General features: G+C 51.3%; 3 protein-coding genes across 8 annotated transcripts; 1 reads left to right on the top strand and 2 right to left on the bottom strand.

Moving 5' to 3' along the window:
* Positions 1–6,947: 6,947 nt before the first annotated feature.
* AARS1 (alanyl-tRNA synthetase 1) lies at positions 6,948–19,578 on the bottom strand. 2 transcript variants are annotated; one of them, XM_063945878.1, is made up of 21 exons: positions 19,506–19,578; positions 17,237–17,386; positions 15,764–15,952; positions 14,830–14,975; positions 14,557–14,748; positions 14,091–14,235; positions 13,360–13,505; positions 13,172–13,280; positions 12,879–13,029; positions 12,592–12,716; positions 12,151–12,295; positions 11,865–12,043; positions 10,256–10,369; positions 9,970–10,176; positions 9,037–9,221; positions 8,800–8,908; positions 8,598–8,711; positions 8,391–8,510; positions 7,891–7,977; positions 7,693–7,806; positions 6,948–7,518 (listed from the first exon to the last, which is right to left on the bottom strand). In XM_063945878.1, exons 2-21 carry the CDS (start codon positions 17,378–17,380, stop codon positions 7,333–7,335), a joined length of 2,907 nt encoding a protein of 968 aa, XP_063801948.1. In that variant the 5' UTR covers positions 17,381–17,386; positions 19,506–19,578; the 3' UTR covers positions 6,948–7,332. The 2 variants fall into 2 exon arrangements, with proteins under 2 accessions (XP_063801948.1, XP_063801947.1); XM_063945877.1 differs by lacking the exon at positions 19,506–19,578 and adding an exon at positions 19,400–19,499.
* Positions 19,577–69,943, top strand: LOC134969735 (fibulin-7-like). 5 transcript variants are annotated; one of them, XM_063945879.1, is made up of 8 exons: positions 19,577–19,640; positions 48,402–48,529; positions 50,474–50,624; positions 51,132–51,302; positions 52,542–52,664; positions 65,595–65,732; positions 65,815–65,953; positions 69,343–69,943. In XM_063945879.1, the coding sequence occupies exons 1-8, from the start codon at positions 19,592–19,594 to the stop codon at positions 69,701–69,703; spliced, it is 1,260 nt and encodes a 419-aa protein (XP_063801949.1). In that variant the 5' UTR covers positions 19,577–19,591; the 3' UTR covers positions 69,704–69,943. The 5 variants fall into 5 exon arrangements, with proteins under 5 accessions (XP_063801949.1, XP_063801950.1, XP_063801951.1 ...); XM_063945880.1 differs by having other exon boundaries at positions 52,545–52,664; XM_063945881.1 differs by lacking the exon at positions 19,577–19,640 and adding an exon at positions 46,869–46,964.
* A 353-nt stretch (positions 69,944–70,296) lies between these two features.
* On the bottom strand, positions 70,297–93,920 carry PDPR (pyruvate dehydrogenase phosphatase regulatory subunit). The gene is given in 21 exon segments (XM_063945884.1): positions 70,297–71,808; positions 72,138–72,320; positions 75,906–75,995; positions 76,079–76,173; positions 77,279–77,391; positions 77,711–77,840; positions 77,843–77,858; positions 86,377–86,510; positions 86,655–86,810; positions 86,900–86,949; positions 86,951–87,022; positions 87,157–87,187; positions 87,190–87,225; positions 87,228–87,347; positions 87,455–87,535; positions 87,538–87,585; positions 89,397–89,578; positions 89,659–89,740; positions 91,090–91,223; positions 92,532–92,778; positions 93,776–93,920. Coding segments are annotated over 20 exon segments (2,340 nt in total). The 5' UTR covers positions 92,747–92,778; positions 93,776–93,920; the 3' UTR covers positions 70,297–71,436.
* Between the last annotated feature and the right edge of the window lie 7,091 nt (positions 93,921–101,011).

Here is a 101,011-nt window from a genome sequence, read left to right on the forward strand (position 1 = left end):
CAGGGGATTTCTCAACCAGTGTGAGATTCAGTTTGAGCTACAACCTGGCAATTTTCCCAGTGACCGTACAAAAATTGCCTACATTATTTCTCTTCTCAGTGGCTCAGCCCTTGATTGGGCATCACCGTTATGGGAGAGGTCCGACACCCTGCTATCTTCTTACGCTGCATTCGTGTCAACATTCAGGCGCATCTTCGACGAGCCAGGCCGGGTAACCTCAGCTTCATCCGAGATTCTCCGTTTACGCCAGGGGTCACGTACTGTAGGACAATATCTGTTACAGTTCCAGATCCTGGCATCCGAACTGGCATGGAACGACGAGGCCCTGTATGCTGCATTCTGGCATGGCTTATCTGAGCGTATTAAAGATGAGTTAGCTACCAGAGACTTACCTTCTAAGTTAGATGAGCTAATCTCACTCTGCACGAAAGTTGATTTACGTTTCAGAGAGAGAGCAACTGAGCGTGGAAGATCATCTGCTCCAAAATCTTCTGCTCCTCCTCCTCGCCAACTGTCACCAACTAAAGATGAGCCCATGCAAATTGGCCGTTCCCGTTTAACTCCTGCTGAGCGCCGAAGACGTCTCTCCGAGTCTCTCTGTCTTTATTGTGCAGCTCCGTCTCACACCATTAATGCCTGTCCCAAACGTCCGGGAAACTCCAAATCCTAGCTCGCCAAGGAGAGGGCCGGCTAGGAGTAATGATCTCCTCTCCATCTCCTCAAGATTGTAATCTCCCAGTCTCGCTTCAAGTTGCTCAACGTTATCGGAACGTCATTGCCCTCCTTGATTCCGGCGCAGCTGGGAACTTTATTACCGAAGCCTATGTTAAACGGTGGTCCCTACCCACCGAGAGACTTCCTTCGTCCATTTCTTTAACTGCCGTGGATGGCAGCAAAATTTTTGATGCAGTTATTTCTTTAAGGACTCTACCAGTTCGTCTGAGAGTGGGAGTTCTTCATTCCGAACTTATTTCTTTTTTAGTGATTCCAAGAGCCACACATCCTGTGGTCCTGGGCCTTCCATGGCTCCGTCTTCACAATCCTACAATTGATTGGACGACTACACAAATCCTGGCATGGGGTTCCTCCTGTGCTGAGACATGTTTGTTTAAAGTATTGCCTGTCTGTTCTTCCTCCCCCAGGTCGTCTGATGTTCCACCTCCTCCATATCAAGATTTCACGGATGTGTTCAGTAAAGCTTCTGCTGATATCCTTCCTCCTCATAGAGAATGGGACTGCCCGATTGATCTCGTTCCAGGGAAGGTTCCACCTCGAGGCCGAACTTATCCGTTGTCTCTGCCTGAGACGCATTCTATGGAGGAATACATTAAAGAGAACCTAGCAAAGGGGTTAATTCGACCTTCTTCTTCCCCAGCCGGCGCAGGCTTCTTTTTTGTAAAAAAGAAAGATGGTGGTCTGCGGCCGTGCATCGACTACAGAGGTTTGAACGACATTACCATCAAGAACCGTTATCCTTTACCCCTGATTACTGAGCTCTTTGACAGAGTTAGCGGAGCTACCATCTTTACAAAGCTGGACTTGAGAGGTGCATACAATCTCATCCGGATCCGTGAGGGTGACGAGTGGAAGACCGCCTTTAACACCCGTGACGGACATTATGAGTACCTCGTCATGCCCTTCGGATTGAGCAATGCTCCAGCTGTCTTCCAGCATTTTGTCAATGAGATCTTCAGAGACATTCTATACCGTCATGTCGTGGTCTATCTAGACGATATCCTCATTTTTGCCAACGATTTAGAGGAACATCGTTTTTGGGTTAAAGAGGTTCTGTCCCGTCTCCGTGTCAATCATCTCTATTGCAAATTAGAGAAATGCGTCTTTGAAGTCAAGTCCATTCCGTTTCTAGGGTACATTGTGTCCGGTTCCGGACTAGAGATGGATCCTGAGAAACTACAAGCAATCCAAAATTGGCCGGTACCCTTAACCCTCAAAGGAGTCCAGAGGTTCTTAGGATTCGCCAACTATTACCGAAAGTTTATACGAGACTTTTCCACCATTGTGGCGCCTATTACTGCTTTCACTAAGAAGGGTGCTAACCCGTCCAAGTGGTCTGAAGAAGCCATGCAAGCATTTCATCTTTTAAAACAAAGGTTCATCTCTGCGCCTGTTCTGAAACAGCCTGACATCGACTCTCCTTTCATCTTAGAGGTGGATGCCTCCTCCGTTGGAGTAGGAGCGGTGTTATCTCAGAGGGCTAAAGATGGCCATTTACACCCTTGCAGTTTCTTCTCCCGGAAGTTCTCCCCAGCTGAGCGCAACTATGCCATTGGCGACCAGGAGTTGCTAGCCATCAAGCTCGCTCTAGAAGAGTGGAGGTATCTGTTGGAGGGAGCTTCTCATTCAATCACCATACTTACAGACCACAAGAACCTTTTATATCTGAAAGGCGCACAATGTCTCAACCCTCGTCAGGCCAGATGGGCACTTTTCTTTTCCAGGTTCGACTTTAAACTCCAGTTCTGTCCGGGCTCTCAGATCGCAAGGCCGATGCCCTTTCCCGCTCATGGGAGCAAGAAAATGAGTCAGAGTCTTCAGACAAGCATCCTATTATAAATCCGTTGGCATTCTCCACGGTAGGGATGGACTCTACGCCCCCATCAGGGAAAAGTTTTGTGAAACCGATGCTAAGGAAGAAGCTCATGCATTGGGCCCATGCTTCCCGTTTTGCCGGACATACAGGTATCCAAAAAACCCTGGAGTTTATCTCTAGGTCCTATTGGTGGCCAACTCTGAAAAAGGACGTCTTGGAGTTTATTGCATCTTGCCCAAAGTGTGCTCAACATAAGGTATCCCGCCAGTCGCCTGCGGGGCAACTGGTTCCACTATCTGTTCCCCGTCGACCTTGGACCCATTTGTCGATGGATTTTATTACAGATTTACCCATGTGCAACAAGTTCAATACCATCTGGGTGGTAGTTGACCGGTTCACCAAGATGGCACACTTCATTCCTCTCACCGGTCTTCCGTCAGCTTCCAAGTTGGCTCAAGTATTCATACAAGAGATCTTCCGACTCCACGGTCTTCCTGAAGAAATTATCTCAGATCGAGGAGTTCAATTCACAGCCAAATTCTGGCGAAGTTTATGTCAAGTCCTCCAAGTCAAGCTAAAGTTTTCTACGGCTTACCATCCTCAGACCAATGGTCAAACCGAGAGGGTGAATCAGGACTTGGAGGCCTTCCTCCGCATCTATGTGTCCTCCTCTCAAGATGACTGGGTTCAATTACTTCCCTGGGCCGAGTTCTGTCATAACAACCAGTATCATTTTTCATCTGCTTCAACACCATTTTTCACTAACTTTGGATTCCACCCTAAAGTCCCTGAGTTCCAACCGCTTCCAGCAACTTCTGTTCCCGCAGTGGATATCACCTTGCATCAGTTTGCCAATATCTGGAAGAGCGTACGATCAGCTCTGCTCAAGGCATCGTGCAGGTACAAGAAGTTTGCGGATAAGAAGCGTCGAGCAGTTCCTGCTCTCAAGGTGGGTGATCGGGTATGGTTATCCACGAAGAATTTGAGGTTAAGAGTTCCCAGTATGAAGTTTGCACCTCGCTATATCGGTCCTTTCAAGATTGAACAAGTCATCAATCCTGTTGCTTACAGACTTCAGTTGCCTCCCTTCTTAAAAATACCCAGGACATTCCATGTTTCCCTGTTGAAACCGCTGATCTTGAATCGGTTTCATTCCTCACTTCCTCCAACTCCGAAAGTCCAAACTCAACGAGGCGTTGAGTATGAAGTAGCCAAGATCCTGGACTCACGTCACCGTTACGGTCAACTACAATATCTTATTGACTGGAAGGGTTATGGCCCTGAGGAACGTTCATGGACCAATGCTTCTGATGTCCATGCTCCTGCCTTGGTCCGGAGATTCCATTCCAAGTTTCCTCAAAAGCCAAAGAAGTGTCCTGGGGCCACTCCTAAAGGGGGGGGGGTGCTGTCACGATCCGGGTATCTGGACGCCATTTCTTACCCATCAGATGCCTCCTAAGGCTGGCTCAGCGCTCCAGGACCGGATCCCATCTGTTATCCTGATGTTTACATTCCTGTATCCTCTCCTGTCACTCTGAGACGCTGTCACAGTAAACGCCATATTACACCTGGCATGGCGTCTCCCGCGGCCTCCGCCGCCGTCCCTGAGCTTCTGCATGCAGAGTGTCTGAGTGGCGATTACGTCAGCCGCGGCCTCCGCTGTGTCCGCGTGGTTGGATGTGCACCTGTCAGCTTGGCGCCTCCTGTCTCCGGTGGCCGGCGCCGCCATTACTGTTTTCATTACCACATGGATTACAAACCAGACTTCCCTCCAAGTGTCTGCATGGGCGCAGCCATCTTGGATTCTGTCAGCTGATCATTTCCACCAATCTGTTCTCAGTATTGATAATCTGCATAATTGCCTAGCCAATCCCTTCCTTGCTGCAGGTATAAATACACTGTGCCTGAGCAAGGAAGGCGTCAGTGCTTTGGTTGTCAAACCTAGTTCCTGTTTGTCTCTCTCCTGTGATTGTCTTCCAGGTTCCAGCTCCTGTCTCAAGACTTCCACCATAGAGACCCGCACCAGCATTCCACCTGCGGTGTAGCCTGACTCTCCGATCCATTGTGGATTCATCTGTTTCCAGCTACAACATTACCTGCTTCCAGCCCAGCTTCCAGCAGAGTACAGCTTCTCTTAAAGGGCCGGTGTCCTTTCTACAGTTTACCACTCTCCACCGGTATTATTATTTCTCCGCTCTCAAACTCTACATTTCATTCATATTGCATCGCTCTCAAGCTTCATTTATTATTTAACTGGTTCCAGCCAGTATCCACTCCGTGCCAACATCTGTCTGGTTCCAACCAGAACCCACAGCAGCTATTTTATTTACAGCAGTCCAGCTTTCCCTGGAACACCAGCTGGTACGATCCTGGGCTTTCTTCATTGCTACAGTCAGGCCTGGTAAGGACTTTCCAACTCGCAGATAATAAGAACTGTCTCATACTACCAGAGCTTTGTGGCCCCTGCCATCCTGTAGTACCCAGGAACTGTATTATTTCTCTGCTGATTTTATGTTTCTTTTACTGCTACTGTGATGCATGGAGTTTTGTCATAAATAAACATCATTGACTTTTATTCAAGTTGTCGTGGTCACGCCTTCGGGCGGTTCTTCTTCATGTTACTTACATGTCCAGGGGTCTGATACAACCTCCCAGGTTCCGATACATCTCAGCCCCTACAACTGAGGCTGCCTCCCGTCAGCTCAGGCCCTCAGTTGTGACATTTTCACACTTCATTCACTCATCTGATGGGGGAACAAAGCACTGGCTGCTTTTTCTCCCCAAACATAAAACCCCTTTTATGTGGTACTTGGGTTAATGTATGAAATGTGTAACACATTTTTCATTGCCGAGATCATGCAACGGATGTTCCTAGTGGATTGTGTATATGTCTCAACCTCGTCGACACTGGAGTCAGACTCCGTGTCGACATCTGTGTCTGCCATCTGAGGTAACGGGCGTTTTTTGAGCCCCTGATGGCCTTTGAGACGCCTGGGCAGGCGCGGGCTGAGAAGCCGGCTGTCCCACAGCTGTTACGTCATCCAGCCTTTTATGTAAGGAGTTGACATTGTCGGTTAATACCTTCCACCTATCCATCCACTCTGGTGTCGACCCCACAGGGGGCGACATCCCATTTATCGGCCTCTGCTCCGCCTCCACGTAACCTTCCTCATCCACCATGTCGACACAGCCGTACCGACACCACACACACAGGGAATGCTCTGACTGAGGACAGGACCCCACAAAGTCCTTTGGGGAGACAGAGAGAGAGTATGCCAGCACACACCAGAGCGCTATATAATGCAGGGATTAACACTATAACCGAGTGATTTTTCCCCCAATAGCTGCTTGTATACACATATTGCGCCTAAATTTGGTGCCCCCCCTCTCTTTTTAACCCTTTGAGCCTGAAAACTACAGGGGAGAGCCTGGGGAGCTGTCTTTCAGCTGCACTGTGAAGAAAAAATGGCGCCAGTGTGCTGAGGGAGATAGCCCCGCCCCTTTTTCGGCAGACTTTTCTCCAGCTTTTTTCATGGATTCTGGCAGGGGTAATTTATCACATATATAGCCCTGGGACTATATATTGTGATGATTTGCCAGCCAAGGTGTTTATATTGCCCTCAGGGCGCCCCCCCCCAGCGCCCTGCACCCATCAGTGACCGGAGTGTGAGGTGTGCATGAGGAGCAATGGCGCACAGCTGCAGTGCTGTGCGCTACCTTGTTGAAGACTGAAGTCTTCTGCCGCCGATTTTCCGGAACACTTCTTGCTTCTGGCTCTGTAAGGGGGCTGGCGGCGCAGCTCCGGGAACGAACACCAAGGTCGGGTCCTGCGGTCGATCCCTCTGGAGCTAATGGTGTCCAGTAGCCTAAGAAGCCCAAACTTCCACCAGTTAAGTAGGTTCGCTTCTTCTCCCCTTAGTCCCTCGCTGCAGTGAGTCTGTTGCCAGCAGATCTCACTGTAAAATAAAAAACCTAAAATATACTTTCTTTCTAGGAGCTCAGGAGAGCCCCTAGTGTGCATCCAGCTCAGCCGGGCACAAGCTTCTAACTGAGGTCTGGAGGAGGGTCATAGTGGGAGGAGCCAGTGCACACCAGGTAGTCCTAAAGCTTTCTTTAGTTGTGCCCAGTCTCCTGCGGAGCCGCTATTCCCCATAGTCCTTACGGAGTCCCAGCATCCACTTAGGACGTCAGAGAAAAATAGTGCATCACCAGGGGCACCTATAGTCTTGAATTCTTAGTCGTTGGTAAACGTCCAACCTCTTAAATATTTGAGAGGTTGGCCGTTCACCAACGACTTAAGAATATAGGCGCCCCCTGGGGATACACCATTGTATATAATATGTATATATACTGACACTGTACCCTGTGGCCACATGAATGTTACACGACACTTCCGTACACTTTACAACATTTTATTATGACGAATGACAGACGCTGATGGCTTGTAACAGTGGGTGACCTACAACATACAGCCTGGAACATATTATCCCCCTGATGCTAAAGGACTGGACACAAGAAGGGTGATCCCTAAGTGTTAGCCTGTCAGTGGCAGTAGAGGGTGTGTTAGCAGCTAGGCCCCAGGCCTCCCTGTAAGCCCACATGGTCATTATATTAGCTTGGAGAATGACAAGGCAGCAGGCATTAGAGGATGGGCCAGAGACATCACAGAGTCCGTGTCAGGCAGGTGGTCATTCCCACGCAACACGGAACCCCGATACCACAGAATGACCCGAATTATTAGCAGACGGCCGCTGGCGGTGCAGATTACTACGAGTTCCCGTTCAGTTCTTCATAGAGTCCATCTTAAGTTTGGCAAAGTCTTCAGCCAGCCTCCGCACCTCGGACATACAGCCCACGTTCCTCCCGGTGGCCTGGGCAGATGTGTCCTTCCCACCTCCCTTCCCGTCCATCAGATCAGACACTTGCTGTATCCACTCGTTTGCCTTGAGGCCTTTATCGGCGGTTTCCTGGCGAGACAGAAGGGAGATTATATCATACGTGTAAAAAACACATCTGTGTAATCAGATTACTAAAACCTTCACCGAAATGCAGAGAGGGTCACTTCTGGAGTCTCCCTGGACCCTGCTGAAGAATGACCGGCCCACCCGGCCAGACGGGAGGAAAGTATGAGGAGTTTTTACCTGGGGAACTTGGCACAGGCAGGTGATCTTCCCAGCTTCGTTATCTACGCTGAAGATTATGGCCGCGGTCTTCGGAGACTGGCACTTCAGCAGCTTCAGAGACTCGTTGAGAGCCTGGCAGGAGAGAGAATGAAGGGTTGTGCGACAGAGTATGACAGAAGCCTCCGGTCCCCGGCCACAGACAGACTAATACCATACCTTGGCGGATGCACCCGCCTCCATCTCTAACACCAGGAGGGGCTGGTTGGGGTTATCGTCAATCAGCTGTTTCGTCTTCTCCAGGACCTGCAGCAAAGAGACAACACTTTATACACAGCTGATGGGAACCGTCGCTCCCAGCTGGATCTGCGCCAGGTCTGTAAGGCTGATAGGACTGGATCCGACTTATTGTTTGGCCTCATAGCGACCTTCTCTGTAAGACTGGGGTGGAAGTCATATTCGTACCAACGTCTTAACCCCACATTGTAGAGAATAATGACACTATTCACATTTTCATGACAGACAAAAAAATTACTTTCAACATTATTTTTGATAAGACGCTAATTAATACGTTAATACAACATATGTTAACGCCACACCAGACCGAGAACCCGCAGGTGCCTGTTGCGTTTCAGGCCAGAGAAGAGAATGCCTGCTCCCTGCGTCAGCGTAAATGTCACAGCGGGTCACACTATGCCAATCATGGGCGTATCGCTCACCCGCTTCTGGATATCCGCTTTGTAGGCGCGGTCCAGATCATCCATCGTCTTCTTCAGGGATTTCAACTGCTCCCGGAGTTCGTCCTTCTGCCACTGGGAGATGACGGCTGTAGCCAGGGTCTGAGAGGAGATGGGGAGGGTGAGTGGTCGAGGAATGGGGGGTGAGTTTATAGGAGACAGGAAACAGAGGGTTAAGGGCACCCGTACCTCACTGAGATCAGCTATGTCCTTCTGTACGTCTTTGTTCGGTGCAGTCTGTTGTTTCACCTTGTCTTCCAGCTGAGTGAGGGCAGCTCTCAGGGTCTCCTGTCTGCGCGCAGCCTGTGATGGTAGAGAACAGTCATCCCCTGCCAAACATCATGCTACCCCCTCCCACCCCACCACTGCCATGCTGTCTGCGCCCATTCACCTTCTGAGCCTCCGCTCCAGTGACGGCCACAATTCTTCGGATTCCTTTAGCGATGGCTTCTTCTGTTACTATGACAAATTGTCCAGCATGGCCAGAGTTCTGCAAGTGCCTGAAAGAGCGACGTGTGAGTCAGTGAACAGGCAGAAGTGGGGGCTTGTGAAGTACATTACAGTCCCCACATCCCTATAATGAGACCCATGGATCTGTAACTCGTATGACCCATCACCTAGCACTTACGTTCCACCACAGAACTCCACTGATGTTACAGAGCCCGCCGGGCCCGAGGGGTCAGCCAGCAGATCCTGCACAGGGATCCCAACAGACACCACACGCACAGGGTCTGGATAGGTCTCATCAAACACTGCACGCAGGCCCTGAATTGATTTAGCGGCTGCCAGGGGACAATCCAAGGCGTAGACAGTCTGCAGAGCAAAAAGTACAGGTTATAGCTCTCTACCTACTTAGGAGGTAAGAGACAGATGGACCGGAAGATGGTTTGGGGAAAATGGGCATGAAGATGAAGGACAATGAAGAGGAAAATGGACTGAAAACAGTGGAGTGCAGAGGGTTTGTGGGACATGGGTTTAAATGATGATAAAAAGTGGAGGGATAGAAGCTTGGAGACAGAGGATAGCGGTGGGCTTAGGGAGAGATGGGCAACAAAGGTTTTGTGGTGGCGGATAAGCTGGATAATGGCGGACAGTGGAGGGTTTGTAGGGAGGGCTGGGAGATGGCGGACAGCGGAGGGTTTGTAAGGGGAAGAGTTGGTCTGGGAGATAGTGGACAGCGGAGGCTTTGTAGGAAGAGCCGGGAGATGGCGGACAGCTGCGGGTTTGTAAGGGGACGAGTTGTGCTTGGAGATGGCGGACAGCTGCGGGTTTGTAAGGGGACGATTTGTGCTTGGAGATGGCGGACAGCGGAGGGTTTGTAAGGGGACGAGTTGTGCTTGGAGATGGCGGACAGCGGAGGGTTTGTAGGGAGAGCTGGGAGATGGCGGACAGCGGAGGGTTTGTAAGGGGACGAGTTGGGCTGGGAGATGGTGGACAACGGAGGGTTTGCAGGGGAGAGTTGTGCTGGGAGATGGCGGACAGCGGAGGCTTTGTAGGGAGAGCTGGGAGATGGCGGACAGCGGAGGGTTTGTAGGGAGAGCTGCGAGAGTATCACATTCACCTTGTTCTCCAGGATCAGTTTGTTAGCAATATCCTCCGCTTTGTGGATTTCCTGTGTGCTCATGGCTCCTTTAGCTGTAAAGTCAAACCTCAGCCTGTCAGGGGCGACCAGGGACCCCCTTTGATCGGCTTCGCCAAGCACACAGCGCAGGGCAAAGTTCAGGATGTGGGTGGCTGTGTGGTTGCTCATGATTGGACGTCGTCTTGTCTAGGAGGTAAAATAAATGTGAATTTGCTGAAAGCTGCTGGATATACATAATGACTTCCCGGCTGGGCCCTGCTCTCACCTCATCAATGTAGAGACGTACATGATCCCCAACTCTCAGGCTGCCGTACACAGTCCCCACATGTAGAACGTAGCCCCCCCGGACCTGTGTGTTCCGCACTGTGAACTCTGTTTTCTGCGGCAGACACAAGAGGTTCAGGAAGAGAACAGGAAACTACTGGAGACATTTCTCATTGGACATGCACTGTGCAGCCTTCAACGGACTACTGAGGGGTAATTATTATATCAAGTGTCTCAACACCAGCATCCCTCCCCACTGCCCAGAGGCGCCAACGCCAGCCACTACCCAGAGACGCCAATACCCGCCCTCTCCCACTGCCCAGAGACACCAACACCAGCCACTACCCAGAGACGCCAATACCCGCCCTCTCCCACAGACCCAAACACCAGCCACTACCAAGAGACGCCAATACATGCCCTCTCCCACTGCCCAGACACACCAACACTAGTCACTACCAAGAGACGCCAATACCCGCCCTCCCCACTGCCCAGAGCCGCCAACACTAGTCACTACCCAGAGACGCCAATACCCGCCCTCCCCACTGCCCAGAGGCGCCAACACTAGTCACTACCCAGAGACGCCAATACCCACCCTCCCCACTGCCCAGAGACACCAACACCAGCTACTACCCAGAGACGCCAATACCCGCCCTCCCCCACTGCCCAGAGACGCCAATACCCACCCTCCCCACTGCCCAGAGGCGCCAACACCAGCTACTACCCAGAGACGCCAATACCCACCCTCCCCACTGCCCAGAGGCGCCAACACCAGCTACTACCCAGAGACGCCAATACCCGCCCTCCCCACTGCCCAGAGGCGCCAACACCAGCTGCTACCCAGAGACGCCAATACCCACCCTCCCCACTGCCCAGAGGCGCCAACACCAGCTACTACCCAGAGACGCCAATACCCACCCTCCCCCACTGCCCAGAGACACCAACACCAGTCACTACCCAGAGACGCCAATACCCACCCTCCCTACTGCCCAGAGACACCAACACCAGTCACTACCCAGAGACGCCAATACCCACCCTCCCTACTGCCCAGAGATGCCAACACCAGCTACTACCTGGAGATGCGAATACCCGCCCTCCCCACTGCCCAGAGATGCCAATACCCACCCTCCCCACTGCCCAAAGATGCCAATACCTGCCCTCCCCACTGCCCCCTAGCTACTCACAGATCCTAGACGTCAACTTCTCACCCCTCCCTCACTACTCAGACAAGTCTCCCTAGCTATCCATGGACCCACAACACCACCACCCACCCCTCCCCGCTACCCAGAGACACAAGCACCCAGCTCTCCTCTAAGCACAGACCTGATGCCATCACCCACCCCTCCAGTGATTCACAGAGACCAACCCCTCCACCACCAGCTAGAGGCACGAGAGGACACCCGCCTGTCCACCAATCTCCAGAGACACAGAACACATATGACGAGGATAAGGTTCATCTTCAGATTGCGGCCACATGATTGTGCTGAAGGTTAGCGTTATTTTCACATACATGGTTTAATGGTTTTCCACATAAGAAACTAGTCTGGAAACAAGACTGCATCCTGTTATACCGCTGGTGGAACCCAACACATATAATGATATCCTGGACTCACATCGTCACTGCTGTCATCCTCTCGGACCATATATCCCTCATCGTACGTTTGCCCTCCTTGTTCGGCATAGAAGCAGGTCTTGTCCAGCACCAGCCCACACTCCTGTCCCGTGCTGACCTCGTCCACAAAGGTCTTCTCGCGTCGGATGGCTTTCACTGTGCCCACCACACTTTCCAGTTCTGACAGAGGATAAGGTCACAATATCAGGCCCACCTTCCCTTCTCTACTGATCCAAACGTCACCATTCATGTGTGTCATCGTCATCTTCTCCCCTACCCCAGCTTACCATAGACCCCATCAGAGCTGGAGGTGTAACTGTATTTTGGAGAATCATCCGTAGGTTCCAGACCCCGGGAACGCAACTCCTCAATAGCGTAAATGTCCAGCATCAACAGGTCCTCATCTCCAGCGCCCTTCCCCTGAGACTTCAGCTGAAAGCGGACACAGAGGCTCCGAAAGTCAGATAGCAGGCGGAACAGTGGATTTAATCCAACAAAATAAAAGGCAGACAAAAGAAGGAGAACATGGGGGCGAGACATAAAATAATGAACAATACACCATTGCGGCTCATAAAATGATCAAATCCTATTGCTCAGGTACACAGTGAGGTGTATATGAAAGGAGAAGGTTATACCGGGATCTTCCTACACGCAGGTACTGTACTGGCTACAAGCACAGCTCTCCTTAATAGGACAATGAGTTTCATGGTAGCGACCGGCTGAATTACCTGAGCAACTTTCCTCTCTTCTTCAAAACTCTCCATATCCACCTTCAGGCCACGCTCCTCTGCGATCAGGCCGGTCAGATCCACGGGGAAGCCGTAGGTGTCATACAGCAGCCACGCCGTGTCACCTGGGAAGCAGGAAAGAGTGTGACTGGGGACTGCAGACTATACCCCATGTCTAGCAACGCCACAGAGAGGCCACCTCCAGCCCCCCCACTATTAGAGGCCACCTCCAGCCCCCCCACTACAGATAGAGCTGCATAAGGGCCGCAGTGATGGACAGCTCTTACCTGGAATGGTCTTACTCTCCCCCAAGCTCTGTATCTTTCGGTCCAGGATGCGGCGCCCCCTGTTGAGGGTTTTCAGAAACTGGGTCTCTTCATCATTAATAATGTCCTTCACCATGTCAGGGTCTTTCCTAAGCTCTGGGAAAGCGTCTCCCTGCAGACACAGAAAGGGTTTATATGGCAAGTGTCGCTACAAGCTTCTGCCACTAGAGGTCCTCGCAACGGAGAACAAGCTCACATCTCCCGGGAAGTGTCAAAGATATGACGGTTCTGTCACTGTATGCGGCGTCACTTACCAAGGACTGGACGACAACATCCACCAGAGTTGAGAAGAATCCCTTTGAAGCGCCGAGTTTCTCATGAGCGTATCTCACTGCGCGACGGAGAATTCTGCGCAGGACATATCTGAAATAGAGGATAGTAATGTACTTACACTGTGCGTGTATCTGGTTATTACAGGCATTCTGTAGCGCGATCCCCTTACCCGCGGCCGGTATTATCCGGTCTCCCACCATCAGCAAGTGCCACAGTGATTGTCCTGGCATGATCTGCAAGCACCCTGTATGCCATATCTATGCCATCCTCATCCTCCGTGCCCACCTTCCCGGAGTACGGCCTGGCCCCAGAGCCCTGCGAGAAGAGAACATACTGCTCAGGGACTGGCTGAGGACTATACGCTGCACAACATATACTCTCATCGGTTCCGCAGCGGTAAGGGTTACCGGCTTCCTAAACCTGCAACAATCATTCCATAGGGAAATGGGGGAAGGGGTGAGGGGGGGGGGGGGGGGAGCACTAATACAGGAACTCCCAACCAAGGTCTTTTACTGGGTGTAGTATGAGTGACGGCGGCCGGGATCCCGACCGCTGGCATACCGACAGCTGGGCGAGCGCTAATGAGCCCCTTGCGGGCTCACTGCGGGCATGGCGGCATGCGTTTATTCTCCCTTCAGGGGGGGTCGTGGACTCCCAAGAGGGAGAATATGTGTCAGCATACTGGCGGTCGGGATCCCGGCGCCGGTATGCTGGGCCGGCGGCATACTGAAAACCACCCCTTTTACTATCTGTGCTCAAGCATGGATATCACTAAAACCTGGACGGTAAGTGCCTTGCAGACTGAGGTCGGGAAACACTGGAAAAGGACACAGTCACTAGTCCCACAACTGAAGCCCCCGGAACCCGCTGCCACAAACATACAGCCCACGCTAGCGGTACCTTCTGGATGGCGTCAAAGTACGGAAGGAACAGGTCAGTGTCATAGTTGGACATTTTGTTCTGCAGCACAGACACCAGTCTCTCCAGCCCCATCCCAGTATCGATGCTCTTCTTAGGCAATGGCTTCAGGCTGCCGTCACTCTCCCTATAAGAGACAATACCAGTGCAATCAGTGTGCCTTACAGGGGGGGGGGGGGGGGGGGGGTACAGGGTAAGCAGACACCAGGAGATACCTGCATCTGATCCATGTAGTGATATCCCCTCCTCCCCTCACACACAGAGGGCTGTTTACTGACAGAGTCACAGCTATCCCCAATGAGAGCTGGCGTGTGATTGGATACTGTGATTTCCGTGCAGAGTTAGTAAATAGCCCTCGTTGTCAGTACAATGAGAGAGAAATGAGGGACAGCGTCATATACACGTTATTACACATTATCCCCCCTGGGCTGGAGCGCACCGCACTCACCTGTTATACTGGATGAACACCAGGTTCCAGATCTCCAGTACATTGGGGTCATCCATATTTACCAAGTGAGCAGCATCGCGGCCCCCAATGCGATCAAAGTGAATCTCGCTGCACGGTCCGCAGGGGCCGGTGTCCCCCATCTCCCAGAAGTTGTCCTTCATGCTGCCTGGCAGTATACGGCTGTCCGGTAGGCTGCGGAGAGACGGCCCATAATTACCCCCCTGCACAATGTGTGGCCAATACACCAGCTATACGCTCTGCGTCTCATCTTACCCCAGCTCCAGCCAGATCTGCTTACATTCCAGGTCTGGTTCCAAACCAGCTGCCTCGTTACCACCAAAGTAGGTGACGTACAGACGCTCGATGTCAATACCAAACTCCTTGGTCAGAAGATCTAGGGCCATCTTACATGCCAACTCCTGCAGGGGGCAGCAAAGTACCAGCATTATTACACATACTACTACCACCGCCTCACAGGGGAGCACCACTCACACCTCACAGAGGCACACCGAGCCGTCCACTCACACCTTCGCACCCTGCCGCCCACTCACACCTCAGAGGCACACCGAGCCATCCACTCACACCTTCGCACCCCACCGCCCACCGAGCCACCCACTCACACCTCGCAGAGACACACCTCGCAGAGACGCACCCCGCCGCCCACTCACACCTCACAGAGGCACACCGAGCCGTCCACTCACACCTTCGCACCCCGCCGCCCACTCACACCTCACAGAGGCACACCGAGCCACCCACTCACACCTGCGCACCCCACCTCACAGAGGCACACCGAGCCGTCCACTCACACCTGCGCACCCCTGCCGCCCATTCACACTTCACAGAGGCACACCGAGCCGCCCACTCACACCTGCGCACTCCACCGCCCACTCACACCTCACAGAGGCACACCGAGCCGTCCACTCACACCTGCGCACCCCACCGCCCACTCACACCTCACAGAGGCATACCGAGCCATCCACTCATACCTGCGCACCCAACCGCCCACTCACACCTCACAGAGGCATACCGAGCCGTCCACTCACACCTGAGCACCCCGCCGCCTACTCACACCCCCCAGGGGAGCACCCCGCCGCCCACTCACACCCCCCAGGGAAGCTCTCTGCCACCAATTCACAACGATGCACACCACTACCTCCTCACACAGGAGAGTCGCACACTACAACCTCCTCCCATGCACAATAGTCACCTTGAAGTAGTCACCAAATGACCAGGACCCCAGCATTTCGAAGAACGTATGATGATAGACATCCTTCCCCACGTCATCGAGGTCGTTGTGCTTTCCCCCGGCACGGATACACTTCTGTGTGTTGGCTGCTCGGTTGAGTTTGGCCATGGGGTGGGACGGGTCTATGGTGTTCAGGAAGATTGGCTTGAACTGGACAGAAGAAGTTACAGTGTGGGTGGGAGAAGTGCAGGACATGAGAGACTGAACTGCTGCGAGGACAAGAGAAGCGGCAAACCCTTCACCCAACATCAGCACCGGCTGGGATCATGATGCCAATATGAAAATGTGACCTGCGTGTTACACTTCCTGGAGTGACTGCTTAATACCTGCTGCCATATTTCCATGGAAGTCCATTCCAGGTGCAGACTGATCAATAAACAGCAGCCCATTATAGAGGAATATGACATAGCCACTGAGCGCACCACGCGTTTTACAAGCTGAACAGAGCAATGCATTTCCATTATCCTGCTACATGAAAGACGTAGGGATAGATTCAGTAAGCGACGGGTTCTCTAAGCTGCCAATGTTCAGCGATTTGGCCACAGGATACAAAACAGCAAGAATATTACAAATAATGATTCTGCATTCCGTATTATTGCCGTTCTACGGCCTGTGGGGGAGACTACTGAAAAATCTGCAGCTTTGAAAACCCGTGGCTTAGTAAATACAGTGGTAGAGTATTTGTAAGCCGTGACCTGGATCACATCGCAGCATCAGCTGCACCGGCCCTGCACTTTAGTCCAGGTGCAGTAACAAGCTACGAGCTTTCACCAATGACTGTACACATCAGGCTGGCTCTGCCTGGAACAAAAAAACAAACTTACACTGCACAAAAATCACTGGAAAAATATACAACCAGTCCCCAGAGCGCTCGTCTCCTACTCCCGCCACTCACCACATTTTCAGTCTTTATTTAGCCCGCGCACAGGTTCCCTTTCCCTACACCTGTGGACTGAGTGCTGGCCGCTTCCCGCGGTGGGTGAATGAATACAGGGCAACTGGCGCCGCAGGGATTTCACTGCACAGTGACTTCTGGTTGGGGATGGATGCAGCATGTCTGATTGTTCTGTCCCCATGTTCCAGCACACGTATTGCAGGGCTACTCTGACATGGACGGTGAACATATAGTAATTGTAACATGTGAAACAAGTACAGCAGATCCGATCATACAGGCCCTTATCATATCTGCACTACTGTAACCTCGCCCTCCCAGCTCACGTCTAATCTCCCCCTACATCACACAAGACCCACAGGCACTGGTCATACAGACGGGGCTGGTATCTCTCTCCAAGTCTCTGAAGCAGCTTGCCCCATGTCCGTAATCTACAGCGTGGAACCCTGGAAGGGAGCGCTAGGTAAGGTCACCAGGCTGGGGATCAGGTGGAAGTGACCCAGCACAGGCACCTGCTTCATATACAGCCTATTCCAGCTCACCTGGTTCATGCCGGCATTGGCAAATAGCAGTGTGGGGTCATCCAGTGGAACCACAGCAGAGGAGTGCACATACGTGTGACCGTTCTCCTTGAAGAAGTCGATGAACTTCTGCCGGATCTCGGCGGCTGTCAGTGTCGTCTTCATGGTGACCTGAGCCATATAGAGATTATTAGGCACCTATAGCCTTACTGTGCCCCCAGTACCTATAGTGTACACCTGTGCCCCCAGTACCTATAGTGTACACCTGTGCCCCCAGTACCCAGCGCCTATAGCCACATTGTGCCCCCAGCACCTATAGCCACAGCCACACACCTATAGCCCCACTGTGCCCCCCAGTATCCAGCACCTACAGTGTACACCTGTGCCCCCAGTACCCAGCGCCTATTGCCACACTGTGCCCCCAGTACCCAGCGCCTATAGAGTGTAAACCTGTGCCCCCAGTACCCAGCACCTATAGCCACACTGTGCCCCTAGTACCCAGCGCCTATAGCCACATTGTGCCCCCAGCACCTATAGCCACAGCCACACACCTATAGCCCCACTGTGCCCCCCAGTATCCAGCACCTACAGTGTACACCTGTGCCCCCAGTACCCAGCGCCTATTGCCACACTGTGCCCCCAGTACCCAGCGCCTATAGAGTGTAAACCTGTGCCCCCAGTACCCAGCACCTATAGCCACACTGTGCCCCTAGTACCCAGCGCCTATAGCGTGTAAACCTGTGCCCCCAGTACCCAGCGCCTATAGAGTGTAAACCTGTGCCCCCAGTACCTATAGAGTGTAAACCTGTGCCCCCAGTACCCAGCGCCTATAGCCACACTGTGCCCCCAGTACACAGCACCTATTGCCACACTGTGCCCCCAGTACACGGCACCTATAGAGTCTATGCCTGTGACCACACTGTGCCCCCAGTACCTATAGAGTGTAAACCTGTGTCCCCAGTACATATAGACTGTACACTTATGCCCCCAGTACATATAGAGTGCAAGCCTATAACCACACTGTGCCTCCAGTACCCAGCGCCTGTACAGTAACCCCCAGCACCCTATAGCTGGGGTACTTATCCTCCAGCTGGGGGCACCTAGTAACCCCCAACTCTGTTATAACCCCCTCTGCCCTATGGCTGGGGTGATTATCCTCCTGCTGGGGGCACCTAGTAACCCCCAGCTGTTATACCCCTCTACCCTATAGCTGAGGTACTTATCCTCCTGCTGGGGGCACCTAGTAACCCCCAGCTGTTATACCCCTCTACCCTATAGCTGAGGTACTTATCCTCCTGCTGGGGGCACCTAGTAACCCCCAGCTGTTATACCCCTCTACCCTATAGCTGAGGTACTTATCCTCCTGCTGGGGGCACCTAGTAACCCCCAGCTCTGTTATAACCCTCTGCCCTATGGCTGGGGTAATTATCCCCCTGCTGGGGGCACCTAGTAACCCCCAACTCTGTTATTACCCTCTGCCCTATGGCTGGGGTAATTATCCTCCTGCTGGGGGCACCTAGTAACCCCCAACTCTGTTATTACCCTCTGCCCTATGGCTGGGGTAATTATCCTCCTGCTGGTGGCACCTAGTAACCCCCAACTCTGTTATAACCCTCTGCCCTATGGCTGGGGTACTTATCCTCCTGCTGGGGGCACCTAGTAACCCCCAGCTGTTATACCCCTCTACCCTATAGCTGAGGTACTTATCCTCCTGCTGGGGGCACCTAGTAACCCCCAGCTCTGTTATTACCCTCTTCCCTATGGCTGGGGTAATTATTATCCCCCTGCTGGGGGCACCTAGCAACCCCCAGCTCTGTTATACCCCCTCTGCCCTATGGATGGGGTAATTATCCCCCTGCTGGGGGCACCTAGTAACCCCCAGCTGTTATACCCCTCTACCCTATAGCTGAGGTACTTATCCTCCTGCTGGGGGCACCTAGTAACCCCCAGCTCTGTTATTACCCTCTTCCCTATGGCTGGGGTAATTATTATCCCCCTGCTGGGGGCACCTAGCAACCCCCAGCTCTGTTATACCCCCTCTGCCCTATGGCTGGGGTAATTATCCTCCTGCTGGGGCACCTAGTAACCACCAGCTCTGTTATATCCTCTGCCCTATAGCCGGGGGCCTCTATCACATCGCACCCCCGGTGACAGCGGCTGCTCCTCCCCCACACGGGCACTTACGGGTGGTACAGTGAACGCTCCCTGTGTCGCTGAAGCTGCTCTCCTACCGGCCACACACACCACGTTCCCTCACACACAGACAGCAGCTGGCAGACTCCGCCCTCACCTCTCGCTGATAGGTCGCCTCTCGTCGGCTGCCGCTCTCTATAGGCTGCAGCAACTGTCACTCAGCGATACCGAGGCTGCCGGCTGATGCAACTAGAGGCAAAGGGCTGGTCACGTGATGGGGGGAAGAGAGGGGGTATGTGAGCTGTGTGTGTGTGTCAGCGACAGAGCGGGGTCCGTGAGGGGGGGGTGTGAAATATGATGGGAGATTATTGCAGCAACCTCATTATATGACGTCAGCGTTGTTTGGTTAACCCCCAACAGGTCATGTTTTCAGGATTTCTTTAAGATAATTACTAGTGAGGGCCATTGTAATGTGCCTTGTAGCCTTAATATTGGCAAACAGAACGCTGAATGAACGCAATGTACCATGGGATAAGCTCGGGAAGCATGCCACAGTTACTAGCCTCCGCTTCCCATGGCAATCCCTCATAATGACGAGAGAAAGACATCCTGAAAACATGACCTGTTGACGGTGTATCAGGATTGACAGCGCTGTGTTCCTGTACTAGCGCACATACATGAAGGGCAGTGCTGGTATTACTGCGTGTGCGCCCTGTGTGAGGGGGGAAATGTGAGGTGCGAGGTGAGCACATGCTTCTCAGTACAGTGCCAACCCGTGGCCCCGATGCCCGTCCCTCCCATACCTCCACACGGGGGCCACTGTCTGCAGTATTCCCAATGGTCTCTGTGATAAATATCTGGCAGATGGCGGCATCATTTGTCCCTGATCCCCGGGCATTGAGCATCTGCCTCTGGAAATGTTCCTGGTGAACTTGACATAGCCCATCCACATTCATTAATACTGCTCACTGCTGGGAAATGCGGGTCACTGCCAGGTTATGCGGGTCACTGCTCCAGAGGTGTAGCTAGTCGCTATGGTGCCCGAAGCAAGGGTATGTTTTGGCACTTCCCCCCTCCCCCCCCCCCCCTCCTCCCCTGTACTGAATTGGGGGCCTGGTCAACATGTGGTGCATGTTACATTTGAAAAGAAACAACATTTAAAAATCCTAAATTGGTGACGGGGCCAATTCTAGACCATGTGGAGCTCAGGGCGAAAGTTTCCTTTGGGTGCCCCCCATGTTTAAAATAGGGTCAGTGCGTACCAAAGCCTTACAACAACATATAGGGGCATGGCAGTATGGACGGTGTAATGGTTACCATTACTGCCTCACAACACTATAAAGAGGGCGGGCAGAGCTCCGGCATGTGCTGGCTGTCAGTGTCTCCTGCTGCCACCTCTGGCCTGCCCTGTTCTCTACCTAGTCTCTGAGTCAGTGTGCTTCTCCTCTTCCTGCTCTGTGGCTACCGGTACAGTGGCTCGCGGGAATGTGAGTGGCGGACCGCAGCGCACAATCTCCACCGGAGCCACTCTTGCTACACCCCTGCACTGCTGGGTCACTGATGATGGGTTATGCTGCTCATTGCTGGATTATGCGAGTCACTGCTTGGTCATGATGCTCACTGCTGAGTTATATGGGTCACTGCTGGGTTATATAACTCACTGCTGGATTATATGGGTCACTGGGTTATATGAGTCACTGCTGGGTTATATGAGTCACTGCTGGGTTATACGGGTCACTGCTGGGTTATACGGGTCACTGCTGGGTTTCAAGGATCACTGTTGGGTTATGTGGGTCACTGCTGGGTTATACGGGTCACTGCTGGGTAACAAGGATCACTGCTGGGTTATGCGGTCACTACTGGGTTATACAGGTCACTGCTGGATTATGATGCTCACTGCTGGGTAATATGGGTACCTGCTGGGTAATATGGGTCACTGCTGGGTTATGCGGCTCGCTGCTGGGTTATGCCGCTCACTGCTGGGTTATGCGGGTTACTGCTGGATTATGTTGTTCACTGCTGGGTTACAAGGATCACTGCTGGGTTATGCTGGTCACTGCTGGATTATGTTGTTCACTGTTGGATTACAAGGATCACTACTGGGTTATGCGGGTCACTACTGGGTTATGCAGGTCACTACTGGTTCATATGGTTCACTGCTGGGTTATGCCGCTCACTGCTGGGTTACCAGGCTCACTGCTGGGTTATATAGGTCACTGCTGGGTTATATGGGTCACTGCTTGGTTATATGGGTCTCTGCTGAATTATGTTGTTCGCTGCTGGGTTACAAGGATCACACTGCTGGTTTATGCGGGTCACTACTGGGTTATGCTGCTCACTGCTGGGTTATGATGCTCACTGCTGGGTTATGTTGTTGATTGCTGGGTTACAAGGATCACTGCTGGGTTATATAGGTCACTGCTGGGTTATATAGATCACTGCTGGGTTATATGGTTCACTGCTGGGTTACAAGGATCACTGCTGAGTTATGTTGTTCACTGCTGGGTTAGAAGGATAACTGCTGGGTTATGAGGGTCACAGCTGTGTTATAAGGATCACTGCTGGGTTATGCGGGTCACTACTGGGTTATGTAGGTCACTACTGGGTTATATGGGTCACAGCTGGGTTACAAGGATCACTGCTGGGTTATGCGGGTCACTACTGGGTTATGTAGGTCACTACTGGGTTATATGGGTCACTGCTGGGTTACAAGGATCACTGCTGGGTTATGTGGGTCACTTCTGGAGTATGTTGTTCACTGCCTGTTTATGCGGGTCACTGCTGGTTTATGCAGGTCACTGCTGGGTTATGCGGATCACTGCTGGGTTACCAGGCTCACTGCTGGATTATGTTGTTCATTGCTGGGTTACAAGGATCACTGCTGGGTTACAAGTAGTGATGAGCGAGGTTCGGTTTTACTCGGTTTTACTCGGTTCTCAAAACGGCATCTTATTGGCTATCCAAAACACGTGACATCCGTGAGCCAATAAGATGCCGTTTTGAGAACCGAGTAAAACCGAGTAAAACCGAATCCGCTCATCACTAGTTACAAGGATCACTGCTGGGTTACAAGGATCACTGCTGAGTTATGCGGGTCACTACTGGGTTATGATGCTCACTGCTGAATTATATGGGCCACTGCTGGGTTATGCGGGTCACTGCTGGGTTATGCTGCTCATTGATGGGTTGTATGGGTCACTGATGATGGGTTATGCTGCTCATTGCTGGATTATGTGAGTCATTACTTGGTTATGCGGGTCACTGCTGGATTATGTGAGTCATTACTTGGTTATGCGGGTCACTGCTGGATTATGTGAGTCATTACTTGGTTATGCAGGTCACTGCTGGATTATGTGAGTCATTACTTGGTTATGCGGGTCACTGCTGGATTATGATGCTCACTGCTGGGTTGTATGGGTCACTGATGATGGGTTATGATGCTCATTGCTGGATTATGCTAGTCACTACTGGGTTATACAGGTCACTTCTGGGTTACATGGGTCACTGCAGGGTTATGTGGGTCACTGCTGGGTTATGTGGGTCACTGCTGGGTTATGCGGGTTACTACTGGGTTATGCGGGTCACTGCTGGGTTATGATGCTCACAGCTGGGTTATATGGGTCACTGCTGGGTTATGCCGCTCACTGCTGGGTTATATGGGTCACTGCTGGATTATGATGCTCACTGCTGGGTTGTATGGGTCACTGATGATGGGTTATGATGCTCATTGCTGGATTATGCTAGTCACTACTGGGTTATACAGGTCACTTCTGGGTTACATGGGTCACTGCAGGGTTATGTGGGTCACTGCTGGGTTATGTGGGTCACTGCTGGGTTATGCGGGTTACTACTGGGTTATGCGGGTCACTGCTGGGTTATGATGCTCACAGCTGGGTTATATGGGTCACTGCTGGGTTATGCCGCTCACTGCTGGGTTATATGGGTCACTGCTGGATTACAAGGATCACTGCTGGGTTATCCAGAACACTACTGGGTTATATGGGTCACTACTGGGTTATATGGGTCACTGCTGGGTTATGCGGGTCACTGCTGTGTTATGCGGGTCACTGATGGGTTGTAAGGGTCAATGATTATGATGGGTTATGCTGCTCATTGCTGTATTATGCGAGTCACTACTGGATTATACAGGTCACTGCTCGGTTATGATTCTCACTGCTGGGTTATATGGGTCACTGCTGTGTTATGCGGGTCATTGCTGTGTTATGCGGGTCACTGCTGGGTTACAAGGATCACTTCTGGGTTATGCGGGTCACTGCTGGGTTATGCCGCTCACTCCTGGGTTATGCGGGTCACTGCTGTGTTATGCCGCTCACTCCTGGGTTATGCGGGTCACTACTGGGTTATGCCGCTCACTCCTGGGTTATGCGGGTCACTGCTGGATTATGTTCACTGCTGGGTTACAAGGATCACTGCTGGGTTATGCGGGTCAATACTGGGTTATGCTGCTCACTGCTAGTTTACAAGGATCACTGCTGTGTTATGCGGGTCACTGCTGTGTTATGCGGGTCACTGCTGGGTTATAAGGATCACTGCTGGGTTATGCGGGTCACTACTGGTTTATATGGGTCACTGCTGGGTTATGCCGCTCACTGCTTGGTTACGCGGGTCACTACTGGGTTATGCAGGTCACTACTGGTTTATATGGCTCACTGCTGGGTTACCAGGCTCAGAGCTGGATCATATAGGTCACTGCTGGATTATGCGGACCACTGCTGGGTTATTCCGCTCACTCTTGGGTTATGCGGGTCACTGCTGGATTATGTTCACTGCTGGGTTACAAGGATCACTGCTGGGTTATGCGGGTCACTACTGGGTTATGCTGCTCACTGCTAGTTTACAAGGATCACTGCTGTGTTATGCGGGTCACTGCTGTGTTATGCGGGTCACTGCTGGGTTATAAGGATCACTGCTGGGTTATGCGGGTCACTACTGGTTTATATGGGTCAATTGCTGGGTTATGCCGCTCACTGCTTGGTTACGCGGGTCACTACTGGGTTATGCAGGTCACTACTGGTTTATATGGCTCACTGCTGGGTTACCAGGCTCAGAGCTGGATCATATAGGTCACTGCTGGATTATGCGGACCACTGCTGGGTTATTCCGCTCACTGCTGGATTATGTTATTCACTGCTGGGTTACAAGGATCACTGCTGGGTTATGCAGAACACTGCTGGGTTGTATGGGTCACTGATGATGGGTTATGATGCTCATTGCTGGATTATGCTAGTCACTACTGGGTTATACAGGTCACTTCTGGGTTACATGGGTCACTGCAGGGTTATGTGGGTCACTGCTGGGTTATGCGGGTCACTACTGGGTTATGCGGGTCACTGCTGGGTTATGATGCTCACAGCTGGGTTATATGGGTCACTGTTGGATTATGTTCACTGCTGGATTACAAGGGTCACTGCTGGGTTATGCAGAACACTATTGGGTTATATGGGTCACTACTGGGTTATATGGATCACTGCTGGGTTATGCGGGTCCCTGCTGGGTTATGCAGATCACTGCTGTGTTATGCGGGTCACTGCTGGGTTATACGGGTCACTAATAATGGGTTATGCTGCTCATTGCTGTATTATGCGAGTCACTACTGGATTATACAGGTCACTGCTCGGTTATGATGCTCACTGCTGGGTTATATGAGTCACTGCTGTGTTATGCAGGGTCATTGGTGTGTTATGCGGGTCACTGCTAGGTTATATGAGTCACTGCTGTGTTAGGCAGGTCATTGGTGTGTTATGCGGGTCACTGCTGGGTTACAAGGATCACTTCTGGGTTATGCGGGACACTCCTGGGTTATGCGGGTCACTGCTGTTATGCCACTCACTCCTGGATTATGCGGGTCACTGCTGGGTTATTAGGGTCACTGCTGGGTTATAAGGATCACTGCTGGGTTATGCGGGTTACTACTGGTCTATATGGGTCACTCACTACTGGTTTATATGGGTCACTGCTGGGTTATGCTGCTCACTGCTGGATTATGCAGGTCACTACTGGTTTATATGGCTCACTGCTGGGTTACCAGGCTCACGGCTGGATTATATGTCACTGCTGGGTTATATGGGTCACTGCTGGATTATGCGGACCACTGCTTGGTTATATGGGTCACTGCTGGGTTATTCCGCTCACTGCTGGATTATGTTTTTCACTGCTAGGTTACAAGGATCACTGCTGGGTTATGCAGGTCACTGCTGGGTTATGATGCTCACTGCTGGGTTATATGGGTCACTGCTGGATTATGTTGTTCACTGCTGGGTTACACAGATCACTGCTGAGTTATTTGGGTCACTGCTGGGTTATGATGCTCACTGCTGGGTCATATGGGTCACTACTGGGTTATGTGGGTCACTGCTGGGATATCCGGTTCACTGCTTGGTTACAAGGATAATTGCTGGGTTATGCGGGTCACTGCTGTGTTATGATGCTCACTGCTGGGTTATATGGGTCACTGCTGGATTATATTGTTCACTGCTGGGTTACAAAGGTCACTGCTGGGTTTATTTGGGTCACTGCTGGGTTATGCAGGTCACTGCTGAGTTATATGCTCACTGCTGGGTTATTCGGGTCACTGCTGGGTTATGCAGGTCACTGCTGAGTTATATGGGTCACTGCTGGGTTATATGGGTCACTGCTGGGTTATGTGGGTCACTGCTGGGTTATAAGGGTTACTGCTGGGTTATGATGCTCACTGCTGGGTTATATGGGTCACTGCTGGGTTATGTGGGTCACTGCTGGGTTATAAGGGTCACTGCTGGGTTATGCCGCTCACTGCTGGGTTATACTGCTCACTGCTGGGGTATGCGGGTCACTACTGGGTTATATGGGTCACTGATGAGTTATATGGGTCACTGCTGGGTTATATGGGTCACTGCTGGGTTATTCCGCTCACTGCTGGATTATGTTTTTCACTGCTAGGTTACAAGGATCACTGCTGGGTTATGCAGGTCACTGCTGGGTTATGATGCTCACTGCTGGGTTATATGGGTCACTGCTGGATTATGTTGTTCACTGCTGGGTTACACAGATCACTGCTGAGTTATTTGGGTCACTGCTGGGTTATGATGCTCACTGCTGGGTCATATGGGTCACTACTGGGTTATGTGGGTCACTGCTGGGATATCCGGTTCACTGCTTGGTTACAAGGATAATTGCTGGGTTATGCGGGTCACTGCTGTGTTATGATGTTCACTGCTGGGTTATATGGGTCACTGCTGGATTATATTGTTCACTGCTGGGTTACAAAGGTCACTGCTGGGTTTATTTGGGTCACTGCTGGGTTATGCAGGTCACTGCTGAGTTATATGGGTCACTGCTGGGTTATATGGGTCACTGCTGGGTTATGTGGGTCACTGCTGGGTTATAAGGGTTACTGCTGGGTTATGATGCTCACTGCTGGGTTATATGGGTCACTGCTGGGTTATGTGGGTCACTGCTGGGTTATAAGGATCACTGCTGGGTTATGCAGGTCACTGCTGGGTTATGCCGCTCACTGCTGGGTTATACTGCTCACTGCTGGGGTATGCGGGTCACTACTGGGTTATATGGGTCACTGATGAGTTATATGGGTCACTGCTGGGTTATATGGGTCACTGCTGGGTTATGTGGGTCACTGCTGGGTTATGTGGGTCACTGCTGGGTTATAAGGGTTACTGCTGGGTTATGATGCTCACTGCTGGGTTATAAGGGTCACTGCTGGGTTATAAGGGTCACTGCTGGGTTATGAGGGTCACTGCTGGGTTATAAGGGTCACTGCTGGGTTATGTGGGTCACTGCTGGGTTATGTGGGTCACTGCTGGGTTATAAGGATCACTGCTGGGTTATGCAGGTCACTGCTGGGTTATACTGCTCACTGCTGGGGTATGCGGGTCACTACTGGGTTATATGGGTCACTGATGAGTTATGCTGCTCTTTGCTGGGTTACGCAGGTGAAAAGTTTTTTTTCACAGTAAGGACAATACGTGTTTGGAATTCCCTGCCTGAGGGAGTTGTAGTGGCGGACTCAGTTGACACCTTTAAGAATGGGTTAGATAAATTCCTATTGGATAAGGATATCCAGGGTTATGGTGCGTAGTCGCGCACTTTAGTTACTATGAAAAGAGGAACAAAACACAACGGCTGACATCAGCATCAGACAAAATATAGACCAAAATAATCCTGCATAGGAGACCACAAATAGGTTGAACTTGATGGACAAATTGTCTTTTTTCAACCTTAGATACTATGTTACTATGTTACTATATATTATATCCAGCAATCACCCTCATAACCCAGCAATGTGCAGTGTATTATATCCAGAAATCACCCTCATAACCCAGGAATGTGCAATATTATATCCAGCAATCACCCTCATATCCCAGCAATGTGCGATATATTATATCCAGCAATCACCCTCATAACCCAGCAATGTGCAGTGTATTATATCCAGCAATCACCCTCATAACCCAGCAATGTGCAGTGTATTATATCCAGAAATCACCCTCATAACCCAGGAATGTGCAATATTATATCCAGCAATCACCCTCATATCCCAGTAATGTGCAGCATATTATATCCAGCAATCATCCTCATAACCCAGTAATGGCCCTCATTCCGAGTTGTTCGCTCGCTAGCTGCTTTTAGCAGCATTGCACACGCTAGGCCGCCGCCCTCTGGGAGTGTATTTTAGCTTAGCTGAATTGCGAACGAAAGATTAGCAGAATTGCGAATAAATAATTCTTAGCAGTTTCTGAGTAGCTCGAGACTTACTCCTACACTGCGATCAGATCAGCCCGTTTCGTTCCTGGTTTGACGTCACAAACACGCCCTGCGTTCGGCCAGCCACTCCCCCGTTTCTCCAGACACTCCTGCGTTTTAACCTGGCACGACTGCGTTTTTCCGCACACTCCCAGAAAACGGTCAGTTTCCGCCCAGAAACATCCACTTCCTGTCAATCACACTCCGATCACTTCAACGATGAAAATTCTTCGTTCGGACGTGAGTAAATCTACTAAGTTTTGTGCTAAAATACTTAGCACATGCGCGCTGTGTACCATGCGCATGCGCATTTTTGCCTTAATCGCTCCGTTGCAAAAATTGTCAATGAGCGAACAACTTAGAATGACCCCCATGTGCGATATATTATATCCAGCAATCACCCTCATAACCCAGCAACGTGCAGTGTATTATATCCAGCAATCACCATCATAACCCAGCAGTGTGCAGCATATTATATCCAGCAATCACAATCATAACCCAGCAATGTGCAGCTTATTATATCCAGCAATCACAATCATAACCCAGCAATGTGCAGCATATTATAGCCAGCAATCACTCTCATATATTATGTATTATTATATCCAGCAATCACCGCTCATTGCTGCCTTATACGGGTCACTGCTGGGTTGAGCTGCTCACTGCTGTGTTATGAGTCACTGCTGGGTTATGAGGGTCACTGCTAAGTTATATGGGTCATTGCCGAGTTGTGCTGCTCATTGCTGGGTTATGATGCTCACTGCTGTGTTAAAATAGTCACTGCTGGGTTATGCGGTTCATTGCTGGGTTACAAGGATCAGTGCTGGGCTATGGTGGTCACTGCTGGGTCATTCTGCTCATGGATGCAAGTCATTGCCATGTTATGCTGGTCACTTCTGTGCTATGCTGGGTTATGCTGGTTATTGATGGGTTATGTGGCTCACTGATAGGTTATGCTGCACATTGCTGGGTTATGAGGGTGATTGCTGGATATAATATTGCACATTGCTGGGTTATGAGGGTGATTGCTGGATATAATATGCTGCACATTGCTGGGTTATGAGGGTGATTGCTGGATATAATACGTTGCACATTGCTGGGTTATGAGGGTGATTGCTGGATATAATATGCTGCACATTGCTGGGTTATGAGGGTGATTGCTGGATATAATATGCTGCACATTGCTGGGTTATGAGGGTGATTGCTGGATATAATATGCTGCACATTGCTGGGTTATGAGGGTGATTGCTGGATATAATATGCTGCACATTGCTGGGTTATGAGGGTGATTGCTGGATATAATACGTTGCACATTGCTGGGTTATGAGGGTGATTGCTGGATATAATATGCTGCACATTGCTGGGTTATGAGGGTGATTGCTGGATATAATACGTTGCACATTGCTTGGTTATGAGGGTGATTGCTGGATATAATATGCTGCACATTGCTGGGCTATGAGGGTGATTGCTGTATATAATACGCTGCACGTTGCTGAGTTATGAGGGTGATTGCTGTATATAATACACCGCACATTGCTGGGTTATGAGGGTGATTGCTGGATATAATATATCACACATTGCTGGGTTATGAGGGTGATTGCTGGATATAATATGCTGCACATTGCTGGGTTATGAGGGTGATTGCTGGATATAATATGCTGCACATTGCTGGGTTATAATGGTGATTGCTGGATATAATACATTGCACATTGCTTGGTTATGAGGGTGATTGCTGTATATAATATGCTGCACATTGCTGGCTTATGAGGGTGATTGCTGGATATAATATGCTGCACATTGCTGGGTTATGATGGTGATTGCTGGATATAATACGTTACACATTGCTTGGTTATGAGGGTGATTGCTGGATATAATATGCTGCACATTGCTGGGCTATGAGGGTGATTGCTGTATATAATACGCTGCACGTTGCTGAGTTATGAGGGTGATTGCTGTATATAATATGCTGCACATTGGAGGGTGATTGCTGGATATAATATGCTGCACGTTGCTGGGTTATGAGGGCGATTGCTGGATATAATATGCTGCACATTGCTGGGTTATGAGGGTGATTGCTGGATATAATATATCACACATTGCTGGGTTATGAGGGTGATTGCTGGATATAATACGTTGCACATTGCTGGGTTATGAGGGTGATTGCTGGGTATAATATGCTGCACATTGCTGGGTTATGAGGGTGATTGCTGGATATAATACGTTGCACATTGCTGGGTTATGAGGGTGATTGCTGGGTATAATATGCTGCACATTGCTGGGTTATGAGGGTGATTTCTGGATATAATATGCTAAATTTAGCAGGAAAGTGGCGATACACTCTCAGAACTTGGGCTATATTTATGAAGTTGTGGCTTTTGTAATTGGGTTGAGATGAAAATGTAAAAAGTCACTAACATTAAATGTAAAGCAACCAGACACAACACTTAATGTTAGTGGCACGCTAAATTTTTACCTCAAACCCCCTGAGAAATGTCACCTCACAGAAGCAGGGCTGTTTCTAGCCAATTTGGCTCCCAGTGCGAGATTTAAAAATGTCCGCTCCTGGCAAGGGGGCGTGGCCTCACTAAATGGACATGGTCTTGCTAAAATGGGCGTGATCTCACCTGAAAAGACTACCTTACGCCCCAATTTTTGACCCTGCACCAACAGATCACGGCCACCACAGGGAAAAAAATTAATAAATTCCACCATATTAAGCCCCACACAGTAATGCCCCCTGCACCATATTATGCCACACACCGCAATGCCCTTGATACATTATTGCAAAAGAAGAAATACCAAGGTATTCGCCCGGCGCTGTCAAGAGGGGTTGCTAAACCTTTTAAGCAGCTGTATAAAGGGATAGTTAGTCCCTGTTAGAACAAATAGAATATGGGTGTGTAAACAGCGCTAAAAAAACTGGATATGGAAATTAATAATCACAATTTATTATAAAAATTGTTGCAACAAATAAAACATTAAATTCATATATATATATATATAGGTATATTAGTAAAATAAATTCGGTAAAAAGATGTCAAAAATAGGGCAGGCACAGCTAATTTGTTAGGTGTATTACCACATGAGGATGCCGGACATGATGTACTGAAGAAAGTCCTTGGAATTATGCCACAGTCCTGGGTGCACTTTGCAATGCTAGCAGGTGAATGTCCAAAGATTGTGCGAACCTTGTTTGCTTGGTTCCAACCAGAAGAAGACCTCTTTATAGCTGGATCTCTGGTGCTTGCATGGACTTCTGCTACTTCCCAATTGCTGAGGGACTTCTAGGCTTATTCCAGGTATGATTGATAATTCAGTAGTACACGGCTCCTCCAGACCAACGCGTTTCGCTGTATCCACAGCTTTTTCAAGGTATGTGTGCCCATAGTGTGAGTGCCCTTTTTAAAGGCTGTGCTAATTGCCCATCATTGACAGCTGAGATCATTTACAAATTTTTAAATAAATAACAAAACAAAACCATATCCAGTTTAATTCATTTTTATATATAGGAGACAGATGTATATGAACTTCAAACTTAGTTTTGAATAATATCAACGGATTTATATATCAAAACCATTTAAAACATTTCCTGTTTCCATGTATGGGTCACATGACCGCATACCTGGACATCCTGTCAGTGGAACGCATACTTCCACTTGCATAATTTGTTAGGTGTATTACCACATGAGGATGCCGGACATGATGTACTGAAGAAAGTCCTTGGAATTATGCCACAGTCCTGGGTGCACTTTGCAATGCTAGCAGGTGAATGTCCAAAGATTGTGCGAACCTTGTTTGCTTGGTTCCAACCAGAAGAAGACCTCTTTATAGCTGGATCTCTGGTGCTTGCATGGACTTCTGCTACTTCCCAATTGCTGAGGGACTTCTAGGCTTATTCCAGGTATGATTGATAATTCAGTAGTACACGGCTCCTCCAGACCAACGCGTTTCGCTGTATCCACAGCTTTTTCAAGGTATGTGTGCCCATAGTGTGAGTGCCCTTTTTAAAGGCTGTGCTAATTGCCCATCATTGACAGCTGAGATCATTTACAAATTTTTAAATAAATAACAAAACAAAACCATATCCAGTTTAATTCATTTTTATATATAGGAGACAGATGTATATGAACTTCAAACTTAGTTTTGAATAATATCAACGGATTTATATATCAAAACCATTTAAAACATTTCCTGTTTCCATGTATGGGTCACATGACCGCATACCTGGACATCCTGTCAGTGGAACGCATACTTGCTCTTTATTGGTTAGATTTAACATGTTTTCCGATCACGTGGCTCTTTAGGCTGTTAATACAGACCTGCCACGTGATCGGCATACCCGCAGGGCTCCCGCCGCTCGCACTTGGCCGCTCCCCTTATTTCCCTGCGTACCAGGTCACGTGACACGCGCGCTCACGTGACCGGCGCCGATGACCGGACACGCGTCATTCCCTTAGTCTGATGCCGAACGCGTGTCACGTGATCTAGTATTCGGAGAGACAGCGGTGCCCATAGGTCAAATTATAGTAGAAATTCAATAATCTCTTCATAAATAGTTTACATGGAGTCACTGGTTTTTATAAATAAGTGAATATGCAAATATTTTAGATGTGTTTTATGCATTTTGTGTGCTAAATAGAGAGATGAACATCAGGCCAAATAAACATACATAGATACAAACATCCGGAACGGCTATTTCAATAATTCACACTATTTACATAATTTGATCATAGATATATAAAATATAGATTATGGTGCATCTATATAGATATACTTAGGGCCATTTAATACAAATGTAAGATATACTTTGTTTTGTTATTTATTTAAAAATTTGTAAATGATCTCAGCTGTCAATGATGGGCAATTAGCACAGCCTTTAAAAAGGGCACTCACACTATGGGCACACATACCTTGAAAAAGCTGTGGATACAGCGAAACGCGTTGGTCTGGAGGAGCCGTGTACTACTGAATTATCAATCATACCTGGAATAAGCCTAGAAGTCCCTCAGCAATTGGGAAGTAGCAGAAGTCCATGCAAGCACCAGAGATCCAGCTATAAAGAGGTCTTCTTCTGGTTGGAACCAAGCAAACAAGGTTCGCACAATCTTTGGACATTCACCTGCTAGCATTGCAAAGTGCACCCAGGACTGTGGCATAATTCCAAGGACTTTCTTCAGTACATCATGTCCGGCATCCTCATGTGGTAATACACCTAACAAATTAGCTGTGCCTGCCCTATTTTTGACATCTTTTTACCGAATTTATTTTACTAATATACCTATATATATATATGAATTTAATGTTTTATTTGTTGCAACAATTTTTATAATAAATTGTGATTATTAATTTCCATATCCAGTTTTTTTAGCGCTGTTTACACACCCATATTCCCCTTGATACATTATGTCCTACAGTAAAGCTTCTACAAACTTTTAAATTACCTGCTCGTTGCCAAGGGTTTCACGTGCTGGGTGTCATGCTGGTTGCCAGGGGTTTCATGCTCTGGGTTCCATGCTGGTTGCCAGAGGTTTCATACTCTGGGATCCATGCTGGTTGCATAGGTGTCATGATCGTTGCTGGAGCTGTGTAATGCCAGTTGCCGGGGCTGTGTATTGCCAGGGCTGTGTAATGCCAGTTGCCAGGGCTGTGTAATGCTAGTTGCCAGGACTGTGTAATGCTAGTTGCCAGGGCTGTGTAATGCCAGTTGCCAGGGCTGTGTAATGCCAGTTGCCAGGGCTGTGTGGTGCTCTTTAGGGGTGTTTACAGCTCCCGCCCGCATGTCCCTCCTCCTCCCGCCGCTAAGTCTGTTCTGAGTCCTGGTGCTCCCCCTCCTCCCCGTCATTAGTACTCTGCTCGAGCCGCAGTGGGCACCCCGTGAGACGCCTCGCCCACCACAAGAAACGGCTCTGCACAGAAGCCCCTTGTCTTTATCCTATTTCCGATGTAAATAGTAATATGGGGTTTATGGACTGAGAAATATTGCCGGTTTTCATTGAGCCCTGCTTAGAACAATGTATGTATAGTTTCATGTGTGTGGCCCTAACGGTTACACGCAGTTCTTACCTCTGCCAATGGGTGATGCTACAGAGGCGGGAACATTGTAAGGGATCACTGAGAGCAAAACCAGCTGCACATGGTACCGGCAGCTGCAGGTTTTATAAATGAATCCCTATTTTTCTCTGTTGACCACAGTACATTTCCTGTATGTCAAATGCAATTCTTTCTATCTGTTATTATTCTCTAATTCTCAGTGGGAGATGTATCAAAGCATGGAGAGAGATAAGATGAAGAGAGATAAAGTATCAGCCAATCAGCTCATTGTTCTGGAACTCCAGCACTATGTGTGTGGGACTGGTGAGAGGGTCTCTGCCAATAACAGCCCCCGCTGTTCCCATAATATACAACATGCACACCGGTACTTAGGGTGCCGCCCGGACTTAAACCGCTAGCAGTACGGGCGCACACAATAGGCTGGAGACCACAAGGTAATAAACCTGCAGTGTAGATGCTGGCAATGCAAGAGTTAATTGCAGGCAGACTGGATACAGGAATGGTAACTGCAGACAGGCTTGACAAGATATGGTGACTGAAGACTGCAGGGCTAGATATGCACTGGTTACAGAACAATGATGACTGAAGTCTGAAGTAACACTGGTTGTTGCAGGTGGACACAGCTAGGCGGTTTAATTGCCAGGAAACAAACAGGTGCTGGGTGAGTACTGTGATTGAAAGCAGAGTGCTGACAGCATGAACCTAGTTGCAGAGAGGCTTTTTGGATTTTTAGTGACTAGACTGCAGTCTGTAGTAACACACAGTTACTAAGCTGTGACTTGGGTACAGGTTAAGGTGTACTGAAAATGCTGCAGACTTGCGACTGCAGGCACGGCTGGAGTGAATATACTTTGCTGTTGATAACTACGGACACACAGGCTGGATATACACAAAACCAGAGCTGGCAGGGTATATTCACAGAGACTTGACAGGAGCCTGGATATGGATCAGGACTAGACATGAGGGCCACGGCAAGACAAGGACACGGAGCAAGGATGGACACTGGATAGCAGGTACAGTACAGAATCCAATGGTATTCGGATGGTAGGTCAACAGTACTTAGGTCGACACTCAATAGGTCGACCACCATTGGTTGGCATAGGAAAAAGATCAACATGGGACATTGGTCGACATGGGACAGGTCAACACATAAAAAGTTCAACATGACTTTTTGACATTTTTTTTTCTATTTTTTTACTTTTTGATACTTTAAAACTCCATGTGGACTACGACTGGGAATAGTAACCTGTGGCGAGTGTAGCTGTAGCGGAGCGAGGCACCTTGCCTGAAGCATGGCGAGCAAAGCCAACCATGCGAATGGACGCGGTGCACTAATTGGGGTTCCTGGTCATGTTATGCAAAAAAGGATACCAAAAACATGCAAAATGTCATGTCTACCTTTTCATGTGTCGACTTATCCCTCGTAGACCATTTTACAGTGTTGACTTTTTCCCATGTTGACCAATAGTGGTCGACTTAATCCAGGTCGACCTACTGATCCATAACCAATCCAACAGGGCACGGGTGCAGGACTGGCAGGGACAGCACACTGAGGACTGATACAGGGATGCAGGTACACAGGAACAGACACGCAGGCCACGTCTTCTTGTATGGTTCACTTCGCTCGCCATGCCTTGGGCAAGGTGCCTCCCCATGCCTTGGGCAAGGTGCCTCGCTGTGCTCAGCACAGGATACTATTCCCAATCGTAGTCCACGGTAAAGTTTGAAAAAGATGAAAAAAATAAGCAAAAAAAAAAAAAAAGTGGTGTCGACCATTTGCACAGTCGCCCTATCACATATCAACCCAATGACCATGTCGGCCTTTTCTCCATGTCGATCTAATGTATGTCGACCATTGGTAGTCGAGCTATTGACTGTCGACCTAATTAAGGTCGGCCTATGATCCGGATACCGCCTCCGGCGTGTGTTATTACTGATGCACAGGGGACAGGCTGCTGCTGTAACTTGTAAGGTCGGTCTATGATCCGGGTACCGCCTCCGGCTTGTGTTATTCCTGATGTACAGGGGACGGGCTGCTGCTGTAACTTGTAAGGTCGGCCTATGATCCGGATACCGCCTCCGGCTTGTGTTATTCCTGATGTACAGGGGACGGGCTGCTGCTGTAACTTGTAAGGTCGGCATATGATCCGGATACCGCCTCCAGCGTGTGTTATTCCTGATGTACAGGGGACGGGCCGCTGCTGTAACTTGTAAGGTCGGCCTATGATCCGGATACCGCCTCCGGCGTGTGTTATTCCTGATGTACAGGGGACGGGCTGCTGCTGTAACTTGTAAGGTCGGCCTATGATCCGGATACCGCCTCCGGCGTGTGTTATTCCTGATGTACAGGGGACGGGCTGCTGCTGTAACTTGTAAGGTCGGCCTGTGATCCGGATACCGCCTCCGGCGTGTGTTATTCCTGATGTACAGGGGACGGGCTGCTGCTGTAACTTGTAAGGTCGGCCTGTGATCCGGATACCGCCTCCGGCGTGTGTTATTCCTGATGTACAGGGGACGGGCCGCTGCTGTAACTTGTAAGGTCGGCCTATGATCCGGATACCGCCTCCGGCGTGTGTTATTCCTGATGTACAGGGGACGGGCTGCTGCTGTAACTTGTAAGGTCGGTCTATGATCCGTATACCGCCTCCGGCGTGTGTTATTCCTGATGTACAGGGGACGGGCCGCTGCTGTAACTTGTAAGGTCGGTCTATGATCCGTATACCGCCTCCGGCGTGTGTTATTCCTGATGTACAGGGGACGGGCCGCTGCTGTAACTTGTAAGGTCGGCCTATGATCCGGATACCGCCTCCGGCGTGTGTTATTCCTGATGTACAGGGGACGGGCTGCTGCTGTAACTTGTAAGGTCGGCCTATGATCCGGATACCGCCTCCGGCGTGTGTTATTCCTGATGTACAGGGTACGGGCTGCTGCTGTAACTTGTAAGGTCGGCCTGTGATCCGGATACCGCCTCCGGCGTGTTATTCCTGATGTACAGGGGACGGGCTGATGCTGTAACTTGTAAGGTCGGCCTGTGATCCGGGTACCGCCTCCGGCGTGTTATTCCTGATGTACAGGGGACGGGCTGATGCTGTAACTTGTAAGGTCGGCCTGTGATCCGGATACCGCCTCCGGCGTGTTATTCCTGATGTACAGGGGACGGGCTGATGCTGTAACTTGTAAGGTCGGCCTATGATCCGGATACCGCCTCCGGCGTGTGTTGTTCCTGATGTACAGGGGACGGGCCGCTGCTGTAACTTGTAAGGTCGGCCTGTGATCCGGATACCGCCTCCGGCGTGTGTTATTCCTGATGTGCAGGGGTCGGGCCGCTGCTGTAACTTGTAAGGTCGGCCTGTGATCCGGATACCGCCTCCGGCGTGTGTTATTCCTGATGTGCAGGGGTCGGGCCGCTGCTGTAACTTGTACGGTCGGCCTGTGATCCGGTTACCGCCTCCGGCGTGTGTTATTCCTGATGTGCAGGGGTCGGGCTGCTGCTGTAACTTGTAAGGTCAGCCTATGATCCGGATACCGCCTCCGGCGTGTGTTATTCCTGATGTACAGGGGTCGGGCTGCTGCTGTAACTTGTAAGGTCGGCCTGTGATCCGGATACCGCCTCCGGCGTGTGTTATTCCTGATGTACAGGGGACGGGCTGCTGCTGTAACTTGTAAGGTCGGCCTATGATCCGGATACCGCCTCCGGCGTGTGTTATTCCTGATGTACAGGGGACGGGCTGCTGCTGTAACTTGTAAGGTCAGCCTATGATCCGGATACCGCCTCCTCCGGCGTGTGTTATTCCTGATGTACAGGGGACGGGCTGCTGCTGTAACTTGTAAGGTCGGCCTATGATCCGGATACCGCCTCCGGCGTGTGTTATTCCTGATGTACAGGGGACGGGCTGCTGCTGTAACTTGTAAGGTCGGCCTATGATCCGGATACCGCCTCCGGCGTGTGTTATTCCTGATGTACAGGGGACGGGCTGCTGCTGTAACTTGTAAGGTCGGCCTATGATCCGGATACTGCCTCCGGCGTGTGTTATTCCTGATGTACAGGGGACGGGCTGCTGCTGTAACTTGTAAGGTCGGCCTATGATCCGGATACCGCCTCCGGCGTGTGTTATTCCTGATGTACAGGGGACGGGCTGCTGCTGTAACTTGTAAGGTCGGCCTATGATCCGGATACCGCCTCCGGCGTGTGTTATTCCTGATGTACAGGGGACGGGCTGCTGCTGTAACTTGTAAGGTCGGCCTATGATCAGGATACCGCCTCCGGCGTGTGTTATTACTGATGTACAGGGGACGGGCTGCTGCTGTAACTTGTAAGGTCGGCCTATGATCCGGATACCGCCTCCGGCGTGTGTTATTCCTGATGTACAGGGGACGGGCTGCTGCTGTAACTTGTAAGGTCGGCCTATGATCCGGATACCGCCTCCGGCGTGTGTTATTCCTGATGTACAGGGGACGGGCTGCTGCTGTAACTTGTAAGGTCGGCCTATGATCCGGATACCGCCTCCGGCGTGTGTTATTCCTGATGTACAGGGGTCGGGCTGCTGCTGTAACTTGTAAGGTCGGCCTATGATCCGGATACCGCCTCCGGCGTGTGTTATTCCTGATGTACAGGGGACGGGCTGCTGCTGTAACTTGTAAGGTCGGCCTATGATCCGGACTCCGCCTCCGGCGTGTGTTATTACTGATGTACAGGGGACGGGCTGCTGCTGTAACTTGTAAGGTCGGCCTATGATCCGGATACCGCCTCCGGCGTGTGTTATTCCTGATGTACAGGGGTCGGGCTGCTGCTGTAACTTGTAAGGTCGGCCTGTGATCCGGGTACCGCCTCCGGCATATGTTATTCCTGATGTACAGGGGACGGGCTGCTGCTGTAACTTGTAAGGTCGGCCTGTGATCCGGATACCGCCTCCGGCGTGTGTTATTCCTGATGTGCAGGGGTCGGGCTGCTGCTGTAACTTGTAAGGTCAGCCTATGATCCGGATACCGCCTCCGGCGTGTGTTATTCCTGATGTACAGGGGACGGGCTGCTGCTGTAACTTGTAAGGTCGGCCTATGATCCGGATACCGCCTCCGGCGTGTGTTATTCCTGATGTACAGGGGACGGGCTGCTGCTGTAACTTGTAAGGTCGGCCTATGATCCGGATACCGCCTCCGGCGTGTGTTATTCCTGATGTACAGGGGACGGGCTGCTGCTGTAACTTGTAAGGTCGGCCTATGATCAGGATACCGCCTCCGGCGTGTGTTATTACTGATGTACAGGGGACGGGCTGCTGCTGTAACTTGTAAGGTCGGCCTATGATCCGGATACCGCCTCCGGCGTGTGTTATTCCTGATGTACAGGGGACGGGCTGCTGCTGTAACTTGTAAGGTCGGCCTATGATCCGGATACCGCCTCCGGCGTGTGTTATTCCTGATGTACAGGGGACGGGCTGCTGCTGTAACTTGTAAGGTCGGCCTATGATCCGGATACCGCCTCCGGCGTGTGTTATTCCTGATGTACAGGGGTCGGGCTGCTGCTGTAACTTGTAAGGTCGGCCTATGATCCGGATACCGCCTCCGGCGTGTGTTATTCCTGATGTACAGGGGACGGGCTGCTGCTGTAACTTGTAAGGTCGGCCTATGATCCGGACTCCGCCTCCGGCGTGTGTTATTACTGATGTACAGGGGACGGGCTGCTGCTGTAACTTGTAAGGTCGGCCTATGATCCGGATACCGCCTCCGGCGTGTGTTATTCCTGATGTACAGGGGTCGGGCTGCTGCTGTAACTTGTAAGGTCGGCCTGTGATCCGGGTACCGCCTCCGGCATATGTTATTCCTGATGTACAGGGGACGGGCTGCTGCTGTAACTTGTAAGGTCGGCCTGTGATCCGGATACCGCCTCCGGCGTGTGTTATTCCTGATGTGCAGGGGTCGGGCTGCTGCTGTAACTTGTAAGGTCAGCCTATGATCCGGATACCGCCTCCGGCGTGTGTTATTCCTGATGTACAGGGGTCGGGCTGCTGCTGTAACTTGTAAGGTCGGCCTGTGATCCGGATACCGCCTCCGGCGTGTTATTCCTGATGTACAGGGGACGGGCTGCTGCTGTAACTTGTAAGGTCGGCCTATGATCCGGACTCCGCCTCCGGCGTGTGTTATTCCTGATGTACAGGGGTCGGGCTGCTGCTGTAACTTGTAAGGTCGGCCTATGATCCGGATACCGCCTCCGGCGTGTGTTATTCCTGATGTACAGGGGACGGGCTGCTGCTGTGACTTGTAAGGTCGGCCTGTGATCCGGATACCGCCTCCGGCGTGTGTTATTACTGATGTGCAGGGGTCGGGCTGCTGCTGTAACTTGTAAGGTCGGCCTGTGATCCGGATACCGCCTCCGGCGTGTGTTATTCCTGATGTACAGGGGACGGGCCGCTGCTGTAACTTGTAAGGTCGGCCTATGATCCGGATACCGCCTCCGGCGTGTGTTATTCCTGATGTACAGGGGTCGGGCTGCTGCTGTAACTTGTAAGGTCGGCCTATGATCCGGATACCGCCTCCGGCGTGTGTTATTCCTGATGTACAGGGGTCGGGCTGCTGCTGTAACTTGTAAGGTCGGCCTATGATCCGGATACCGCCTCCGGCGTGTGTTATTCCTGATGTACAGGGGACGGGCTGCTGCTGTAACATGTAAGGTCGGCTTATGATCCGGATACCGCCTCCGGCGTGTGTTATTCCTGATGTACAGGGGTCTTGCTGCTGCTGTAACTTGTAAGGTCGGCCTATGATCCGGATACCGCCTCCGGCGTGTGTTATTCCTGATGTACAGGGGTCGGGCTGCTGCTGTAACTTGTAAGGTCGGCCTATGATCCGGATACCGCCTCCGGCGTGTGTTATTCCTGATGTACAGGGGACGGGCTGCTGCTGTAACATGTAAGGTCGGCTTATGATCCGGATACCGCCTCCGGCGTGTGTTATTCCTGATGTACAGGGGACGGGCTGCTGCTGTAACTTGTAAGGTCGGCCTGTGATCCGGATACCGCCTCCGGCGTGTGTTATTCCTGATGTACAGGGGTCGGGCTGCTGCTGTAACTTGTAAGGTCGGCCTATGATCCGGATACCGCCTCCGGCGTGTGTTATTCCTGATGTACAGGGGACGGGCTGCTGCTGTAACTTGTAAGGTCGGCCTATGATCCGGACTCCGCCTCCGGCGTGTGTTATTACTGATGTACAGGGGACGGGCTGCTGCTGTAACTTGTAAGGTCGGCCTATGATCCGGATACCGCCTCCGGCGTGTGTTATTCCTGATGTACAGGGGTCGGGCTGCTGCTGTAACTTGTAAGGTCGGCCTGTGATCCGGGTACCGCCTCCGGCATATGTTATTCCTGATGTACAGGGGACGGGCTGCTGCTGTAACTTGTAAGGTCGGCCTGTGATCCGGATACCGCCTCCGGCGTGTGTTATTCCTGATGTGCAGGGGTCGGGCTGCTGCTGTAACTTGTAAGGTCAGCCTATGATCCGGATACCGCCTCCGGCGTGTGTTATTCCTGATGTACAGGGGTCGGGCTGCTGCTGTAACTTGTAAGGTCGGCCTGTGATCCGGATACCGCCTCCGGCGTGTTATTCCTGATGTACAGGGGACGGGCTGCTGCTGTAACTTGTAAGGTCGGCCTATGATCCGGACTCCGCCTCCGGCGTGTGTTATTCCTGATGTACAGGGGTCGGGCTGCTGCTGTAACTTGTAAGGTCGGCCTATGATCCGGATACCGCCTCCGGCGTGTGTTATTCCTGATGTACAGGGGACGGGCTGCTGCTGTAACTTGTAAGGTCGGCCTGTGATCTGGATACCGCCTCCGGCGTGTGTTATTACTGATGTGCAGGGGTCGGGCTGCTGCTGTAACTTGTAAGGTCGGCCTGTGATCCGGATACCGCCTCCGGCGTGTGTTATTCCTGATGTACAGGGGACGGGCCGCTGCTGTAACTTGTAAGGTCGGCCTATGATCCGGATACCGCCTCCGGCGTGTGTTATTCCTGATGTACAGGGGTCGGGCTGCTGCTGTAACTTGTAAGGTCGGCCTATGATCCGGATACCGCCTCCGGCGTGTGTTATTCCTGATGTACAGGGGTCGGGCTGCTGCTGTAACTTGTAAGGTCGGCCTATGATCCGGATACCGCCTCCGGCGTGTGTTATTCCTGATGTACAGGGGACGGGCTGCTGCTGTAACATGTAAGGTCGGCTTATGATCCGGATACCGCCTCCGGCGTGTGTTATTCCTGATGTACAGGGGTCTTGCTGCTGCTGTAACTTGTAAGGTCGGCCTATGATCCGGATACCGCCTCCGGCGTGTGTTATTCCTGATGTACAGGGGTCGGGCTGCTGCTGTAACTTGTAAGGTCGGCCTATGATCCGGATACCGCCTCCGGCGTGTGTTATTCCTGATGTACAGGGGACGGGCTGCTGCTGTAACATGTAAGGTCGGCCTGTGATCCGGATACCGCCTCCGGCGTGTGTTATTCCTGATGTACAGGGGACGGGCTGCTGCTGTAACTTGTAAGGTCGGCCTATGATCCGGATACCGCCTCCGGCGTGTGTTATTCCTGATGTACAGGGGACGGGCTGCTGCTGTAACTTGTAAGGTCGGCTTATGATCCGGATACCGCCTCCGGCGTGTGTTATTCCTGATGTACAGGGGACGGGCTGCTGCTGTAACTTGTAAGGTCGGCCTATGATCCGGATACCGCCTCCGGCGTGTGTTATTCCTGATGTACAGGGGACGGGCTGCTGCTGTAACTTGTAAGGTCAGCCTATGATCCGGATACCGCCTCCGGCGTGTGTTATTCCTGATGTACAGGGGACGGGCTGCTGCTGTAACTTGTAAGGTCGGCCTATGATCCGGATACCGCCTCCGGCGTGTGTTATTCCTGATGTACAGGGGACAGGCTGCTGCTGTAACTTGTAAGGTCGGCCTATGATCCGGATACCGCCTCCGGCGTGTGTTATTCCTGATGTACAGGGGTCGGGCTGCTGCTGTAACTTGTAAGGTCGGCCTGTGATCCGGATACCGCCTCCGGCGTGTGTTATTCCTGATGTACAGGGGTCGGGCTGCTGCTGTAACTTGTAAGGTCGGCTTATGATCCGGATACCGCCTCCGGCGTGTGTTATTCCTGATGTACAGGGGTCGGGCTGCTGCTGTAACTTGTAAGGTCGGCCTATGATCCGGATACCGCCTCCGGCGTGTGTTATTCCTGATGTACAGGGGTCGGGCTGCTGCTGTAACTTGTAAGGTCGGCCTATGATCCGGATACCGCCTCCGGCGTGTGTTATTACTGATGTACAGGGGTCGGGCTGTTGCTGTAACTTGTAAGGTCGGCCTATGATCCGGATACCGCCTCCGGCGTGTGTTATTCCTGATGTACAGGGGTCGGGCTGTTGCTGTAACTTGTAAGGTCGGCCTATGATCCGGATACCGCCTCCGGCGTGTGTTATTCCTGATGTACAGGGGACGGGCTGTTGCTGTAACTTGTAAGGTCGGCCTATGATCCGGATACCGCCTCCGGCGTGTGTTATTCCTGATGTACAGGGGTCGGGCTGCTGCTGTAACTTGTAAGGTCGGCCTATGATCCGGATACCGCCTCCGGCGTGTGTTATTCCTGATGTACAGGGGACGGGCTGCTGCTGTAACTTGTAAGGTCGGCTTATGATCCGGATACCGCCTCCGGCGTGTTATTACTGATGTACAGGGGACGGGCTGCTGCTGTAACTTGTAAGGTCGGCCTGTGATCCGGATACCGCCTCCGGCGTGTGTTATTCCTGATGTACAGGGGACGGGCTGCTGCTGTAACTTGTAAGGTCGGCCTATGATCCGGATACCGCCTCCGGCGTGTGTTATTCCTGATGTGCAGGGGTCGGGCTGCTGCTGTAACTTGTAAGGTCGGCCTATGATCCGGATACCGCCTCCTCCGGCTTGTGTTATTCCTGATGTACAGGGGACGGGCTGCTGCTGTAACTTGTAAGGTCGGCCTATGATCCGGATACCGCCTCCGGCGTGTGTTATTCCTGATGTACAGGGGACGGGCTGCTGCTGTAACTTGTAAGGTCGGTCTATGATCCGGATACCGCCTCCGGTGTGTGTTATTCCTGATGTACAGGGGACGGGCTGCTGCTGTAACTTGTAAGGTCGGCCTGTGATCCGGATACCGCCTCCGGCGTGTGTTATTCCTGATGTACAGGGGACGGGCTGCTGCTGTAACTTGTAAGGTCGGCCTGTGATCCGGATACCGCCTCCGGCGTGTGTTATTCCTGATGTACAGGGGACGGGCTGCTGCTGTAACTTGTAAGGTCGGCCTGTGATCCGGATACCGCCTCCGGCGTGTGTTATTCCTGATGTACAGGGGACGGGCTGCTGCTGTAACTTGTAAGGTCGGCCTGTGATCCGGATACCGCCTCCGGCGTGTGTTATTCCTGATGTACAGGGGACGGGCTGCTGCTGTAACTTGTAAGGTCGGCCTATGATCCGGATACCGCCTCCTGCGTGTGTTATTCCTGATGTACAGGGGTCGGGCTGCTGCTGTAACTTGTAAGGTCGGTCTATGATCCGGATACCGCCTCCGGCGTGTGTTATTCCTGATGTACAGGGGTCGGGCCGCTGCTGTAACTTTCCTGTACGCGCTGAGTGTTTGCATTACACGCTGGTGTCTCAGGCCAGAGCCGGGGAGACACAGGGGCTGTTTGTCTGACTCCTGTCAGAGTCTGGATCCAATCTGCAGAGACAGAGCGGAACTGTAGGATCAGAGATCTATTTATTACCACACCCGTTACAGCCCCCCAACACTAACATTCCACATATCGCGGTTATAAAAATTCCTTTTCAGGGCTGATTATCAAATATCTGTTGCTGGGACAGTGTCTCAGATAAACGCCTGCGGCAGTGAAGGGTGTATTGTACATTAAGGGGTCTATTCATGAAGCAGTGAAGAGTGGGTAAGTGAGCCAGTGTAAAAGTTGCCCATGGCGACCAATCAGCAACTCCATACAATTGTATAGTATGCAAATTATAAATGTTACGTTAATGCTGATTGGTTGCCATGGGCAACTTTTACACAGGCTCACTTCTCCACTCTTTCACTACTTCATGAATAGACCCCTATATCATCAGCTATGTCTTTACTGCAGGGTAACTTACTGTGCAGCAATCGGGCCACCTAAGTGCAAGTGTAAACTGTCCATCATTGGGTTAACTAACGATGATCACCATCGATGATACCATTAGTGGTTAACCTTGATGGTATAAAAATCACCCACAGGGGGAACCATTGATAGTTTCAACCACCGATGGTCATCCCTGTTCTATTACTCACTGGGCAGCGGGCCAATCAGAGGAGGGGGACAGGGCTTCACTGGTCACATTGGGAGAGGCTAGGGTCCTTGTGCTGTTGCCATGGAGAAAAAACATCAATGAGGGGACTCTGTGCCATCAATGGTGAAGAACAGCACCACTATCGATGGCAAATCCATCTGGTATCAGTGGTTAACGGTCGATGTGCAGCCCGCATCCATAAATATTGTACCTAATGAGCCACAATGACTTTCACCATGGGAGAAGATGCGCAGACTGCGGCGACCTACTCTGCTGAGCTGGAGGCATCTGTCCTTTATGTGGGATGGCGGAGGGTCCGCAGCGCCTCACGTAGCACATAAGACTTACAGTGCAGAACATTAGATACAGGCTATGTAACCACTGCTGCACATGCGCCATAATACCCCCAAACAGCGCCGGCCGAGCCCAAGAGGTATACGTGAGGGAAGGAGAAGCGCCTGTCAGGGGAGAGGCCAGTGATGAGGCATTATGTCACGCCTCTGCGTTCTACGATTTCATCCCACACCTATAGGTGCTGCAATATATGTCTACAGAGGAGTGATACTCTGCAACGTGTCTAATGAGAGGTGACGCTCTGCAGCATGTGTGTGTCTAATGCGAAGTGCCACTCTGCGGTGCATTCAGCAAGATCTGATGTTCTGCGGTACATTCAGCAAGAAGTGATGCTCTGCAGCTTGTGTGTGTCCAATGTGAATTGTCGCTCTAGTGCATTTAGCAAGAAGTGACGCTCTGCGGTGCATTCAGCAAGAAGTGACGCTCTGCGGGGCATTCAGCAAGAAGTGACGATCTGCGGGGCATTCAGCAAACAGTGATGCTCTGTGGGGCATTCAGCAGGAAGTGACGCTCTGCGGTGTGTATATGATGAGTGATGCTCTGCGGCGCGTTGGGTAAGAACTGACATGTATATATGTATATGATGACAGTGACGCGCTGGGCCTGTTGCAGAGATGTGCGCTAATGTCGCAGCCGCCGCACAAGTGAACATGTACGCAGCGGCTGCGATAAAAATCTGCATATACCTCAGCCTCTTGGGTTTGTACTAAGACGCCCGCTGGTGGCTTTGTGAGTCCCAGCGGCTGCGTACAGAGACGCAGCGTTGGTCGCAGATCAGGCACCTATTGGAGTTCTGACTGTCTCGAGGTCGCGCTGCGGGGAGTGAGATGCTGGGGACATTGCAGCTGTGTACGGGATCACAGTCGCAGCCTCAAACACGCCCTCAAATCGGCTTGAGTCTGACGAGTGGTGATACCCTGCGGCACCTTGCCGAGAAGCGACGCTCTGCAGAGTCATGTCTGTATTGATGAGATATTCTGCAGATTGTCCTAAGAAACAAGACGTCTTGCTGTGCAGCTGTTTATGTGCAGAGGTGACTCCTCCTGGCTGGGGAGGAATTGGGGAGGCAGTGATTGCTGCAGGCTGAATACCTCTGCCTCGTCCTTCACACCCCCGGCTGCTGATGCATGGTAAGTGTCAGGGCACAGCCTGTAAGGTGGCATTATTTGTCATTTCCAGCTTCACGGTAAGTGTCTGGGCACAGCCTGTAAGGTGGCATTATTTGTCATTTCCAGCTTCAGACTTAGGGAATTGGGTCCTGCATGATCCCAGTTTTGGGCTTGAATATTTGTTCTGTCTGTCTGTTAAGTGTTTATTTCCATGTTCTCAGTGCCCTTAACCCCTATTATATCCCTTCCATTACTCGCAAGAGAGCAGTTTGTACAGGGGAACTCTGAGGAGCAGGATGAAGGATTGTCTGGGTTTATACACATTATACCAGTGGTCAGGGAACAGGGGTAAATTACCCCAAATGGGGTAAAAAGGAAATTCCTGGGGGTAATGGATGGTCGCGCTGCCGAGACACAGCCCCATCCAGCACCGGCCGGCTCGCGATTTGATGTGCTGATGTCACACCGCGTTCCCTCCTGCCCGCCCTGCGCTGTGCTCCTGGCCGCCCTGTGCTCTGTTCCTGGCCGTGGTGTGACGTACTGACGTCACACCGCGCTCCCTCATGGCCGCCCTGCGCTGTCCTGCCCGCGGCCCGCCAACTCACACACAGAACAGTGGGAAATTCCCACTGACGTTACTTAGGTGAGGATGTGACCATTTGTCTCCTAAAAGTCGTGTCACCCCCCCCCCCCCCCTTCACTCCTCCCCCCCCCACTCATCCATCTTTCTTACATTCACTCTGGTGTTTTGGGGAGAAGTGTTAATTAACCCATTCTAAATAATTGGCGAAAAGAATACCATTTTTTTTATATATATATATATATATATATATATATATACATACAAACACACACAGTATCTCAGAAATGCCATATAAACAGTGATAACAGGTATATATGCACAATAGTATATGATTTCCTTCCTTTCAAATCAAGGGGGTAACGTCGGCGTACCTAAATATATTTTGGGGTGAAAGATAATAAAGTTCCCTGACCCCTGCATTATACAGTTTACATACATGTGTCACATCTGGCGTGTGCTGTACAGGTCTGTGCTGTGTGGAAGGAGAGAGGGAATTATACTGGCACCTGCACAGACACATATGGGGTCTATAAAGCCCCAGCTCCCACCACCGTTGCGTGATCTGCGTCATGCTAGCGTTTCCAGGTTTCCGTGTATCGACACTTAGAAATAATAATCAGTAACACGTTAAGTAAATACGCCAATGGCTACGGTAACACCATAACACAGATTTCTAGTCTCAGAGGGAAACAGAGTTTTGATTATTCTAATTGTAAAGCGCAACGGAATATGCTGCGCTATATAAGAAACTGCTAATAATAAATAATAATTATAGTTACTGTCTCTTGGGGTGTATATGTTGGGGGCTCTGTCTGTCCAGGTTGAAGTGGGCGGCCAGCCTTTTCCTGTAACCCTCATTACATTGGTTTTTGTAGTGACAATTCTGTGCTGGTTCCAGGATTTCTGTAACACAATGCTGAAGGTCTTTCTATTGGTGAGTGTCTCCCTCCAGCTACTGTATAACTGTGATGGACAGACAAGCCCGACCCGAGGAGGACAAGAAGTGAGTATGGCTCGGAAAGCAACAGCTAAATGAGGTGGTTCAGGAGCAAAATTAATTGGTATGGTGGTTACAGACAATGGATATCTCAGATTGATACAGGTCTATAGATGTTGATTACCTCAGTAGGTACCTACGTGTTTCCTCTCGATCTTGGTTACCTCAGATGATGGACACCTGTCACTACTAGATTTTGGTTAGCTCGGTGGATGGATAAGTGTAGTCCCTAGATGTTGGTTGCCTCAGATAATGGACTAGATCAGTTATGGCTAACCTTGATACTCCAGCTTTTGTTGAACTACACATACCAGCATGCTTTGTATCAGTTTTAGCATGGCCAAATAGCAAAACTGTAGCAGGGCATGCTGGGATGTGTAGTTCAACAACAGCTGGAGTGTCAAGGTTAGCCATCACTGGACTAAATATTGGTTAGCCCAGTAGAGGCATACGTGTAATCTCTAGATCAGTGGAGAACCCATGATCTAGCTGTTGGTTTCCTCTGTAGATGGTTAATTGTAGTCTCTGAATGTTGATTTCCTTGGTATATAGATCAGTGTAGTCTCTAGCTGTTGGTTTCCTCAGTAGATGGTTAAGTGTAGTCTTTAGATGTTTGTATCCTTGGTATATGGATAAATGTAGTCTTTAGGTGTTGGTTTCCTCGGAAGATGGATAAGTGTAGTTTCTAGATGTTCGTCTCCTTGGTAGATGGATAAGTGTAGTCTGTATGTGTTGGTCATCTTGGGAGGTGTATAAGTGTAGACTCTAGATGTTGGTCACTTCAGTAGGTGGATAAGTATAGTCTCTAGATGTTAGCCACCTCAGTAGATATTAAGTGTAGTCTCTAGGTGTTGGGTTTCCTCTGTAGATGAATAAGTGTAGACTCTAGATATTGGTTTTCTCAGTAGATGGATACGTTTAGTCTCTAGATGTTGGTTTCCTCGGTAGATGGATAAGTGTAGTCTCTAGGTGTTGGTTTCCTCGGTAGATGAATAAGTGTAGTCTCTAGGTGTTGGTTTCCTCGGTAGATGGATAAGGGTAGTCTGTAGGTGTTGGTCATCTTGGGAGGTGGATTAGTGTAGTTCTCTAGGTGTTGGTTTCCTCGGTAGATGGATAAATGTAGTCTTTAGATGTTGGTTTCCTTGGTAGATGGATGTGTAGTCTCTAGGTGTTGGTTTCCTCGGAAGATGGATAATTGTAGTCTCTAGATGTTGGTCTCCTCGGTAGATGGATACGGGTAGCCTGTAGATGTTGGTCATCTTGGGAGGTGAATAAGTATAGTCTCTAGGTGTTGTTTTCTTGGGTAGATGGATAAATGTAGTCTCTAGATCAGAGGTTCTCAAATCGGTCCTCGGGAGCCCACACAGTGCATGTTTTGCAGGTAACCCAGCAGGTGCACAGGTGTATTAATTACTCACTGACACATTTTAAAAGGTCCACAGGTGGAGCTAATTATTTCACTTGCGATTCTGTGAGGAGACCTGCAAAACATGCACTGTGTGGGCCCCCGAGGACCGAGTTTGAGAAACTCTGCTCTAGATGTTGGTTTCTTCAGTCGATGGATGTGTAGGCTCTAGCTGTTGGTTTCCTCGGTAGATGGATAAGTGAAGTCTCTTGGTGTTGGTCACCTCTGTAGGTGGATAAGTGTAGTCTCTAGATGTTAGCCACCTCAGTAGATGCTGGTTTCCTTGGTAGATGAATAAGTGTAGTTTCTAGATGTTGGTTTCTTTGGTAGATAGATAAGTGTAGTCTCTAGGTGCTGGTCACCTAGGGAGGTGGATAAGTGTAGTCTACAGGTGTTAGTCACCTCAGTAGGTGGATACATGTAATCTCTAGATGTTAGTTTAGTCAGTAGATGGATTAGTGTAGTCTCGATGTTAGCCACCTCACATCTTGGTTATGTCAGTTGATGGACATGAACAAGTCAGAGACACAGCTCTGTACCCTTAGGCTTGTACGGAGAAGCGAGAGGCTCTCAGAGTCCTGCGCCAGATCCAGAAACTGCTCACTGACCATGAAGCCTCGTACATACAAGGAATGAGGTCCCTCAGCAAAAGACTTAACCAACTAAGGGAACATATTCAGAAAGGAAACGTAAAAGGTGGGTTTTATCCAGATTAAACCCATATATTCCATTAAAAAATGTAAAATTGCAAATGAGTGATTAGTGGGGAAAGAGGCTACATGTTCATAAGTGTGTGTGCATGTGTCTCTGACAACAAAACTCACAACATACAGCTACTAACACACCACGCATCAAAACTCATTGGCGGAAACTAAATTCCAGGTGATGCTACATAACCTCACCTATGTTCCTGTGCAGCCCTACGAGTGTGCCAGTGAAGTTGAGGTGAAGATGTGAAATGAAGGTGATGTAACATCACCTGGAATTTAATTGTTCCCTGATATTCTCAGAAAATAAGCTGTTAGAGTAAGCTTATGAGCTTATGACTGATATAACAAAATCAGGGACTTAGAACCAACAAATTTGAGTGGGATAATTTGGTACTTGGGATAAATATGTCCAGTACGCAGTTCTGCAAGGACCATTGTTGGTACTAGGGTTGTGCCATCAGGTCTCCTCAGCATTGGTTTTATTTTACCCTAGACAACTGTCCTCAGTTAAAGCACCCACGGCATGGCAGGATGCTGGGCGGAAAGCTGAAGGTAGGACATGAGGTGCATTTCTTGTGTGACCCTGGGTTCCGTCTGCTTGGCTCTGAAACAAGAACCTGCCTGGATAACCAGACCTGGAGTGGGCAGCCGGCCACCTGTACAGGTATGTTTCCCGGGAGACTCAGGTGCTGGTGGATCTCTTATAGAGGGGTCTAAACATTCACTGTGTATTGTACATAAAATTTCTAGAAACATTTCTTCATAGAACCCTCCTATAACTGCAGGCGTATATGTATATATACGTATAGTCTTTCCAACCCATCTGTCTATTCTATACCGACACATTTCTAATAAGTATAACACTACTGTCGGAAAGAGAATCAGGGATTATAAATAAGGAAAAGAGGAGGACATCTTGTGGTTCTCCACTTCCAATAAAACTACAAGTCCCAGCATGCCCCGACAGCCAATTGATCCGTCACTTAATAGAGCACCACTGGAACGGGACGCAGGTATTATACCAAATGCCTGTGTGGTCCCAGAATAAAAGACCTTTGCTCTCTCTCAGGAGACAGAGGCGCTGTGCGGACAAGTCACTGACCCTTGCATGTGACCACAAGGCCCCGGTAACATGTACTTGGTTCCAGGAGCAGGGAAGGATGCAGTGCCGGGGCAGTGGGATCAGTGTGGGCAGAGCAGGCAGGAAGGGGCAGTGGGATCAGTGTGGGCAGGAAGGGGCAGTGGGATCAGTGTGGGCAGGAAGGGGAAGTGGGATCAGAGGGGGCAGTGGGATCAGTGTGGGCAGGAAGGGGAAGTGGGATCAGAGGGGGCAGGAAGGGGCAGTGGGATCAGAGGGGGCAGTGGGATCAGTGTGGGCAGGAAGGGGCAGTGAGATCAGTGTGGGCAGGAAGTGGCAGTGGGATCAGTGTGGGCAGGAAGGGGCAGTGAGATCAGTGTGGGCAGGAAGGGGCAGTGAGATCAGTGTGGGCAGGAAGGGGCAGTGGGATCAGTGTGGGCAGGAAGGGGCAGTGAGATCAGTGTGGGCAGTGGGATCAGTGTGGGCAGGAAGGGGCAGTGAGATCAGTGTGGGCAGGAAGGGGCAGTGGGATCAGTGTGGGCAGGATGGGGTAGTAGGTGACACAGATGGTAGGTCAGGCTGCTCCTCCTCTCTGTTATGTGACTGAGGGGGACATGTACTAAGCAGTGATAAGAGCGGAGAAGTGAGCCAATGGAGAAGTTGCCCATGGCAACCAATCAGCTGCTCTGTATACTTTTATAGTATGCAAATTATAATTGTTACGTCAATGCTGATTGGTTGCCATGGGCAACTTCTCCACTGGCTCATTTCTCCACTTTGATCACTGCTTAGTTCCTTTTCTTCCTTTATCTGTTTCCCCTCCAGCAGAGACAGCGTCTACGAGAAACGCCTCTTCCCTCCGTCCAGCCAAGTGTTCCTCTTTCTATGGCACGCAGCACTGCACCTGTGATGCGGGTTACACCATCCAGGCTGGAGCCACCTGCCAGGGTAACCACTCTTCATAGAGCTGCTCTATTACTTGGTGTCGCTGCCTAATGGCATCTTCCTGGCTTGATAGCATCTGCTAAAATGTAACCCTGATCTATAGCACACAAGAGAACTGCTCTTGTTTCCTCACTGTGTAATTATTATTCTTTATTTATATGGCGCCACAAGGGGTCCACAGCGCCTAAGGACATAAACATATGAAATAGTGACTCCTAGATCCATTTCCTCCTCAGCAGTTTCCAGTATAGTGCCATTAGTTCTATATTTGCCTTATATATGGAGGAACGCGTGTCAATGTGCCGCTTATTCCCTAATAAGTGCCTTGTATATGAAGGAACGCGCGTCAATGTGCCGCTTATTCCCCCATAGTTCCCTTATATATGGAGAAACGCGTGTCAATGTGCCGCTTATTCCCCAATATTTGCCTTGTAATTGGAGGAACGCACCTCAATGTGCCGCTTATTCCCCCATAGTTGCCTTATATATGGAGGAACGCGCCTCAACGTGCCGCTTATTCCTCCATAGTTGCCTTATATATGGAGGAACGCCCGTCAACGTGCCGCTTATTCCCCCATAGTTGCCTTATATATGGAGGAACGCGCGTCAACGTGCCGCTTATTCCCCCATAGTTGCCTTATATATGGAGGAACGCGGGTCAGGGTGCCGCTTATTCCATCATAGTTGCCTTATATATGGAGGAACGTCCGTCAACATGCCGCTTATTCCCCCATAGTTGCCTTATATATGGAGGAACGCGCGTCAACGTGCCGCTTATTCCCCCATAGTTGCCTTATATATGGAGGAACGCGCGTCAGGGTGCCGCTTATTCCCCCATAGTTGCCTTATATATGGAGGAACGCGCGTCAGGGTGCCGCTTATTCCCCTATTTGCCTTGTATATGGAGAAACATGCGTCAATGTGCCGCTTATCACCCAATATTTGCCTTGTATATGGTGGAACACGTGTCAATGTGCCGCTTATTCCCCCATAGTTGCCTTATATATGGAGGAACGCGCCTCAATGTGCCGCTTATTCCCCCAGAGTTGCCTTATATATGGAGGAACGCGCCTCAATGTGCTGCTTATTCCCCCATAGTTGCCTTATATATGGAGGAACGCGTGTCAATGTGCTGCTTATTCCCCCATAGTTGCCTTATATATGGAGTAACGCGTGTCAATGTGCCGCTTATCCCCCAATATTTGCCTTGTATATGGTGGAACACGTGTCAATGTGCCGCTTATTCCCCCATAGTTGCCTTATATATGGAGGAACGCGCCTCAATGTGCCGCTTATTCCCCCAGAGTTGCCTTATATATGGAGGAACGCGCCTCAATGTGCTGCTTATTCCCCCATAGTTGCCTTATATATGGAGGAACGCGTGTCAATGTGCTGCTTATTCCCCCATAGTTGCCTTATATATGGAGTAACGCGTGTCAATGTGCCGCTTATCCCCCAATATTTGCCTTGTATATGGAGTAACGCGTGTCAATGTGCCGCTTATTCCCCCATAGTTGCCTTATATATGGAGGAACACGCCTCAATGTGCCGCTTATTCACCCATAGTTGCCTTATATATGGAGGAACGCGCCTCAACGTGCCGCTTATTTCTCCATAGTTGCCTTATATATGGAGGAACGCGCCTCAACGTGCGGCTTATTCCCCCATAGTTGCCTTATATATGGAGGAACGCCCGTCAACGTGCCGCTTATTCCCCCATAGTTGCCTTATATATGGAACGCCCGTCAACGTGCCGCTTATTCCACCATAGTTGCCTTATATATGGAGGAACGCCCGTCAACGTGCCGCTTATTCCTCCATAGTTGCCTTATATATGGAGGAACGCGTGTCAATGTGCCGCTTATTCCCCCATAGTTGCCTTATATATGGAGGAACGCGTGTCAATGTGCCGCTTATTCCCCCATAGTTGCCTTATATATGGAGGAAAGTGCGTCAGTGTGCCGCTTATTCCCCTATTTGCTTTGTATATGGAGGAACGTGCGTCAATGTGCAGCTTATCCCCCAATATTTGCCTTGTATATGGAGTAACGCATGTCAATGTGCCGCTTATTCCCCCATAGTTGCCTTATATATGGAGGAATGCGCCTCAATGTGCTGCTTATTCCTCCATGGTTGCCTTATATATGGAGGAACGCGTGTCAATGTACCGCTTATTCCACCATAGTTGCCTTATATATGGAGGAATGCGCCTCAATGTGCCGCTTATTCCACCATAGTTGCCTTATATATGGAGGAACGCGTGTCAATGTACCGCTTATTCCACCATAGTTGCCTTATATATGGAGGAACGCCCGTCAACGTGCCGCTTATTCCCCCATAGTTGCCTTATATATGGAGGAACGCGTGTCAATGTGCCGCTTATTCCCCCATAGTTTCCTTATATATGGTGGAACGCGTGTCAATGTGCCGCTTATTCCCCTATTTGCCTTATATATGGAGGAATGCGCCTCAATGTGCCGCTTATCCCCCAATATTTGCCTTGTATATGGAGTAACGCATGTCAATGTGCCGCTTATTCCCCCATAGTTGCCTTATATATGATGGAACGCGTGTCAATGTGCCGCTTATTCCCCCATAGTTGCCTTATATATGGAGGAACGCGTGTCAATGTGCCGCTTATTCCCCCAAAGTTGCCTTATATATGGTGGAACGCGTGTCAATGTGCCGCTTATTCCCCCATAGTTGCCTTATATATGGAGGAACGCGTGTCAATGTGCCGCTTATTCCCCCAAAGTTGCCTTATATATGGTGGAACGCGTGTCAATGTGCCGCTTATTCCCCCATAGTTGCATTATATATGGAGGAACATGCGTCAATGTGCCGCTTATCCCCCAATATTTGCCTTGTATATGGAGTAACGCGTGTCAATATGCCGCTTATTACCCCATAGTTGCCTTATATATGGAGGAACGCGCCTCAATGTGCCGCTTATTCCCCCATAGTTGCCTTATATATGGAGGAACGCGTGTCAATGTGCCGCTTATTCCCCCATAGTTGCCTTATATATGGAGGAACGCGCCTCAACGTGCCGCTTATTCCCCCATAGTTGCCTTATATATGGAGGAACGCCCGTCAACGTGCCGCTTATTCCCCCATAGTTGCCTTATATATGGAACGCCCGTCAACGTGCCGCTTATTCCACCATAGTTGCCTTATATATGGAGGAACGCCCGTCAACGTGCCGCTTATTCCCCCATAGTTGCCTTATATATGGAGGAACGCCCGTCAACGTGCCGCTTATTCCCCCATAGTTGCCTTATATATGGAACGCCCGTCAACGTGCCGCTTATTCCACCATAGTTGCCTTATATATGGAGGAATGCGCCTCAATGTGCTGCTTATTCCTCCATGGTTGCCTTATATATGGAGGAACGCGTGTCAATGTACCGCTTATTCCACCATAGTTGCCTTATATATGGAGGAATGCGCCTCAATGTGCCGCTTATTCCACCATAGTTGCCTTATATATGGAGGAACGCGTGTCAATGTACCGCTTATTCCACCATAGTTGCCTTATATATGGAGGAACGCCCGTCAACGTGCCGCTTATTCCCCCATAGTTGCCTTATATATGGAGGAACGCGTGTCAATGTGCCGCTTATTCCCCCAAAGTTGCCTTATATATGGTGGAACGCGTGTCAATGTGCCGCTTATTCCCCCATAGTTGCCTTATATATGGAGGAACGCGCGTCAGTGTGCCGCTTATTCCCCTATTTGCTTTGTATATGGAGGAACGTGCGTCAATGTGCAGCTTATCCCCCAATATTTGCCTTGTATATGGAGTAACGCATGTCAATGTGCCGCTTATTCCCCCATAGTTGCCTTATATATGGAGGAATGCGCCTCAATGTGCTGCTTATTCCTCCATGGTTGCCTTATATATGGAGGAACGCGTGTCAATGTGCCGCTTATTCCCCCATAGTTGCCTTATATATGGAGGAACGCGCCTCAATGTGCTGCTTATTCCCCCATAGTTTCCTTATATATGGAGGAACGCGTGTCAATGTGCCGCTTATTCCCCTATTTGCCTTATATATGGAGGAATGCGCCTCAATGTGCCGCTTATCCCCCAATATTTGCCTTGTATATGGAGTAACGCATGTCAATGTGCCGCTTATTCCCCCATAGTTGCCTTATATATGGAGGAACGCGTGTCAATGTGCCGCTTATTCCCCCATAGTTGCCTTATATATGGAGGAACGCGTGTCAATGTGCCGCTTATTCCCCCAAAGTTGCCTTATGTATGGTGGAACGCGTGTCAATGTGCCGCTTATTCCCCCATAGTTGCCTTATATATGAGGGAACGCGTGTCAATGTGCCGCTTATTCCCCCAAAGTTGCCTTATATATGGTGGAACGCGTGTCAATGTGCCGCTTATTCCCCCATAGTTGCCTTATATATGTAGGAACATGCGTCAATGTGCCGCTTATCCCCCAATATTTGCCTTGTATATGGAGTAACGCGTGTCAATATGCCGCTTATTACCCCATAGTTGCCTTATATATGGAGGAACGCGCCTCAATGTGCCGCTTATTCCCCCATAGTTGCCTTATATATGGAGGAACGCGTGTCAATGTGCCGCTTATTCCCCCATAGTTGCCTTATATATGGAGGAACGCGCGTCAGTGTGCCGCTTATTCCCCTATTTGCTTTGTATATGGAGGAACGTGCGTCAATGTGCAGCTTATCCCCCAATATTTGCCTTGTATATGGAGTAACGCATGTCAATGTGCCGCTTATTCCCCCATAGTTGCCTTATATATGGAGGAATGCGCCTCAATGTGCTGCTTATTCCTCCATGGTTGCCTTATATATGGAGGAACGCGTGTCAACATGCCGCTTATTCCACCATAGTTGCCTTATATATGGAACGCCCGTCAACGTGCCGCTTATTCCCCCATAGTTGCCTTATATATGGAGGAACGCGTGTCAATGTGCCGCTTATTCCCCCATAGTTGCCTTATATATGGAGGAACGCGCCTCAACGTGCCGCTTATTCCCCCATAGTTGCCTTATATATGGAGGAACGCCCATCAACGTGCCGCTTATTCCCCCATAGTTGCCTTATATATGGAACGCACGTCAACGTGCCGCTTATTCCACCATAGTTGCCTTATATATGGAGGAATGCGCCTCAATGTGCTGCTTATTCCTCCATGGTTGCCTTATATATGGAAGAACGCGTGTCAATTTACCGCTTATTCCACCATAGTTGCCTTATATATGGAGGAATGCGCCTCAATGTGCCGCTTATTCCACCATAGTTGCCTTATATATGGAGAAACGCGTGTCAATGTACCGCTTATTCCACCATAGTTGCCTTATATATGGAGGAACGCCCGTCAACGTGCCGCTTATTCCCCCATAGTTGCCTTATATATGGAGGAACGCGTGTCAATGTGCCGCTTATTCCCCAATAGTTGCCTTATATATGGTGGAACGCCCGTCAATGTGCCGCTTATTCCCCCATAGTTGCCTTATATATGGAGGAACGCGCCTCAATGTGCTGCTTATTCCCCCATAGTTTCCTTATATATGGAGGAACGCGTGTCAATGTGCCGCTTATTCCCCTATTTGCCTTATATATGGAGGAATGCGCCTCAATGTGCCGCTTATCCCCCAATATTTGCCTTGTATATGGAGTAACGCATGTCAATGTGCCGCTTATTCCCCCATAGTTGCCTTATATATGGAGGAACGCGTGTCAATGTGCCGCTTATTCCCCCATAGTTGCCTTATATATGGAGGAACGCGTGTCAATGTGCCGCTTATTCCCCCAAAGTTGCCTTATATATGGTGGAACGCGTGTCAATGTGCCGCTTATTCCCCCATAGTTGCCTTATATATGAGGGAACGCGTGTCAATGTGCCGCTTATTCCCCCAAAGTTGCCTTATATATGGTGGAACGCGTGTCAATGTGCCGCTTATTCCCCCATAGTTGCCTTATATATGGAGGAACATGCGTCAATGTGCCGCTTATCCCCCAATATTTGCCTTGTATATGGAGTAACGCGTGTCAATATGCCGCTTATTACCCCATAGTTGCCTTATATATGGAGGAACGCGCCTCAATGTGCCGCTTATTCCCCCATAGTTGCCTTATATATGGAGGAACGCGTGTCAATGTGCCGCTTATTCCCCCATAGTTGCCTTAAATATGGAGGAACGCGCGTCAGTGTGCCGCTTATTCCCCTATTTGCTTTGTATATGGAGGAACGTGCGTCAATGTGCAGCTTATCCCCCAATATTTGCCTTGTATATGGAGTAACGCATGTCAATGTGCCGCTTATTCCCCCATAGTTGCCTTATATATGGAGGAATGCGCCTCAATGTGCTGCTTATTCCCCCATAGTTGCCTTATATATGGAGGAACGCGTGTCAACGTGCCGCTTATTCCACCATAGTTGCCTTATATATGGAGGAACGCCCGTCAACGTGCCGCTTATTCCCCCATAGTTGCCTTATATATGGAGGAACGCGTGTCAATGTGCCGCTTATTCCCCCATAGTTGCCTTATATATGGAGGAACGCGCCTCAACGTGCCGCTTATTCCCCCATAGTTGCCTTATATATGGAGGAACGCCCGTCAACGTGCCGCTTATTCCCCCATAGTTGCCTTATATATGGAACGCCCGTCAACGTGCCGCTTATTCCACCATAGTTGCCTTATATATGGAGGAACGCCCGTCAACGTGCCGCTTATTCCTCCATAGTTGCCTTATATATGGAGGAACGCGTGTCAATGTGCCGCTTATTCCCCCAAAGTTGCCTTATATATGGTGGAACGCGTGTCAATGTGCCGCTTAATACCCCATAGTTGCCTTATATATGGAGGAACATGCGTCAATGTGCCGCTTATCCCCCAATATTTGCCTTGTATATGGAGTAACGCGTGTCAATATGCCGCTTATTACCCCATAGTTGCCTTATATATGGTGGAACGCCCGTCAATGTGCCGCTTATTCCCCCATAGTTGCCTTATATATGGAGGAACGCGCCTCAATGTGCTGCTTATTCCCCCATAGTTTCCTTATATATGGAGGAACGCGTGTCAATGTGCCGCTTATTCCCCTATTTGCCTTATATATGGAGGAATGCGCCTCAATGTGCCGCTTATCCCCCAATATTTGCCTTGTATATGGAGTAACGCGTGTCAATATGCCGCTTATTACCCCATAGTTGCCTTATATATGGAGGAACGCGCCTCAATGTGCCGCTTATTCCCCCATAGTTGCCTTATATATGGAGGAACGCGTGTCAATGTGCCGCTTATTCCCCCATAGTTGCCTTATATATGGAGGAACGTGCGTCAGTGTGCCGCTTATTCCCCTATTTGCTTTGTATATGGAGGAACGTGCGTCAATGTGCAGCTTATCCCCCAATATTTGCCTTGTATATGGAGTAACGCATGTCAATGTGCCGCTTATTCCCCCATAGTTGCCTTATATATGGAGGAACGCGTGTCAATGTGCCGCTTATTCCCCCATAGTTGCCTTATATATGGAGGAACGCGCGTCAGTGTGCTGCTTATTCCCCTATTTGCTTTGTATATGGAGGAACGTGCGTCAATGTGCCGCTTATCCCCCAATATTTGCCTTGTATATGGAGTAACGCATGTCAATGTGCTGCTTATTCCCCCATAGTTGCCTTATATATGGAGGAATGCACCTCAATGTGCTGCTTATTCCTCCATGGTTGCCTTATATATGGAGGAACGCGTGTCAACGTGCCGGTTATTCCACCATAGTTGCCTTATATATGGAGGAACGCCCGTCAACGTGCCGCTTATTCCCCCATAGTTGCCTTATATATGGAGGAACGCGTGTCAATGTGCCGCTTATTCCCCCATAGTTGCCTTATATATGGAGGAACGCGTGTCAATGTGCCGCTTATTCCCCCATAGTTGCCTTATATATGGTGGAACGCACGTCAATGTGCCGCTTATTCCTCTATAGTTGCCTTATATATGGAGGAACGCGTGTCAATGTACCGCTTATTCCCCCATAGTTTCCTTATATATGGAGGAACGCGCGTCAGTGTGCCGCTTATTCCCCTATTTGCCTTGTATATGGAGTAACGCATGTCAATGTGCCGCTTATTCCCCCATAGTTGCCTTATATATGGAGGAATGCCCCTCAATGTGCTGCTTAGTCCTCCATGGTTGCCTTATAAATGGAGGAACGCGTGTCAATGTGCCGCTTATTCCCCCATAGTTGCCTTATATATGGAGGAATGCGCCTCAATGTGCCGCTTATCCCCCAATATTTGCCTTGTATATGGAGTAACGCGTGTCAATATGCCGCTTATTACCCCATAGTTGCCTTATATATGGAGGAACGCGCCTCAATGTGCCGCTTATTCCCCCATAGTTGCCTTATATATGGAGGAACGCGTGTCAATGTGCCGCTTATTCCCCCATAGTTGCCTTATATATGGAGGAACGCGCGTCAGTGTGCCGCTTATTCCCCTATTTGCTTTGTATATGGAGGAACGTGCGTCAATGTGCAGCTTATCCCCCAATATTTGCCTTGTATATGGAGTAACGCATGTCAATGTGCCGCTTATTCCCCCATAGTTGCCTTATATATGGAGGAATGCGCCTCAATGTGCTGCTTATTCCTCCATGGTTGCCTTATATATGGAGGAACGCGTGTCAACATGCCGCTTATTCCACCATAGTTGCCTTATATATGGAACGCCCGTCAACGTGCCGCTTATTCCCCCATAGTTGCCTTATATATGGAGGAACGCGTGTCAATGTGCCGCTTATTCCCCCATAGTTGCCTTATATATGGAGGAACGCGCCTCAACGTGCCGCTTATTCCCCCATAGTTGCCTTATATATGGAGGAACGCCCATCAACGTGCCGCTTATTCCCCCATAGTTGCCTTATATATGGAACGCACGTCAACGTGCCGCTTATTCCACCATAGTTGCCTTATATATGGAGGAATGCGCCTCAATGTGCTGCTTATTCCTCCATGGTTGCCTTATATATGGAAGAACGCGTGTCAATGTACCGCTTATTCCACCATAGTTGCCTTATATATGGAGGAATGCGCCTCAATGTGCCGCTTATTCCACCATAGTTGCCTTATATATGGAGAAACGCGTGTCAATGTACCGCTTATTCCACCATAGTTGCCTTATATATGGAGGAACGCCCGTCAACGTGCCGCTTATTCCCCCATAGTTGCCTTATATATGGAGGAACGCGTGTCAATGTGCCGCTTATTCCCCAATAGTTGCCTTATATATGGTGGAACGCCCGTCAATGTGCCGCTTATTCCCCCATAGTTGCCTTATATATGGAGGAACGCGCCTCAATGTGCTGCTTATTCCCCCATAGTTTCCTTATATATGGAGGAACGCGTGTCAATGTGCCGCTTATTCCCCTATTTGCCTTATATATGGAGGAATGCGCCTCAATGTGCCGCTTATCCCCCAATATTTGCCTTGTATATGGAGTAACGCATGTCAATGTGCCGCTTATTCCCCCATAGTTGCCTTATATATGGAGGAACGCGTGTCAATGTGCCGCTTATTCCCCCATAGTTGCCTTATATATGGAGGAACGCGTGTCAATGTGCCGCTTATTCCCCCAAAGTTGCCTTATATATGGTGGAACGCGTGTCAATGTGCCGCTTATTCCCCCATAGTTGCCTTATATATGAGGGAACGCGTGTCAATGTGCCGCTTATTCCCCCAAAGTTGCCTTATATATGGTGGAACGCGTGTCAATGTGCCGCTTATTCCCCCATAGTTGCCTTATATATGGAGGAACATGCGTCAATGTGCCGCTTATCCCCCAATATTTGCCTTGTATATGGAGTAACGCGTGTCAATATGCCGCTTATTACCCCATAGTTGCCTTATATATGGAGGAACGCGCCTCAATGTGCCGCTTATTCCCCCATAGTTGCCTTATATATGGAGGAACGCGTGTCAATGTGCCGCTTATTCCCCCATAGTTGCCTTAAATATGGAGGAACGCGCGTCAGTGTGCCGCTTATTCCCCTATTTGCTTTGTATATGGAGGAACGTGCGTCAATGTGCAGCTTATCCCCCAATATTTGCCTTGTATATGGAGTAACGCATGTCAATGTGCCGCTTATTCCCCCATAGTTGCCTTATATATGGAGGAATGCGCCTCAATGTGCTGCTTATTCCCCCATAGTTGCCTTATATATGGAGGAACGCGTGTCAACGTGCCGCTTATTCCACCATAGTTGCCTTATATATGGAGGAACGCCCGTCAACGTGCCGCTTATTCCCCCATAGTTGCCTTATATATGGAGGAACGCGTGTCAATGTGCCGCTTATTCCCCCATAGTTGCCTTATATATGGAGGAACGCGCCTCAACGTGCCGCTTATTCCCCCATAGTTGCCTTATATATGGAGGAACGCCCGTCAACGTGCCGCTTATTCCCCCATAGTTGCCTTATATATGGAACGCCCGTCAACGTGCCGCTTATTCCACCATAGTTGCCTTATATATGGAGGAACGCCCGTCAACGTGCCGCTTATTCCTCCATAGTTGCCTTATATATGGAGGAACGCGTGTCAATGTGCCGCTTATTCCCCCAAAGTTGCCTTATATATGGTGGAACGCGTGTCAATGTGCCGCTTATTCCCCCATAGTTGCCTTATATATGGAGGAACATGCGTCAATGTGCCGCTTATCCCCCAATATTTGCCTTGTATATGGAGTAACGCGTGTCAATATGCCGCTTATTACCCCATAGTTGCCTTATATATGGTGGAACGCCCGTCAATGTGCCGCTTATTCCCCCATAGTTGCCTTATATATGGAGGAACGCGCCTCAATGTGCTGCTTATTCCCCCATAGTTTCCTTATATATGGAGGAACGCGTGTCAATGTGCCGCTTATTCCCCTATTTGCCTTATATATGGAGGAATGCGCCTCAATGTGCCGCTTATCCCCCAATATTTGCCTTGTATATGGAGTAACGCGTGTCAATATGCCGCTTATTACCCCATAGTTGCCTTATATATGGAGGAACGCGCCTCAATGTGCCGCTTATTCCCCCATAGTTGCCTTATATATGGAGGAACGCGTGTCAATGTGCCGCTTATTCCCCCATAGTTGCCTTATATATGGAGGAACGTGCGTCAGTGTGCCGCTTATTCCCCTATTTGCTTTGTATATGGAGGAACGTGCGTCAATGTGCAGCTTATCCCCCAATATTTGCCTTGTATATGGAGTAACGCATGTCAATGTGCCGCTTATTCCCCCATAGTTGCCTTATATATGGAGGAACGCGTGTCAATGTGCCGCTTATTCCCCCATAGTTGCCTTATATATGGAGGAACGCGCGTCAGTGTGCTGCTTATTCCCCTATTTGCTTTGTATATGGAGGAACGTGCGTCAATGTGCCGCTTATCCCCCAATATTTGCCTTGTATATGGAGTAACGCATGTCAATGTGCTGCTTATTCCCCCATAGTTGCCTTATATATGGAGGAATGCACCTCAATGTGCTGCTTATTCCTCCATGGTTGCCTTATATATGGAGGAACGCGTGTCAACGTGCCGGTTATTCCACCATAGTTGCCTTATATATGGAGGAACGCCCGTCAACGTGCCGCTTATTCCCCCATAGTTGCCTTATATATGGAGGAACGCGTGTCAATGTGCCGCTTATTCCCCCATAGTTGCCTTATATATGGAGGAACGCGTGTCAATGTGCCGCTTATTCCCCCATAGTTGCCTTATATATGGTGGAACGCACGTCAATGTGCCGCTTATTCCTCTATAGTTGCCTTATATATGGAGGAACGCGTGTCAATGTACCGCTTATTCCCCCATAGTTTCCTTATATATGGAGGAACGCGCGTCAGTGTGCCGCTTATTCCCCTATTTGCCTTGTATATGGAGTAACGCATGTCAATGTGCCGCTTATTCCCCCATAGTTGCCTTATATATGGAGGAATGCCCCTCAATGTGCTGCTTAGTCCTCCATGGTTGCCTTATAAATGGAGGAACGCGTGTCAATGTGCCGCTTATTCCCCCATAGTTGCCTTATATATGGAGGAATGCGCCTCAATGTGCCGCTTATCCCCCAATATTTGCCTTGTATATGGAGTAACGCATGTCAATGTGCCGCTTATTCCCCCATAGTTGCCTTATATATGGAGGAACGCGTGTCAATGTGCCGCTTATCCCCCAATATTTGCCTTGTATATGGAGTAACGTATGTCAATGTGCCGCTTATTCCCCCATAGTTGCCTTATATATGGAGGAATGCGTGTCAATGTGCCGCTTATCCCCCAATATTTGCCTTGTATATGGAGTAACGTATGTCAATGTGCCGCTTATTCCCCCATAGTTGCCTTATATAGGGAGGAACATGTGTCAATGTGCAGCTTATTCCCCCGTTCTGTCATTTCTTTACTAACAGACTATACCATATATGACTCCTGTCACTTCCTCTTCTCCGATACCCCACTCAGCGCTGCTCACATCTCCGTTTTGCGGGCAGATCTTGCAATTTTTTAGGACATGGCCGAACGTATGCAACCATGAGCGGAACTCATCCGCATCTCCACTTGTAGCTGATTGGCTGTAGCTGGGTGTTTTCATGTAGGCTCCGAGGTCTGAGGTGGCGCTGTGGCTGCGTAAGCTATGTATCGAGCTATGCGGACCTGTTAGTGCACAGTTATCCCACTACCTTTGGAAGGATCTTTTGCTCCAGGTATAGAGCTGGTACCGAGGCACGCTGACGGCTAGGGATGTGCAACTGTGCACACGGCCGAACAGCTGCATTATTTCCGTGCTTGCATTAACTGCAATGCTGCATCAGCCGCCCTACACAACTTCCCAGATCACTGTATATGGAGTTGTCATGTTGTTCCTTATAAATTCCCATTCACGCCTTTATCGCCCTGCAGACGTAGATGAATGTGGCTTGTACCAGGGAAAAGCAGGTTCCAAGATCTGTGTCCATGAATGCGTCAACACTCTTGGCTCGTACCATTGTGTGTGTCCGCGAGGGTATACCCTGGATTCCCAGCAGAACAGCTGCCACGGTAAGACAGGCTACAGGGCACAGATACCCGGGCAGATACTTCACCACCCCCATCACCAGGTGGCTTCTCCCTTTTCTCTCAGATATAGATGAATGCGTCTCCAACCAGTCCACGTGTGTGGGAGGGGAGAAGTGCGTTAATTTATTCGGCGGTGTCACGTGTGTCCGGCCAGACTGCCCGAAACCCAAGCAGAACACTACATACATCAAGACCTCGGCACAGTGAGTATGGGGTCTGCAAGTGGGACGTAAGGGGGCAGAATGTACCGATGGTAATGGTTGGGGCAGAGAACAAGGCAAAGACGGGCTTGAAGCCAACTGACACAGGCCCCAAATGAGAGCAGGAGGAGTTACCACAGGGGTCCACAAATCAGATGAACATGGATGGAGGCCTTAACCTATGTCTACCAGCCACGTTCATTAAGTCAGGTGCTGCCTGTACGTCAGGCTTTCAGCACGCCATGAAAGTAGCTAGAACAGAGGATTCTCAGCAGCAACTAGAATCTCCAGCGTTTAGAGCACCCGCGTGACACTGGGACACGCACCCTGGGCACTTGTGTGATATAATAACTCAGATGTCAGAAGTTCTCCTGGGTGGTGCGAAGCTGGATGTAGATGGGACAGAATCCAAAAGAAAACAGCAATTCAGATTCCAGGGGGTGAGCCGTATGCTGGCATTACTTGCAGTAATCTGAATGTAGTAAGGGGAATATCGGAGGTGGTCATTGCTGAAGTCAGATGAGGTCTGGTGACCGTACTCTGCATGAGGAGGAAGCTAGGTGCTGGTTACAATAGTCTGGGTGGGATGGATGAGTGCAGTTACAATGACGTTAGGTGCTGATTACAATAGTCTGGATGGGATGGATGAGTGCAGTTACAATGACGTTAGGTGCTGGTTACAATAGTCTGGGTGGGATGGATGAGTGCAGTTACAATGACGTTAGGTGCTGGTTACAATAGTCTGGATGGGATGGATGAGTGCAGTTACAGTGACGTTAGGTGCTGGTTACAATAGTCTGGGTGGGATGGATGAGTGCAGTTACAATGACGTTAGGTGCTGGTTACAATAGTCTGGGTGGGATGGATGAGTGCAGTTACAATAACGTTAGGTGCTGGTTACAATAGTCTGGGTGGGATGGATGAGTGCAGTTACAATGACGTTAGGTGCTGGTTACAATAGTCTGGGTGGGATGGATGAGTGCAGTTACAATGACGTTAGGTGCTGGTTACAATAGTCTGGGTGGGATGGATGAGTGCAGTTACAATGACGTTAGGTGCTGGTTACAATAGTCTGGGTGGGATGGATGAGTGCAGTTACAATGACGTTAGGTGCTGGTTACAATAGTCTGGGTGGGATGGATGAGTGCAGTTACAATGACGTTAGGTGCTGGTTACAATAGTCTGGGTGGGATGGATGAGTGCAGTTACAATGACGTTAGGTGCTGGTTACAATAGTTTGGGTGGGATGGATGAGTGCAGTTACAATGACGTTAGGTGCTGGTTACAATAGTCTGGGTGGTATGATGACTGTAGTTAAAATGACGTTAGGTGCTGGTTACAATAGTCTGGGTGGGATGGATGACTGCAGTTACAATGACGTTAGGTGCTGGTTACAATAGTCTGGGTGGGATGGATGAGTGCAGTTACAATGCTGTTAGGTGCTGGTTACAATAGTCTGGGTGGGATGATGACTGTAGTTACAATGCTGTTAGGTGCTGGTTACAATAGTTTGGGTGGGATGATGACTGTAGTTACAATGCTGTTAGGTGCTGGTTACAATAGTCTGGGTGGGATGATGACTGTAGTTACAATGACGTTAGGTGCTGGTTACAATAGTCTGGGTGGGATGGATGACTGTAGTTACAATGACGTTAGGTGCTGATTACAATAGTCTGGATGGGATGGATGAGTGCAGTTACAATGACGTTAGGTGCTGGTTACAATAGTCTGGGTGGGATGGATGAGTGCAGTTACAATGACGTTAGGTGCTGGTTACAATAGTCTGGATGGGATGGATGAGTGCAGTTACAGTGACGTTAGGTGCTGGTTACAATAGTCTGGGTGGGATGGATGAGTGCAGTTACAATGACGTTAGGTGCTGGTTACAATAGTCTGGGTGGGATGGATGAGTGCAGTTACAATGACGTTAGGTGCTGGTTACAATAGTCTGGGTGGGATGGATGAGTGCAGTTACAGTGACGTTAGGTGCTGGTTACAATAGTCTGGGTGGGATGGATGAGTGCAGTTACAATGACGTTAGGTGCTGGTTACAATAGTCTGGGTGGGATGGATGAGTGCAGTTACAGTGACGTTAGGTGCTGGTTACAATAGTCTGGGTGGGATGGATGAGTGCAGTTACAGTGACGTTAGGTGCTGGTTACAATAGTCTGGGTGGGATGGATGAGTGCAGTTACAATAACGTTAGGTGCTGGTTACAATAGTCTGGGTGGGATGGATGAGTGTAGTTACAATGACGTTAGGTGCTGGTTACAATAGTCTGGGTGGGATGGATGAGTGCAGTTACAATGACGTTAGGTGCTGGTTACAATAGTCTGGGTGGGATGGATGAGTGCAGTTACAATGACGTTAGGTGTTGGTTACAATAGTCTGGGTGGGATGCATGAGTGTAGTTACAATGCTGTTAGGTGCTGGTTACAATAGTCTGGGTGGGATGATGACTGTAGTTACAATGACGTTAGGTGCTGGTTACAATAGTCTGGGTGGGATGGATGAGTGCAGTTACAATGACGTTAGGTGCTGGTTACAATAGTCTGGGTGGGATGGATGACTGTAGTTACAATGACGTTAGGTGCTGGTTACAATAGTCTGGGTGGGATGGATGACTGTAGTTACAATGACGTTAGGTGCTGGTTACAATAGTCTGGGTGGGATGGATGACTGTAATTACAATGATGTTAGGTGCTGGTTACAATAGTCTGGGTGGGATGATGACTGCAGTTACAATGACGTTAGGTGCTGGTTACAATAGTCTGGGTGGGATGACTGTAGTTACAATGACGTTAGGTGCTGGTTACAATAGTCTGGGTGGGATGATGACTGCAGTTACAATGATGTATGTGGGAGTTAGAGAAATTGTTACACTATGGACTGCATAAGAGTCGCGTGTGACACCAATAACTGAACCTACTGGTACTGTTGTGTTCATTACACTGATCTGGACTATTGCAATCCGCTCCAAACTTCCCCTGCCCTAGAATCTAATATAGCCAACTCCTAACTATCTCTACAATACTACACACGGCCCAAGCATCTTTATATGGGTGCATATATGTTACAGAGAATATTTGCCCATCCCCTACTCCCCCCCCCCCCCCCCCCCTTCCCTCCCCACACACACTAGGGTTCATTTTCCTGACACAATCATATTAATTTGTCAGTATGTTTTCAGATTGTGGGAGGAAACCCATGCAAACAGGGGGAGAACATCCAATCTCCACACAGATAGGACCTTGTTGGGAATTGAACCCAAAACCTCAGTGCTGCATGGCGGCAATGCTAACCAGTGCACCAACCATGCTATTATCCTAGAGATCGCAACTGCTCCATCACCATGACCTGGCATCTCACCCCGCTCTCCCTCTTGTTTCCAGTCAATGTGAACGGGCCCCGTGCCACGTAGGAAGCCCAAGCTGCCTGGAGGCCCCTCATTCCATCTCCTTCCACTACATCGCATTACAGTCCCAGCTCACAGTCCCGAGGGTCCTCTTCACCATGACGGCTCCGCGCTCTCAAGCAGACAGCCAGCGCTTCACCATAACCCGCGGTAAGGGGCAGCGTGGCCTGGAGGTGCGGCAAGCAGGCAGACACCGGGGAGAACTGATTCTCACCAAGCCACTCACCGGGCCGGCGGAGATACAGGTGGACGTGGAGATGGCAGAAGTGTCGCCAGAAGGGCTGCTGGGAAAACACATATTCACCGTCACCCTCTTTGTATCTCAGTATACGTTCTAGGGAACGGGAGCCAGGAGGGGTTATAACCCGCACTCCCCAGCTTCAGCCAGCAGCACTCTTATATTAGGTGACCGCCCGCAGCAAGTGAAAGGGTTAAAGGACGTTCTTTGGGATAGGGGGTGGGAGATATTCTGTCTCTATAACAACTCTACAGAGATCTAGAACCAGTAAAAGGTGAATGGAAAAAGCTTATTCATGTCTATGCTTAGTCCAGGTAAATAAACATGTTATTCTGCTAAAGGGTCGGACTGTGACGTTTGTGGGCCTAGCTGCCAACGGAGTAGAGACCAGCACAGAGACTCAGGAGTTGGAGGTACTAGGGGGCCACACTGGGCTCCACGGGGGGCCAATAACCATACAGGGTCAGGACGGGTCACTGCGGGTTAGTGCGAGGACGGGGCGTGAATCTGCGGGCAGTACACAGGGAGTGGGGTGGTGTGGACGTCTCACAAAGAGCAGTTTGTTGGTGGGTAGAGGGAAATCTATAATTTTTCCGGTAAACAGAGTCAGGTAGCCTGGCGTTCCAGGAATAACACAGATTAACCCGTGCCCAGCAGAGCCTCCGCTATACGCACACACACAGTAACCACAGCTTGTGCTTCAACACTTATTTATTGTTGGCTATATACAGTAACAATGATATAAATGTAGCTGAACACCCTGTACGGACGACAGGCACTCCTGGAGTGATGAGCCGGTGTCTTCCCATTGCTGGATATAATCGATAAAATGGAGCGTCCCGGGCATAGCGGTGCCAGGACGGACGCTTTTCTCCAATATAAAACCGGGTTCCGGATCAGCATCCAGAAACTAAAGTGCTTTTATCTTTAAGTAAGTTCTGGTGTTGCACTGTTATTTCCATCAACGGAGTTGGAGGGAACGAGAGCAGGTAGAAAAATCGGTACTAAAATGACATTATGACGCACTTGGCTTATAAGACGGCTCTGGTCCAACGAATCGGGGGTCAGGCCCACAATCTCCTCTGCAGAAAACTGGGACAGGGACTCCAGGGGATTAGAACTAGGGTGAAAGGTTACTAGCTGGGAACATCATCTCAGACGTGCTCCAGCCACGGCGTCCATGTGCAGAACAACAGACGTCACATAGAAAACAAAGGCATGTTTAACTGGTTCAATAAAACGAATATACTGACAGGTGTGATAGAGGTTTGGCTGACGTTCTACCCTAATTCCTGATCATTCCATCCCTAGGGGGCGCTGTCCAACTGGGATGTAATGTTAACACTTTGCTTCCTGGCCGATTACTATACCTCCTCCTACTCTCGTTACTAAGCACATAAATGAAGGGTAGTAAGGTTAGCGTTATCCCTCCCATCATCTACGTAACGCCTGCAGAGCAATAAAGTGACAATAAAACTTGGGCGTATTTTGCATTTACTGTAGAACGCAGTATTGCGTTGACGACTTACATAGCCGGGTTAGTTGCGTGGGGGCATTGGTGAAATCGAGGCAAGAGGCAATTCTACGGTCACATATCGTAAACGCATATGTTACTCCCGCCCCAGGGATGGGCATCTAAGGGCCACAGTCCCCAGCCGGCTGCGCATTAGTAACTTCTGCTGTTACCCAGACTTCATGATATAATTCTGGACTCCTCTAGCAGCCGGAAGGTGGGTACTGACGAGCACATCCCCCGCTTATCCAGTCTTTGCGTCTGCCATTAATCCCATCGGTTGCCCTACCATCATCCAAAGGACGCGGTAATCCAATCTCCTAGTATCCAATCTCCAGGTCTTCCTTCCTGCGTCTCTGAGTAAACAAGGAGCTGAAGGGGTACAGCTTGGCTTTGGCGTGGAACCTCTGTCCGGCGATCTCTATGTCATACTCTCCTCGGTTGATGAATTCTGGGGTGATTGGATTCTGGCTGTGGATGAATCCCAGGCACACGTGCCGCCCGAGTGTGTAGCTATAGGCACTGCTGGTCGTCTTACCCACATGCTCCCCGTTGCGGTAGATGGGCTCCCCCCACCAGGGCCAGAGGTCTAGATCTGTGTCGTGATCCTCCAAGATAAACATTGTAAACCGTTTAAAGACCCCTTCTTCGCGTTGCCGCAGCAAGGCGTCCCGGCCAATGAAGTCGTAGCCCTGGCAAGTGAAAGGAAAGCGTTATCTGTGCACAAGTAGCAGGAACCCTCCTATGCGGACACGCGGCGTCGCTCTGCGTTTGTTATTACAGCGCAGGCTTAGCAGGGATTAATGGGACAGTGGGGGCCAGACACACAGGAACTGATACAGAGCTGATGTTCACGTAGTTGATTATCTGTAACCGAGCGTGCGCAGACGTTTCTGAGAACCCCTACGGCGCATGCGTTACCCAAAGGTGCTGCTGCGATCTGGTCAGATGGTACCAGAAATAAGAGGGGGGGGGGGGGGCGTGGTGGTGGACGCTCCCGGGGGGTTGCTGGGCTATGTACCTTGTCCAGCTTGACTCGGAACTCCCGCCCACATTCCAGCGGCGTGGTGAAAGCGTCCAGGTCTTGGCCCCAGAAGGCAAAGAATTTCTCAATCCGCAGACTCCTCAGTGAATAGTAACCAGCGTTCCGGATCCCATACTTCTGGCCAACGCTCATGATCTCGTTGTAAACGTGCAAAGCGTACTGCGGGCAGAACAGAGAACATCCATGTGACACTGGCAGAACAGGGAAAGCAAGTGAAGCAAATGTGTGCCTGCCAAACTCTGCCCTCCAGGCAGTACATGTTTTCCAGATCTCATAGCTGGGGCACAGGTGCATTCATTACTTACTGACAAGTTATAAGAGACAAACAAAGGTCCCGAGCACTGAGCCTGGGAAACACGAGCGGTGAGGGGTCCCGAGAACTGATCCTGAGATACATGAGTGGTTAAATAGGGGCCCCGAGCACCGAGCATGGGAAACACAAGCGGTTAGATAGGGGTCCCGAGGACTGAGCCTGGGAAACATGAGCAGTTAAATAAGGGGTCCCGGGGACTGAGCCTGGGAAACACGAGCTGCGCAGGGTTCCGAGGACTGAGTCTGGGAAACACGAGCGGTGCAGGGTCCCGAGGACTGAGTCTGGGAAACATGAGCGGTGAGGAGTCCCGAGGACTGAGCCTGGGAAACACGAGCGGTGCAGGGTCCCAAGGACTGAGTCTGGGAAACATGAGCGGTGAGGGGTCTCGACGACTGAGCCAGGGAAACACGAGCGGTTAGTAAGGGGTCCCGGGGACTGAGCCTGAGAAACACGAGCGGTGAGGGGTCTCGAGGACTGAGCCAGGGAAACACGAGCGGTTAGTAAGGGGTCCCGAGAACTAAGCCTGGGAAACATGAGCGGTGAAGAGTGGTTAGTAAGGGGTCCGGAGGACTGAGCCTGGGAAACCCGAGCGGTTAGTAAGGGCTACCGAGAACTAAGCCTGGGAAACACGAGCAGTTAAGTAAGGGGTCCGGAGGACTGAGCCTGGGAAACATGAGCGGTGAAGAGTCCCGAGGACTGAGCCAGGGAAACACGAGCGGTTAGTAAGGTGTCCCGGGAACTGAGCCTGAGGAACACGAGCGGTGAGGGGTCTCGAGGACTGAGCCAGGAAAATACGAGCGGTTAGTAAGGGGTCCCGGGGACTGAGCCTGAGAAACACAAGCGGTGAGGGGTCTCGAGGACTGAGCCAGGGAAATACGAGCGGTTATTAAGGGGTCCCGGGGACTGAGCCTGAGAAACACAAGCGGTGAGGGGTCTCGAGGACTGAGCCTGGGAAACACAAGCGGTGCAGGGTCCCAAGGACTGAGTCTGGGAAACATGAGCGGTGAGGGGTCTCGACGACTGAGCCAGGGAAACACGAGCGGTTAGTAAGGGGTCCCGGGGACTGAGCCTGAGAAACACGAGCGGTGAGGGGTCTCGAGGACTGAGCCAGGGAAACACGAGCGGTTAGTAAGGGGTCCCGAGAACTAAGCCTGGGAAACATGAGCGGTGAAGAGTGGTTAGTAAGGGGTCCGGAGGACTGAGCCTGGGAAACCCGAGCGGTTAGTAAGGGCTACCGAGAACTAAGCCTGGGAAACACGAGCAGTTAAGTAAGGGGTCCGGAGGACTGAGCCTGGGAAACATGAGCGGTGAAGAGTCCCGAGGACTGAGCCAGGGAAACACGAGCGGTTAGTAAGGTGTCCCGGGAACTGAGCCTGAGGAACACGAGCGGTGAGGGGTCTCGAGGACTGAGCCAGGGAAATACGAGCGGTTAGTAAGGGGTCCCGGGGACTGAGCCTGAGAAACACAAGCGGTGAGGGGTCTCGAGGACTGAGCCAGGGAAATACGAGCGGTTAGTAAGGGGTCCCGGGGACTGAGCCTGAGAAACACAAGCGGTGAGGGGTCTTGAGGACTGAGCCAGGGAAATACGAGCGGTTAGTAAGGGGTCCCGGGGACTGAGCCTGAGAAACACAAGCGGTGAGGGGTCTCGAGGACTGAGCCAGGGAAATACGAGCGGTTAGTAAGGGGTCCCGGGGACTGAGCCTGAGAAACACGAGCGGTGAGGGGTCTCGAGGACTGAGCCTGGGAAACACGAGCAGTTAAATAAGGGGTCCCGGGGACTGAGCCTGGGAAACACGAGGGTTCCGAGGACTGAGTCTGGGAAACACGAGCGGTGCAGGGTCCCGAGGACTGAGTCTGGGAAACATGAGCGGTGAGGAGTCCCGAGGACTGAGCCTGGGAAACACTGGCGGTGCAGGGTCCCAAGGACTGAGTCTGGGAAACATGAGCGGTGAGGGGTCTCGTCGACTGAGCCAGGGAAACACGAGCGGTTAGTAAGGGGTCCCGGGGACTGAGCCTGAGAAACACGAGCGGTGAGGGGTCTCGAGGACTGAGCCAGGGAAACACGAGCGGTTAGTAAGGGGTCCCGAGAACTAAGCCTGGGAAACATGAGCGGTGAAGAGTGGTTAGTAAGGGGTCCGGAGGACTGAGCCTGGGAAACCCGAGCGGTTAGTAAGGGCTACCGAGAACTAAGCCTGGGAAACGCGAGCAGTTAAGTAAGGGGTCCCGAGGACTGAGTCTGGGAAACATGAGCGGTGAGGAGTCCCGAGGACTGAGCCTGGGAAACACTGGCGGTGCAGGGTCCCAAGGACTGAGTCTGGGAAACATGAGCGGTGAGGGGTCTCGTCGACTGAGCCAGGGAAACACGAGCGGTTAGTAAGGGGTCCCGGGGACTGAGCCTGAGAAACACGAGCGGTGAGGGGTCTCGAGGACTGAGCCAGGGAAACACGAGCGGTTAGTAAGGGGTCCCGAGAACTAAGCCTGGGAAACATGAGCGGTGAAGAGTGGTTAGTAAGGGGTCCGGAGGACTGAGCCTGGGAAACCCGAGCGGTTAGTAAGGGCTACCGAGAACTAAGCCTGGGAAACGCGAGCAGTTAAGTAAGGGGTCCGGAGGACTGAGCCTGGGAAACATGAGCGGTGAAGAGTCCCGAGGACTGAGCCAGGGAAACACGAGCGGTTAGTAAGGTGTCCCGGGAACTGAGCCTGAGGAACACGAGCGGTGAGGGGTCTCGAGGACTGAGCCAGGGAAATACGAGCGGTTAGTAAGGGGTCCCGGGGACTGAGCCTGAGAAACACAAGCGGTGAGGGGTCTCGAGGACTGAGCCAGGGAAATACGGGCGGTTAGTAAGGGGTCCCGGGGACTGAGCCTGAGAAACACGAGCGGTGAGGGGTCTCGAGGACTGAGCCAGGGAAACACGAGCGGTTAGATAGGTGTCCCGAGGACTGAGCCTGGGAGACACGAGTGGTTAGTAAGGGGTCCGGAGGACTGAGCCTGGGAAACACGAGCGGTTAGTAAGGGGTCCCGAGAACTAAGCCTGGGAAACACGAGCGGTTACTAAGGGGTCTGGAGGACTGAGCCTGGGAAACACGAGCGGTTAGTAAGGCGTCTTGAGGACTGAGCCTGGGAAACATGAGCGGTGCAGGGTCCTGAGGACTGAGCCTGGGAAACACTGGATTTCTGCAGAGAACTGATAGGAACAATAACGCTACTTGCCGTCATCCCAAGTGCTGGAGGGAGCCCAGACATCGCTACTGTCCCGTGGTGTAAGATGCATTTGGCATATCTGGGACTGGCTAGTAACGCAGCTTGGGTGCCACCACAGAAATAAGCTGATCACACTAGTGTGGGAAGTGTCCAGTGCCATGCTCATTCCTGGCAGCATAGCATGGCGTCGCCAGCAGGCACTGAGCCCGGACATGTGTAGGCCACTCACCTCAATGGGAATGTAGAGAGTGAAGCCTGGCTCTCCTGTATGCGTCATGCTGAGGACCCGGATCCCGTTGGCATATCCCACACTCATCTCCTGCAGAGGAATAAAGACGCAGAGAATGGGGATCAGCGCGGTTACTGGGCTCCGGAGCGCCAGGGCTGAGCGCGTTCTCTCACCTTGCAGAACAAGGATGGAAAGTGGTCAGGGGTCATCGGAGCATAGGACAACTCCGACAGCACATCCATGGCACGTGGTCCAATCAGGTTCAGGGCTGCAGAACAGGAGACATTGGGAACACAAAGCCGTAATGCTGGACATTAGCGTGGGACAGACATGGGTTTGGTGCGCTTCACCGCAGCACAGCCGTATGGGAACGTTTTGGCACCAACTGATCAAAATGCACGTTCTACTAACTCCAAGTGAAAAGGGGTTAAAAAACAACATCTCACTCGGTACAGCTGAATATAAAGGGGGGATTCAATCCTCTGCCATGCCTGCAAATACCCACACTGCCGAAAATGATGGTAGAGGAACACTGCAGATTTTCCCAGGCACCACTGTGGGCTGAGGTCTGCGGCCGCGAGTTGCCGGGGAAATTGTTCAAATGTTTTATTGAATCTACTGGTTTTAAGGTTTCAAAGCTCATTTCCAAATGCTGGCGATAGACTGAGATAAAACTCCGCGTCAGACAGACGCTGCCGCACACGGTGAGACAAGTGGTCTGTCTGACGGGGGGTATATCCACACACAGATCCGGGCAGCGCTGATCACATCTGCCGGGAGCCCGACACAGCGATGACTGCGGCTCCGTCACGGCAATACACGCCAATTATCGGGTGATCGGGGTGATAAGTGCAGTCTTTATTCCAATATGAATTGTCACCACCCCACCCGGGATACTTGTAACCACTCGGAGCCCCTTCATCTGCCAGGATTTACATTTACTGAACGCTGGTTCCTCTAGGCAGCAGACCCAGAGGATACACGCTCAGGTCGCGGTCACACAGCAGGAGGAGGAGGATGTAAATGTATCCACGGTTCCACCGTGGCGTTCCTGCACACAGATACAGTGTAATTCAGCAGACATATATGATTATTATTATTATTATTATCCTTCTATCCCTGTGTCCTGACCCTATAACTCAGAGTGAAAAGTACAAATTGCTCCAGGAACAAAGCATTATACAACGCAAGGGGGCCAAATGCATATAACTCCCCGTGCATGTTATATCTGCTCCCCCTGCACTGCATGCCAAGGGGCACACTGCTCAGAGTCAGAATCCGGCTCGCGGGGTGTACATGTCATGTGACCAGGGATGCCCAAACTTTCACATACACCTGCAGATACAGCCCCGGCGTAGTTCTCCACCCTGTACCTGTGTATTTCCAGGTCACGTCCTCCAGCAGCAGATCACTGTCACGCGGCATGTGCTGCCTCAGCCAGGACCAGCAATGCACCTGCTGGTCTGTGGGAGAGATCATGAAGAAGCTGCAAAGGACAATGAAAGGGATGGAGTCACCGTCTACACAGAGAGACACTCAGAGGGCACCTACCCCAGCACTGGCTGAGGCTGATAACTTAGTCTCCCCTCCTCCTGGCCGTAGGGGGGGTTACAGTGGGGCCCCCCCGGGGGGGGGGGGAGGGGGGAGGAAGAGAGACTGCAGCCCCAGGGGGAGGAGAGACTGGACCCTGGACCTGTTGGGGTGTGTGTGGGGGTGGTGATGTCGGGGGTTGGGACTGCACCCAGGGGAGGAGGGGTAACTTGCAGAGGCGGAGCAGTGAGAGAACCTGTATTGCAGCCACAGACCTGCGTTTGTTGAGCCGAACTACACTGCAGTCGTTCTCATATCCCCCCCGCTCGTTCAGCATTCCCGTGTGGACAATGTGCCCTACAGGGACGTCCAGATCATTGGAGAAGAGATACTGCAGAATTTCAGCGCCTGGTCTCCCGGGGACTGCAAGACAGAACACAGAGGCGGACAAGACAATGTGATAACAGACAGGGATATACAGAAGAATGAATTCCAGGGGGATATCGGGAGGGGAACAAACTAATCCTGGAAAATAACACACGATATAGACAGACTTGAGGCAGGATGGGGGGGGGGGGGGGGCTCCCACTGATATAGACGGATAACATGAAGCAGGATGAGGGGGGGGGGGGGGGGGCTCACGCTGATATAGACGGATACATGAAGCAGGAACTGAGGGGGGGGGGGGGGGGGGGGGGGGGGGCTCACGCTGATATAGACGGATAACGTAAAGCAGGAATGGGGGGGTGGGGGGGGGGGCTCACGCTGATATAGACGGATAACATGAAGCAGGAATGGGGGGGGGGCTCTCACGCTGATATAGACGGATAACATGAAGCAGGAATGGGGGGGGGGGCTCACACTGATAACATGAAGGGGAATGGGGGGGGGGGGGGACCACGCTGATAGACGGATAACATGAAGCAGGAATGGGGGGGGGCGTCACGCTGATTAGACGGATAACATGAAGCAGATGGGGGGGGGGGGGGGGCTCACGCTGATATAGACGGATAACATGAAGCAGGAATGGGGGGGGGGGGGGGCTCACGCTGATATAGACGGATAACATGAAGCAGGAATGGGGGGGGGGGGCTCACACTGATATAGACGGATAACATGAAGCAGGAATGGGGGGGGGGGGGGCTCACGCTGATATAGACGGATAACATGAAGCAGGAATGGGGGGGGGGCTCACACTGATATAGACTGATAACATGAAGCAGGAATGGGGGGGGGGCTCACACTGATATAGACGGATAACATGAAGCAGGAATGGGGGGGGGGGCTCACACTGATATAGACGGATAACGTGAAGCAGGAATGGGGGGGGGGGGGGGGCTCACACTGATATAGACGGATAACATGAAGCAGGAATGGGGGGGGGGCTCACGCTGATATAGACGGATAACGTGAAGCAGGAATGGGGGGGGGGGGGGGGGGGGGGGGGCTCACGCTGATATAGATGGATAACATGAAGCAGCAGGAATGGGGGGGTGCTCACGCTGATATAGACGGATAACATGAAGCAGGAATGGGGGGGGGGGGGGGCTCACGCTGATATAGACGGATAACATGAAGCAGGAATGGGGGGGGCGCTCACTGATATAGACGGATAACATGAAGTAGGAATGGGGGGGGGATCACGCTGATAAGACGGATAACATGAAGCAGGAATGGGGGGGGCTCACACTGATATAGACGGATAACATGAAGCAGGAATTGGGAGGGGGGGGGCTCACGCTGATATAGACGGATAACATGAAGCAGGTATATGGGGGGGGCTCACGCTGATATAGACGGATAACATGAAGCAGGTATATGGGGGGGGGGGGGGGCTCACGCTGATATAGACGGATACATGAAGCAGGAATGGGGGGGCTCACGCTGCTATGGACGGATGACATGAAGCAGGAATGGGGGGGGGGGGGGTTTACGGCTGAGTATAGACGGATAACATGAAGCAGGAATGGGGGGGGGGGGGGGCTCACGCTGATATAGACGGATAACCTGAAACAGGAATGGGGGGGGGGGGGGGGGGGCGGGAGGGGCCTCACGCTGATATAGACGGATAACATGAAGCAGGAATGGGGGGGGGGGGGGGGGGGCTCACGCTGATATAGACGGATAACATGAAGCAGGAATGGGGGGGGCTCACACTGATATAGATGGATAACATGAAGCAGGAATGGGGGGGGGGCTCACACTGATATAGACGGATAACATGAAGTAGGAATGGGGGGGGGGGATCACGCTGATATAGACGGATAACATGAAGCAGGAATGGGGGGGGCTCACACTGATATAGACGGATAACATGAAGCAGGAATGGGGGGGGGGGGGGGGGGGCTCACACTGATATAGACGGATAACATGAAGCAGGATTGGGGGGGGGGGCTCACGCTGATATAGACGGATAACATGAAGCAGGTATGGGGGGGGGGAGGGGGGGGGGGCTCACGCTGATATAGACGGATAACATGAAGCAGGTATATGGGGGGGGGGCTCACGCTGATATAGACGGATAACATGAAGCAGGATGGGGGGGGCTCACGCTGCTATGGACGGATAACATGAAGTAGGAATGGGGGGGGATCACGCTGATATAGACGGATAACATGAAGCAGGAATGGGGGGGCTCACACTGATATAGACGGATAACATGAAGCAGGATGGGGGTGGGGTGGGGGTGGCTCACACTGATATAGACGGGATAACATGAAGCAGGAATGGGGGGGCTCACGCTGCTATGGACGGATAACATGAAGCAGGAATGGGGGGGGCTCACGCTGCTATGGACGGATGACATGAAGCAGGAATGGGGGGGGGGGGGGCTCACGCTGATGTAGACGGAAAACATGAAGCAGGAATGAAGGGGGGGCTCACGCTGATATAGACGGATAACATGAAGCAGGAACGGGGGGAGGGGGGCTCACGCTGATATAGACGGATAACATGAAGCAGGAATGGGGGGGGGGGGGGGCTCACGCTGCTATGGACGGATAACATGACGCAGGATGGGGGAGGGGGGCCCACACTGATATAGACGGATAACATGGAGCAGTAATGGGGGGGGGGGGGGCCTCACGCTGATATAGACGGATAACATTGGGCAGGAATGGGGGGGCTCACGCGGATGTAGACGGATAACATGAAGCAGGAATGGGGGCTCACGGTGATATAGACGGATAACATGAAGCAGGAATGGGGGGGGGGCTCACGCTGCTATGGATGGTTAACATGAAGCAGGAATGGGGGGGGGGGCTCATGCTGATACAGACGGATAACATGAAGCAGGAATTGGGGGGGGGGGCCCACGCTGATGCAGACGGATAACATGAGGCAGGAATGGGGGGGGGGGGCTCACGCTGATATAGACGGATAACATGAAGCAGGAATGGGGGAGGGGGCTCACGCTGATATAGATGGGTAACATGGAGCAGGAATGGGGGGGGGGCTCACGCTGATGTAGACAGATAACATGAAGCAGGAATGGGGAAGGGGGGGGCGGCTCACGCTGATATAGATGGATAACATGGAGCAGAAATGGGGGGGGCTCACGCCGATGTAGACAGATAACTTGAAGCAGGAATGGGGGGGGCTCACGCTGATGTAGACGGATAACATGAAGCAGGAATGGGGGAGGGGGCTCACACTGATATAGACATATAACATGAAGCAGGAATGGGGGGGGGGGCTCACACTGATATAGACGGATAACATGAAGCAGGAATGGGGAAGGGGGGGGGGGGGCTCACGCTGATATAGACGGTTAACATGAAGTAGGAATGGGCGGGGGGCTCACGCTGATATAGACGGATAACATGAAGTAGGAATGGGGGGGGCTCAAGCTGATATAGACGGGAAAACATGAAGCAGGAATGGGGGGGGGGGTCTCACACTGATATAGACGATAACATGGAGCAGGAATGGGGGGGGGGGGGGGGCTCGCGCTGATATGGACGGATAACATGGAGCAGGAATGGGGGGGGCTCACGCTGATGTAGACGGATAACATGAAGCAGGAATGAAGGGGGAAGGGCTCACGCTGATATAGACGGATAACATGAAGCAGGAATGGGGGGGGGGGGGGGGGGCTGGCACGCTGGCTAGTGGGAGCGGGATGAGAGGCTATGGGAAGCAGGAATGGGGGAGGGGCCCACACTGATATAGACGGATAACATGGAGCAGTAATGGGGGGGGGGGGGGGAGGGGGGGGGCCTCACGCTGATATAGACGGATAACATTGGGGCAGGAATGGGGGGGGGGCTCACGCTGATGTAGACGGATAACATGGAGCAGGAATGGGGGGGGGCTCACACTGATATAGACGGATAACATGAAGCAGGAATGGGGGGGGGGCTCACGCTGATGTAGACGGATAACATGGAGCAGGAATGGGGGGGGGCTCACACTGATATAGACGGATAACATGAAGCAGGAATGGGGGGGGGGGGCTCACGCTGATGTAGACGGATAACATGGAGCAGGAATGGGGGGGGGGCTCACACTGATATAGACGGATAACATGAAGCAGGAATGGGGGGGGGGGCTCACGGTGATATAGACGGATAACATGAAGCAGGAATGGGGGGGGGGGGGGGGGGGCTCACGCTGCTATGGATGGATAACATGAAGCAGGAATGGGGGGGGGGGGGCTCACGCTGATACAGACGGATAACATGAAGCAGGAATGGGGGGGGGGGGGCTCACGCTGATATAGACGGATAACATGGAGCAGGAATTGGGGGGGGGGGGGGCTCACGCTGATGTAGACGGTTAACATGAAGCAGGAGTGGGGGGGGGCTCACGCTGATGTAGACGGATAACATGAAGCAGGAATGGGGGGGGGGGGGGGGCTCTAGACGGATAACATGAAGCAGGAATGGGGGTGGGGTGGCTCACACTGATATAGACGGATAACATGAAGCAGGAGGATGGGGGAAGGGGGGGGGGGGGGGGCTCACGCTGATATAGACGGTTAACATGAAGTAGGAATGGGCGGGGGGGCTCACGCTGATATAGACGGATAACATGGAGCAGGAATGGGGGGGGGGGTGGCTCACGCTGATCTAGACGGATAACATGGAGCAGGAATGGGGGGGGGGGGGCTCACGCTGATGTAGACGGAAAACATGAAGCAGGAATGAAGGGGGGGGGCTCACGCTGATATAGACGGATAACATGAAGCAGGAACGGGGGGGGAGGGGGGGGGGGGGGGCTCACGCTGATATAGACGGATAACATGAAGCAGGAATGGGGGGGGGGGGGGGGCTCACGCTGCTATGGACGGATAACATGAAGCAGGAATGGGGGAGGGGGCCCACACTGATATAGACGGATAACATGGAGCAGTAATGGGGGGGGGCCTCACGCTGATATAGACGGATAACATTGGGCAGGAATGGGGGGGGGGGCTCACGCTGATGTAGACGGATAACATTGGGCAGGATGGGGGGGGGGGCTCACGCGGATGTAGACGGATAATATGAAGCAGGAATGGGGGGGGGGGGGCGGGCTCACGCTGATGTAGACGGATAACATGGAGCAGGAATGGGGGGGGCTCACACTGATATAGACGGATAACATGAAGCAGGAATGGGGGGGGGGGGGCTCACGGTGATATAGACGGATAACATGAAGCAGGAATGGGGGGGGGGGGCTCACGCTGCTATGGATGGTTAACATGAAGCAGGAATGGGGGGGGGGGGGCTCACGCTGATACAGACGGATAACATGAAGCAGGAATTGGGGGGGGGGGCCCCCTACTCTTTTTGATGCAGACGGATAACATGAGGCAGGAATGGGGGGGGGGGGGGGGGCTCACGCTGATATAGACGGATAACATGAAGCAGGAATGGGGGAGGGGGCTCACGCTGATATAGACGGATAACATGGAGCAGGAATGGGGGGGGGCTCACGCTGATGTAGACAGATAACATGAAGCAGGATGGGGAAGGGGGGGGGCGGCTCACGCTGATATAGACGGATAACATGGAGCAGAATGGGGGGGGGCTCACGCCGATGTGACGGATAACTTGAAGCAGGAATGGGGGGGGGGCTCACGCTGATGTAGACGGATAACATGAAGCAGGAATGGGGGAGGGGGCTCACACTGATATAGACGGATAACATGAAGCAGGAATGGGGGGGGGGGGGGCTCACACTGATATAGACGGATAACATGAAGCAGGAATGGGGAGGGGGCTCACACTGATATAGACTGATAACATGAAGCAGGAATGGGGGAGGGGGCTCACACTGATATAGACGGATAACATGAAGCAGGCAATGGGGGGAGGGGGGCTCACACTGATATAGACGGATAACATGAAGCAGGAATGGGGGTGGGGGGTGGCTCACACTGATATAGACGGATAACATGAAGCAGGAATGGGGGAAGGGGGGGGGGGCTCACGCTGATATAGACGGATAACATGGAGCAGGAATGGGGGGGGGCTCACGCTGATGTAGACGGATAACATGAAGCAGGAATGAAGGGGGGGGGGGGGCTCACGCTGATATAGACGGATAACATGAAGCAGGTACGGGGGGGGGCTCACGCTGATATAGACGGATAACATGAAGCAGGAACGGGGGGGGGGGGCTCACGCTGCTATGGACGGATAACATGAAGCAGGAATGGGGGAGGGGGCCCACACTGATATAGACGGATAACATGGAGCAGTAATGGGGGGGGGGGGGGGGGGGGGGGCCTCACGCTGATATAGACGGATAACATTGGGCAGGAATGGGGGGGGGCTCACGCTGATGTAGACGGATAACATGGAGCAGGAATGGGGGGGGGGCTCGCACTGATATAGACGGATAACATGAAGCAGGAATGGGGGGGGGCTCACGCTGATGTAGACGGATAACATGAAGCAGGAATGGGGGGGGGGGGGGGGCTCACGGTGATATAGACGGATAACATGAAGCAGGAATGGGGGGGGGGGGGGGGGCTCACGCTGCTATGGATGGATAACATGAAGCAGGAATGGGGGGGGGGGGCTCTCGCTGATATAGACGGATAACATGAAGCAGGAATGGGGGGGGGGGGGGCTCACGCTGCTATGGACGGATACATGAAGCAGGAATGGGGGAGGGGGCTCACACGGATATAGACAGATAACATGAAGCAGGAATGGGGAAGGGGGGGGGGGCTCACGCTGACATAGACGGATAACATGAAGCAGGAATGGGGGGGGGGCTCACGCTGATATAGACGGATAACATGGAGCAGGAATGGGGGGGGGCTCACGCTGATATAGACGAATAACTTGAAGCAGGAATGGGGGGGGGGCTCACGCTGATATAGACGGATAACATGGAGCAGGAATGGGGGGGGGGGGGGGCTCACACTGATATAGACGATAACATGGAGCAGGAATGGGGGGGCTCACGCTGATATAGACGGATAACATGAGCAGGAATGGGGGGGCTCACGCTGATATAGACGGATAACATGGAGCAGGAATGGGGGGGGGGGGGGGGCTCACACTGATATAGACGGATAACTTGAAGCAGGAATGGGGGGGGGCTCACGCTGATATAGACGGATAACTTGAAGCAGGAATGGGGGGGGGCTCACGCTGATATAGACGGATAACATGGAGCTGGAATGGGGGGGGGGGGGGGGGGCTCACGCTGATAGTCGGATAACTTGAAGCAGGAATGGGGGGGCTCACGCTGCTATGGACGGATGACATGAAGTAGGAATGAGGGGGGGGGGGGCTCACGCTGCTATGGGCGGATAGCATGAAGTAGGAATGGGGGGTGGGGGGGGGGGGCGCTCACGCTGATACAGACGGATAACATGGAGCAGGAATGGGGGGGGGGGCGGGGGGCTCACGCTGACATAGATGGATAACATGAAGTAGGAATGGGGGGGGTGCTCACGCTGATGTAGACTGATAACATGGAGCAGGAATGGGGGGGGGGGCTCACACTGATATAGACGGATAACATGAAACAGGAATGGGGGGGGGGGGCTCACACTGAGACGGATAACATGGAGCAGGAATGGGGGGGGGGCTCACGCTGATATGGACGGATAACATGAAGTAGGAATGGGGGGGGGGGGGGCTCACGCTGATATAGACGGATAACATGAAGCAGAAATGGGGGGGGGGACTCACGCCGATATAGACGGATAACATGAAGCAGGAATGGGGGGGGGGGGGGGGGGGGGCTCACGCTGCTATGGACGGATAACATGAAGTAGGAATGGGGGGGGGGGGGGGGGGCCTCACACTGATATAGACGGATAACATGGAGCAGGAATGGGGGGGGCTCACACTGATATAGACGGATAACATGAAGCAGGAATGGGGGGGCTCACGCTGATGTAGACGGATATGAAGCAAGAATGATGGGGGGGGGCTCACGCTGATATAGACGGATAACATGAAGTAGGAATGGGGGGGGGGGGAGGGGCTCACGCTGATACGGAGGGATAACATGAAGCAGGAATGGGGGGGGGGGGGGGCTCACGCTGATGTAGACGGATAACATGAAGCAGGAATGGGGGGGGGGGGCTCACGCGGATATAGACGGATAACATGAAGCAGGAATGGGGGGGGGGGGGGGGCTCACGCTGATATAGACGGATACATGAAGCAGGAATGGGAGAAGGGGGGGCTCATGCTGATATAGACGGAAACATGAAGCAGGAATTGGGGGGGGGGCTCACGCTGATATAGACGGATAACATGAAGCAGGAATGGGGGGGGGGGCTCACGCTGATATAGACGGATAACATGAAGCAGGAATGGGGGGGGGGGCCCTCACGTTGATGTAGACGGATAACATGAAGCATGAATGGGGGGGGGGGGGGGGCTCACGCTGATACAGATGGATAACATGAAGCAGGAATGGGGGGGGGGCTCACACTGATATAGACGGATAACATGAAGTAGGAATGATGAGGGGGGGGGGTACTCACGCTAATTTCAAACTTGGTGAAGGAAGACATGTCGATGACGCACACCGCCTCTTTGCAGCATTTCACCTCCGATCCCACAATATCAAACCAGTCTGGCTTGTAGAAGGTTTTGCTCTGATCCAGAGACAGCAGATCTAGGGACAGGAGATGTCTGCAGTCACGCCATCACTGAGCAATGTGATGAAACACCCCATAACCCCTATCCAAACAGCGCTGGCACGCCTGGATCCAGATCCCAACTCTCGCCCCATCTACAAAACCCCAGCAATGCCCCTCACCTTTCCCTGGAGGAATGAAGTATTTGGCCCTCTCGAACCCATGCTTCTCCATCCATCGGGCCCCCTGAGTGTCCAGCCGATCATAGAGGGGCGAGGTGCGCAGCTGCCGCCCGGTCTGGAAGTCCCAGCGGGGAACCTTTAGGTCGTAGATGAGAGCTGAAGAGACCAGACACAGATATTGGGCTGGGACATCTGTGCTACCTTCTCCTACAGCAATATCACCCAGTTCACCATCTTATACTTACGCATCACCTCCATCACTCTGTGCCGCAGGAAGGTTCTGCTGCTCTGCAGCCCCAAAACGCTTGATATCCAGGGGCCAGACATTATCTTGTGGGTAACCATGGACCATCCACTCTGCAAGGAACCTGTAGGAGAAGAGGAGAACGGCACTTACCCCAGGAGATGTATGTATGGGACCACACAAATGTGTCTGGTTCTTACACATGCACTGCAGCAACCAATAAGCCGTGGGAGACCGGTACAGGGAGAGGACACTTACCTTCCAGCTCCGCCTCCGAGAGAGCAGCCCTGGAGTTCATACCAGCCAGGATAAAGTATCTGAGAAGGTCGGACTCTCACCCATCACACACCGCATGTCTGGGGTAAACGATTCTGGACAGTTAACGAGACGTAGAATCTCCAGTGCCTCCAGAGAGGGCATTCGGCGCAGAAGGGCACTGAGCAGCGGTTCTGCATGAATGACAGGAAGACACCGGTACTGGTTTCTGCCAGGCCTCACCCAGTCTCTGTCATACTTCCCACCCACCCTTCCTATCGGGTGGCAATCCCAGCTTTACCAAAGTGATCCCAGTCTTCTTGCAGGTTCTGGATTTCCAGCTGGTTCCGACCCTCTCGTGAAATAGGTTTTGGGTTCTTTCAAAGCCTCCTGAGAGAATGCCACCTTGCCAACTGCGGATGTATATCCTGCCTCCGGGTCCACCACAGCTGGCGGGTGAGGGCAGAAGAAGGGGTTGGTGAGCTGTACTGCATTGCTATAGATACAGGAAAGGGCTCGGCTGGTACACTTACTTGGCGTGTTGTTCCTGTAACGGCGTGCGCAGCGGACGGGTCAGGAGGTAGAAATGTCACAGGCATGTAAAGGAATGCTGACTGGCTCCTCATTAGACAGGCCTAGCTCATAGGCTGGTGAGAGAGACACAGGGGATGAGTATGGTTACTCCAGATTACACAGCACTGCACAGAGAATATCAGTCCCTGCCCCAGGGAGTCTGTGTGTGTAGGTAGATCTCTCTCCACACACCGGGCAAGTAACCTACCATAGAAGCTCTTGTGCTTCTTGCACACTCTGCTCTGTATCTGTCTGTATCTCAGTGCTGAGATACAGACCAGAGTGTGCTAGAAGCACCAGAGCAAAGAGCGACTCCCCAGGCAGGAAAGAGGAACTGCACAGGTTGTGACAGATGCAGGGTGGCTAGAATGAACACTGCTACCAGTATGTTTTTGGAGAGTGGGAAGAGACCAGAGGAACCTCAGGCAAAGGACTAAGACATACAAACTCCACACCTATATGGTATTGGTGGGGATCGAAGCCAGGACCTGAGTGCTGTGAGGCAGCGAGCTATGCATTAGCTCGTCTAAGTTCAGCGTTAACACGCGCTATGCATGAGCACAAACCAAGCTGAAAATAAAACAGGCCCACGTGGTACACCCCTGTCACACATAGAATCAGCCATCCTGCGGGGAGGAGTCTGTTACGCAGGCTGAGAACAGAGCGTTCCCCCTCAGGCACAGGAATACATCTATATGTGCAGTCCTGGATTACCTGGCCGCGCAGTTGACAAAGTACTCGCATTCCACCTGCCCACGGTCCGTGTCCACTCCGCTGACGTGGCCTCGCTCTACCAGTACGTGGTTTATGGTGTGTGTTCGTGGACCAAGGCACCTGGGGGAGACACAAGTCACAGGTGAGAATCTCCCTGCGAGAGGACACATGCTGATAGCTGCCCAGACACGCTAGGACACTGGTCTCTCGTGGTTCAATGGGGGTCATTCAGACCCGATCGCTCGCTAGCTGGTTTTTTGCGGTCCTGCGTTCGCATAGTCGCAGCACACCAGGGAGTGTATTTTAGCTGTGCAAATGTGCGATCGCATGTGCAGCCGAGCGGTACAATAAAAGCTTTGTGCAGTTTCTGAGTAGCCCAGAACTTACTCAGCCGCTGCGATCACTTCAGCCTGTCCGGGACCGGAATTGACGTCAGACCGCCCTGCAAACGCTTGGACACACCCGCTTTTTTCCAACCACTCCCTGAAACGGTCAGTTGCCACCCAGAAACGCCTTCTTCTGTCAATCTCCTTGCGATCGGCTGTGCGAATGGATTCTTCGGAAAACCCATCGCACAGCAACGATCCGCTTTGTACCCGTGCGACGCGCCTGTGCATTGAGGTGCATACGCATGCGCAGTTCTGAGCTGATCGCAGCGCTGCAAAAAACGCTAGCGAGCGATCGGGTCTGAATGACCTCCAATGTTCCATGTAACAAGGACACAGAAGGGGGGGGGGGGGAAGAATCCAATTACTGTATGCCACACTTACGGTATCGCCGGATCTACAGCAAAAATATGTGAGTCCAGCACTAGAAGGGGCTGCAAAGGGGGAGAGTTCTGGTGACATTGTCAGCGTTCTCGCAGTGGCAACTCGCACCTAACTGGACCCCCCCCAGAGTGTCATCTACATCTCAGCTGTTACGGCCATGCCGCGTTACGTGTACGGTAGGATTACCACTGGGATCTGGTGACTCACCTTTACTCCGAGCTGCAGTCACCAAAGCTAGAGCCACATCTGCGGTGGATACGACGGAATCCTCTGGCACATACATAGCTCCAACTAGATCATGAATATTAATAAGGGGGTGGAGCTCGCCAACTTGCCTTGGCGTAATGACTCACACGGATCCCCTCATTCTAAAGATTGCAGGAAAAATGTTACAACTCCACCCGAATTATCTCAATCTAAGCAAAGATGGCGCCAGACCAATCCTCACCTTAACCGTGACACCATACGTCTGAGAGATATAAGCCGGTCCTGTGTCTGTGCCAGCAGGATGGACCCCGTTCTAGTGTAGCCTGCAGGGCAGACAAACTTTGCTCAGTCTCACACCTCAGCCTACATGGGACCAAGTTCTGCACAGCACCCTCTGCTTCCCCTAACAGCACCATCTACTCCCCCTGCACAGCACCTCTTCCCCTACACTGCACCCTCTATGTTCACTAAACAGCACCATCTACTCCCCTGCACTGCACCCAGTGCACAGCAACATCCGCTTCCCCTGTACTGCACCCTCTTCTCACCTGCACAGCACCCTCTGCTTTCCCCTCACTGCACACTCTGCACAGCACCATCCGCGTCCCCGGTACTGCACCCTCTGCTTCCCCTGTACTGCACCCTGTTTAGCTCCCTCTTCTCCCCTGCACTGCACCCTCTGCACAGTAACCTCTTTTCCCCTGCACTGCACCCTTTACACAACACAACCCGCTTCCCCTGTACTGCACCCCTCTTCTTCCCTAAACAGCACTCTCTACTCTTCTGCACAGGACTCTCTACTCCTCTGCACAGTACCCTCTTCTCCCCCGCACAGCACCCATTGCACAGCACTCTACTCCTCTGCACAGTACCCTCTTCTCCCCGCACAACACCCATTGCACAGCACTCTACTCCTCTGCACAGTATCCTCCGATTCCCTATACAGCACCCAACTCCTCTGCACAGTACCCTATGCTTCCCAGCACAGCACTCTACTCCTCTGCACAGTATCCTCTGCTCCCCTGTACAGCACCCTCTGCTCCACCGCATAGCACTCTCAACTCCTCTGCACAATACTCTCTACTCCTCTGCACAATACCCCCTGCACTCTACTCCTCTGCACAGTATCCTCTACTTCCCTGTACAGCACCCTCTGCACAGCACTGTACTCCCCCGCACAGCTCCCCCTGTACAGTACCCTCTGCTTCCCCACACAGCACCCTCTGCTTCCCCTGCACTGCACCCTTTGCACAGCACTCTACTCCTCTGCACAATATCCTCTGCTTCCCTGTACAGCACCCTCTGCACAGCACTCTACTCCTCTGCACAGTATCCTCTGCTCACCTGTACAGCACCCTCTGCACAGCACTCTACTCCTCTGCACTACACCCTCTGCACAAAAGCTGGTCATGTGCAGGTTGTAGTATGAACGTCACTTACAGCCCAAATGCAAAAGTCTCCAGATGCACCAACCCCGGCCCCTACCAGTGTGTTGTAGTGCAGGTGGATCTCTATCTTGGTGATGTCTCTGGCTGAGTGTGGCTGGGAGCATGCAGATGACTTAACTTTATGTATTTGGTGTGGCAGTATGTAAATTACAAGTAGGGTACAGCAGCTGAATATAATGGATCACCCCAGTATTACAGTGCGTCCCCCGAGTGTGACTCCTCACCTGTGGGGATCCCCGTCTCTTCCTCCAGCTGTTGATAAAGTTTGTTGGAATAATCAGCCATTTCCGTTTCTATGGAAATGTGTTTGACTGTGCTGACCGCTCCGGCACAGAACCGCGTGGAGCCAGCGGCTAACCTGCAAACAGCAGAGGACCTCTGAATGTGAGACCACCCAACGGGAAACAGCAGAGAACCTCTGAATCTGGGACCACCCATAGGGAAACAGCAGAGGACCTCTGAATGTGGGACCACCCATAGGGAAACAGCAGAGGACCTCTGAATGTGGGACCACCCATAGGACCTCGGAGTGTGGGATCACCCATAGGGAGACAGCAGAGGACCCCTGATGTGGGACCACACATAGGGAAACAGCAGAGAACCCCTGAGTGTGGGACCACCCATAGGAAAACAGCAGAGGACCTCCGAATGTGGGACCACCCATAGGAAACAGCAGAGGACCTCCGAGTGTGGGACCACCCATAGGACCTTGGAATGTGGGACCACCCATAGGGAAACAGCAGAGGACCCCTGAGTGTGGGACCGCCCATAGGGAAACAGCAGAGGACCCCTGAGTGTGGAACCGCCCATAGGGAAACAGCAGAGGACCCCTGAGTGTGGAACCGCCCATAAGGAAACAGCAGAAGACCCCTGAGTGTGGGACCACCCATAGGGAAACAGCAGAGGACCCCTGAGTGTGGGACCACCCACAGGGAAACAGCAGAGAACCCGAGTGTTGGACCACCCATAGGGAAACAGCAGAGGACCTCCGAGTGTGGGGCCACCCATAGGACCTTGGAATGTGGGACCACCCATAGGGAAACAGCAGAGGACCCCCGAGTGTGGGACCACCCATAGGGAAACAGCAGAGGACCTCCAAGTGTGGGACCACCCATAGGGAAACAGCAGAGGACCCCTGAGTATGGGACCACCCATAGGGAAACAGCAGAGAACCCCTGAGTGTGGGACCACCCATAGGGAAACAGCAGAGGACCCCTGAGTGTGGGACCACCCATAGGGAAACAGCAGAGGACCCCTGAGTGTGGGACCACCCATAGGGAAACAGCAGAGGACCCCTGAGTGTGGGACCACCCATAGGGAAACAGCAGAGGACCCCCGAGTGTGGAACCACCCATAGGGAAACAGCAGAGGACCCCTGAGTGTGGGACCACCCATAAGGAAACAGCAGAGGACCCCTGAGTGTGGAACCGCCCATAGGGAAACAGCAGAGGACCCCTGAGTGTGGGACCACCCACAGAGAAACAGCAGAAGTAGAACACATATAACGGTGACAGTCAGCATCCGTGTCCCAGGCGGTGAGCGGCCATGCTGATCTATCGGAGACTGTGATGAACATACTGACAGCAGGTGAGCATGATGGAGACATTGGGGGAGGGGGGATTACTCCGCCCACCTTCCAGTGATACCAGGACCCTGCAATGATTACCTTCCCTGCTCCAGTAACAGAACATCGTGCCAGCCCAACTTGGTCAGGTGATACGCCACTGAGGCACCCATGATGCCACCTCCACAGATGACCACCTGGGCCCGAGGAGGAAGAGCCGGTACCTCTGTGGATGCTGTACGCTGCGGAGTACACAAACAGCGCAACCCGCGACATCGTAAGCGCCCCCACAGATCTGTCAGCAAGCGGGCGTGCATCCTGGAGGGGCAGGAGAGGGTGGTCGGGGAGTCTGCAGAGAGAAAGAGAGGGTATATATAATGTCTAACCACCAGGCGAGGGGGTATATATAATGTCTGCCACCAGACGAGGGGGTATATATAATGTCTGCCACCAGACGAGGGGGTATATATAATGTCTGCCACCAGACGAGGGGGTACTTGTCCTATATTGTATAGACTGTAAGTCACTGTCTTCATGTTTTGCTTATTTGTTTACTCTGTAATTGGGCGCTGCGTATCCCATGTGGCGCCATATAAATAAAGGATAATAATAATAATAACAGTGGAGGAGGGAGCAGTAGATATGATGATATATGATACAGGGGAGGAAGGGACAGGGTGTATATAATGACACAGGGGAGGAAGGGACAGAGTATGTATAATGACACAGGGGAGGGAGGACAGGGTATATATAATGACAGGGGTCAATGTATATATAATGACACAGGGGAGGGGGGTCAGGGTATATATGTAATGACACAAGGTATATATAATGATATGTTATGGCACAGTGGGGTTGGGGGGGGGCACTGGGTATATATAACAACACAGGGTATATATAATGACACAGGGGAGGAGGGGGGAGAGGGTATATATAATGACACAGGGGAGGAGGGGGGAGAGGGTATATATAATGACACAGGGGAGGAGGGGGGAGAGGGTATATATAATGACACAGGGGAGGAGGGGGGAGAGGGTATATATAATGACACAGGGGAGGAGGGGGGAGAGGGTATATATAATGACACAGGGAAGGAGGGGGGAGAGGGTATATATATATATATATATAATGACACAGGGGAGGGGGACAGGGCATATATAATGATACAGGGGAGGAGGGGTGACAGGGTATATATAATGACACATGGTAGGGAGGCAGGGTGTGTGTATGTATGTATGTATATATATATATATATATATATATAATGATATATGGCACAGAGGGGTTGGGGGGGGGGGACACACGGGGTAAATCACTGTACAGTCCTAGAGGTGACGGAGTCCTACCACCAGTCCATGTCCCGCTGTGACCTCTGACCCCGCCGCTTCCGGATGATCTCCCTGACAGTACCAGAGCGCCTTACGTCAGCACGTAACCCGCCGCAGCCGGCCAATGACAGCGTCCGTCCACATCCACCCACACCTGTGTTTGGGAGCTGCACATGGTCAGCGAGCAGCCAATCAGGAACAAGGGCGTGGTTTATATAATTTTAATCTCTAGAAGCATGGAGCTACACAGTAATTTCTGGAGATGCAGAGAAAGGATCATGGAGCTACACTGCAAAGGCTGGAGATGCAGACCGAGGAGCGTGGAGCTACACAGAAATAGCTGTAGATGCAGGCAGAGGAGCATGGAGCTACACAGAAATAGCTGGAGATGCAGACATAGGAGCATGGAGCTACACAGAAATAGCTGGAGATGCAGACAGAGGAGCATGGGGCTACACAGCAATGGCTGGAGATGCAGGGGAAAGAGAATGGAGCTACACAGCAATGGCTGGAGAAGCAGGGGGCTTCACAGCAATGGCTGGAGATGCAGGCAGAGTAGCATGGAGCTACGCAGTACTGGTTGGAGATGCAGTCAGAAGAGCATGGAGCTACGCAGTACTGGCCGGACTTGCAGAGGAGCAGGCATCTACACAGCATACTTGCCTACCTGACCCTCTCCATGAGGGAGAAAATGCTCTGCTCCTGGACTTTCCTGGTAATGTATGATTGCCATACGAGGCTGTGATTGCCATCACCTGTGGTGAAACACCTTTCTTATCAATTAACTAGCTCACCACAGGTGATGGCAATCATACATTACCAGGAAAGTCCAGGAACAGATAATTGAGAGGGTCAGGTAGGCAAGTATGCTACACAGTAATGTCTGGAGATGCAGGCAGGGGAGCTTGGAGCTACACAGTACTGGCTGGAGATGCAGGGAGAGGAGCTCGGGCTACATAGCAATGACAAGAGATGCAGACACAGGAGCATGGAGCTACGCAGTACTGGCTGGAGTTGCAGACAGAGGAGCATGGAGCTACACAGCACTGACTGGAGATACAGGCAGGAAGCATGGAACTACAGTGCTGGCTGGAGTTGCAGGCAGACGAGCATGGATCTACACAATCATGGCAGGAGATGCATGGGGGTATATAGCAATGGCTGGGGATGCAGGGAGAGAGGAGCTACACAGTAATGGCTTGAGTTGCAGGGAGGAGCATGGAGCTACAGTAATGGTTGGGGATACAGGCAGAGGAGCATGGAGCTACTCAGCAAGGGCTAGTGATATTGGAGAGATGCATGGAGCTACACAGGAATGAATGAATGTATATGCAGAGGAAAATAAGAATTTACTTACCGATAATTCTATTTCTCATAGTCCGTAGTGGATGCTGGGAACTCCGTAAAGGACCATGGGGAATAGCGGCTCCGCAGGAGACTGGGCACAAAAGTAAAGCTTTAGGACTACCTGGTGTGCACTGGCTCCTCCCCCTATGACCCTCCTCCAAGCCTCAGTTAGGATACTGTGCCCAGACGAGCGTACACAATAAGGAAGGATTTATGAATCCCGGGTAAGACTCATACCAGCCACACCGATCACACCGTACAACCTGTGATCTGAATCCAGTTAACAGCATGATAACAGAGGAGCCTCTGGAAAGATGGCTCACAACCACAATAACCCGATTTATGTAACAATAACTATGTACAAGTATTGCAGACAATCCGCACTTGGGATGGGCGCCCAGCATCCACTACGGACTATGAGAAATAGAATTATCGGTAAGTAAATTCTTATTTTCTCTGACGTCCTAGTGGATGCTGGGAACTCCGTAAGGACCATGGGGATTATACCAAAGCTCCCAAACGGGCGGGAGAGTGCGGATGACTCTGCAGCACAGAATGAGAGAACTCCAGGTCCTCCTCAGCCAGAGTATCAAATTTGTAGAATTTAGCAAACGTGTTTGCCCCTGACCAAGTAGCTGCTCGGCAAAGTTGTAAAGCCGAGACCCCTCGGGCAGTCGCCCAAGATGAGCCCACTTTCCGTGTGGAATGGGCTTTTACAGATTTTGGCTGTGGCAGGCCTGCCACAGAATGTGCAAGCTGAATTGTGCTACAAATCCAACGAGCAATAGTCTGCTTAGAAGCAGGAGCACCCAGCTTGTTGGGTGCATACAGGATAAACAGCGAGTCAGATTTTCTGACTCCAGCCGTCCTGGAAACATATATTTTCAGGGCCCTGACTACGTCCAGCAACTTGGAGTCCTCCAAGTCCCTAGTAGCCGCAGGTACCACAATAGGCTGGTTCACGTGAAACGCTGAAAACAGCTTAGGGAGACATTGAGGATGAGTCCTCAATTCCGCCCTGTCTGGAAGATCAGATAAGGGCCTTTACAGGATAAAGCCCCCAATTCTGACACGCGCCTGGCCGAGGCCAGGGCCAACAACATGACCACTTTCCATGTGAGATATTTTAACTCCACAGATTCAAGTGGTTCAAACCAATGTGACTTTAGGAACCCCAAAACTACATTGAGATCCCAAGGTGCCACTGGAGACACAAAAGGAGGCTGTATATGCAGTACCCCTTTTACAAAACGTCTGAACTTCAGGAACTGAAGTTAGTTCTTTCTGGAAGAAAATTGACAGGGCCGAAATTTGAACCTTAATGGACCCCAATTTTAGGCACATAGACACTCCTATTTACAGGAAATGCAGGAATCGACCTAGTTGAAAATTCCTCCATCGGGGCCTTACTGGCCTCGCACCCCGCAACATATTTTCGCCAAATGCGGTGATAATGCTTTGCGGTTACATCCTTCCTGGCTTGATCAGGGTAGGGATGACTTCATCCGGAATGCCTTTTTCCTTCAGGATCCGGCGTTCAACCGCCCTGCCGTTAAACGCAGCCGCGGTAAGTCTTGGAATAGACAGGGTCCTTGCTGGAGCAGGTCCCTTCTGAGAGGTAGAGGCCACGGGTCCTCCGTGAGCATCTCTTGAAGTTCCGGGTACCAAGTCCTTCTTGGCCAATCCGGAGCCACGAGTATAGTTCTTACTCCCCTCCGTCTTATAATTCTCAGTACTTTTGGTATGAGAGGAAGAGGAGGGAACACATACACTGACTGGTACACCCACGGTGTTACCAGAGCGTCCACAGCTATTGCCTGAGGTTCCCTTGACCTGGCGCAATACCTGTCCAATTATTTGTTTAGGCGGGACGCCATCATGTCCACCTTTGGTTTTTCCCAATGGTTTACAATCATGTGGAAGACTTCTGGGTGAAGTCCCCACTCTCCCGGGTGGAGGCCGTGCCTGCTGAGGAAGTCTGCTTCCCAGTTGTCCACTCCCGGAATGAATACTGCTGACAGTGCTATCCCATGATTTTCCGCCCAGCGAAGAATCCTTGCAGCTTCTGCCATTGACTGCTTCTTGTGCCACCCTGTCTGTTTACATGGGTGACTGCCGTGATGTTGTCCGACTGGATCAACACCGGCTGACCTTGAAGCAGAGGTCTTGCTAAGCTGAGAGCATTGTAAATGGCCCTTAGCTCCAGGATATTTATGTGAAATGATGTCTCCAGGCTTGACCATAAGCCCTGGAAATTTCTTCCCTGTGTGACTGCTCCCCAGCCTCGCAGGCTGGCATCTGTGGTCACCAGGACCCAGTCCTGAATGCCGACTCTGCAGCCCTCTAGAAGATGAGCACTCTGCAACCACCACAGGAGGGACACCCTTGTCCTTGGTGACCGGGTTATCCGCTGATGCATCTTAAGATGCGACCCGGACCATTTGTCCAGCAGGTCCCACTGGAAAGTTCTTGCGTGGAATCTGCCGAATGGCTTTTCTTCGTAGGAAGCTACCATTTTTCCCAGAACCCTTGTGCATTGATGCACTGAGACTTGGCTCGGTTTTAGGAGGTTCCTGACTAGCTCGGATAACTCCCTGGCTCTCTCCTCCGGGAGAAACACCTTTTTCTGAACTGTGTCCAGAATCATCCCTAGGAACAGAAGACGAGTCGTCGGAACCAGCTGCGATTTTGGAATATTGAGAATCCAATCGTGCTGTCGCAACACTACCTGAGATAGTGCTACACCGACCTCCAACTGTTCCCAGGATCTTACCCTTATCAGGAGATCGTCCAAGTAAGGGATAACTAAAAACTCCCTTCCTTCGAAGGAGTATCATAATTTCGGCCATTACCTTGGTAAAGACCCGGGGTGCCGTGGACCATCCAAACGGCAGCGTCTGAAACTGATAGTGACAGTTCTGTACCACAAACCTGAGGTACCCTTGGTGAGAAGGGTAAATTTGGACATGAAGGTAAGCATCCTTGATGTCCAGAGACACCATGTAGTCCCCTTCTCTTGAATTTGAACCTCTGTATGTAAGTGTTCAAAGATTTTAGATTTAAAATCGGTCTCACCGAGCCGTCCGGCTTCGGTACCACAACAGTGTGGAGTAATACCCCTTTCCCTGTTGCAGGAGGGGTACCTTAATTATCACCTGCTGGGAATACAGCTTGTGAATGGCTTCCAACACTGCCTCCCTGTCTGCTTGTAAAGCCCCAGCGTCATGCTGAGGGCTTGGCAGAGGCGGGGGAGGGCTTCTGTTCCTGGGAACTGGCTGATTTCTGCAGCCGTTTTCCTCTCTGTCACGGGGCAGAAATGAGGAACCTTTTGCCCACGTGCCCTTATGGGAACGAAAGGACTGCGCCTGATAATACGGCGTCTTCTTATGTTGAGAGGCGACCTGGGGTAAAAACGTGGATTTCCCAGCTGTTGCCGTGGCCACCAGGTCTGAAAGACCGACCACAAATAACTCCTCCCCTTTATAAGGCAATACTTCCATATGCCATTTGGAATCCGCATCACCTGACCACTGTCGTGTCCATAACCCTCTTCTGGCAGAAATGGACCGCACTTACTCTTGATGCCAGTCGGCAAATATCCCGCTGTGCATCACACATATATAGAAATGCATCTTTTAAATGCTCTACAGGCAATAATATACTGTCCCTATCTAGGGTATCAATATTTTCAGTCAGGGAATCCGACCACGCCAACCCAGCACTGCACATCCAGGCTGAGGCGATTGCTGGTCGCAGTATAACACCAGTATGTGTGTAAATACATTTTAGGATACCCTCCTGCTTTCTATCAGCAGGATCCTTAAGGGCGGCCATCTCAGGAGAGGGTAGAGCCCTTGTTTTGACAAGCGTGTGAGCGCTTTATCCCCCCTAGGGGGTGTTTCCCAACGCACCCTAACCTCTGGCGGGAAAGGATATATGCCAATAACTTTTTAGAAATTATCAGTTTTTTATCGGGGGAAACCCACGCTTCATCACACACCTCATTTAATTTCTCAGATTCAGGAAAACTACAGGTAGTTTTTCCTCACTGAACATAATACCCCTATTGGTGGTACTCGTATTATCAGAAATGTGTAAAACATTTTCCATTGCCTCAATCATGTAACGTGTGGCCCTACTGGAAGTCATATTTGTCTCTTCCCCGTCGACACTGGAGTCAGTATCCGTGTCGGCGTTTGTATTTGCCATCTGAGGTAACGGGCGCTTTAGAGCCCCTGACGGCCTATGAGACGTCTGGACAGGCACAAGCTGAGTAGCCGGCTGTCTCATGTCAATCACTGTCTTTTGTAAAGAGCTGACACTGTATGTAATTCCTTCCAGCAGTTTATCCACTCAGGTGTCGACCCCCTAGGGGGTGACATCCCTATTACAGGCAATTTGCTCCGCCTCCACATCATTTTCCTCCTCATACATGTCGACACAAACGTACCGACACACAGCACACACACAGGGAATGCTCTGATAGAGGACAGGACCCCACTAGCCCTTTGGGGAGACAGAGGGAGAGTTTGCCAGCACACACCAGAGCGCTATATATATATATATATATATATACATACATACAGGGATAACCTTATATAAGTGTTTTTCCCCTTATAGCTGTTGTATTGTTTATACTGCGCCTAATTAGTGCCCCCCTCTCTTTTTTAACCCTTTCTGTAGTGTAGTGACTGCAGGGGAGAGCCAGGGAGCTTCCCTCCAACGGAGCTGTGAGGGAAAATGGCGCCAGTGTGCTGAGGAGATAGGCTCCGCCCCTTTCTCGGCGGCCTTTTCTCCCGTTTTTCAGTGTAATCTGGCAGGGGTTAAAATTCATCCATATAGCCCTGGGGGATATATATGATGTATTTTAGCCAGCCAAGGTGTTTTTATTGCTGCTCAGGGCGTCCCCCCCTAGCGCCCTGCACCCTCAGTGACCGAAGTGTGAAGTGTGCTGAGGAGCAATGGCGCACAGCTGCAGTGCTGTGCGCTACCTTGGTGAAGACAGGATGTCTTCTGCCACCGATTTTCCGGACCTCTTCTTGCTTCTGGCTCTGTAAGGGGGCCGGCGGCGCGGCTCTGGGACCGGACTCCATGGCTGGGCCTGTGTTCGATCCCTCTGGAGCTAATGGTGTCCAGTAGCCTAAGAAGCCCAATCCACTCTGCACGCAGGTGAGTTCGCTTCTTCTCCCCTTAGTCCCTCGATGCAGTGAGCCTGTTGCCAGCAGGTCTCACTGAAAATAAAAAACCTAAAACTAAACTTTTCACTAAGCAGCTCAGGAGAGCCCCTAGTGTGCACCCTTCTCGTTCGGGCACAAAAATCTAACTGAGGCTTGGAGGAGGGTCATAGGGGGAGGAGCCAGTGCACACCAGGTAGTCCTAAAGCTTTACTTTTGTGCCCAGTCTCCTGCGGAGCCGCTATTCCCCATGGTCCTTACAGAGTTCCCAGCATCCACTAGGACGTCAGAGAAAGGAGCATTGCATTGTAATGACTGGAGGTGATTAAAATGAATAGCAACAGAGCCGGTATGTCATATTTATGTCGGATATCTCTCATTGATAGTTGCCTGTAGGTGGGGTTTAGTGGTATTGAGGGTGTGATATTCACTTCATGATCAAAGTCACTACTGGTGGCTGTATGAGGTCACTGTGTGGGTATGACCTTTCGTACCTGGTTTAGCAGCGCCCCACTGATATCTGTGTTTGACATCTCTTCATTACCTGTTGTGCTCCTCACAGTGACTTGCAGGATGAGCCACTCCATAATCATTTATCAGTGCTCCTCACACAGACTCTGGGAGATGCCCCAGTCACATCACACATCTGTGTCACATCACACTTGTATTTATTTTGCCGTAGTTCTAGGTAACCGGAGACCAGACAAATCTTTTCCCTGTAATTTGCCCAATG

The sequence above is a fragment of the Pseudophryne corroboree genome, chromosome 11 (assembly GCF_028390025.1).
Source record: "Pseudophryne corroboree isolate aPseCor3 chromosome 11, aPseCor3.hap2, whole genome shotgun sequence".
Classification (NCBI taxonomy): Eukaryota; Metazoa; Chordata; class Amphibia; order Anura; family Myobatrachidae; genus Pseudophryne; species Pseudophryne corroboree.

What these genes read in the sequence shown, in the direction of transcription:
- AARS1 (XM_063945878.1), bottom strand. Translation starts at nt 17,380, where the DNA reads ATGAAGACGACACTGACAGCCGCCGAGATCCGGCAGAAGTTCATCGAC. An exon ending in AGGATGACAGCAGTGACGAT is followed by an intron (nt 10,370 to 11,864) that starts GTGAGTCCAGGA and finishes TGTCTGCCGCAG; the next exon opens with AAAACAGAGTTCACAGTGCG. An exon ending in AACTGATCCTGGAGAACAAG is followed by an intron (nt 9,222 to 9,969) that starts GTGAATGTGATA and finishes TTTGCTCTGCAG; the next exon opens with ACTGTCTACGCCTTGGATTG.
- LOC134969735 (XM_063945879.1), top strand. Translation starts at nt 19,592, where the DNA reads ATGCAACTAGAGGCAAAGGGCTGGTCACGTGATGGGGGGAAGAGAGGG. An exon ending in GCAGCCGGCCACCTGTACAG is followed by an intron (nt 51,303 to 52,541) that starts GTATGTTTCCCG and finishes TTTCCCCTCCAG; the next exon opens with CAGAGACAGCGTCTACGAGA. An exon ending in GGCTGGAGCCACCTGCCAGG is followed by an intron (nt 52,665 to 65,594) that starts GTAACCACTCTT and finishes ATCGCCCTGCAG; the next exon opens with ACGTAGATGAATGTGGCTTG.